Raw genomic sequence first — 144179 nt, 5'->3', positions numbered from 1 at the left:
CACAGGCTAGCCCTAGTTTGGAAGCAGTGTCCTAAATGTGCTGTCCTAATCCAGCCTTGCTTCTCTACCTTAGGGTGCCCATACTCTAGGCTTAGGGCGCCTGACCCCACTAGGCCACACCTGACCCCACTAGGCCACACCTGACCATGTTAGGCAATACTCCCTCCGATTCTGCAGCCAATACAAAATAAACTTCATGTCACCTGCTGTGGAGAGATGGTGACTCTCCCTGCACAGGGCTGCTGTATGAGAGGGAGCTGAGTCCATTCAGACCCGTCAGACGGAGGACAGGGAGCCTAAAACTGGACCTCTGGCCGCCCTACTTTACCCGCTGAAGTAGCAAACAGCCTGAAAGTTTATTACAGACCAGATAAGCGCACTGTGAATACAGCGACTGAACTTGGCCTACATGCACTTGGTTTAAAAACGACATCCCTCATATTTCAGTCACTTCAGCTGTCTTGCATATGGAGGCAGGGTTACCAGGAACAAGAGGCAAGGAGCCAATTTTATATACTTAACCACCTCCGGACCGCCTAACGCAGGGACGCGTCCGGAAGGTGGTTGATTCATTCCTCGTAGACGCATATACGCGTCATCTCGCGAGACCCGAGATTTCCTGTGAACGCGGGCACACAGGAACGGAAGGTAAGCGAGTGGATCTCCAGCCTGCCAGCGGCGATCGTTCGCTGGCAGGCTGGAGATGTGATTTTTTTTAACCCCTAACAGGTATATTAGACGCTGTTTTGATAACAGCGTCTAATATACCTGCTACCTGGTCCTCTGGTGGTCCCCTTTGTTTGGATCGACCACCAGAGGACACAGGTAGCTCAGTAATATGTTGCACCAAGCACCACTACACCCCCCCCTGTCACTTATTAACCCCTTATTCACCCCTGATCACCCTATATAGACTCCCTGATCACCCCCCTGTCATTGATCACCCCCCTGTAAGGCTCCATTCAGAGGTCCGTATGAATTTTACGGATCCACTGATAGATGGATCGGATCCGCAAAACGCATACGGACATCTGAATGGAGCCTTACAGGGGAGTGATCAATGACGGAGGTGATCACCCCATATAGACTCCCTGATCACCCCCCTGTCATTGATCACCCCCCTGTAAGGCTGCATTCAGATGTTCAGATGTCCGTATGAGTTTTACGGATCCACTGATACATGGATCGGATCCGCAAAACACATACGGACATCTGAATGGAGCCTTACAGGGGAGTGATCACCCCATATAGACTCCCTGATCACCCCCCTGTCATTGATCACCCCCCTGTAAGGCTGCATTCAGATGTCCGTATGATTTTTACGGATCCACTGATACATGGATCGGATCCGCAAAACACATACGGACATCTGAATGGAGCCTTATAGGGGGGTGATCAATGACAGGGGGGTGATCACCCCATATAGACTCCCTGATCACCCCCCTGTCATTGATCACCCCCCTGTAAGGCTCCATTCAGACATTTTTTTGGCCCAAGTTAGCGGAAATTTTTTATTTTTTTTCTTACAAAGTCTCATATTCCACTAACTTATGTCAAAAAATAAATTCTCACATGAACTCGCCATACCCCTCACGGAATCCAAATGCGTAAACATTTTTAGACATTTGGATCCCAGACTTCTTCTCACGCTTTAGGGCCCCTAGAATGCCAGGGCAGTATAAATACCCCACATGTGACCCCATTTCGGAAAGAAGACACCCCAAGGTATTCCGTGAGGGGCATATTGAGTCCATGAAAGATTGAAATTTTTGTCCCAAGTTAGCGGAAAGGGAGACTTTGTGAGAAAAAATAAATAAATATCAATTTCCGCTAACTTGTGCCAAAAAAAAAAAAATTCTATGAACTCGCCATGCCCCTCATTGAATACCTTGGGGTGTCTTCTTTCCAAAATGGGGTCACATGTGGGGTATTTATACTGCCCTGGCATTCTAAGGGCCCTAAAGCGTGAGAAGAAGTCTGGGATCCAAATGTCTAAAAATGCCCTCATAAAATGAATGTGGGCCCCTTTGCGCATCTAGGCTGCAAAAAAGTGTCACACATGTGGTATCGCCGTACTCAGGAGAAGTTGGGCAATGTGTTTTGGGGTGTCATTTTACATATACCCATGCTGGGTGAGATAAATATCTTGGTCAAATGCCAACTTTGTATAAAAAATGGGAAAAGTTGTCTTTTGCCGAGATATTTCTCTCACCCAGCATGAGTATATGTAAAAAGACACCCCAAAACACATTGCCCAACTTCTCCTGAATACGGCGATACCACATGTGTGACACTTTTTTGCAGCCTAGGTGGGCAAAGGGGCCCACATTCCAAAGAGCACCTTTAGGATTTCACAGGTCATTTACCTACTTACCACACATTAGGGCCCCTGGAAAATGCCAGGGCAGTATAACTACCCCAAAAGTGACCCCATTTTGGAAAGAAGACACCCCAAGGTATTCCGTGAGGGGCATGGCGAGTTCCTAGAATTTTATATTTTTTGTCACAAGTTAGCGGAAAATTATTATTTTTTTTTTTTTTTCTCCTTACAAAGTCTCATATTCCACTAACTTGTGACAAAAAATAAAAACTTTCATGAACTCACTATGCCCATCACGAAATACCTTGGGGTGTCTTCTTTCCAAAATGGGGTCACATGTGGGGTAGTTATACTGCCCTGGCATTTTAGGGGCCGAATGCGTGAGAAGTGGTTTGAAATCAAAATCTGTAAAAAATGGCCTGTGAAATCCGAAAGGTGCTCTTTGGAATGTGGGCCCCTTTGCCCACCTAGGCTGCAAAAAAGTGTCACACATCTGGTATCCCCGTACTCAGGAGAAGTTGGGCAATGTGTTTTGGGGTGTCATTTTACATATACCCATGCTGGGTGAGAGAAATATCTTGGCAAAAGACAACTTTTCCCATTTTTTTATACAAAGTTGTCTTTTGCCGAGATATTTATCTCACCCAGCATGAGTATATGTAAAATGACACCCCAAAACACATTCCCCAACTTCTCCTGAGTACGGAGATACCACATGTGTGACACTTTTTTGCAGCCTAGGTGGGCAAAGGGGCCCATATTCCAAAGAGCACCTTTTGGATTTCACCGGCCAATTTTTACAGATTTTGATTTCAAACAACTTACCACACATTTGGGCCCCTAGAATGCCAGGGCAGTATAACTACCCCACAAGTGACCCCTTTTTGGAGAGAAGACACCCCAAGGTATTCGCTGATGGGCATAGTGAGTTCATGGAAGTTTTTATTTTTTGTCACAAATTAGTGGAATATTAGTGGAGACTTTGTAAGAAATAAAAAAAATAAAAAATAAATCATCATTTTCCGCTGACTTGTGACAAAAAATAAAAAGTTCTATGAACTCACTATGCCCATCAGAGAATACCTTAGGGTGTCTACTTTCCGAAATGGGGTCATTTGTGGGGTGTTTGTACTGTCTGGGCATTGTAGAACCTCAGGAAACATGACAGGTGCTCAGAAAGTCAGAGCTGCTTCAAAAAGCGGAAATTCACATTTTTGTACCATACTTTGTAAACGCTATAACTTTTACCCAAACCATTTTTTTTTACCCAAACATTTTTTTTTATCAAAGACATGTAGAACAATAAATTTTGAGCAAAATTTATATATGGATGTCGTTTTTTTTTTGCAAAATTTTACAACTGAAAGTGAAAAATTTAATTTTTTTGCAAAAAAATCGTTAAATTTCGATTAATAACAAAAAAAGTAAAAATGTCAGCAGCAATGAAATACCACCAAATGAAAGCTTTATTAGTGAGAAGAAAAGGAGGTAAAATTCATTTGGGTGGTAAGTTGCATGACCGAGCAATAAACGGTTAAAGTAGTGTAGGTCAGAAGTGTAAAAAGTGGCCTGGTCTTTCAGGGTGTTTAAGCTATAGGGGCTGAGGTGGTTATTAAAGTATCATTAACTTTATTTTTTATTTCTTGTAGGTAAACAAACTGATCAAATTGGTGAAAGTGGCGTAACTTTTTTCATATGCAAGTCTGTATTTAATGTATAAAACTGTAAATGGTTCTGAAATGTAGGTAACAAACACTTTAATAACGGTTTCTCACTTTTTTTCTCTTTGGTGTTGGGGGGCTGAAAATAGACAACTAAATTTTATTATTGGTCTCAGAACATGTCAACAATTTACATTAAGGTGCAGTGTTCTCAGATATACAGACGCCCTGCAGTTATATCTATGCACACACAGGACAAATGGGATTTATTGAAAAGTTTTTAAATAAAGCATATATTTAATAAATCAAGTATGTGACTTTAATTTTTGTGTGTGTGTGTGTGTGTGTATATATATATATATAAAGGAATGGACATTAGACCAGTGGAAATCTGTGCTATTGGTCTGAGTCCAAATTTGAGATCTTTGGTTCCAACCACCGTGTCTTTGTGCGACGCAGAAAAGGTGAACGGATGGACTCTACATGCCTGGTTCCCACCGTGAAGCATGGAGGTGTGATGGTGTGGGGGGGCTTTGCTGGTGACACTGTTGGGGATTTATTCAAAATTGAAGGCATACTGAACCAGCATGGCTACCACAGCATCTTGCAGCGGCATGGTATTCCATCCGGTTTGCGTTTAGTTGGACCATCATTTATTTTTCAACAGGACAATGACACCAAACACACCTCCAGGCTGTGTAAGGGCTATTTGACCATGAAGGAGAGTGATGGGGTACTGCGCCAGATGACCTGGCCTCCACAGTCACCGGACCTGAACCCAATCGAGATGGTTTGGGGTGAGCTGGACCGCAGAGTGAAGGCAAAAGGGCCAACAAGTGCTAAGCATCTCTGGGAACTCCTTCAAGACTGTTGGAAGACCATTTCAGGGGACTACCTCTTGAAGCTCATCAAGAGAATGCCAAGAGTGTGCAAAGCAGTAATCAAAGCAAAAGGTGGCTACTTTGAAGAACCTAGAATATGACATATTTTCAGTTGTTTCACGCTACCAACCTGACTCCCAGTCCAAAGAAATCCAGCCCATACAACTTTAACCAATCTCCAGCAAGCTATGCCTTACTGATGCAGTACTTTTCTGCATTTCAGCTACCTCACCCAGTGAGACTGAACCACCAGGTGAGATACACCCCCAAGTTCACATCACCAAAATATATATATATCAAATTGCAATAGGGCCCATACAGAACACCCACATATTCTTCTGCCCACTACATGGTAACCAGAGCTCTGAAAATTGGTAGGAATGGAGGGTGAGGTGGTAGAGGAGGCCAACTGCACACCCGCCTCACACTACATTCGTATAACATTTTATGTGAAATCAGAGAAAATGGTGGGGGGTGAGGCTCTTTTCTATGGAAAGGTTTTTAATCAGTTTTTGATATCTGCAGCATGAAGACAAGCTTTGGATATCAAACACTCAGTGGCATCAGATTGCATAGAAAAAATATACAAGAAAATAATAAAGGTAAATTCTTAATAGTAAAACTATTTACTTAATTGAGAATGTAAGGTATTTAATAACATCAAGAACAGGAGAACCTCTTCCTAACAACGCCTCCTCCTTTCTAGCCTGCTTTATAGTTATTGAGCAGGGGGGGGGGGGAAGGGTTACGGGACCTCCTGCTAACAACTCCATTCTAGCATGCTCCATGCTGAACAGGCTAGAATACTGAGACTAGGATGGAGTTGTTAGGAGGTCCCGTAAACCCCCCCCCCCCCCCCCCGAAGTCAGAAATCTAGTCTGCTCACTAACTATGAAGCAGGCTAGAATGGCGTTGTGAGGAGGCGGTTCTCCTGTTCTTGATATTAAATTCTTTACATTCTCAAGGAAACTTTTTTAGAACAATGATTCCAAGAGGAGGAACTCCTTCTAAAAACGCTACAGCTTATATTACTGATAATAGAGGAGGACCTCCTACCACAGGCATCCTCCAACTACGGCCCTCCAGCTGTTGCAAAACTACAACTCCCAGCATGCCTGAACAGCCTACAGGTATCAGCCTATAGCAGGGCATTGTGGGAGGTGTAGTTTTACAACAGCTGGAGGGCCGCAGTTGGAGGATGCCTGTTCTAACACCTCTACAGCTTATATTACTGATAATAGAGGAGGACCTCCTTCTAACACCTCTGCAGCTTCTAGCAATGATAATAGAGGAGGACCTCCTTCTAACACCTCTACAGCTTATATTAATGATAGTAGAGGAGGACCTCCTTCTAACACCTCTACAGCTTATATTACTGATAATAGAGGAGCACCTCCTTCTAACAACTCCATTCTAGCTGATTCTATAGTGAACGGGCTAGATTACTGACTCCAGGAGGAGGACCTCCTTTTAACATCTCTCCAGCTTATATTAATGATAGTAGAGGAGGACCTCCTAACACCTCTGCAGCTTCTAGCAATGATAATAGAGGAGGACCTCCTTCTAACAACTCCATTCTAGCTGATTCTATAGTGAACAGGCTAGATTACTGACTCCAGGAGGAGGACCTCCTTCTAACACCTCTACAGCTAATATTACTGATAATAGAGAAGGACCTCCTGCTAACAACTCCATTCTAATATATTACTGACTACAAAGTGTGGACCTCCTCCTAACAACTGCATGTTAGGGCCCATGCACACAGACATGTGCCTTCCGAGTCATAGCATTCATGAGCAGGCCATATGTCCCAGAGCGGCATCAATCATGTCCCATGATAATACGAGTCTGGGACGGTAGTCCCGCGGGTGGCCCGACGTGCACTGCATTATAGTAAACTATGAAGCTATGCGCTCTGGGACATATGCCCTGCTCACGGACTGTATATCTCAGATGGCATATGTTTATGTGCATGGACCCTTATTAGAATAGTGGGAGAAATAAGGTTCTCCTTCTGGAGCCAGTAATATGGTAGAATAGGAATGTTAGGAGGAGGGCCTCCTGGAGCCAGTAGGATATGCTTTAGAGGTGTTAGAAGGAGGTCCTCCTCCTGGAGTCAGTAATCTAGCCTGTTCACTATAGAATCAGCTAGAATGGAGTTGTTAGAAGGAGGTCCTCCTCTATTATCATTGCTAGAAGCTGCAGAGGTGTTAGAAGGAGGTCCTCCTCTATTATCAGTAATATAAGCTGCAGAGTTGTTAGGAGGTCCTCCTCTATTATCAGTAATATAAGCCGTAGAGTTGTTAGGAGGTCCTCCTCTATTATCAGTAATATAAGCTGCAGAGTTGTTAGAAGGAGGTCCTCCTCCTGGAGTCAGTAATATAAGCCGTAGAGTTGTTAGAAGGAGGTCCTCCTCCTGGAGTCAGTAATCTAGCCCGTTCACTATAGAATCAGCTAGAATGGAGTTGTTAGAAGGAGGTGCTCCTCTATTATCAGTAATATAAGCTGCAGAGTTGTTAGAAGGAGGTCCTCCTCTATTATCATTGCTAGAAGCTGCAGAGGTGTTAGAAGGAGGTCCTCCTCTATTATCAGTAATATAAGCTGTAGAGGTGTTAGAAGGAGGTCCTCCTCTATTATCAGTAATATAAGCTGTAGAGGTGTTAGAAGGAGGTCCTCCTCTATTATCAGTAATATAAGCTGTAGAGGTGTTAGAAGGAGGTCCTCCTCCTTGAGTCAGTAATCTAGCCCGTTCACTATAGAATCAGCTAGAATGGAGTTGTTAGAAGGAGGTCCTCCTCTATTATCATTGCTAGAAGCTGCAGAGGTGTTAGAAGGAGGTGCTCCTCTACTATCAGTAATATAAGCTGCAGAGGTGTTAGAAGGAGGTCCTCCTCTATTATCAATAATATAAGCTGCAGAGTTGTTAGGAGGTCCTCCTCTATTATCAGTAATATAAGCTGTAGAGGTGTTAGAAGGAGGTCCTCCTCCTGGAGTCAGTAACCTAGCCCGTTCACTATAGAATCAGCTAGAATGGAGTTGTTAGAAGGAGGTCCTCCTCTATTATCATTGCTAGAAGCTGCAGAGGTGTTAGAAGGAGGTCCTCCTCTATTATCAGTAATATAAGCTGCAGAGGTGTTAGAAGGAGGTCCTCCTCCTGGAGTCAGTAACCTAGCCCGTTCACTATAGAATCAGCTAGAATGGAGTTGTTAGAAGGAGGTCCTCCTCTATTATCATTGCTAGAAGCTGCAGAGGTGTTAGAAGGAGGTCCTCCTCTATTATCAGTAATATAACCTGCAGAGATGTTAGAAGGAGGTCCTCCTCTATTATCATTGCTAGAAGCTGCAGAGGTGTTAGAAGGAGGTCCTCCTCTATTATCAGTAATATAAGCTGCAGAGTTGTTAGGAGGTCCTCCTCTATTATCAGTAATATAAGCTGTAGAGGTGTTAGAAGGAGGTCCTCCTCCTGGAGTCAGTAATCTATCCCGTTCACTATAGAATCAGCTAGAATGGAGTTGTTAGAAGGAGGTCCTCCTCTATTATCATTGCTAGAAGCTGCAGAGGTGTTAGAAGGAGGTCCTCCTCTACTATCAGTAATATAAGCTGTAGAGATATTAGAAGAAGGTCCTCCTCCTGGAGTCAGTAACCTAGTCTTTTCTATACAGAGCCGGCTAGAATGGAGTGGGCAGAAGGAGGTCCTCCTGTATTTGCTGTGGCTTATTGAGTTAATATTGGTCCTCTCTGAGAAGTCCTTAATCTAGTCGGCTGTGGCAGATAAAACTGTGAAATTAAAATACATGAAGGGTGTGTTCATGTGGTCGGCGTGGTTTTAGAAGTGGCATTTTGATTGACACTTGTGTGTTTTATTGGCAAAACCACACAGCCATTAATGAGAGTGTTAACAGAAAATGGCCGCGCTGTGTGAACACAACTGTAAAACTCTGAATTTGATCATCTCGGCTTAGAATTACATCATTGGTGTAGGAAATTATAAACCAGTCGGGCCACCCCTCCCCCGCCATTCCTCCTTTCTTAGTACTGGTGTAAGTGACTTGGAAGGGGAAGAAGTCTTCGATTTTGCCGCAAATCACCTTTGCGAAAAAATCTGCAACAAAAATACACCAAAAGGTCGAATATATTTGAAAATAAATGACCCCTTAGTTCTATTTTTATGTATTTGTGAAAACAAGCAGAATGGAATTTTTTCTATTGCATCGATAAAAATATATATGAAAAAATTATATAGGAAATTCATAAATCTGGTAAAACAGTTTCCAGAATTAAGAATGCAAAGAATTTATTAAGTAACATGAAGAACAGGAGGACCTCCTCCTAACAACTCCATTCTAGCCTGCTTTATAGTGAACAGACTAGAATACTGACTCCAGGGGGAGGACCTCATTGTAACAACTCCATTCTAGTCTCAACCATATTGGAGAAGGCTGCACTAATTTATCTGCAGATTTTATATCCTAGTGACTTCAGGACCTTTAATGATGTCATGGTCATGTGATCAGTCACATGAGGGGAGGAGTAAAGCAGTAGAGGTTTCTCACTGTTCAGCACTTCCTGTCATGTGACCAGTGTGACGTCATCGCAGGTCCTGCAGCCCCAGGAGGTGAGATCTGCAGGTCAGTTATTGGTCTTGGTTCTGGGTTTATTAGAATGGAGCGGTTCTATAGGTGACATATAGCAGGTCCAGCCAGCAGGGGGCAGCACCGGCCATAGAGAGTCTCTGCTCACACAGTCTGGAGGTCAGGAGGGGAGTTCTCCTCAGACATGTCTGCTCTCCCCCTGGAATATTAGGAGACCCCCAGACCCCTGTAAGAGGGGCTGTTCTCCTGGATTAGAGGGGTCTTCCATCACACACTGTTCTGTGATGTCACTAGGATATGGAGTCAGTGTGTGGTCGGTGGGGACAACCTCTTCTAGATGAAGGGGCTGCAGCGCTGTGTCCTCTCCTCACTGTCCCTGCACAGCGGAGGCCGGAGCTCTAATGAGCAGGGACTGTGGAGGAGATTCAGCAGTAAAGCAGCTCTGCAGCCCCTCCATTCCCAGGATTAGTGGGGTCCTGATAGAGGCGAGCCCCCACCTACCGCACACTGGTGACCAGTCCTAGCGATAGAACCTCACGTTATAACCTTTCCGGATCCTGCAATTCTCAGTTTTTGTGATTTTTGTGCTTCACTCGCTGCGTTTCTCGGTGGCCAGACGTCCAGTTTTAGGCCGGACAGTCCGGTTTCCTGGCTCCCCGTCCTCCGTCTGGTGCAGGGCCTGGATGGACCCAGGGATGTCCTCCTGTTCAGTAGCATTGAGCTGCCATCACAAGCTGACTGACAGGCTTCTCTCACCTCCGGTCACTGGAGCCGGCAGACTGGTCACTGGTGACTTACTGAGGGGAGAAGCCCTGTCCCCGGCCTGCAGCTACCGACAGTCTTCCCGTACTGATTTCTTCCTTCGCTGGCGGTGGGAGGTGCGGTTTAGCAGAGTCGGGGGGATGGCTAGAGCGTCCGGCTTTTAGGATTGAACCAAGTGGTCGCTCTATGCGTTCTTGGAGCCATAATGTTTTTATTTTTCCATTCACATAGCCGTATGAGGCTTGTTTTTTTTCGCCGGACAAGTTGTACTTTCTAATGGCGCCATTTACTGTTGCACACGATGTAGTGGGAAGCTAAAAACGTTGGAAAAAATTAAGTTTTACTTTTCATAGCCATAATCTGACCCCTATAACGTCTTATAGTTATGTCTGTGGAGCTCTTATTTTTCAGGACAATCTGTAGTTTTTATTCATACTATTTTTGACCATTTTTTTATAACATTTTTTGGGAGGTGAAGTGATGAAAAAATGTCGAATCAGCCATTTAGATTATTTCTTTTTTTTTTTACTGTTACGCCATTTGCCATAAGAGATGAGTATTTTTATATTTTAAGGGTACGGGTGTTTTGAGATTTTGCGATGCCCGTCATAATAATAGATGCAAGCATACCATATGGACTAAGCCCTCACTCTAATGATAAAATCTGAGACTCTTAGCCAATACATTTTGATCAAAACACATCTGTGCCCACCTACCAAGCGACAAGGTGGTCTCAGTTCAGGCAGGTCCTACGCTAAACATCGCTATAGTATCGTGCAGGATGTTTTATTTTATTTTTTTTCCCGTGATTTGTCCATCATGTTTCATATATTTTTTTATTTTATTTTTTTATTCTAGGGAAAGGGGGTGATCAGATATTTTACATTTTTTTTAATTATTTATTTTTAGAATTTTTTAACTTTTTTAAAAACTATAATATGATTAGATTGCCACTTGTCTTCTGTAATGGATATCCATGTATTACAGAATGCAGAATTCAGTATATTCCAATGCAGTGCTGCCTCCTAGTGGTCGGCCTGGAAGCCTTGTACATGCTGAAGCCTATTATTAGTATGGGACTTATTCCCTGATCTCAGCCAGGGAAAGGCGGCCCCCGGCCAGATAGGCCGTGGCTCCCAGCTGTGGCGCTCCCAGATGCCGTGGTCACATTTGAGAGGTTAAATGGCTGCGATCGGCATTATCACTGATCACAGACATTAGCCTGTTGCCCCCTGCGTTTGTGAGAAGGTGCCATCTAGGGCTGAAACGATTACTCGATTGAATCGAGTAAGGGTCCATTCACACATCCGTGTGTGTTTTGCTGATCCACGGATCCGCAAAACACGGACACCGGCAATGTGCGCTCCGCATTTTTTTTGGACCGCACATCGCCGGCACTTAATAGAAAAGGCCTATTCTTGTCCGCGGACAAGAATAGGACTTGTTCTATTTTTTTCGGCATCGGAATTGTGGACCAGGAAGTCCACATCGTGCGGCCCCATAGAAATGAATGGGTCCGCAAAATGTGTGACTGGAGCCTTGTTCGACACAAAAAAAATCCTCAATGACAATTTTTGGCATCGAGGATTCGTTTGTGTCATGTGACCGCGGAGCGAGAGTGAAGCGCTTGGTATTACTCACCGCTCCGTGGTCACCCGCTGGCCCGTACCACACTGCGCTCTGCTGAGGGAAACTTTGTGCGCGCGTCCACCTGACATGCCAGACTGCTGCCTTTCGGGGGAACGGAGCAGGGGGTGGACCGGGCGTATTGGCTCCGGGAGGCTGAGTTTATGGGTTTATTTCGGAATATAAAACAAAAATGTATGTTTGCTAGAAGGCAGATATATCTAATTTACTGGAATAGGAGAAAGCGCAATGCTACCCGGACACCACTAATACACGAGCCCAGTTCACCGTGTCTACTGTTATAAATAGGGGATTGCTACCTCCGCCAGGCACAGCTGTGGCCCCTCATCTCTCCCGCTGCCTGAACCAGTCTGTTCTTCAAGAAAATGGCCGCTGTCTACTTTGTATGCAGGCACGTGGTACGCTGCTCACCCTCTAGCGGCCCCAATGGCTTGTGGTTGTTATGGGGACGGGAGCGTCGCTCTGGAGATCACGTTTTGTGTATTTCAGTTTAGCGGAGTTTCATAGTGATCATTTGGAGGTCGGTGCAGCGGGTACTTGTACTGATTTCCCCATATGTATATGCATGCCAAGGTGTAGCGGGCGTTACACCCTGCGCAGGTGTGAGGCCACTAGAGAAGGAATATGCAGCCCTGCTGTTATATCTATCATATACTCTGATTTTACTGCACCATAAAGTAGAGAAACCGTTCAGTTCATGTCCACGTTGGTTTTCTGGAAGGGATTAATAAAAATATATATATAAAAAAAATAATCTCCGTTACGTTGTTCTTGTCTTTCTCTTTGGCGCTGCTGATCCCCGTGTGAAGTGGGTTCAATTCACATTTACCGTCAGTTTCTATACAAAGGTGATCGCGCTGAACAATTTAGACAAAGGCATCCGGAAATCCTCGGACCATCACAGTCTTTTTAGACGCAACTAAACATCGCATATACAGTACAGGAACTACCACCGACCACAAATACATCATCAGCGCAGGTCAGGAAGGAGATGAAGAGAAGTCCTGTCCCCGTCCTGTCAGTCGCCTCTTTCCTCTAATCGCTGCTGTTCTGCTCCGGGGTCAGTGATGGGTCCGGGGTTTGTCCTGCTGCTCGCACAGCTGCAGGTTTGTTACTATCACATGTGTGTGCAATTATTTACCCCCAACTGTGCAAACCCCAATCCCTGCGGCCATCGGTGAATCCCCACTATCCACATTAACTCTTTACAGACCCTTTAAGGTCTTTAAAGATGGGACTAGGGCTGCAGCTATCGACTATTTTTTTAATCGATTATTCTATCGATCATTCCAACGATCGAGTATTCTAATAACAAAAAACTAATTAAAAGAACGTTTTTCTTTATAAAAACTGATCAGTTTCCCCCTCAGCGCCTCCAGCTTCCCACCCAGTGCCACCAGCTTTCACCCCCTCAGTGCCATCATCTCCCCTCCCAGTTCCACCAGCTTCTCCCCCCCCCCCCAGTGCCACCAGCTTCCCCCCCCAGTGCCACCAGTTTCCCCTTCAGCGCCTCCAGCTTCCCCCCCAGTGCCACCAGCTTTCCCCCCCCCCCCCCCCCCCAGTGCCACCAGCTTCCCCCTCAGTGCCATCAGGCTCTCCCACCCAGTGCCATCAGATTCCCCCCCAGTTCTACCAGCTTTGCCACCAGCTTGCCCAAAGTTGAACTGCAGCCACCTAATGCCACCTGTTATTAGACAATCCCTTCCAGACATTTTCTATACAAAGGTGATCGCACTAAACAATTTAGACAAAAGCATCCGGAAATTCTCGGACCATCACAGTCTTTTTAGACGCAACCAAACATCGATGTATCCAACAGGGATAACTTTAGTAAAACGATCCTTCTGTGGAAATTAGAGGGTTGCGCACATAGTGACGTACCACCAGATATAAGATCATAAAAATATTTATTATACTCACAATGGAAGTATGATTATAAGCAGTGAATAAAACGCCCACACACATAGATCTGCCCGACCTAGGTTTCGCCTGTTTGCTTCTTCAGGGGCGAGTGTCCCACCCTCGGAAGGGGCGTACACTTTATATGGTTAAGGGTTAAAAACTCTACAATAATGTCTATACACATCCAATATCAATACATAAACAAAATACAGAAAATTCTGAAGCCATCTCTTCTAATACATCTTTTAAAATTTACCAAATGTTTTACAAAAAATCCCAGGTACTTGATAGCATCAATAATCCAATATCACTATATCTTCATACTAACGTGTCGTTGGTGTTGGCTAATAGAAACTCTCAGTTGGAAGGAGCCCGCCCTCAGTTTTCATCCAGCTCCTTTCTCATCCATAAACTGAACATATGCTCCGTACCAGCCAATAACGGAATCTCACATTGTCGTATTACCATCTCATCCCTCCTCGTCCCTTTCTATTCTATTATACAAGGTTTCAAATCAAACTCGATGTAAAGTCCCCAATTTATATATCCACCCAACTTCTCGACGATTGATATTTGCTATAAAGTCCCCAATTTATATATCCACTCAACTTTTCGACGATTGATATTTGCTATAAAGTCCCCAATTTATATATCCACTCAACTTCTCGATGATTGATATTTGCTACCGGATCTCCCCCACGCCAATTTGTATTGACTTTTTCGATGCCCACAAACATTAGCCCTTTTGGGTCCTTCCCATGTGATTTTTTTTATTTTTATTTTTTTAACGATAAACTATGACTTTCTAAGCCTTTTTTAATGTTTCTAATATGTTCACTATGGTGAATTTTAAAAGATGTAGTAGGGTAAAAAGAAGAGCTTCAGAATTTGATGTATTTTGTTTATGTATTGATATTGGATGTGTATAGACATTATTGTAATCAGAGGTAATGATGGGAGGAGTTTTTAACTCTTAATCTAATCGTTGGATTAATCGATAGAATGCTCGATTACAAAAATAGTCGTTAGCTGCAGCCCTAGTCCCATCTTTAAAGACCTTAAAGAGTCTGTAAAGAGTTAATGCGGATGATAGTGGGGATTCACTGATGGCGGCAGTGATTGTGATATGCACAAATAATTGCACACACATGTGATAGTAACAAAATGCAGCTGTGTGAGCAGCAGGACAAACACCGGATCCATCGCTGACCCCGGAGCAGAACACCAGCGATTAGAGGAAAGAGGCAACTGACAGGACGGGGACAGGACTTCTCTTTAACTCCTTCCTGACCTGCGCTGATGATGTACATTGTGGTCAGTGGTAGTTCCTGCACTGTACTGTACAGTCGTGGCCAAAAGTTTTGAGAATTACATAAATATTGGAATTTGGAAAAGTTGCTGCTTAAGTTTTTATAATAGCAATTTGCATATACTCCAGAATGTTATGAAGAGGGATCAGATGAATTCTATAGTCCTTCTTTGCCATGAAAATTAACTTAATCCCAAAAAAAACTTTCCACTGCATTTCATTGCTGTCATTAAAGGACCTGCTGAGATCATTTCAGCAATCGTCTTGTTAACTCAGGTGAGAATGTTGACGAGCACAAGGCTGGAGATCATTATGTCAGGCTGATTGGGTTAAAATGGCAGACTTGACATGTTAAAAGGAGGGTGATGCTTGAAATCATTGTTCTTCCATTGTTAACCATGGTGACCTGCAAAGAAACGCGTGCAGCCATCATTGTGTTGCATAAAAATGGCTTCACAGGCAAGGATATTGTGGCTACTAAGATTGCACCTCAATCAACAATTTATAGTAAGGCGAAGACTTTTGGAAGATGGCCTGGTGTCAAGAAGGGCAGCAAAGGGGGCAGAGCTTGACTGTCGTCCTGAACGGCCGCATGTGAAGAGAGCTCTCCACTACCCTGCAAAGTGGTTTATCTCGCACCCTAACCGCATAAATATGGGGAAAGTAGGCAAATATCTGCCAAAAGACAGACCTGAACCCCTCAAACAAGACAGGGGGCCCTCCGATATGGAGAAATACTTCAACAAAAAGACAGCAGCTCCGGCAACAGAGCGACCCAAGATGGCGCCGCCAGTCCCTGAAGAGGGAAATGAAGACGCCGAAAGAGCTGATAGCCCGTCTACTGAGGGTTCCCTGGGATCGCATGCTGACACTCCAGAGCCCATTTCTAAGAGGTTCCTACAGCAGGCGCTTTCTTCAGCTTTGCTACCGGTGATGCAGGAGCTCACTGAAATAAAAGGGGACATTAAGCATATCGGCTATAGAGTTGAAAGGCTCGAAAATACGCAAGGGGCCATACTGGATTATGCCCGCACGATCGGGGACAATTGCTCCGCATACCTGTCTTCTTTGGATCACGCTTATGCCCTGATCGAAGACCAGGAGAACAGAAGCAGGCGCAAGAATGTGCGCATTAGAGGACTTCCAGAAGCGGTGCCTCATGAGGAGTTGCCTGAAGCAGCGTCCGCCATTTTTGCTTCTCTACTGGGCCCAGATGGAGCTTCTGGCATCACAATTGAGCACATTCACCGCTCCCTGCGCCCTAAACCCAAAGATGGCGACCCCCCTCGTGATGTGGTCTGTGGACTTCTACGTCATGTAGATACCGCTGCGATTTTTAAGGCGGCCAGAGAGAAAGGGGACCTACAGTATGATGGGATCAAGATCCTGCTGTTTCAAGACCTCGCGCCCTCAACCTTAAACAAAAGAAGAGCCCTGCGCCCAATCACAGAGATACTAAGGCTGCGCAAGATTCCATTCGAGTGGCTTTTTCCCTTCGGCCTTACGTTCACTAAAGAAGGCAAGAGGTGCACGATTCGGATCCCCAGTGACCTGCCGGCGGCGTGGGAGCTACTCAGCACTACGCCACAGGACATTCCATCATGGCTGCCCTCGGCAGAAACTGGCACCCCGCTTCCAGACCTCCCTGAAAGCCACAGATGGTCCAAGGTGCCGACGAGAAAAAGTCAGGGGCCTAAGCAAAGAAACACCTGAACATTCTCCACAGGTCGTATGTTGGTTATTAAAATGAGGGCCTCCTAAGTTGCTGATTAGTATGTTCAGTGAGCGCCTTTATATTGTGGGGATCAAAGTGACTTCTGCAGGAACGGTGCTAGGAAGAATTTACTTGATTTATAGTTCGTCCAACACAGAAGTCACTTAAGTAATGTATGTTCTCACCATTGTACAAGGAGGTTACACACAGTATGCTGAGATTCCCGTTTATGTTCACTCAGACTCTCACACGCGGTTAGGAGAGTTGATATGTTTACATGTGCATAATTTTGTCACACTTTGCAGGGGCATGGAATCCCGGTTCGTGGCTCCAGTGCGTGGCACTGACTGACAACGCGTATGTCAGTTCGCTCCCAGCTGGCCGCCGGTGGTTCCTATGCTCCATCATGGTGTTCTTTCATTTCCCTTGAACCCCTTTTGCTTCATTTGCCTTGAACCCCTTTTGTACATTTTGCTTCTGATTGAGAGGATTTGACAGAGGGGTTCGACTGTCCTTGCACACGGCAAGGATTTTTGGGTTACTCACCTTGCTATGTTATACCTGTTTACTTGTCCATGCTCACCTTTGTCATTGATTAAGCGTATATTCATACAATACTGTACTAATGGCTTTAGTTAACTGCACTTCTTTCAATGTACAGGGTTTTAACACCCCTCAAAAACGCTCGCAGGTAATTCGGCTTCTGAAGAAGCGACACACTGATGTTTGCTTTTTTCAGGAGCTGCACTTTAAGCTAGGCCATATCCCTAAACTTTCCCAGTCCTATTTCCAACATTGGTTCGTAAGCACCCATGCCAAGGCGTCCAGGGGTGCGGGGATAGCCATATCTAAGAGGGTTCCCTTCTCCCTTAGTGCATCCCTGACTGACCCAGAGGGACGCTACATCTTTGTAAAGGGCAAGATAGGGACCATACTGGTGACACTGGCAAGTCTGTATAGTCCTAATCGAGGGCAGGGTCCATGGTTGAAGGCTACACTGTCAAAACTGACCTCATTTGCAGAAGGCATATGGCTGGTAGGGGGAGACCTCAACGTTGCCCTAAATCCTCTTGTAGATGCTTCAGATCAATCCTCTCAGCTGACTCAAGCGGTTTTGAGTAGAATAAATAAGCACATAGCGGGGGCTCATTTGATAGACACATGGCGCCTGACCCATCCTACCAATCTGGACTATACATTCTTTTCAGCCCCGCATAAGGTCTATAAAAGGCTAGATTATATTTTCATCTCCAGTAACCACATAGATTTAGTGAATAATTCCACCATTGATCCCATGACGGTATCAGATCACGCCCCAGTCACGACATCCGTGGTGTTCTCTGATTTGCCCCAGCACTCTCGGCAGTGGAGGTTAAATGAAACTCTGCTAGACGATGTAGAAGGGGTAAGAGACATAGAAACCAAACTACAATACTTCTTCAAGGAGAACACCACGGATGACGTTTCTATTACTACTGTCTGGGAGACACACAAGGCGGTCATCAGGGGGGAACTGATAGCACTGGGTAGTCGGATAAAAAAAGAAAGACAAAAAAACTTCCATTCGCTGCTAGAAAAGATCTCTGCTTTGGAATCTTTGCATAAAAAATCTAAGACGATAGAGGCCCAGTCAGAGTTAATGTTAACTAGGATAAAACTAAAGGATCACCTTAACCATCACCAGGCCAAATCCTATCAGTATGCTCAATTCCGTTTTTATGCCCATGGTGACAAAGGCACGAGGCTTATGGCTTCGCTCCTTAAACAGAAAAAAGACGCTTCCTACATATCGGGAATTAAAAATAAAGAAGGTCGGCTAATGCACAAAACTTCAGACATTGCGAAAGAATTCCAACAGTTTTATAGCCAGCTTTACGGCCTTCGTTGTCCGGATGACGATACAGAAGCTAATATAGCAATTGCGGCTGACAGGTTCCTGTTGAATCTTAGTCTACCACAACTGGAGGACAAAGATAGGGAACAGCTCATTGCCCCAGTCACAATAGAGGAAATAACGAATATACTGAGCTCTATGCCAATGGGGAAATGTCCTGGGCCTGATGGGTTCTCTGTTGGTTATTATAAAAAGCTTTCAGCTATTTTAACCCCACACATAGCCACTTGGTGGAACTCCCTTTTAAAAGGTTCTACACTCCACAAGCAATCCCTAGAAGCGACGGTCACAATTCTCCCAAAAGCAGGAAAGGACCCTAACCATGGCGGCAGTTATAGACCGATTTCGCTCCTCAATGTAGATATTAAAATATGGGGCAAATTACTAGCTACCCGCCTTGCACCCCTCCTGCCGAAACTGATCCACCCTGACCAAGCTGGGTTTGTACCCGGGCGTGAAGGCAATCAAAACTCTTGCAGAGTAATATCGGCCATGCAATTGGCTAGGAAAAAGAGGGCCTCGCTGGTCCTTTTGAGTGTGGATGCGGAAAAGGCCTTTGACAGGGTGAGTTGGAGCTACATGAGGAAAACCCTACATAAATGTGGCATTCCAGAACAATTCCAAACCAATTCATGTCCCTTTACCACGAACCTAGTGCCCGTATAAGAGTTAATGGCACACTATCTCAGCCATTCCCGATTACAAATGGGACTCGCCAGGGCTGCCCACTGTCACCTACACTATACGTCATGGTCATGGAGACGTTATTACAAGCTATAAGAGAACATCCTGGTATACGAGGCCTCAAGGTTAACGATAGCTCCACTGAATTTATAAATGCCGCTTATGCTGATGATCTTCTGGTTATGCTCACAAACCCTGTCGAGGCCTTTCTGCATCTTCTATCCCTCTTTGAACAATATGGGAGGATTTCTAATTTTAAGGTCAATTATACGAAATCAGAGGCGATGAATGTTTCAGCACCAAGTAGAATGATCTCCTTATTAAAGGATACAACTCCGTTCATTTGGCAGGGCTCTCACCTTTCCTATTTGGGGATTAAAATGCCTACTAGCTTAAACCAAATTCTCCACCTGAATTATAAACCCTTATTGAAAGATGTACAGAGTCAGCTTCACTCTCTTAAAATTCCATATGTCTCGTGGATGGGCAGAAAAAATCTTTTAAAGGCCTTCATCATGCCAAGGTTCCTGTATGTGCTTCAGATGTTGCCCATTTTTTTCCCTATGTCCTTCTTCTGTCAGATCAGGAGATTATTTAGAACGTTCTTATGGGGTGGAAGGACTGCTAGGTTAGCCCATAGCAGGCTGATACAGAGGAGGAATACAGGGGGGGGGGGGGGGGGTTTGGGTTACCGGACGCACACATATATTATCAGGCGATACACCTGAAAAGATGGATTCAACTACATGCTCCCAAATACCAAACTTGGGGAAGTGATTTAGAACTCGCACAACTCTCTTCAGTTCAGAGGGCGGGTCTTTGGGGTCTTAACTAGAGTTGAGCGAACACCTGGATGTTCGGGTTCGAGAAGTTCGGCCGAACTTCCCAGAAATGTTCGGGTTCGGGATCCGAACCCGATCCGAACTTCGTCCCTAACCCGAACCCCATTGAAGTCAATGGGGACCCGAACTTTTGGGCACTAAAAAGGCTGTAAAACAGCCCAGGAAAGAGCTAGAGGGCTGCAAAAGGCAGCAACATGTAGGTAAATCCCCTGCAAACAAATGTGGATAGGGAAATGAATTAAAATAAAAAAAAAATTAAAAAAAATGAACCAATATCAATTGGACAGAGGTCCCATAGCAGAGAATCTGGATTCACGTCAGCAGAGAATCAGTCTCTTCATGCCATAGCAAAGAATCTGGCTTCATGTCAGCAGAGAATCAGTCTCTTCATGCCATAGCAGAGAATCTGGCTTCATGTCAGCGCAGAATCAGTCTTCATGTCATAGCAGAGAATCAGGCTTCACGTCACCCACCACTGGAACAGGCCACTGTCACACATTTAGGCCCAGGCACCCAGGCAGAGGAGAGAGGTCCCGTAACAGAGAATCTGGCCTTATGTCAGCGCAGAATCTGTCTTCATGTCATAGCAGAGAATCAGGCTTCACGTCACCCACTACTGGAACAGGCCACTGTCACACATTTAGGCCCAGGCACCCAGGCAGAGGAGAGAGGTCCCGTAACAGAGAATCTGGCCTTATGTCAGCGCAGAATCTGTATTCATGTCATAGCAGAGAATTAGGCTTCACGTCACCCACCACTGGAACAGGCCACTGTCACACATTTAGGCCCAGGCACCCAGGCAGAGGAGAGAGGTCCTGTAACAGAGAATCTGGCCTGATGTCAGCGCAGAATCAGTCTTCATGTCATAGCAGAGAATCAGGCTTCACGTCACCCACCACTGGAACAGGCCACTGTCACATATTTAGGCCCAGGCAGAGGAGAGAGGTCCCGTAACAGAGAATCTGGCCTTATGTCAGCGCAGAATCAGTCTTCATGTCATAGCAGAGAATCAGGCTTCACGTCACCCACCACTGGAACAGGCCACTGTCACACATTTAGGCCCCGGCACCCAGACAGAGGAGAGAGGTCCTGTAACAGAGAATCTGGCCTTATGTCAGCACAGAATCTGTCTTCATGTCATAGCAGAGAATCAGGCTTCACGTCACCCACCACTGGAACAGGCCACTGTCACATATTTAGGCCCAGGCAGAGGAGAGAGGTCCCGTAACAGAGAATCTGGCCTTATGTCAGCGCAGAATCAGTCTTCATGTCATAGCAGAGAATCAGGCTTCACGTCACCCACCACTGGAACAGGCCACTGTCACATATTTAGGCCCAGGCAGAGGAGAGAGGTCCCGTAACAGAGAATCTGGCCTTATCTCAGCACAGAATCTGTCTTCATGTCATAGCAGAGAAACAGGCTTCACGTCACCCACCACTGGAACAGGCCACTGTCACATATTTAGGCCCAGGCAGAGGAGAGAGGTCGCGTAACAGAGAATCTGGCTTCATGTCAGCACAGAATAAGTCTTCATGTCATAGCAGAGAATCAGGCTTCACGTCACCCACCACTGGAACAGGCCACTGTCACACATTTAGGCCCCGGCACCCAAACAGAGGAGAGGTTCATTTAACTTTGGGTTGCCCCGCAATATAATGGTAAAATGAAATTAAAAATAGTATTGAATGAGGAAGTGCCCTGGAGTAGAATAATATATTGTTAAGGGGAGGTAGTTAATATCTAATCTGCACAAGGGATGGACAGGTCCTGTGGGATCCATGCCTGGTTCATTTTTATGAACGTCAGCTTGTCCACATTGGCTGTAGACAGGCGGCTGCGTTTGTCTGTAATGACGCCCCCTGCCGTGCTGAATACACGTTCAGACAAAACGCTGGCCGCCGGGCCACGTGGACAATTTGGAGACCCAGAAGTTGAATGGGGCCGAACCATCAGTCAGTACGTGGAGGGGTGTGCACAGGTACTGTTCCACCATGTTAGTGAAATGTTGCCTCCTGCTAACACGTTCCGTATCAGGTGGTGGTGCACTTAGCTGTGGCGTGTTGACAAAACTTTTCCACATCTCTGCCATGCTAACCCTGCCCTCAGAGGAGCTGGGCGTGACACAGCTGCGTTGGCGACCTCTTGCTCCTCCTCTGCCTTCGCCTTGGGCTTCCACTGGTTCCCCTGTGACATTTGGGAATGCTCTCAGTAGCGCGTCTACCAACGTGCGCTTGTACTCGCGCATCTTCCTATCACGCTCCAGTGGAGGAAGTAAGGTGGGCACATTGTCTTTGTACCGGGGATCCAGCAGGGTGGCAACCCAGTAGTCCGCACACGTTAAAATGTGGGCAACTCTGCTGTCGTTGCGCAGGCACTGCAGCATGTAGTCGCTCATGTGTGCCAGGCTGCCCAGAGGTAAGGACAAGCTGTCCTCTGTGGGAGGCGTATCGTCATCGTCCTGTGTTTCCCCCCAAACAACGCACCAGTGATGGGCCCGAGCTGCTTTGGGTGCCACCCCGCTGTGAACATGCTTCATCCTCATCCTCCTCCACCTCCTCCTCATCCTCGTCCTCCTCGTCCTCCAGTAGTGGGCCCTGTCTGGCCACATTTGTACCTGGCCTCTGGTGTTGCAAAAAACCTCCCTCTGAGTCACTTCGAAGAGACTGGCCTGAAAGTGCTAAAAATGACCCCTCTTCCTCCTGGGCCACCTCCTCTTCCATCATCGCCCTAAGTGTTTTCTCAAGGAGACATAGAAGTGGTATTGTAACGCTGATAACGGCGTCATCGCCACTGGCCATGTTGGTGGAGTACTCGAAACAGCGCAACAGGGCACACAGGTCTCGCATGGAGGCCCAGTCATTGGTGGTGAAGTGGGTCTGATCCACAGTGCGACTGACCCGTGCGTGCTGCAGCTGAAACTCCACTATGGCCTGCTGTTGCTCGCACAGTCTGTCCAGCATATGCAAGGTGGAGTTCCACCTGGTGGGCACGTCGCATATGAGGCGGTGAGCGGGAAGGCCGAAGTTACGCTGTATCGCAGACAGGCGAGCAGCGGCAGGGTGTGAACGCCGGAAGCGCGAACAGACGGCCCGCACTTTATGCAGCAGCTCTGACATGTCGGGGTAGTTGCGAATGAACTTCTGCACCACCAAATTTCACCCATTATCGCACACCACCAGGCCGGGCTTGAGGCTCACCGGCAGCAACCACTCGTCGGTCTGTTGTTCTATACCCCGCCACAACTCCTGTGCGGTGTGGGGCCTGTCCCCCAAACATATGAGTTTCAGAATGGCCTGCTGACGTTTACCCCGTGCTGTGCTGAAGTTGGTGGTGAAGGTGTGTGGCTGACTGGATGAGCAGGTGGAAGAAGAGGAGGAGGAAGCTGAGTAGGAGGAGGAGGAGACAGGAGGCAAAGAATGTTGCCCTGCGATCCTTGGCGGCGGAAGGACGTGCGCCAAACAGCTCTCCGCCTGGGGCCCAGCCGCCACTACATTTACCCAGTGTGCAGTTAGGGAGATATAGCGTCCCTGGCCGTGCTTACTGGTCCACGTATCTGTGGTTAGGTGGACCTTGCCACAGATGGCGTTGCGCAGTGCACACTTGATTTTATCGGACACTTGTTTGTGCAGGGAAGGCACGGCTCTCTTGGAGAAGTAGTGGCGGCTGGGAACAACATACTGTGGGACAGCAAGTGACATGAGCTGTTTGAAGCTGTGTGTGTCCACCAGCCTAAATGACAGCATTTCATAGGCCAGTAGTTTAGAAATGCTGGCATTCAGGGCCAGGGATCGAGGGTGGCTAGGTGGGAATTTACGCTTTCTCTCAAATGTTTGTGAGATGGAGAGCTGAACGCTGCCGTGTGACATGGTTGAGATGCTTGGTGACGCAGGTGGTGGTGTTGGTGGTACATCCCATGTTTGCTGGGGGGCAGGTGCCAACGTTCCTCCAGAGGCGGAGGAAGAGGCCGAGGCGGCAGCAGCAGCAGCAGAAGAGGCCGAGGCGGCGGCAGCAGCAGAAGAGGCCGAGGCGGCAGCAGCAGAAGAGGTAGCAGGGGGAGCCTGAGTGACTTCCTTGTTTTTAAGGTGTTTACTCCACTGCAGTTCATGCTTTGCATGCAGGTGCCTGGTCATGCAGGTTGTGCTAAGGTTCAGAACGTTAATGCCTCGCTTCAGGCTTTGATAGCACAGCGTGCAAACCACTCGGGTCTTGTCGTCAGCACATTGTTTGAAGAAGTGCCATGCCAGGGAACTCCTTGAAGCTGCCTTTGGGGTGCTTGGTCCCAGATGGCGGCGGTCAGTAGCAGGCGGAGTCTCTTGGCGGCGGGTGTTCTGATTTTGCCCACTGCTCCCTCTTTTGCTACGCTGTTGGCTCGGTCTCACCACTGCCTCTTCCTCCGAACTGTGAAAGTCAGTGGCACGACCTTCATTCCATGTGGGGTCTAGGACCTCATCGTCCCCTGCATCGTCTTCCACCCAGTCTTGATCCCTGACCTCCTGTTCAGTCTGCACACTGCAGAAAGACGCAGCAGTTGGCACCTGTGTTTCGTCATCATCAGAGACGTGCTGAGGTGGTATTCCCATGTCCTCAAAAATAAGTGGTTGTGCGTTAGTGCATTCTATCTCTTCCACCCCTGGGGAAGGGCTAGGTGGATGCCCTTGGGAAACCCTGGCAGCAGAGTCTTCAAACAGCATAAGAGACTGCTGCATAACTTGAGGCTCAGAGAGTTTCCCTGATATGCATGGGGGTGATGTGACAGACCGATGGGCTTGGTTTTCATGCGCCATCTGTGCGCTTTCTGCAGAAGACTGGGTGGGAGATAATGTGAACGTGCTGGATCCACTGTCGGCCACCCAATTGACTAATTCCTGTACCTGCTCAGGCCTTACCATCCTTAGAACGGCATTGGGCCCCACCAAATATCGCTGTAAATTCTGCTGGCTACTGGGACCTGAGGTAGTTGGTTCACTAGGACGTGTGGCTGTGGCAGAACGGCCACGTCCTCTCCCAGCACCAGAGGGTCCACTAACACCACCACGACCATGTCCACGTCCCTTATTAGATGTTTTCCTCATTGTTCCCGTTCACCACAATTTTGAGAATGGCAAATTTGGGAATGCTTTTTCAACCCAGAACAAAAAGTCTGCTTTTACGGTCACTACAAATAACTTGACCAGCTAAAACAGTGCAGATTTGGTTGAATAGAGATGTGAGACCTGTTTTTTTTTGCGCTGTGTGACAGGTATAGGTTTAATCACAGAATCACACTTCTATCAGCACGCTAGCGTGTGTCTTAGGTTTTTCTGAATGACACTATCAATACCTTCAATGTAAGATTTTCTTTTTGGGATAGATTTCAAGTAGGCCTCAAATACCAGAAACTAGTTATTTTGAGAATGGCAAATTTGGGAATGCTTTTTCAACCCAGAACAAAAAGTCTGCTTTTACGGTCACTACAAATAACTTGACCAGATAAAACACTGCAGATTTGGTTGAATAGAGATGTGAGACCTGTTTTTTTTTGCGCTGTGTGACAGGTATAGGTTTAATCACAGAATCACACTTCTATCAGCACGCTAGCGTGTGTCTTAGATTTTTCTGAATGACACTATCAATACCTTCAATGTAAGATTTTCTTTTTGGGATAGATTTCAAGTAGGCCTCAAATACTAGAAACTAGTTATTTTGAGAATGGCAAATTTGGGAATGCTTTTTCAACCCAGAACAAAAAGTCTGCTTTTACGGTCACTACAAATAACTTGACCAGATAAAACACTGCAGATTTGGTTGAATAGAGATGTGAGACCTGTTTTTTTTTGCGCTGTGTGACAGGTATAGGTTTAATCACAGAATCAGACTTTTATCAGCACGCTAGCGTGTGTCTTAGGTTTTTCTGAATGACACTATCAATACCTTCAATGTAAGATTTTCTTTTTGGGATAGATTTCAAGTAGGCCTCAAATACCAGAAACTAGTTATTTTGAGAATGGCAAATTTGGGAATGGTTTTTCAACCCAGAACAAAAAGTCTGCTTTTACGGTCACTACAAATAACTTGACCAGCTAAAACACTGCAGATTTGGTTGAATAGAGATGTGAGACCTGTTTTTTTTTGCGCTGTGTGACAGGTATAGGTTTAATCACAGAATCACACTTCTATCAGCACGCTAGCGTGTGTCTTAGGTTTTTCTGAATGACACTATCAATACCTTCAATGTAAGATTTTCTTTTTGGGATAGATTTCAAGTAGGCCTCAAATACCAGAAACTAGTTATTTTGAGAATGGCAAATTTGGGAATGCTTTTTCAACCCAGAAAAAAAAGTGTGCTTTTACGGTCAATACAAATAACTTGACCAGCTAAAACAGTGCAGATTTGGTTGAATAGAAATGTCACGTCTATTTTTTAGGCGCTGGGTGACAGGCTCAACTTGCCCCTGATGTAATATATGGCCAAAAAATAACCACACTGTTGATGGTTAAATGCACTTGGGTGACACAGGCTCAGCCTGCACCAGATGTAGTATATGGCCAAAAAATAATCAGACTGTTGATGGTTAAATGCACTTCGGTGACACAGGCTCAGCCTGCAGCTGATGTAGGATATAGCACAAAATAACCACACTATCGATGGTTAAATACACTTGGTGATAGCTCGTGCTGGCGCACCACAAGTCACAAAATGGCCGCCGATCACCCCAGAAAAAAAGTGATCTAAAAACGCTCTGGGCAGCCTCAAAAAAGTGAGCAAGTCAATAATAGCACTTCAATGATCCACAGCTGCAGATCGATCACAGAATGAAGTCTTTTGGAGGAGTTAATCTGCCTAATCTCGCCCTAACGTCGCAGCTGCAACCTCTCCCTATACTGATCATAGCAGAGTGATGTGCGGCGCTACGTGACTCCAGCTTAAATAGAGGCTGGGTCACATGGTGCACTGGCCAATCACAGCCATGCCAATAGTAGGCATGGCTGTGATGGCCTCTTGGGCCAAGTAGTATGACGCTTGTTGATTGGCTGCTTTGCAGCCTTTCAAAAAGCGCCAAGAAAGCGCCGAACACCGAACCCGGACTTTTACGAAAATGTTCGGGTTCGGGTCCGTGTCACGGACACCCAAAAATTCGGTACGAACCCGAACTATACAGTTCGGGTTCGCTCATCCCTAGTCTTAACACTTCTAACCTCAGGTCGCAAGTTTTACTTGGGGGAACTGCCTTAGTGATCCAACAGTTGAATAGCAAACTTAATCTCCTGAACAACCCCTCCCCCTCTATGCCAGCAGACCTACTTCCCTTTGCTATACGCCCAAATACCAAACAAATAGCCTCGACTTGGCTTAAATTACGCAAGTTTAAGACAGAGGAATTCCTAGGGGTAACTTCTGGGGATCTCCCTGATCAACATCCGCTGCACACCCTTATAAACTCATGTAATTTTTTGGAACTGATTGAGCTTAATTCAGTTACCAAACCACTGATAGGGAGTAATAGACACAGACCTACCCAGTCTTGGTTGGAGATACTCTTGACATTTGAGGCCATCCCACGCAAGCTCATCTCCCTGTGTTACTTGTCATTGGTTAGTCCCCGCTCCCCTGGAGTGCCGCAATACTTGAGGCATTGGGCTACTGAACTAAATGTGGAACTGAATTAAACTGATATTATGCGCATCCATGCACATTCTCATGGTTTTTCTAGGTGCACCAGGATACAGGAACATACATATAAAGTCCTTACCCAGTGGTATCGGACTCCGAAGCAGATGTTCATCAGGGGTATGAGACAGGATGACAGATGCTGGAGGTGCCTGGATGACACGGGCACTCTGTCTCACATCTTCTGGTTTTGCCCGAAGATTCGTCCATTCTGGGAAGGGGTCTTATCAACTATTCAAAAGATAACACATGTCGCTGTTACAGTGCCCCCTACTCTTGTGCTCTTGTGGCTCCCAACTTCCTCTTTCTCTCCCTCAAAAAGATGCTTGACCACTCACCTACTCCAGGCTGCCAGATTGCTTATCCCACAGCACTGGTTGCGCACAGAACCCCCCACTGTGGAGGCATGGCTGAACAAGGTAGACCATATTTGTCGTATGGAGGAACTGGCGAGTTGGGAGGACAGGAATCACAATAAATATATGAAACTCTGGACACCTTGGTTCATGTTTAGACATGAGCAACCAAGCAAACAAACGGCACATGGGACCCCTAGTAACACTGTAGCGTGAGCTCATTTTCAGATAGATTAACTATGCACTAATTATAAGCTTAAAAAGGTACTTTATGTGAAGATAACATAATTTGTACTCTCAGTACGTAACTCCTTTACTCAATATGCTATGAATATGCGTGTGTCATGGACAGGTTGTTTTTGTTTCTTTTCCCTACACCTCTCCCTTCCTTCATCCCCCATCCCCCCCTCTTATTTTCCCACTCAATTTCCCCCCGCCCCTTATCCCAGCCTTGGTTCCTCATCCTCTCCTCCCCCCTCTTTCCTCTACCCTTGCGTCATTGTATTTGGCTGTCAAAATGTAATGTCTTCTGCTTATTTAAGTTGCGCATCCACAGCTTCTTGATATTGTATGAAAAGCAGGGGTATAATTATCTTGCCTAAACTCGCATTCTGGATGCTATCCATGTAATTGTCATTCTCATACAGATTCTCTGTTTAGGTTCATTTCTTCAGTCTGACAGGCTGCTGTGAGACCGTATTGTCATGTGCATTCTGTATCCCATTAACTGCATCATTGTAAACTGTTGTGGTATGCATTTTTGTACTTTTCAATAAAAAGAAAATTGACAAAGAAGGGCAGCAAAGAAGCCACTTCTCTCCAAAAAAAACATCAGGGACAGATTGATCTTCTGCAGAAAGTATGGTGACTGGACTGCTGAGGACTGGGGCAAAGTCATATTCTCCGATGAAGCCTCTTTCCGATTGTTTGGGGCATCAGGAAAAAGGCTTGTCCGGAGAAGAAAAGGTGAGCGCTACCATCAGTCCTGTGTCATGCCAACAGTAAAGCATCCTGAGACCATTCATGTGGGGGTTGCTTCTCATCCAAGGGAGTGGGCTCACTTACAATTTTGCCCAAAAACACAGCCATGAATAAAGAATGGCACCAAAACACCCTCCAACAGCAACTTCTTCCAACAATCCAACAACAGTTTGGTGAAGAACAATGCATTTTCCAGCACGATGGAGCACCGTGCCATAAGGCAAAAGTGATGACTAAGTGGCTCGGGGACCAAAACGTTGACATTTTGGGTCCATGGCCTGGAAACTCCCCAGATCTTAATCCCATTGAGAACTTGTGGTCAATCCTCAAGAGGCGGGTGGACAAACAAAAACCCACTAATTCTGACAAACTCCAAGAAGTGATGATGAAAGAATGGGTTGCTATCAGTCAGGAATTGGCCCAGAAGTTGATTGAGAGCATGCGCAGTCGGATTGCAGAGGTCCTGAAAAAGAAGGGCCAACACTGCAAATACTGACTCTTTTCATAAATGTCATGTAATTGTCGATAAAAGCCTTTGAAACGTATGAAGTGCGTGTAATTATATTTCACTACATCACAGAAACAACTGAGACAAAGATCTAAAAGCAGTTTAGCAGCAAACTTTGTGAAAACTAATATTTGTGTCATTCTCAAAACTTTTGGTCTGTACTGTACATTGTGGTCGGTCCTGCACTGTACTGTACATATTTGTCATGATGATCTCGCGCTGTCCATGCACTTGTGAGATCAGCAGCAGGAGTCGGTCTGTATTATGAAGCTCTGCTCCTGCCACAAGTGTTCAGTAGTGACCGTCATCGTTATCACATCGGTGGGGTCCGAGTCCTGGCACCCCCGCTGATCAGCTGTTACAGGGAGCTGCCGCGCTCACCGGAGATCTGAAGATCGGGCTCTCGGCAGCTCAGCAAGCTCCGTGCCGTACATAGTATTGCAGATCAGCACTTGTGTTGAGTATCTTTCACTGCACATGGGGCGTTGGCTCTTCATAGAGGCTAGTGGAAAAAGAGATGACGCAGATGATGGGCTTCGCTGGGGCCACAAGGAGGAGGAGCAGGAGGGATGCGCTGAACCCCGGCCCAGGACACAGTGTCAGACTCAGAGGTGACATCAACAGTATTCTGCTGAGGCTAAGAGGATGAGTGATCCATCCAGTCCACAATCTCATTGTCAGAAGTGAGGGAGACCTGTGGCCGCTGCTACTACTGGCTGGACGGCTGGTGCCGACTGTGCTCCTGCTGTTTGCATCACTGCAGCCACCGACATTCTTTATCTATTGATAAATCACCTCCAACTGTATGTGACATAAAGATAATAATAATAAGATTAACTTACCATTCAGTGTGACCCTTGTGCCTGACTTTTTTTGCCAAGAAAATCCAGGTGTGGGCTTTCAAGTGGCTTGTAGCCGGACACAGATCTTAGAATGGTGAGCTTTCCTGCAATACAGAAAACTCATATGTGCAACATAAACCAAAACATAATAATAATCAGTTTAACTTACCATTCACAGGGCTCCAGATGGTGACCAAAATGGTCGCCAATGCGACTTAGAATTGCAAAATGGCGACAAGACTTTGTAGTCCTAGACCCTCCGGTGTTCGGCCCCTTTAAGAAGAAAGAGCTTTCATCCAGCAGACACACAAGCTGCAGACGTCTTCTGGGGGAAGCTCCGCCCCTCACAGGACCCGTCATAGAGGGTGGGCATGGCTTGGGTTCCCGCGTCTTGGGCTCCCGCCCCCAGCAGTCTTGCAACTTTGGAGGTGAAGCTGAGCTGCTGGAGACATTTCAACTAAAGGAGGACGTACAGATTTATTATTATATAGGTCTTAATGAGAAGCCAGGGATTGGTAAACCCTGTAAGAACAGGTATAAGCACTCACTGTGCTGGTCTCATACCACAGTGTGTCCGTGGAATACCCTGTCCTATGATGCTATGTAACCCTTAGAGGTCTGGAGTGTACTGGATAACACTGACCTAATGCTGTCAGTGTTATCCAGTACATTCCAGAACTGTGGGGGTTACATAGCATCATAAATCAATATAATGCTATGCGACCCCGTCAGTGCTGGGAGGTCAGTACTGAGCTCCTGCCCGATCTAGAAAAGGATGGCTATGTCAGTACGCGGCTCCTTACTGACACGTGGGTGATGGGCAGAGAGCGGTTACCTGCTCCTTTCTGCTCCAGAGACATGTGGTGAAGTTAAAAAGAGGGATAATTTCACTAAAGCAGCCTATAAGGGGTTAAGCACAGGCTAGTTCAGCTGCCAGTGGAGGTCTCCTACCTTTCCCACACCTCTGCTTGCTGGCAGTGAATGCAAACCTTCAAGGTTGACATTCACAGACTGAATGGCCATAGTCCAGCCACATTTACACAGCAAGCAGCACTAGAATATGGGCAATCTTTCCTCACTCTGGGAGCAAAGGTTTTCATTCACTGACAGGCAAGCAGAGGTGTTGAGAATAAAGAGTAAAGCCCCTGAAGTATTATATTTATATGCCCCCCCCATAGGGACCCACACCCGTGGTGGCTGGAGGACTCCGGTCCGGCCACCACCAAGCCGGCTGCCCCATAGAAGTGAATAGGAGCGCACCTTGCATGACCGGCCATCGCTCCCATTCACTTTTATGGGCTCGACGGAAATAGCTGAGCCAGCGCTCGGCCCCATAGAAAATTAATGGAGGGCGGCTGTGGGACCCACACCTATAAGACAATGGGGGCACATTCTAGCAATATGCCCCCATTATCTGTCATGAGACAACCCCTTTAAGTGATTGGCCTTTTTTAAGGATTGCAGTGGGGATAGTTTATTTTAACCCATTCTGTGTCACATAGGGAAGAATACTGGTCTGAAACCCCGTTAAAAAATTTAACTCCTTAAAGGGTTTGTATACACTAATTTCTGAGACTGGCAGGACCTTTGTAGGTGATCATACTTACCTGATCCCCAGTGCTGGGTCCCGACTCGTTTGCTCCATAGCCACCGTTGCTTGTCTCGAGTCCCTTCATGAAAACCTCCTGTTTGACGCCATTACAGCCAATAACTGGTCACTGCTTCCCTTGCATTATGTTAAATGGTCATGTGATACAAGGGGAGCAGATCTCCACTGTGGCCAGTGATTGGCTGCAGCGGCATCAAGATAAAAGTTTTCATGGAGAAACCCAAGACAAGCAGCGGAAGCCGGGAAGCGAACGAGCCAAAGCCCAGCACCTAGGGATGAAGGAAGCATGATCAGCAACGTGAGTCTGCATGTCTGAGAGGTCATGGAAATGAGTGCACAACCCCTTGTATGTGTGGGCTGCAGCCTAGGAAACCTCATGCTCCGAAGCATCCCAGTTGTTGGAACACTACAGTATACATGGGGGTGAGAGTAGGTGGTGGTTTTACTGGAGGAACAGTGAGGGGGTGTAATGAAGGATGGTGAGCCTCCAGATTGGTGGGGTTAGAAGAACAAATCAAAAGGAGAGACAAATGGGAAACTGCACAAGGTAAGACATGTCTTTTAAAAAAATTATACAGTAATTATATCGATTTTAAATTTGGTGACTAAAAATGTGTAATTTGGCTCCCAAATTTTTCAGGTTAGGAGCCGATATTTTTTTTAGTCTGGAGCCCTGATTCGGTGTGACCCTTGTGCCTGACGTTCTGTGCAAAGACGCTCTAGTTGTGGTTCACATGAGGTGACTTTCAGTTGGGCACAGGCTTCAGAATGGTCATTAGTAAGTCTGTTTCGTGAGGGGCAGAGGATAGCATTCATACGGAGAAGATCTGCTCACATAAATATGTTGACCCGAAGACTGACAGCATTGCAAATGCAATTTTCTTAAAACAGTCAGATTTGTGTGGAATTGATTTCCAACACATGAAAAGGGACTGTGCATTCTCTCCGGATGTTTCAAGTGATGTCCGCAGCTCACAGAACTTAATTGTCCACAAAGATGAGCTCTGGAAGTCAATCAGTTGCATTTCCAAATCATCGATGCCCATCCATCCAAAAATGGACAGGTCTATGTCTGTCACATTAAACTTGTCTACAGATATGAGAAAAGAAAACATTGGCCCATATCTCTGAAAATCTTGGAATCTCCTGGAAAATTCGGACTCGAGCTCTTTTATGTACATGGAAATGTTAGCTATGTTGACTGAATGATGAGAGGAAAGCTCTCAAGTGTTTGAAGTAGTGAAATGTCCCCTTTTCTGTATCCTCCACATAAACTTTAATTTTGGACGTTAATGCCTTCCAAATTTCAAACAGCCCCATGACAGTCTGTCCAGCTCCCTGCATGCAGACATTGAGTTCATTTAAGAGTGATGTAATATCAGCCAGAAACTCTCAAGCCATGTGAAATCCTCCAGCTCTGGGTAATGCTGCTTCTTCTCACCAAGAAAGGCTCTAAGTGCATCAATGCAGGTCACAAAACTCTCCAGCACTTTTCCACTACCGAGCCACCTGACATTGGGATGAAACGGGACGCCTTTCTATGCACGTTCCATTTCTTCAGGCAGCGCTGGATATTGCCTATGGGTCAAGGCAGAGCGAGCTCGCAGAAAATTCACCATTTTCACAATTGTTGTCATCACAGTATTAAGATCAGAATTTGACATCTTTGCCCAGAGATTCTCCTGATGTATAATGCAGTGGAATGTAAGAACAGGGTGCCCAATTTTGTCCTCAATTAATCTGGAAGATCCTTTTTGTTTTCCCACCATTGCGGGGGCGCCATCAGTGGTGATTGCAGAGATTTTTCCAACATCAACTGAAATGCTTTCAAAATGTTCAGCAAAGGTTTTGGCCAAGTCATCACCTTTTGTGGTGCCATAGATTGGGTTCAAACAGCACAGCTCCTCTTGTACTCGGCAGAATCACAGAATCTGGCCACAATTGCCAAACAAGGCAAATCATTGATGTCCACGCTTTCATCCAGAGCAACACTAAACACAGTGCAGTCCTTCAAACCAGTCACTTGCTGCTCCCTAATGTTATTTGCCATATCAGTGATCCGGGGCTCAACAGTTCTTGCTGAATTGGGCCGGTCTTCAGCCCTAGACATGATGGTGTTCTTGTTCGGTAAACCATCAAACTAATCACCAGCTGCACAAAATGCTTCTTTATGTATTCTCCATCGGTGAAGGGCTTTCCATGCTTAGCAATGCACTGAGCTATCCTGTAACTTGCTGTAACGTGTTGCATAGAGTTCACCATGACGTCAATTCTGGAGAACACTTGTCTGTTTATTGTTGAGTTTTGATGTTTTGTCTCAAAATGGCGGCGCGCACTTGAGGTGCGACAAACGACACTTTCACAGCACAAAACGCACACTGCCCTGCCTTTTTGTTGAATAAATGCGTACAAAGATGTCCGTTCTTTATGTAATGAAGGAATGTCCACTTTAGTGCGGTTAGCTGCCATATTACAGATAAGAATTCCCTAAGAAACCGATAAGTAACAAAAAAAAGGGGCAAACATAAATATCAAGGCCTGTACTGACAGTGGAGGAGCAGCACTCCTATGCTGATTACTTACCTTTTCTGTAGTGTAGCAGTCAGACAAGGAGCAGATGAGGAGCACTGGAGGAGCCTTGGAGATAAGCCTTGTGGGCACTCCCTGGTCAATCGCCAATCTAATGCCAAGAAAGGGCAAGAGAAAAGCAAGAGTAAAGCATTTACTACCCGCACATGACTTATTTTCTGCGTGCACACTCTGCAGATTTTGTTGCAGAAAAGCCGCAGCGCAGGCGCATTGTCATTCTTTGCAGTAAAAAGGGTGAAATCTGCAGCATGAAGTGATATTCTGCAGATTTCATCACCACCTATCATACACTTACTGACAGTGGGGAGGCAAAGCTGCCCTCATGGAGTAATTGTAACTGAGGGCTGCCCTCCTCACAACTGTCAGTAAGGGCATGGTTGGTGGGGGCCTGGATACTGGGGCCCCGATACTGGTGACGCCCCCCCCCCCTGCATAGTAATAATAATAATACACTGTTTCCCCCCCAATAATAATACACTCTTCACCCCCCCCAGTAATAATAATACACTGTTTCCCCCCCAATAATAATACACTCTTCACCCCCACCACTGCACAGTAATAATAATACACTATTCACCCCCCCCACTGCACAGTAATAATAATAATACACCCCCCCCAGTAATATCAATCAGAGCTCATCCCACATTAACAAATAACGGCCATAACTCGCCCCCCTCCACAGAAAAATCACTTGCAGAAGTTTTCTCGCCATCAATCCCCCCCTTCCCCAGCAATAATACGCAGCCTCTCCGTCCTCGCCCCAAGCTCACCAGCCTCCTTTACGTCTTAGTGACAGTCCCAGATAAATGTGGCTGATAACACTGCCACCCTGTAATGGAGCCTGTCTTCACTCCGTCGTGGCGGGAAGCGTGAGGGGCGGGGCTACGAGACGCGCCTGACGTTCAGCTATGCAAGCCAGCCAGACCGCGAGGTAACAAACTGACCTACTCCGCTGGCTGCGAGGCGGGGACCGGTAGGGGCGGGACAAGCTCTGCCGCCACATTTATTTAACTATTCATATACAGTGCGGTAGCGGCAGGGAGACTCGCTCTGCCTGCGTCTATCTAATATCGCTCTGCGTGCTCATGACTATCCAGAGCGGCCCGGCGTGCCATTGAATTCCTGTCAGCGTGCCATGTTTGCCGACTCCTGGACTAGACAATGATCTCCTTCCTGATTGGCTGTCAGACTGACTGAGAGGCATTGTGGGTAATGGTCATGTGATTCTCCATCTTCATCTCTGCCCTGTTTCCCTCACTACTGTAGTACATTTGAAATGTAAAATGGTGAGCGCCGTTTTGTACAGTTCATCCGTATCAAATCACCAAAGTTTCAGATATTTTTTTAAGTACAATTTTTATGGAATTTGTAAAGAATCTGATTCCTTTTAGAATTTTTTTGCCTATCTGTAGCCACCTCCATAGTACACGATCGGTAATACTATTCTTCATTTGTAAGACACTTTCCTTTATGTAAGATGTTCATCCAGATGTGACTTTGCTCTCAATCCTCCGTGTTTCCCTCAGTTTCCTTAGGTACAGGACTCTCTTCTTTTTGAAGCTGATGGTCCTTTCCATCAATGACCGACCAAGGATGGAGAAGGACAGAAATCTCATGGCTGCGAGGATATTAGACCTCACCCTAGAGATCATCTCCTTGATAACTGGAGAGGTGAGAGTCTCACGTGACATCACTCTTAGGGCCCTTGCACACGGCTGTATGCCCTCCGAGAGATGTAGTCCGTGAGCTGGCCATATGACCTGGAGCAGCATTGATTGTGCACATGGGAGCGCACAGCATCATAGATTACAATTATGCTGTGCACGTCACGTCGCCTGTGGTACTATTGTCCTGCACTCATATGATCTTATGAGTGCAGGACAATAGTCCCGCGAGCAGCCCGACGTGCACAGCATCGTTGTAATCTATGATGCTGTGCGCTCCCATGAGCATGATCAATGCAGCTCCAGGTTATATGGCCCGCTCACGGACTGCATGTCTCGGAGGGCATACTGTCGTGTGCAAGGGCCCTTATCTCTAGTAATAAACCAGGGAAATGTCTGGAAAGGTGAAGGATTCTTAGAATCTCTGTAGTGATCGGCGTCTCCCCATACACAGGATTACAAGGTAGTGAAGAAGTCGTCTGGTGAGTGTGTGACACCCTGTGTGTCAGGAGGATGGAGCAGGACCCAGAGCCCCATCACCGAGCCTCCACCTCATTCCCTGATACATGAGCAGAAGATCCTAGAACTTACCACCAGGATCACTGAGCTGCTGAGCGGAGAGGTGAGCGCTGCTGGGAATGCTGGGACATCATACAATAACGCCAAGGGAGGGGTCTGGTAATGACTGTGTCCTTGTGTTGTCAGGTTCCTATAAGGTGTCAGGATGTCGCTGTCTATTTCTCCATGGAGGAGTGGGAGTATTTAGAAGACCACAAGGACCTGTACAAGGACAGAGACCTCATGGCTGCGAGGATATTAGACCTCACCCTGGAGATCATCTCCTTGATAACTGGAGAGGTGAGAGTCTCACATGACATCACTCTTATCTCTAGTAATAAAACAGGGAAATGACTGGAAAGGTGAAGGATTCTTAGAATCTCTGTAGTGATCGGCGTCTCCCCATACACAGGATTACACAGTAGTGAAGAAGTCGTCTGGTGAGTGTGTGACACCCCGTGTGTCAGGAGGATGGAGCAGGACCAAGAGCCCCATCACCGAGCCTCCACCTCATTCCCTGATACACGAGCAGAAGATCCTAGAACTTACCACCAGGATCACTGAGCTGCTGAGCGGAGAGGTGAGCGCTGCTGGGAATGCTGGCACATTATACAATAACGCCAAGGGAGGGGTCTGGTAATGACTGTGTCCTTGTGTTGTCAGGTTCCTATAAGGTGTCAGGATGTCACTGTCTATTTCTCCATGGAGGAGTGGGAGTATTTAGAAGAACACAAGGATCTGTACAAGGACGTCATGATGGAAAATCACCAGTCCCTCACATCACCGGGTAAGGGGAGACCTTCCATGACTGTAGAGGAGAGAACAGTTCTGAGGGTTAGATTCCCCCATCACATATAGACAATGTATTCAGTCACTGTGTGTATTTCCTACAGATGGATCCAGTCAGAGAAATCCACCAGAGAGATGTCCCAGTCCTCTGTATTCCCAGGACTGTCCAGAGGAGAAACCCAATATCCCACTGGATCATCAGGTAGGTGAAGCTGAGGTTTCTGCAAATCCCCTATGGACTGATGTATTGAGTAACCTCCCCCAGCAGCAGTGGAGCACACTGTCCGCTCTTCTTCTTATTATTATTGGCCACACATGATTTCTGGATTCATAAAAGATTGTAATAAGGTTTGGATATCCACTTGGCAATTGAGAGTCAAGGTAGATAAAGGAAAGTTTTGCTGTAGAGATGTAAATCATAAAATAACAGCACAATCATAGACTAAAAGCATCTAAGGAAGTATACCGACATGAATTAAAAGTAATTTATGAAGTCTTTAAATCAGGTTTTTTTGTATATAATTTTTACCAAAAAATGCCTCTTGCTTAAAAATCGGGCAACTTTTTAATATTCTTATTGCTATCGCCACTTTTCAAAATAGAGGTGAGTCCACCAGGGTCGGACACATTACAATAATTTATGCCATAAAACTGCAATCTACCCCAACTACTGGCATTTTAGTTTCTGGTGCATGGACGGCATAGATGTGACCAATATTTAGGAGGCCTGACTTTAGTAAATGACCCCATTGACTTACTAGTTAGTTACATAATCTTGATGCTTTTGCAAAATATTAGTGCAGGCTATTCAAGATTTGGGTCACCATAAAGGATAAAAGCATAAAGGGATTGGGTCATGAAAAATATTCTAGATTTTTAGAACCAGCACGTGGATTTTAATAATTTTGTAATTGCATGTAATTAATAATGTGGTATCGTCAGTAAGTTCTTCAATACAAGCTATCTGTATAGCGCCACCTGCTGTTTGTTCTTTTCCTTATTTCTTCGTTCACCTCATTGAGGTGGTCACATGTGCTCAGTTTAGATTTTCAACTGCCACCAGACATACAAGGGGATGCTGAGAAGTTCCTGGCTTTGCCCCCTTCCAGTTGGAATTGAAAAATGAATTTGGTACCTTGTGAAAGCTTGATATCTTGTTATGTAACTGTGCAAATATCTTGATGATGATGAAGCCAATCGCACTTGGGAGCCGGGTGAAGAAGGGGCTTCATCATCATCGGGAAAGTGGTGGAGAGTCCCAAGCCGTCCTTTTATTTGCCAAAAAGGCAGTACCAGCCCTGCACACACATGTAGAACAGAAGGTGGACCAGTCCTTGAGCCTGTCGGTGTCTGCCAAAGTGCACGGCAGCGCCGACGTGTAGAGCTGTAACTACAAAATCGAATCCTGGCTTTCTCCACGACAACTCAAAATCGTAACCATGGTAACCGACAACAGGAAGAACATGGTGTCAGCGCTGTGTCAAGGAAGGCTGAGCCATGCGCCCTGCATCGCACACATGTTCAATCTGGTTGTCAAGTGGTTCCTGAAGTCTTACACCCATCTGCAAGACATCCGAAAAATGGCCAGGAAACTTTGCATGCACTTCAGCCACTCGTACTCTGCAAAGCACACCATCCTTGAGTTGCAGCGGCAGAACGGCATCCCCCAACATTGGATGATATGCGACGTTTCCACCTGTTGGACCGACTATACGAACAGAGAAAGGCTATCAACGACTTCTTTATGATCCAAGCGGACGGAAGTACTTTCCTGTGTAACTTCGATGTCAGCCAATGGCAGCTCATGCGTGACACCTGCCGTTTGCTCAGGCCCTTTGAGGAGGCCACATTATTTGTGAGTCGCCAGGACTACAGGATGAACACGGTCATTCCACTGCTTCATGTCCTGGAACAGATGCTGGTAAATCTGGCTGGTCAGTGGACTGGAGACGTGGCGCCTAGATCTCATGGCCACATGAGCCCTGTGGGGACTGAAGTGGAGGAGGAGGACATTGGAGCACAGGCAATGTGTAGCGAAATGGGTGGTTTTTCTACTCAGGTGACAGGTGACAGGAGAGGAGGAGCAAGAGCAGTCAGAGGAGCTACAGGGCAATGAGGAAGACGAGCAGAGGACCCAGACACACCATGGTAGTATGCAGTGGAGATAGAGGCAGGGAGTCCCTCCGAGTCACTTGCACAAATGGCCTGATGCATGCTCACTTGCTTGCGTAGTGACAGCCGAATTGTCACCATTCGGCAGAGGGATGACTTCTGGCTCTCCAACTTGTTGGACCCTCGCTTACTGGTCCAAAATAGGGGCCATTTTTATACCCACTGAGAGGGAGGAGAAACTGAACTTCTACAGAGACATCCTATGTAGTCAGTTGGCCACTGCCTATCTGCGCAATCGTCCATCCTCTCGCAGGTATAAACGGGGGGGCCCTCTGCGCTCACGTTCCTCTGCCATGGCTGCTGTGGCAGGGTGGGGGGGGGGGGGGGAGGAGCAGTTCCAGCTCCATCAGCAGCAACTTAAGTCTACAGGGAGTGCAGAATTATTAGGCAAGTTGTATTTTTTTTTTTTTTATAAATTCTTTATTTTCAATTTTTCAAAAGAATACAGTAACAGAATATGCATTTCATGGTCATAGAGAGTCACATAAGAAACCACATAATATCCATTTTAATGCCTTACTTATGAGCAGGTATGGGTTCTCATTTTATCTAATACTTAGACTTTCCCATCTAGTAAGGGAAATAGCGTATGTTTTTGATTTTGCGCTTGTCTGATTTCATTCCCTAGACTCTACATTAAAATCATGCAAGGGAACATAAGTAGACGTCAAATAGAGACCATTTGAAATAGACAGAGAGAGGATCGAGGGATCCACAAAGAATTAAGATATAAACAGAAGGGAGGGAGGGGGGGGAGAGGAGTATGGGAGGGAGCCTTGACATACATTATTTCTTCAGCTATTAGCATTACTTCTACTAGTGCTGTTTCCGTCCGGAGGCACCTCCGTCAGAGATCTCCAAGGGCTCCACACCTTCAGAAACCTATCATGAGTCCTATTTATCCACCCTGTCATCTCCTCAGATTTACAGATTTGGTTGACCTTCGCTTTCCATTCAAGTATGGAGGGAGGGTCTGTATCTAGCCAATGTAGAGGAATTAGCATCTTGGCTGCTGCTAGGAGATGCGAAACTAGGTTCTTTTTTGATGGCGCATAATCCGATGCGGGGAGAGATAAAACTACCATTTCTAACTTGAGTTTGAAACTTGGGGTTGTGAGTTTCTGTATTGTTGCTTCTACTTTTCCCCAATAATCTTTAATTCTGAGACATTCCCACCATATATGTGATAATGTGCCTACTCCCTCTCCACATCTCCAACACTCCCTTGTATCAGACAATCCTCTCTTGAAAAGGAAGTCAGGTGTTCTATACCATCTTGTTAGCAATTTGAAGTGGTTTTCTTTTAAGCGTGTACAGATTGAAAATCCATGTGAGTTTGCTAGTACTCTTTTGACCTCTGCATCACTTAGAGTTCTGTTCAATTCCTTTTCCCATTCCCTAAGATATAGGGGTTTCAGTGGTTCTCCCAGGCCTCCCACCAAAGGATAAAGCTTTGCAACCTTTCTTGTGACTGTGATTGGTGAGCACATCAATTTCTCAAAATCAGTCATGGACCTTTGCAGCGGGTACTGTTCTTTCAATTCCCCGCACACAGCTCTAATATGGGACTTCATGAGAAAAAATCCTGATGAGTCTACTATCTCGCTTGGAAGCAATTTGAGGATGGAAGATTCCAGCTCAGGCACGACCTCACTAAACTTAATAGATGTAAAATAAGACCATAACTGCGGTTTGTCTCTGCTGTTTTTATTAAGGAGTTCCGGAATGAGGCTTACCGGCATCAGTGGAGATGGATTAGGTGCTAGGATTTTGCTCATTTCTCTCCAGACCTCTCCTAATCCTATGAGCATGGGGTCTACATCTATATCTCTTTTTGTGTGTTTATCTGGTAGCCATAAATGTTTCTGGAAACTTTGGCCCGCACTCTGTCTGCATATAGCCTGAACATCTGGTTGTCTTTTAGGGTCTACCAGTTCCAGCCATCTATTGAGCTGTATTGCTTTATAATAGCTAGCAACATCTGGTAGTCCTAGACCCCCTTGTTCCTTATTTCTAGTCAGGATTCTATGAGAGATCCGATGTTTCCTACCATTCCATAGGAATTTAGAAAACATACTTCTTATGCTTGAGAGAAAGGATTTGGGAAGCCATATTGGAACTAACTGTATGACGTATAAAATTTTGGGCATTACATAGGCTTTTAAAATGTTTTTCCTACCCATCCAGGAGAGATAAGGTAGGTTGTAAGTTTGCAGCAGATCCCGTATTTCTTTTAAGAGGGGGGTAAAGTTATGTAAATATAAGTCTTTGGTGTCTTTGGGAATATGTATCCCTAAGTATTTAATCGGTCCCTTAGTCCACTGGAAAGGGAGCTGATTCCTCAGGGCCATTTCTTTGGCTCTCGGGAGGGATATGTTTAGGAGCTCAGATTTGGAGTGGTTAACTTTAAAATCTGACAGTGAGCTATAAGTATCTATTTTCTCTATCAAGGGGCTTAGTCCTTTTTCAGGGTCTTTTACTAGGAACAATAGGTCATCCGCAAAGGCAGTGCATTTTAGCTCTCTCTGACCGTATTTGACTCCCGAGATATCTTTTGACTGTCTGACTAACTGCAAAAGTGTTTCCACTACCAATATGAACAATGAGGGAGACAGGGGACAACCCTGCCTAGTTCCATTGGTGATATTGAAGGCCGGCGATAAAGTTCCATTTACTTTTAGTCTGGCATAGGGATTTCTGTAGAGAGTTAGAATCGCCTGTATAAATGCATCCGGAAAGGCGAACCTCTGCAGAGTCATTTTCATGAACATCCAGTTGACCCTGTCAAACGCCTTTTCGGCATCGATACTTAGTAAGGCTAGGGGGAACCCTTTTTTATGTGCTATGTGTATGGCATGAAAGATTCTGTGAGTATTATCCTTCCCCTCCCGCCCCTCGACGAATCCTGACTGTTCTGATCCTATCAGATTTGGCAAAAGCTTACTCATTCTGCAAGCCAAGATTTTGGCCCATAGTTTGAAGTCCAGGTTCAGGAGGGAAATTGGACGATAACTGCCACAGTTCTGGGGGTCCTTCCCTTCTTTAGGGATCAAGGTGACATGGGATTCTAGCGTCTGTCTAGGCAAGGAGTCACCCTGTAGCAGAGCGTTACAGACTTCTGTAAATCTAGGGATCAAGATGTCTTGAAATTTTTTATAATATATCAAGGACAGACCATCTGGTCCTGGGCTCTTTCCTGGTGGGAAACTTTTAAGAGTGTTTGTCACTTCTTCTTCCATTATTGGACTAGTAAGATATGTAGAGTCTTCCTTTGTTATGTTCGGTAGATGCAGGGAGCTCAGGAACTCCTTAATATTTTGTTCTCTATGTAAATCTCCAGCAAATACAAACATAAAGTAACAGCCGGCACTCCTCACTGGCGTCGTGGTGCTCGCGTCAAAGGTATGAAAAAACCCACTTCAATATTCAGAAAAAGACCGGCACTCACTGTTGGCAATTCATCAGTTGGCTTTATTCAAAGCATTCAAGGAAGCAAGGAAGCAACACGTGTTTCGGCTCAACACGGAGCCTTTGTCAAGCATAATGAATTGAACTACAAGGAGATTTAAATATAGCGCCATATCCGGCGTACAAACGCAATGACGTCATGCTGTCATGGTTACAATGTATACACAAAATAAATGAATGGTTACAACTGAAGACAGATCATCCTGTGATCATAATAAATAAATGGATACTTGTAAGTATCAATATACGCCAAGAAATAAAGGAAAAAAAGGAAAGAAAAAGAATAGAGATGGCAGACATGTAGAGCAGCCAAAAATGTCATTAATGAATTTTTTATAATCAATAATCAATATCTTGAGATATCATCATCTCTTACAACCTAAATCTCAATAATTTTTATATTCATGCATAAATAACAATATATTACGCATTATTATCACATTTTTTTCAGTATTTTCAGTTTTCATTTTTTCTGTGACTAAAAGAAAAACAAGATTAATCAAACCAGTACTGTACAACAAATAAAAATATTTGAAATATAATATTTGATACTTTATAGAAAAGAACTCACTTCATAATCTCGATTGAGACCTTTGGGTTCCAGAGTCTGCAGAGTGTGGATCCAGTAACTTTCCCGTTTTTTTAAAATTAATAACCTGTTGCCCCCTCTACGTGGTTGTTGTATCTGTTCAATAATTTGAAACCTTAATTGTGATACATTGTGGGAACATCTGTCAAAATGAAAGGGGACAGGCAATAGCAGATTTTTCTTAAGTATACTGGATTTATGATTACTGAACCTATCTTTCATTCTGACAGATGTCTCACCCACATATATCAAACCACAGGGGCATTTCAACAGGTAAACCACATAATTGCTATCACAGGTAAAAAATCCCATAATCGGGAATTTCCTACCTGTGTGCGGATGGGAAAAGGTTTCACCCTTAATTACTGCTGAACAATGGACACACTGCAGACACGGGAAAGTGCCCTTCTTTGGAGTGGACAAAAAAAGTTGACGTGACATCTTACTGCCCCCTATATCAGCCTTAACTATTGTATCCCTAATGTTCCTGGTTCGTTTGTAACAAATCATGGGTACATCTCTGAATTCCACAATCCCAGGGTAGGCTGCACGCACAATCCCCCAGTGTTTATTAATAATGTGTCTAAATTTATTAATCCATGGATGATACTTCACCCTGGGATTGTGGAATTCAGAGATGTACCCATGATTTGTTACAAACGAACCAGGAACATTAGGGATACAATAGTTAAGGCTGATATAGGGGGCAGTAAGATGTCACGTCAACTTTTTTTGTCCACTCCAAAGAAGGGCACTTTCCCGTGTCTGCAGTGTGTCCATTGTTCAGCAGTAATTAAGGGTGAAACCTTTTCCCATCCGCACACAGGTAGGAAATTCCCGATTACGGGATTTTTTACCTGTGATAGCAATTATGTGGTTTACCTGTTGAAATGCCCCTGTGGTTTGATATATGTGGGTGAGACATCTGTCAGAATGAAAGATAGGTTCAGTAATCATAAATCCAGTATACGGAAGAAAAATCTGCTATTGCCTGTCCCCTTTCATTTTGACAGATGTTCCCACAATGTATCACAATTAAGGTTTCAAATTATTGAACAGATACAACAACCACGTAGAGGGGGCAACAGGTTATTAATTTTAAAAAAACGGGAAAGTTACTGGATCCACACTCTGCAGACTCTGGAACCCAAAGGTCTCAATCGAGATTATGAAGTGAGTTCTTTTCTATAAAGTATCAAATATTATATTTCAAATATTTTTATTTGTTGTACAGTACTGGTTTGATTAATCTTGTTTTTCTTTTAGTCACAGAAAAAATGAAAACTGAAAATACTGAAAAAAATGTGATAATAATGCGTAATATATTGTTATTTATGCATGAATATAAAAATTATTGAGATTTAGGTTGTAAGAGATGATGATATCTCAAGATATTGATTATTGATTATAAAAAATTCATTAATGACATTTTTGGCTGCTCTACATGTCTGCCATCTCTATTCTTTTTCTTTCCTTTTTTTCCTTTATTTCTTGGCGTATATTGATACTTACAAGTATCCATTTATTTATTATGATCACAGGATGATCTGTCTTCAGTTGTAACCATTCATTTATTTTGTGTATACATTGTAACCATGACAGCATGACGTCATTGCGTTTGTACGCCGGATATGGCGCTATATTTAAATCTCCTTGTAGTTCAATTCATTATGCTTGACAAAGGCTCCGTGTTGAGCCGAAACACGTGTTGCTTCCTTGCTTCCTTGAATGCTTTGAATAAAGCCAACTGATGAATTGCCAACAGTGAGGTCCGGTCTTTTTCTGAATAAATCTCCAGCAGGTGTGCCACCTCCGCGGAGATTATATAGGGCTGAATAGAATTCTCTGAAGGCCCTGGCTATCTTTGGTGTTTCCTGTGTCAAATTACCATTTAGTTTTTTTATAGCTGTAATATATGTTATATTTTTAGCTTTCTTTAGTAGTGAAGACATCAACTTCCCTCCTTTATCACCATGCGCGTATACTCTATGCTGAAAATTCAGCATCTGTCTCATAATCCTTTGATTGAGAAGGTCACGAAGTTGTAACCTAAGCTCTGTCAAAGCTTTTTGGTGTTCTGTTTTAAGTGAAGCTTTGTGTATCTTCTCTACTTTTGCTATCTTCTCCAAAAGTGTGTCTACTTCTTTCTGTCTCTCCTTCTTAACTCTGGAACCCAGTGAAATAAAACACCCCCTAACAAATGCCTTATGGGCCTCCCATATCATGGGCTGTGAGCTGTGTGCGGGTGAATTGATCGCAAAATACTCCAACAATTGGGTCCTAACCTGATCCAAGTGAGATTGATTGAGTAGTAAAGATTCGTTCAGTTTCCAGCTCCATTCTCTGTTCGGTAGGGAGGCCAGGGAGAAGGTCACTGTGCATGGTGCATGATCCGACACCGTGATAGTCCCAATTTCAGCTGACCTACAGTTGGAGAGAAAAGATGCAGAAGTCAAAATGTAATCTAACCTCTGGTATGTCCCATGTGGGCTAGAGTAGAAGGAAAAATCCTTGACTGAGGGTTTGAGGCTACGCCATACATCTATTAGCTGTAGTTCATGAAGCTTCTTGTGGAGCTTGCTAAGGAGTTTTTGTGATATATGGGACTTAGTTGAGGATGAGTCCACCAATGGATCTAGCACTAGATTTAAGTCTGCGCCTAGGATTATTTGACCTTCCGCGAACAGTTTGAGGGTGTCTAGGGCCTGTAGGAGCCAGCGAACTGGTGATTTGTTAGGGACGTAAAAATTTGCTAATGTTAATGTAAATGTTTGCTATTAAACCCTTGACTAGCAGGAGCCTTCCTTCCGCATCTGAATGTTGCTTTAGAAGGGTGAATGGCACTGATTGGTGTATTGCTATGGCAACACCTTTTGAAGCTGATATTGGTTGTGTACTATGAAACCAGTGTGTAAATGGACGTTTCGGTAGTCTTGGCATTTTCTTCTGACGGAGGTGCGTCTCCTGGAGGAACACAATCTGTGAGCCAAGTTTTTTGAGGGCAAGCAGAACCTGTCCCCTTTTCTGAGGCGTATTAAGGCCTTTTACGTTAAATGTGGAGACTACTATATCAGTCATTCTAAATAAGCTATAACCCTAGTCTCTTAGTTAAGAGTTTCTAGTAATATGCCCACCAGACAGTCGTCTACTGGACAAGTCAAGGTTGGCGAGATACAATAGGGGGAGGTTAGAGAAGATAAAGGGTGGGGGGGGGAGGGAGAGGACAGAATAAGAGATCAAGAAAGATCAAGAAAGATATAGAAAATGAAAAAGTTGATCAATTACTAGGTTTGGAGCTAGTAACTATATGCTGTCACATAGGGAGAAATCCTCCATGTATGTGGACAGCAGGGGGGGTAAACAAGAAAAACTTTAAGCCTGGTCGCATCGTCCAGACATCTTAGTAACCAGCTTCAGAACTTTCTTTCTAGTGACCAGTGTATATATATTTATACATAAGCCTTGATGGCACGTATGTCAAACATTTTACTATCTTCTGGGCCAGAAAGTGTTAATTAAGAACAACATGCCTTTAACATTAAATAAGACAAAAAGGTAATTGATTGTGTTATACTAGAATACGTCTGTACCCTGGAGTCTCAGATGCAAACCCATAGAAGGACAGGCTCCAGGTTTTAGATGAAGTATATTAAACCCATTAATGAAAACATTGTTAAACACTGTGTATGGTGGTATAAACTCGAACGTGTCCTCACATAGAAGAACTCTATTAGCAAAACGCTCAAGAATCTCCCATATGACTCCACATGTGTTAAGGCACTGGGTACCCCTTTAACATCAGCGTATTATCACACACCTAATCTCGTAGTGAGGTGATGGTAACCCATCTGCGACTGATGTCATCTAAAATATTACTTTAACTTACAGATGGGTGCCTTAGTGTTGAGAACATAAATAGAACAAATAATGCAGCTTAAAAGCATACAACTGAAAAAATATAAACCGCAAACATGGCATAGTGAACGCCGGAGGATTATCTAGAGGTGACACTGAGTCCTTAAGATATATGCCGACTCATCTTCTACCCCAGAAATGTGAGGGAAGGATGACCAAAGCGTCCCAAAGTGTTGACTATGAATACTAGTAAGGACTGTTCTAGTGATAGCATTCCTAACATGTCCCTCTTAGTTCCTCAATAATACTGCACCGTATCGCAGCCTTAGACGTCTTCATGTCGGAGGGTCTGTAGTTTCTATCTGGAGTTTGGGTGCCTTGGGGGTCTTGTGCCTCTGGATTTTCTTCCAGGATTCCGTTTGTAGCAAGGTCGGGAGTGCTGCTGGACAGGACACAGGCAGCCATGAGGGGATATCCATGGGCTGAATACCGATACGTTCCCACGCACTTTCTAGATCCTCTGGTACATGTATAGCGATGCGTTTCCCGTTTTTGAGCACTGATAGTCCAAAGGGGTACATCCATGTATACGGTATCTTCTGCGCCCTCAACGCATCTAGTAGGGGCTTTAATATTCGCCTCTTCGCGAGCGTTGATGGAGCGATATCTTGATAGAGCGCAATATCTGCGCCATCATAAACAATACGGCTTCTCGTGCGCGCCGCCTCCATAACACGCGCTGTGTCTACAAACGACAATAGGCCGCAAACTACGTCTCTTGGCCTTTCGTTCGGCTTCGGTTGGGGTCTTAGAGCCCTGTGTATCCGCTCAATAATGATAGAGTCAGCAGAGTCCGGGCCTAATAAATCTTCAAAGATCTCCATTGCAACTTTGCGGAGTGATTCCGCAGCCCAGGATTCAGGTAGGCCTTTTATTCTAATATTGCGCCTTCTGCTGCGGTTCTCCTGATCCTCCAGTAATGAAAATGCTCTGTTGAGCTCAGCTGTGTGACCGTTCAAGCAGTCTGCCACTCCTGCGGCGTGCGATTTCAGGTCTTGGGCCGTGTGTTCTAGGGCCTCGACCCTATAACCAATCTGGGAGATCTCCGCTTTTATGTCTGCTAGCTCCGTGAGCACCGGTCTCAGCGCCTTGTCCAATGCTTGGCCGAGTACCTTGGTAAGGAATGATTTAGACACAGGCGCCGGATCCCGCTCAGCAGTCGCACCGCATCTGTCACTATCTGCCTCTGAGTCGTCGGCTTCTACTTCAGCTTCGCGCGCTTCGCGCGCCGCGGCCATCTTAGCATTTGCTCCCGGTGAGTGTGAGCTTCTCTTTTTGAGAAATTTCTGCATATCTTGCTGCCCTTTATGCGATTTTGGTGTGTCTGGGGGTTCTAGCCCTCTGTCTCGCCCGTATTTGACCATTATTTCACAGGTCACCGCTTTTTAAAAGGTCAAAGATGCTGGGACGTGGAGGAGCTGGTCTCTCACACAGCCATCCACACCAACGGCCAGGCTCCGCCCCGGCAAGTTGTATTTTTGAGGATTCATTTTATTATTGAACAACAACCATGTTCTCAATGAACCCAAAAAACTCATTAATATCAAAGATGAATATTTTTGGAAGTAGTTTTTAGTTTGTTTTTAGTTTTAGCTATTTTAGGGGGATATCTGTGTGTGCAGGTGACTATTACTGTGCATAATTATTAGGCAACTTAACAAAAAACAAATATATACCCATTTCAATTATTTATTTTTACCAGTGAAACCAATATAACATCTCAACATTCACAAATATACATTTCTGACATTCAAAAACAAAACAAAAACAAATCAGTGACCAATATAGCCACCTTTCTTTGCAAGGACACTCAAAAGCCTGCCATCCATGGATTCTGTCAGTGTTTTGATCTGTTCACCATCAACATTGCGTGCAGCAGCAACCACAGCCTCCCAGACACTGTTCAGAGAGGTGTACTGTTTTCCCTCCTTGTAAATCTCACATTTGATGATGGACCACAGGTTCTCAATGGGGTTCAGATCAGGTGAACAAGGAGGCCATGTCATTAGATTTTCTTCTTTTATACCCTTTCTTGCCAGCCACGCTGTGGAGTACTTGGACACGTGTGATGGAGCATTGTCCTGCATGAAAATCATGTTTTTCTTGAAGGATGCAGACTTCTTCCTGTACCACTGCTTGAAGAAGGTGTCTTCCAGAAACTGGCAGTAGGACTGGGAGTTGAGCTTGACTCCATCCTCAACCCGAAAAGGCCCCACAAGCTCATCTTTGATGATACCAGCCCAAACCAGTACTCCACCTCCACCTTGCTGGCGTCTGAGTCGGACTGGAGCTCTCTGCCCTTTACCAATCCAGCCACGGGCCCATCCATCTGGCCCATCAAGACTCACTCTCATTTCATCAGTCCATAAAACCTTAGAAAAATCAGTCTTGAGATATTTCTTGGCCCAGTCTTGACGTTTCAGCTTGTGTGTCTTGTTCAGTGGTGGTCGTCTTTCAGCCTTTCTTACCTTGGCCATGTCTCTGAGTATTGCACACCTTGTGCTTTTGGGCACTCCAGTGATGTTGCAGCTCTGAAATATGGCCAAACTGGTGGCAAGTGGCATCTTGGCAGCTGCACGCTTGACTTTTCTCAGTTCATGGGCAGTTATTTTGCGCCTTGGTTTTTCCACACGCTTCTTGCGACCCTGTTGACTATTTTGAATGAAACGCTTGATTGTTCGATGATCACGCTTCAGAAGCTTTGCAATTTTAAGAGTGCTGCATCCCTCTGCAAGATATCTCACTATTTTTGACTTTTCTGAGCCTGTCAAGTCCTTCTTTTGACCCATTTTGCCAAAGGAAAGGAAGTTGCCTAATAATTATGCACACCTAATATAGGGTGTTGATGTCATTAGACCACACCCCTTCTCATTACAGAGATGCACATCACCTAATATGCTTAATTGGTAGTAGGCTTTTGAGCCTATACAGCTTGGAGTAAGACAACATGCATAAAGGGGATGATGTGGTCAAAATACTCATTTGCCTAATAATTCTGCACGCAGTGTAGAATCGTTGATGAGCAGCTTTCTTCACCCGCATAGAACAGCAGCAGCAGCTAGACCTGGAGCAGGATTTAAAACAGCAGGTGGTGGCAAACTTGGAGTGCACCCTACCAGCTGTCATTGAAAAGCCGCTGGACTACTGGGCAGCCAAATTGGATTTGTGGCTGCAACTGGCAGAGTTTGCCCTGGAAAAGCTGTCCTGCCCGTCCAGTAGTGTGGCATCAGAGCGGGTGTTTAATGCGGCGGGGGCCATAGTTACCCCAAGGAGAACTCGCCTGTCCTCCAAAATGTAGAGAGACTGACTTTTGTCAAGATGAATCAGGCTTTGATCAACTAGGATTTCCACCCACCAATGCCTGATGCATCAGATTAGATCATCCATGCCGCCTCACCCAAACCTTGACAAAAGAGACCTGTTTCTTCTGGCTACCTGCCTAAGCTACTATTCTGATGCTGCCACCCACCTGATGCTAAGTGCTCCTTCTTTCACCCACCTTTGTCAGCGGGTACTGGTAGTGCCACCCACCTCCCCACTCTGTCACCGGGTCACTCTGTGGTCTCCTCATGCTGCTGCCATCTCCACACTGTCATCTTGCCACTCTGTTGTCTCCTCATGCTGCTGCTGCTGCCGCCATCTCTACACTATGTCACCTTGCCACTCTGTGGTCTCCTCATGTTGACGCCACCTCCAGACTCTGTCATTGTGCCACTCTGTGGCCTCCTGATGCTGCTGCCACCTCCAGACTTTCATTGTGCCACTCTGTGGCCTCCTGATGCTGTCGCCACCTACACACTCTGTCATTGTGTCACTCGGTGGCCTCCTCCTGATGCTGCTGCCACCTTCTCCAGACTCTGTCATTGTGCCACTCTCTGGCCTCCTGATGCTGTAGGCACTTCCACACTCTGTCATTGGGCCACTCTGTGGTCTCCTCGTGCTGCTTCCACCTCATCACTATGTCATAGGGACACTCTGTGGACTTCTCATGCTGTTACCACTCATGCTGTTCCCACCCTCCCCACTTCATGACTGGGCCACTATTTTGCCTTTCGGCCTGGCTGACATCATCATTTATTTGACCCTTCTTCTGATCTGTCAGAAGGAAGGAAAAATGAGACACACAACGGATCCTGTCTGTGTAGCAGCTGTAAGGCCTGTATGGTCCCATCAGAATTGGCTTATGATTTGGTAGCCAAAAGCAGGAGTGGGTACAAAACACAGAAGACATGCAAATATTCCATTCACATGTCCTCTCTGTTTTAGATCCACTCCTGTTTTCTTTGGGCATTAGCGATACTGATGGATTACTGACCAAGTGAAGGCGGATGCTCCACAGACAGGATCAGTTTTTTGGGGGTTATTGTTCTGACGGATCGGAGGAAGGGCAAAATAATCAGTGGCATCAACACAAACTTACTGCTAACACCCTCGCCACTCTTTCGGGGAGACTACTTGTACAAGTGTTTAATCGAACAGGTTCTGTAGACCTCTTTGTGGAATCAGCTGACGACGGTGTAAAAGGAGGGCGCTTCTTCTTGACGCAAACGTGGACCTGTACGTCTGAGTTTATACTTGAGTTATTTGGTCAGTTTTAGCCCCGTAACTGCCCAAATAAGTGAAGTGTGCAGTGATTCTAAGAGCGACGCCTGTCATCTGCATGTCATACGGACTCACAGTATTATTTCACTACCACAGCAGACTCCCTATGCGTGTTACTGCAAGGCACAGTGTTCTACAACACTATACAGGCTCTCTGCAGCCAGTAATAGGTGTTTTTCAACACGTTTCGCTGCGAATTATTTCGGATCAAAACAAATTTTTTCAAAAAATTTGGCAAACCGGCCGAATCAAATTTTTAAAAAATTCGCTCATCTCTAGATGCCTTATATGATGTGTAAAATACTTGCCTGAATGTTGATCCTATCTGATCACCACTTGAGGAGATCCTTCTCCTTTTAGAGCAGATTGGTTCTGGTCTTCTAGGGGTTTTTGACCTTCACCTGGATATAAGATAAACTTGTGTTCTGTTTTCTTTATTTCTCATGTCTTTCATCTTACAGGACAGTTCTGGAGGAACAATGATCAGCTTCGAAATACCCGTATCAATGTCAGTGAAAGGTAAGAGTCTTTCAGAAATCTTTTAATGATGGAAATTTTTGATACAGACTGATCATAGGGCCAATTTTCCAGGATGAGAGTTTGTAGAAACGCTTGTTCACGATAATTGGTCGTGTAAAGATACCCGATGAATGAACAATACTTGCTCCTCGGGTGATGATGTCTGTTGGTCATCATCAAAACTTATCATTTCTTGACAGCAGGTTGTGCGGTATAAGCTGGGATCTGCTGCCCAGAAACCGAAATTCTCTGTAGACAAGCTATCGAAGTAGAGATCGCTTGTCTCAATGCATCTGCATGTAAATGCAGCTTCATCTCTGCTAATGATCAGGTAATTATTGTGAATGCTTCTTTATTCCCAATAATTTCCTCAAACATCGGCCCGTGTTAAAGGACCTGAAGTCCGTACAGTATTGGACCGAAGTTTTATGCGAATCGATTTTGGATTCCAAAGTCGATTCGCTCATCCCTATTAATGATGCTTGGGAGAAAATAATTCAAGAGCACTTTGCATCCCCATTACCCCTAATGGTAATATATTACATGTATTTTGTACAAACTAAAACCAAATACTCATACTTTCATATTCTCTAAATTTTTTTTCTTATTTGGTCTTGCCTGAGCTGCTGCTCCATTTTGTTATGAGCAGTTCAGCAGCCACTTTGCAACCTGTTGATGGCACATTGACATTCAGAGGAGACTGTTGTGGGCCTGCTCTGTGACCTGTTCATTAGGAAATATTCTACTGTATGGTCTGAATAGAAACACCTGTTGTTATCTCGACAAATCGATTATATTCTGGGACCTTTGCAGACAAAGAACTCCTGAAAACCATTATATTTTCTTTTATCTTTTTGATCTTTCTTTTTTTTTTTTATACAAATACATGAAATACTGAAATTGTACATAATCCTGTTTTCTTACATGTCCTATTTACTATATATTTCTCGTCCTGCTATTGTTTCAGTAAAGCTTGATTGGTTCTAGTTAGACATCAGAGAACTCACACAGGAGAGAAGCCATATTCATGTTGAGAACGTGGGAAAAGTTTTAGTCAGAAATCTTGTGAGCCATCTAAGAATCCACTTAGGAGAGAAACCATATTCATGTTCAGAATGTGGGAAATGTTTTATACGTCAATCAGGGCTCATTCAGCATCAGAGAACTCACACAGGGGAGAAGCCAGTTTAATGTTTAGATTGTAGGAAATGTGACAGATTTGCAGCTTCATTGTAGGACCTGCTGCCTAATGATGCCTTCTGATGTAAAACTTAACTCCTTGAGGATCAGTGTTGTATTAGTACGGTACAGACAGGAGTACTCAGAAGACCTGCACTAATCTATTGTGGCATTCTGATCGCACGGACACTGCCATTATGCCCACAATAGTAGTAATACACAGCCATTATCTTGCTTCAGCAACAGAGATCACTGTTTAACCCTTTATCTGCTCTTGTCAAAGCTGATTGATGCATAGGGAGGGAGAACAGAGGCATCCCCATTTGACGTCATTCACACTTCATTATGGAAATACTGAAGCAAAGCCGTCATCTCACTGGTCAGGATTACAGAACATACTGCTTATTCTTGTACTCAATTTTCCATCAGTAGGAAAACAGGGTTTCATTAACTTAAAGGGGTTATCCGGTAATAAATAATGATGACCTATCCACAGGATTGGTCATCAATATAAGATCAGCAGGGGGTTAGACAATCCATGAGCGCCGTTGCCTCTTCCTAGGCCACATGACATCACCGTACATCAAGCACATTGCAGCGACCAGGCCGCAGGGGCAATATGTGTGAGTTAGGGTGGGCCGATGGGTGTAGTAGTAGTTTACTCACAGTTCTGTAGAGCTCCCTCCCTCCAGATAGTGGTTGAGGTGTCCTTGGTGGTGTGGTTTCTAAGGTGCCGTGGAGGCAGGATCCCCGGTGATCGTGACGCCAGCACCATAAGGTGTAATGGAGGATAATGAAGAATAAGGAGAGTCAAAGGCTGATGAACAAAACGGGAACTTTACTTAACAAATTGCCTTGAGGTAGTTGTAATTACAGAGAAAGTGCTTTGGTTCACAGTGATGAGGTAAGAGCTGCAATTCCTCACAACAGGCTTGGTTTGGCTGGTGTGGAAGAGATGTCTCTAAGCTGTGGTTCCTCTCAACTAAACTAGACTTCAGGTACCTGGATCTTTATCCGAATTCTGCAACCTACCTTCTGCTCCATTCTTTGGAAAGGTTGCCTTTACACACAAAAGTCCTCTATGTCCCTTGCTGGACTGTGGTACTGCAATATGATCCTGGATTCTGAGTCCTGGTTTCCTTCTTTGGTTCCCCAGGCTGGCAAGTGCCAAGCAGACACCTAGCAGCTATATCATGGTGTTCCTTTCACTCCTCACTCCTCAACTAACCTCATCCCTACTTCCTGTGGAAGGCCTGTTACTTATATATGATGTTATAGCACCACCTAGTAGTGACTCAAGTGTAGTGCGGTGACCAGCCTGTTGTTGGGAATGTGCAGCTTAATACAGACAAAATAGACATTAGCATAAAATGACATTATCAAAGATTTAGGGACCCACTGCTATCACGGAGCGGGACACTGCAACATGGCCTGGTTGCAGCTCAGCCCCATTGAAGTGAATGGAGCTGGACTGCAATACCAAGCGGATACCTGAGGATAGGTCATCATTATATATTACTGTATAACCAATGCAAATAAACTGGCCCCTTCCACGTGATAATTAAAAGAAGCTCTCTTAACCAAATGCCACCTATTAAATCTGGACTAAAGGAAATGCAGGCAGTGGAGATGCTTTATGTGGTCCTGAGGTGAACAGGGAGGGCTGGCAGCCTTAGTCCTGGGGGTAAAATCCAGTCAAGTGGCCAGTTTTTAGCCCCGCCCATTATTAAAAGCCCCTCCTACATATAATCGGCCACTCCCAACAAACACTGTACAGCTGACATTCTATAGTTGCGGCCTGTCTACACATCATACAGAGAGGGGGGGGGCCCGTCCTGGCTGCACTGCCTGCTTCACATTATACAATAGACAGCCGGCTACAGCCAGGATGCTCCTCCACTCTCCTTCCTCCCCCCAAGGCCTGTGGTCCCCCCACCATCTGCCACCCGCCCGTGGCCTGCTCCCCCCTTTGGCCGTCCTCACCCAGCTCTGAATCCTCCTTCTGCAAATGGCAGGGGGAGGAGCCGGAGCATCTCCTCTCCTACATAGCGCCCCCTACCTCTTACATCCAGTGATGTCACCTTTGTTGTAGACATTCTCTTTCCTCATCTTCTCCATTCAGACCAGACCGCCATGATGATTTTTCTGCCATCTCCAGTCTCTGCAGAGATTGACAAACAGACATTAGTTTCCCACATTTCCATCATCTTCACATCTTCTGAACACCCTCTGCCCGCAGTTGAGCTAATGTCCCCATAATGTATACCAGTATAAAATACCCCTATATAGTGCCCCAGTTAATGCCCTCATAGTGCTCCTCTCCCCCTTCCCCATAGTGTCCCCCATAATATGCCAGTAAAAAAATGCCCCTCGTTAGTGCCCCCAGCAGATGCTCCTCCTATAGTGCTCCTCTCCTCCACAATGTGCCAAAAAAATGCCCCTTCTTAGTGCCACCAGATGCCCCAATAGTGCTCCACTCCCCCATAGTGCCCCCAAATAATGCTCCATAGTGCCGCTCTCCCCTATAATGCCTCCCATAATCTGCCAGTAAAAAATGCCCCCTTAGGGCTCTTTCACACTTGCGTTCTTGTCTTCCGGCATAGAGTTCCGTCGTCGGGGCTCTATGCCGGAAGAATCCTGATCAGGATTATCCTAATGCATTCTGAATGGAGAGAAATCCGTTCAGGATGCATCAGGATGTCTTCAGTTCCGGAACGGAACGTTTTTTGGCCGGAGAAAATACCGCAGCATGCTGCGCTTTTTGCTCCGGCCAAAAATCCGGAACACTTGCCGCAAGGCCGGATCCGGAATTAATGCCCATTGAAAGGCATTGATCCGGATCCGGCCTTAAGCTAAACGTCGTTTCGGCGCATTGCCGGACCCGACATTTAGCTTTTTCAGAGTGGTTACCATGGCTGCCAAGACGCTAAAGTCCTGGCAGCCATGGTAAAGTGTAGCGGGGAGCGGGGGAGCAGCATACTTACCGTCCGTGCGGCTCCCCGGGCGCTCCAGAGTGACGTCAGGGCGCCCCAAGCGCATGGATCATGTGATCACATGGATCACGTCATCCATGCGCATGGGGCGCTCTGACGTCACTCTGGAGCGCCCGGGGAGCCGCACGGACGGTAAGTATGCTGCTCCCCCGCTCCCCACTACTACTATGGCAACCAGGACTTTAATAGCGTCCTGGGTGCCATAGTAACACTGAACGCATTTGGAAGACGGTTCCGTCTTCAAATGCTTTCAGTACACTTGCGTTTTTCCGGATCCGGCGTGTAATTCCGGCAAGTGGAGTACACGCCGGATCCGGACAACGCAAGTGTGAAAGAGGCCTTAGTGCCACCAGCCTAGTGCCCCCCATAATGTGCCAATAAAAAAGGCCCCTTTAGAGCCCCCACAGTGCCAACAGATGCCCCATAGTTCCGCTCTCCCTTATAGTGCCCCCCATAATATGCCAATAAAAAAAAGCCCCTTTAGAGTCCCCAGATTCCCCCATGGTGCTCCTCTACCCCATGGTGCCCCCCATAATGTGTCAGTAAGAAATGCACCCTTAGTGCCCCCCCAAAATGGGCAAGAAATAAATGCCCCCAGAATGCTACCCCCAAAAAAATAGGGCTGTAAGAAATGCCAGCTCCCCTCCCCATAGTGCCAGCTTCCCCCGCAAAGCAAAAAAAAACAAAAAACACCAATACTTACCTTCATCAGCAGCGATGCGATGCAGGCCTCTTCCGGCCTGTGTCCCTGCTGTGTGCTGCCTGGCTCAGGTGGCGCGATGATAATAACGTTAGTCGTTAGGCATTAGTGCCTGCGGCCTATCAGAAGAACAGGGAAGGGAGACGCCTCTCCCTCCCCTGCCGCAGCACAGCACAGGCATCTGTATCACTGTCCTGGGGACGGCGATACAGATGAATATGGAGATGAGCGCTTCCACAATGGAAGCGCTCATCTCCTACTGCCCACTGCCGTAATTACATCCAGGGCCGCGCCGCCTGTCATATTATTCCCAACTTTACAACCTGGAACTGGGCTTTAATTCGGTGTCACCCCAGGAGATTGAGGATTTTCTCACATCCTTAGCATTGCCATCCCTCAATAAACAGCAACAAGACTCCTTATGTAATCCTATAACCCCACAGGAGATCTCTCGTATAATAGGACAACTACCTCACCATAAAATTGATTGTAGACATAGAAATTATCAGGCGGCACTTACCACTGGAATCATCAATCTTCTTTATTCATCAATTTGAGAATATGATTGACAAACTAGTTCCCACATGTCCGAGTAAGCCCACGTAGTACTTTGTGCCAAAGATCCACAAGACACTGACCCGACCCCCTGGACGTCCCATTGCGGTGGGTGGCGGGTCGGTGATGGAGCCTTTGTCCAAGTACCTCGATTGGTTGTTGAGACCCTTACTGAAAAAATCGCCCACTCATCTCGGCGACACCAGCGACTTCCTCCTGGCACTGAAGGATTTTCGGTGGCAGGAGGGTTGGAGTCTGGTCTCACTTGACGTAGAGAGTTTGTATACTCGCATACCCCATAAGATGGGTATGGAAGCGGTTTTGGACATTATGGGTAATACTGATAAGAGTCATATCTATTGTCAATTTGTAAAGGAGGCCTTAGGTTTCGTACTCACGAATAATACATTTAAATTTGGCCAGCAGTGGTTTAAGCAGTTGCACGGTACGGCGACGGGGACACCTGGATCGCGCACCTTCGCAAATATTTACCTTAATAGGTTTGAGGATTTGTTTGTTTTTCTGTCACCAATCCTTCCATCATGTGCATACAGTTGTTTATACACTACGTGGATGACATTTTCATGGTGTGGTCTGGAACTCAGGCGCAGTGTGAGGAGTTTGTCTCCTTTCTCAATCGCACTAATGACCTGAACATGAGATTCACCCTGAATTTTGGGGGTGAGTCTCTGGAGTTTCTAGATGTTCTTGTCAGTATTAACAATGGTGACATAGTTACTAAAGGTTTTCGTAAACCCACTCCGGCCAATTCCATTCTACACCATGATAGCTTTCACCCACGGAGTGTCAAGGAGTTAGTACCTTACGGGCAATTTATTAGGCTCAGAAGAATCAATAATACTGATGAGGGGTTCGTGAGGCAAGCAGGGGAGCTGAAAGAGAGAGAAATTAGAAGGGGCTACCCAGCAAGCGACTTAGAAAAAGCTATGCATAGAGCGCAGTCACACATGCAGGAGGAACTTCTTCAGAGAGGAAAAAGGAAGGGACCCAGTACTAGTAGTGAAGGTAGATTCATGTTCACATTTAAGTTCAGTCCTGTATCTGACCTGATCAGTCAGGTCATTTGTAATAATTGGAATATACTCAGAAATGAACCTAGTTTGAAAGACTTTGCAGCAAAAAGACCGTTGGTGGCCTTTAAGAGATGCCACACACTTAAGAAAATATTAGTCAGTAGTTGTTTGGTTGAGAATAAGGCAACTAATTGGTTAACCAGTAGGAAACCGATAGGAAACAATCGTTGTGGCAACTGCTCATTCTGTAGTTATAACCAACAAAAAAAAATTCTCACACTTGAAGGGTGCATACCTGTCTCGTGTTGTGACGGAGTGAAAGATGCCCAACGAGATGTTGGAGGCGGTTATTGTAACCCTGCCAAAACCAGGAAAAGAACCATCAGTCCCACAAAACTTCCGACCAATTTCCTTGTTGAATACTGACCTCAAGATCTACGCAAAAATACTTGCGAACAGACTGGCCAAAATCATACCCTCATTAGTGGCCCCAGACCAGGTAGGTTTTGTGCAGGGAAGACAGATTACAGATAACTCTAGAAGAGTGCTAAACCTAATTGATTTCATCAACCGGTCTTTAGTGCCTGCAGTGTTTGTTACCCTGGACGCTGAGAAGGCCTTTCTTGGTGCTCCGCACTATGGGCTTCCCGGGGCAAATGGTAACAGCAATTAAAGCTTTATATACTAGGCCGTCTGCCCGAGAACTGGCCAATGGAGTATTATCTGATCCATTCACTTTATCAAACAGCACGAGACAGGGATGCTCCCTGTCGCCCCTCTTACTAATACTATCACTGGAGCCTTTAGCGCAAGCAATCCGCCAGGCGACTGACATAGAGGGGGTGCAGATCGGGGACAGACAACACTGTCACTTTATGCGGACGATATAATCCTCACTCTAACAAACCCTGCATTATCCTTAAACTCAGTAATGAGAATCATCCACTCATATGGAGCCCTCTCATATTACAAAGTAAATGAAGGTAAAACTCAGGCTCTTCCCATCGGGTTATCGCATAACTCATTGGAGCATCTAAAGTTGCAATTCCCATTAGATTGGCAGTAATCTGAAGTACAGTACTTGGGTTTCCGGGTCACCTCTACCTCCCAGAGTCTATATAGAGCTAATTTCCCTCCGCTCCTTTCGTCATTACAGACCGATCTAGATAATATGGCTAAGTCGGAATTATCATGGCTGGGTCGCATTGCTGCTTTTCAAAGACATATGCTACCTAAGTTTTTGTATTTGTTTAGGACCATACCTATACCACTCCCTACTTCCTTCTTCAATTCCACCAACAGAATGTTAAACAAATTCATCTGGAACAAAGGAAGGCCACGTACAGCTAAAAGCATTATCAGTAGATATAGACGATGTGGTGGTTTAAATCTACCTAACATTCTTGATTACTATATAGCCTCGAGAAATAACCAACTGAGGGACTGGTGGGTGGGGGATACAGCCAAACATTGGGTACATATTGAGCAAACACAAGCTTCAGCGCAGAACCTGCATGCACTACTTATGGCATCTCTGCATGAAGGTTTTTCCAGCTCTGTATCCCCTTATTTCATATACACCTCTGTAGCCCTTTGGCAAACTTACCATGAAAAAGGGAAAGGTACACCGATCCCTATTGCCCATCTTATGCCGGTCGATTCCCTACAAAGCCTTATTCCGGACATGTCTTTTGAAGTCCTGTAAAGAGAGGGGCATTGATAAAGTGGGAGACCTACTGATTAATTCTTCCTTAAAGTCCTTCGAAGAACTACAAAAGATATACAACATCCCACATCAAGAATTTTATAAATACCTAAGAATCAGGCATTTTTTGTACAGGAACCCTACGTTCAAAAATAGGGGGAATCTACAGCTTCTAAAACAATGGTCCTTAGCAAATGCTATACCGACGGGGATTAAACCGATATACTCATATTTGGGCGACAAAGAGTCCTTTGTCAAGTCGGCTCCCTTTTTATCGTGGTAAGCGGATTTGAAAAAGACCTTCTCCCCAGTTCAATGGTACACAGCCATCAGATCTGCGGTATCCAACCTGAAATGTACACACTTCGAATCTTATATGAAAACAGTGCTTAGGTGGTATTACTCAAATCTTTCCAGGTTCATCTCATGTCTGTTGGAGAGGCTGTGGAGGGAGAGGGACGCTTCTCCATATACTGTGGGAATGTCCTAAGATATCTGACTTGTTGTCCCAGGTATTTGGTGCTATATCTCGTGTGGCTGGATGTCGGATGGCCCCAGACCCAGCCCTAGCCCTATTGTTGATTGATCTTCAAAAGATTCCTGGCCACCAAGCTTTCAATCACACCAAAGTGAAAAAGCACTGCTATTCCTGCCTATCAGGAAATTGCGAGAGCTGTGGAGGTAACAAGATCATATGAAAAAATGACAGCTCACATAAATTTCACACTCAAAAAATATGAAAAAGATTGGACAAACTGGGGCTGTCTATATCCAGGGCAACCATTGCATAGGACTTTGGTGATGAAAGGTTTTGAGAAGTAGGGAGGGATACTGCTTGATTCTATTTTGTTAGCTTAGAATGAAACATTTTGGAAATGCTTATGACAATTCTCTACGTGTTCTCTTCTTTTCTTTTCTTTTTCTGTATGTTCTTGTTTATTAATCTGAACAATTGATAATAATTCTCACACATACCATCCTCATGTCAGTGTCACGAATGGTGTTGCAGAAAGCTGGAACTTATAAATAAACATCCGACTGGCTTGATCCCAAACTAAGGAGCATATGGGTGAGCCCTATAAAACCCCTAGAGCTCTCCCTGACTGCTATGCCCATGCAAAGGTCTTTATGGTAGACGATTGCATGCCCGCGTACTTCATACTATGTGACACCTGAAAACCCTATAATAGTGAGGGGACACGACCACCGGCTCCCTGCACTTAATACGGACTGAGTCAGGGTCACCTAGAATCAAGCCAGAAAGGAAACACAAATAAAGAAAAAACACTTATCTGAAGAATCAGCAGTAGCAGCCTCCAGCAGTGAACAACTCATCCAGGAAGAAGTATAAACCGCAAAGTGAGGCAATATGGGAGGGAATATAAAGGGAGACAATTAGTGTAAATAGGTGACAGCTGGGAGAAGGAAAGGAGATGACAAAGTGAAATCAAAACAAAGAACGTCATGCAATAGGTAGAGAAGAACGTCTAACAGACCTTCTCACAGGACTGGCGGTGACAGTCAGATTATGATTGATAATTCCTTGTTCAGAGGTATTTGCTTCTGTTTTTGTGTAAGAGCAAATTGCTAATAAAAAATGATTGAACAGTAAAAGAAAAATTAACTTTAATAAGGAAATGTGTTTTGCAATTTAGCATGTATAAGAGTAGGTCTAGGTAATGTCCAGAAAATACACTGCTCAAAAAAATAAAGGGAACACTTAAACAACACAATGTAACTCCAAGTCAATCACACTTCTGTGAAATCAAACTGTCCACTTAGGAAGCAACACTGAGTGACAATCAATTTCACATGCTGTTGTGCAAATGGAATAGACAACAGGTAGAAATTATAGGCAATTAGCAAGACACCCCCAATAAAGGAGTGGTTCTGCAGGTGGTAACCACAGACCAGTTCTCAGTTCCTATGCTTCCTGGCTGATGTTTTGGTCACTTTTGAATGCTGGCGGTGCTTTCACTCTAGTGGTAGCATGAGATGGAGTCTACAACCCACTCAAGTGGCTCAGGTAGTGCAGCTTATCCAGGATGGCACATCAATGCGAGCTGTGGCAAGAAGGTTTGCTGTGTCTGTCAGCGTAGTGTTCAGAGCATGGAGGCGCTACCAGGAGACAGGCCAGTACATCAGGAGACGTGGAGGAGGCAGTAGGAGGGCAACAACCCAGCAGCAGGACCGCTACCTCCGCCTTTGTGTAAGGAGGAACAGGAGAAGCACTGCCAGAGCCCTGCAAAATGACCTCCAGCAAGCCACAAATGTGCATGTGTCTGCTCAAACAGTCAGAAACAGTCTCCATGAGGGTGATATGAGGGCCCGACGTCCACAGGTGGGGGTTGTGCTTACAGCCCAACACCGTGCAGGACGTTTGGCATTTGCCAGAGAACACCAAGATTGGGAAATTCGCCACTGGCGCCCTGTGCTCTTCACAGATGAAAGCAGGTTCACACTGAGCACATGTGACAGAGTCTAAAGACGCCGTGGAGAACGCTCTGCTGCCTGCAACATCCTCCAGCATGATCGGTTTGGCATTGAGTCAGTAATGGTGTGGGGTGGCATTTCTTTGGAGGGCCGCACAGCCCTCCATGTGCTCGCCAGAGGTAGCCTGACTGCCATTAGGTACCGAGATGAGATCCTCAGACCCCTTGTGAGACCATATGCTGGTGCGGTTGGCCCTGGGTTCCTCCTAATGCAAGACAATGCTAGACCTCATGTGGATGGAGTGTGTCAGCAGTTCCTGCAAGACGAAGGCATTGATGCTATGGACTGGCCCGCCCGTTCCCCAGACCTGAATCGAATTGAGCACATCTGGGACATCATGTCTCGCTCTATCCACCAACGTCACGTTGCACCACAGACTGTCCAGGAGTTGGCAGATGCTTTAGTCCAGGTCTGGGAGGAGATCCCTCAGGAGACCGTCCGCCACCTCATCACGAGCATGCACAGGCATTGTAGGGAGGTCATACAGGCACGTGGAGGCCACACACACTACTGAGCCTCATTTTGACTTGTTTTAAGGACATTACATCAAAGTTGGATCAGCCTGTAGTGTGTTTTTCCACTTTAATTTTGAGTGTGACTCCAAATCCAGACCTCCATGGGTTAAAAAATTTGATTTCCATTTTTTTTTTTTTGTGTGATTTTGTTGTCAGCACATTCAACTATGTAAAGAACAAAGTATTTCAGAAGAATATTTAATTAATTCAGATCTAGGATGTGTTATTTTTGTGTTCCCTTTATTTTTTTGAGCAGTGTACATAGGCCCCATGAAATTGCAGTAGGTGGTCACACAAGCTTTTAGCTAATCCTAGCAGTGGACCCTCTCAGCCACAATCTAATTGGCACTGGTAAATATAAGTGAAAACCTGGTGTTCATTCGTTAATAATGTTCTCAAAAGTGTGAAAAGTTTGTTAAGCATATGGGTGACATAGAGCATATGTTAGGGCCATACAGTGGGCGTATACTCAGGTGGTGTGTACATGTTCATGCCAAATTTGCTTCCATTCATGATATCTATCCTATACACTTTGGGGGAGCTTGTGTTGTCTGTTGACATTGGGATGTATTACTGTATGGTCTGGATAGAAACACTTTTGCTATCTCTACAAGGGATTAAATTCTGGGAACTTTGCAGACTAAAAACTCCTGAAAACGTTATACAGGTAAATGTGATTTACTTGTTAAATTGTACATTATCCTGTGTTATTACATTTCTGATTTACTTTGTTTCCTGATCCTGGCTTACTATTGTTTTAGTAAACCTTAAATGAATAATACAAAATCATTTGCTTTGGGAAAATAAGAAAATTTTGTTTAATTTTCTAGGTGAAGACGGGTTGAGCAGCTTCCATGGATACTTCAATTTATCTTCCTACCATGAAGTAGAAGATAACAATACCACACAAGCTTATTCAATAACTCCTAATGTACCCTCAGTCTTTCAAAGCGAAGATCTATCCACCGACACCACTGGTCACAAGAAAAGTTTGTACAATCAATCACTGATTGGCCAAACAAGAACTAAACAGAAATGTGGGAGTCATACTTTGCATAAGAGAAATCATCACAAATCCTTTTCATGCTCTGAATGTGGGAAATCTTTTACCAGGAAATTAATTCTAGTTGAACATCAGAGAACTCACACAGGAGAGAAGCCTTATTCATGTTCTGAATGTGGGAAATCTTTTACCAGGAAATTAATTCTAGTTGAACATCAGAGGACTCACACAGGAGAGAAGCCATTTTCATGTTCAGAATGCAGAAAATCTTTTACCAGTCAAACAAATTTTATTCGGCATCAGAGAACTCACACTGGGGAGAAGCCATTTTCATGTCCTGAATGTGGGAAGTGTTTTAGTCAGAAATCAGATCTTGTGTGCCATCTAAGAATCCACTTAGGGGAGAAGCCATTTTCATGTTCAGAATGTGGGAAATGTTTTACCAGTCAACCAAATTTTATTCGTCATCAGAGAACTCACACTGGGGAGAAGCCATTTCCATGTCCCGAATGTGGGAAGTGTTTTAGTCAGAAATCAACTCTTTCTAGACATGAGAGAACTCATTTAGAGGAGAAGCCATTTTAATGTTTAGATTGTAGGAAATGTGGAGCTTCATTGTAGGACCTGCAGCCTTCTGATTTATAACATAATGTGGTTTTACGAGACTTTAATACCGATGACCTATTCTCAGGATAGGTCATCAGTACCTGAACAATGGAGATCCAACAGCTGGAACGCCCACTGATGACCTGTTGGAGAAGGCATCAGCGCTCACAGTAGCGCCACTGCCTTCTTTTAGCTTTTTCTAGGCCAGTGACAACATATTCATTGGTCAAGTGGCCTAGGCGCAGCTCACCTCCATAGAAGTGAATTGGGCCGAGCTTCAATTCCAAGCACAGCCGCTATACTATGTATGGCACTGTGCTTGGTGAGCTGAGAGAAGTCTGTGGTGCTCACAGGAGCTCCGGTCCCTTTTCAAATAGCTGATCGGTAGGGGTTCTGGGTGTTGGACTCGCACAATCAGATACTGATGACCTATTCTGAGGATAGGTTATCCGTATTAAAGTCTTCGAAAAAAACTTTTAACCCCTCACATTGGCACTACTGCTGTGCCCGCGAGAGTAGGACCACAGGTGTAATACATGGCCATCATCCTGGCTGCACAACATAGATCACTGATCACTGTTTAACTCCCTGCCTGCTGTTATCAAAGCTGATAGGGGAAGCAAAAGGTCATCCCATTAAGACATTGATGGAAATTCTGAGACAAATTTGCCATCTTACTGGTCGTGAGGAGTACGGAACATGTTGTTTTATTTTTTGGTCATTTTCCTATCTGTATGATTACATAATAGAAAAGACACAGATGAGAATACATAGGGACATGGACATACCTGTGAGAGTAATTGGTCAATGCCAACATTATATTCCTATGGTACATATAATAGGCATGATTTATGTATACATATATATCAGTATAGCGGAACCTTAATTTTATTCTATTTGAATTCTGTATGAACTTTATCATCTATTCCATTGTTCCATAACAACACATTCTGAAGGCCGTCTGTAATTGTGCTGTGACATGAATATTTGTAAGGAAAAGGGAGTATTTCACTCAATTTGGAACATATTGAAGTAGATTACAAGAGATGCAGTGTGAACAGATATAAATCAATGATTTCAGAGATTCTAGGAAATGTTTATTGCTTTTCCACAATTAATGGATCCAGATGGTCAGTATACGTGTCAAAATTGGGTCCAGTATCAGTCAATTGAACGTTTACTTAGTTTTCAAACCACAAGATATTGACAATATGTTATCACGTGTAATTATGCAATCTGCCACGTTTAATTTTAGGTATTGTAACCGCCTGGTAACTCCCAGTTACTCCCATTATCATAAAGGTATATTAATAAGGATATTTGGGATGGGTCTTTCAGATCTCCTTAGATACAGCAACATCGTCTGTGTCTTTGTCATCGGCCGATTTAATTATTTTCTACCTGAATATTGAAGTACTCTGACATACCCTATTGTAGAGCATATCATAGGGCCATATAGTGAGCATATACAGAAGTCATGTGTACATGTTAATGTTCAATAAATTTTCCAATTTACACTGTCCCTATCCTGTCTATACCCAATCTATAAAATAGATATAGAGATCACTTCTTTAAATTTGGAATTTAAGTTTTATTTGCCCATGTCAATACTGTAAAGAAAACTCTCTGGAGTACCAGAGATCCAAAATGTCCAAACACTCCTGGCAGTGAAAGGGTTAAAAGAAACTCTTTGGATAATATTGAACCCATTATGTCTGGATTTAAGGAAGTACAGCCAGTGTGGTCCAGAAGTGAACTGAACATACTCCAGGTGATGTCATCGAGGCCATAACAGACCCGTCGCACCAGCTGCAGTCACAACCACTTGTAATGGAAGTGATTTACCAGTGGCTCCTGGAAATGTAGATTTGGTCCACAGAGCTGAAGATGATGAAAACCCTACTATCAGAATATTCATTTTTTTAATAGATAGTCCAAGAGTGTTGTCAAAGTCTGAGAAAACTAAAATAAGAAAACCTCTACTAAAGGGGGATATTACTGGTGAAGTAAGGATCATTTTCACCTCTGATGTCATTAAATATCCTCAAAGTTTTCATCCTAACATAGAATTTCATTTCCTGAGGTACAAGCTACTACCATAGAATGGACAAACCCTTCGATCCAGTATGCCTATTAATGTATTTTATTTTGTGGATTTTTTACTATGAATTCTTTATGAAGATTCTAGTTTTCAAATTTTGTCTTCCAAAATTGCGTAAACGGATTGTGAAATTGCTCATATCAAATTAAAGGACAGAATATACCGTATGAAAGAAAGCATTTTGGTGTCCATGATGAAAGATTATTCTTATGGTTGGAGGGGCTCACAATGTTCAGTTGAGTTTTCCTCTGCAATGATTATTAAATTTTCTTCCTATGGGATAATAATAATCTTGTCATCTATTAGGCCTTGGCTACACTGCAACTTTTTGAAGCACGACTGATAGATTTTAACTTTCGAACTACTAGTAGTGGCAACAGAAGTAGCATAGCATGGAACGTATAAGGAAATAGATTGGCTGTCTATGAGTTGCCACTGCCCGATAGGGAAACAAAACTTGCTACCTGCTAAGGCGTTCTAGTGCATGACAAAATTGTTTACAGCTTACAGATGCTTGTACAGATGCTCTATCATGAACAATGTTGAATTCTAGCAAGTTGGAACGTTGCAGATTAAGTGGAGACTTGCAGACCATTCTGTCGCTGCAAGTCCAGAAGAGTGTTCCTCGCCACGTAAGAATGGCTGAAAAGGGAGACAGTCTCCTGAACATTGCCAGCACCTTGCACAAGCCAGTGTACATTTTTAAAAAGTGTTGCACAACTAGGTTGATGACGTGCGCCCTGCAGGGAGCATGTGTTATTTCCCCCAGGATCAGGGCCTCCATGATGTTGTGGTCATTGTCGCTGACCGCCATGCCCAGTTGGAGTCGGCGGGGTGACAGCCAGTGGAATGTTTGCTGCATGATTTACCAACGGTTTGCCTGTGTGGCTACTCTCGCCCAGGCCGATCAGCAACAACACGGCGTGGCAACACTTGACTTGACACATGTAATTGGAAAGAGGGGTAGTACGAGCGACCCTGTGCCCTGCTGCTGTTGGGGACAGGCAAGCATCCATGGATGAGGAGGCGGATAAGTGGCTGGTGTGTGAGCCAGGCTGACACAATCATGGGGGAGTCAAAAGGACCGGGCCTCATTGCTGGGGTGCTGCCTTGTCACTGCCAGAAAAGACATTGACCGGTTGGGCGGTGAAAGAGATGTATTCTCCCTGCCCGTAAGAGCTGCTCCAGGTGTCCTCCGTGGCATGAACCCTACCACACAGTGAGAATTGCAACCCAATTGGAGCAGCCCATGGTCTTTTCCACATAAGAGTTCAAGGCAGGGATGGCTTTTTGAGAGAAATAATGCCAGCTAGGTATCTTGCAGCGAGGCTGAGTGCACGCTGTCAGCTCTCTAAAGGCAGCAGACTCTACTAAATGGTACAGCAGCAACTGCACCGCCAGCAACTTGGCGAGGTGGGAATTAAGCTTTCACAATAGGGGATTGCTGAGTGCGTATAGTTGTTTTCTGGACACTCATTCCATTATCGATGACTGACAAGGGAGCAGAAGAAAAGTCTGAGCGGGAGAGGCAAAAAGTGATGATGATGATGTGAATGACACCGTGCTAGTAGCCCATGGATGCAGCCTGGCTGCCACAAGGAAGACCAGGAGAAGGAGGAAACTCTTGTTCCGGTAAATGGTGGCAACCCCTGTTTTCCTATGGGATGGGGTGATGCTGCTTCATGTGCTTCAATAGAGCTGTGGTGCCTATGTTTGTGTTTGGCTGCCCATGGCTTATTTTATTTTTGCAGAACTTACACAGGGCAATGCTTCTGTCTTCCAGCAGCATGGAGAAAATCTACCAGATAGGAGATGCTCGCGCACAGCTAGAGGCAGGCAAGCTTGGCTTAGCTCTGGCACGTTTTGGGCCTAATGCACCCACAGTGTCACTGGCATCACCAGATCCTGAAGCAGATATGGCCTCCTCCTCAGCACCCTGATCCGTCTCCCAGGTCCTGTCCAACACACAATCATCATTGGAATCCACCCCCTCCCTGCCACATTTATCAGACTGTGAGATATAATGGTGGGCTTCTTGACTCCCTCCCCTGCTCTGCATTTTCCCCAACTACCACTGTCGCTGCCCCCACCGCCAATACAATGGCTATGTATGCCACTATTACCACCATCAACATAGCTATGCAAGGTGTCCCCATCCTTCTCCTGAACCTCCTCCTCAGGGCAGTCCAAACTCTGACTGCTGTCACACAAGTTATCAACAGGGAGACTCTCTTGAGAATCTGCCATAATGTGTAATGCCAATTCTTATGAAAAAGGAAGATGCCCACTAGCAGGAGGAATTCTGTGACCCCTGGCTCCAAGGCACGGAAATCATCCCCATCTCGTCCTGCTGTGACTGAGAGCCAGGAAGATCTGCGGCCTACTACTACTTCTGGCCAGATTGCTGATGCTGCTACTTCCCATATTTTGGCTCTGGGAGGACAAGGTTAGACCTGACTCTTTCCTTTGGAACCCTTCCGTATTCCTGTCATTTTTTTGGCCTGATATACACAGTCACACAAAGTATACAATGGTTTGCAAGTCTGTTTTCTGGATCTTTAAGGCAGAGAGGCACAATAAAATGTCCTTCCCTTTCCACCAGCACATGGAAGACAATATGCAAATTCAGAAAAAAGCTTTTTCAAGTGCAAAAAACAAGTTGTCAACCTACTATGAGATTACTTATCTAGTACACTACTCTCTGGATTATAAAATTTTAAAACATATGTATTGCTATACACACATGGGCAAAAATATTAATATCTTTCTGTTAAAGAAAGAAAAACCCACAATGGTCACTGAAATAACTTGAAACTGACTTGAAACTAACAATAAATAATAAGCAAACTAACAATTAATACATAAAAAAAAATACAAAGAAAAACGCTAATGAAAATCAGACATTGCTTTTGAATTGTGGTTCAACAGAATAATAAAAAAAAAACAGACTAATGAAACTGGTGTGGACAAAAGTTATGGTACCCCTAGAAAAGATTGAAAATAATTTAAACTTAGGGACATGTTAAACTAAGGTGTGTCCTGTAATTAACATCACAGGTGTCTTCAAACTTGTGAACAGTCTGCTTATTTACAGGGTGAAAACTAGTCCCTGTGCTGTTTGGTATCATGGTGTGTACCACACTGACCATGGACCAAATAAAGCTAAGGAGAGAGTTGTCTCAGAAGATTAGAAAGAAAATTCTAGACAAACATGGTAAAAATAGAGGGACACATTTATTAAGACCAGTGTTTTAGACGCCGGTTTTAATAAAAGGCCCATAGCTGGCGGTGGTTCCGCCGAAGTTATGAAGAGGTGAAGGACTCTCCATAACTTCGGCACATCCAGTGCCAGTTCTAAATAAAAAAATAAAATAAAAAAAACACAATGCAACAGCACTTTGCAGACCAAATAAAGTACAATAATGCAATAGTAATAGAAAATATTCTGGTGCTAATGCTACGCTTATTTTGTAAAATTGAGATTCTTGGCAAATGCATTTTGCACAAAATGTATTTGCCAAGAATCTAAATTTTACAAAATAAGGGTAGCATTAGCCCCATAATTTTTTCTATTACTATGGCATTATTGTACTTTATGTGGTTTGCAGAGTGCTGTTGCATTGTGTTTTTTTCCTTTGCTTTTCTAGCCATGGCAGCGTGCACCTGCGCATTGGGATGTGCTCACTGACCCCCTTTTTGTTTGCAATTCTAAATTTAAGACAGCTTCCGACATTTACATTTAGACCATTTTCTGCGGCTAAAAGAGGCGTAGAAAATTATGAATAAGTCGGGACTGCCAGCTCGTCCCCTCCTCCGCCCACTCCATGCCCACAATTTTAGTCCTGGTGTGAGCGGGGTGCTATCTGCGTATTTAGGCGTATTTCAAAATAGTAAATGACCCCCAAATTATAGCCTTAGACCATCTCCAAACAGCTTGATGTTCCTGTTACTACAGTTGCACATATTATTTAGAAGTTTAAGGTCTATGAGACTATAGTCAACCTCCCTGGCCGCAATTAGAAAATAATGAAAAAATTGAAGAGATGGATAATACAAGTGGTAACCAAAGAGCCCAGAACAACTTCCAAAGACATTAGCGGTGAATTCCAAGATCAAGGTACATCAGTGTCAGATCGCACCATCTGTCGCTGTCTTAGCCAAAGTGGACTTTAGGGAAGACAAGGAGGAATCCACTGTTGAAAATCAGAAAAATCAGTGTGACTGGAATTTGCAAAAATGCATATTGACAAGCCACAAAGCTTCTGGTAGAATGTTCTTTGGGCAAATGAAACAAAACTGGATTTTTTGGCAAGTCACATCAGCTCGTTCACAGATGCAAAAATCAAGCATCCAAAGAAAAGAACATTGTACCTACCATGAAACATGGAGAAGGCTTGGTTATGTTTTGGGGCTGATTTACTGCATTTGGCACAGGGTGTCTTAAATCTGTGCAGGATACAATTAAATCTCAAGACTATCAAGGCATTCTGGTGCTAAATGTACTGCACAATCTCAAAAAGCTTGGTCTCAGTTCCAGGTCATGGGTCTTCCAACAGGATAATGACCCAAAACACACAGATAAAAACATCCAAGAATGGCTAAGAACAAAGGATTAGACTACTCTGAAGTGGCCTTCTATGAGCCCTGGCAACAAAATATTAAGTTAAAGGAACCATAATTTTTGTCCAGGCCGGTTTCATTAGTTTTCTTAAATTATTCTCTTGAACCATTATTCCAAAGCAATGTCTGATCTTTAGTAAATTTATATGTATTATTACTTTTGTCAGTTTCAAGTTATTTTGGTGACCAGTGGATACCAACAATTTTGTCCACATTTGTATTCTAAAAAAAAAAACGTGAACTGTCTGGAGATGCCCTAAAACAGATTTCAGACTAGTATTTCAAGTTTTCACTCAGAGATTTCAAATTCTACCCTCTGTATTGTAAGACACACGTTGCACACTAGTATTGCTAGGGCCTTGAACTGTCTGGAGAGGCGCTGACACCGATTTTTGACTTCTATTTCAGGTGTTTTCACTTATATTTCAAACTCTATACACTGGATGGTAAAACATGTGTTGTACAGTTGTATTGAGCGTATTCCCCCCATCCCTACACACCCACAGAATAAAGTGTTCATGCAGGTAGCTGCTTTTGAGATTCTTCAGTAGCTGCAGCTGTGTTATAAGGCAGTAGCTGCAACTGAAAGGCACTGCCTGGCATACCCAGCCTCATCTCCTCACTTTTCACTTCATTTCTAAAAGCTTTTCCTGCCTTTCCATATTCTTCTTCTTTCTAGCCTTTCCCTTCACTGTCCCTCACACTAGAATAGAAGCTTGATTGTGCCTATACACTATCCCCAAGATCATTTTCTGTCAGACACTGCTTAGAACCATCTACCCTCTTTCACAGCCCAACACAGAATGATGTTCTGCGAGGGCACCTCCTTGCCTGCTGCAGGCACTAATTGGCTCATCTAGGTCATCTGTGACCTGTGAGCCAATCAGGGCAAGCCCTTCCCCTCACTTCCTTCCTTTTCCCGCCAACATATGTAGTAAAATGGCACTGTGTGTCATTTTACTGGATTCCTCTGAAGCAAACCTGAAAAACTTCGAGTTCGTCTGGAAGAAAAAAAATTTGGAAGTTCATAACAAAACAGGTTCGTTACTAACTGATTCGCTCATCTCTAATTACCTTTGCTTTTGCTTTCCATATACTACCATGTCTGTAACAATTTTTTTTGTAAACCTTGAATAAAAACATTGAAATATAGATAGGGGTGGTAAGAGTGGAGAAGTAATGAATACATTTCCTCTAGTAATTGGCAAAGCCCAGGAACCTTTGGATGGCTCTGAGGCCAGTCGGACAAAGTCATTCAAGAACCGCGGTAAGCTTCTCTGGCTCCCTCTGAATACCACGGTCAGAGAAGGAAGTTCTCTTGAAAAGTTACTTCTCAAACATATAATCTGTTCTCTTGAACCATGACCTGGCATAACCTGTAGTCTCCAGACAGGAAGCACAGCAGATTGATAAGACATTTTGGGCTCCAGCAAAAGATCTGTCCCAGTCAATCATGGGTGCATAAAGGCAGGACCATGTTTATTAGCGTTGGTCGAGCACCAAAGTGCTCGTGTGCTCTAGGGCTCGAGTACAACACTTCCCGATGCTGTTTATACTAGTTCCTGGATGAAGTGTTCACTGCTGGAGGCTGCTGCTGCTGCTGTTTGCTCAGATAAGTTTTTTCCTTTATTGTGTTTCCTTGCTGGCTTGATTCTAGGTGACCCTGACTCCGTCCGTATTAAGTGCAGGGAGCCGGTGGTCGTGTCCCACTATTATAGGGTTTTCAGGTATCACACAGTCTTAGGTACGTGGGCATGCAATTGTCTACCATTGAGATCCTTGCATGTGCATAGCAGTCAGGGAGAGCTCTTAGGGTTTTATAGGGCTCACCTATATGCTCCTTAGTTTGGGATAAAGCTAGTCAGTCGTTTATTTATAAGTTCCAGCTATCTGCAACTTCACCCGTGACATTATAAACCGCCAAAACCGTCTTAAGCATGGATCCGGTTTCAGCCTTGATTGACCGCATGCAAGGTCTTTCGCTGGAGGTAGCAGATCTCCATAAAACTGTGTCTCAGTTTCAGGTGACCGGTTCTGCTGGCGTTCATGGAGTTTGTTCCGAGCCTAAGATCTCGCTTCCGGATACGTTCTCCGGAGGTAGTGAGAATTTTGTTCGCTTTAGAGAGGCTTGCAAACTCCATTTTCGCCTACTTCCCCATTCCTCTGGTGATGAGGTGATGAGGAGCAGAGGGTGGGGATCATCATCTCGCTGCTCAGGGATAACGCTCAGTCTTTTCCTGCCGGTGGGGGCACGGCCCTTCCGATCGGTAGATGAATTTTGTGTAGCCCTGGGGCAGATATATGATGACCCAAATCGTATTGCTCTGGCTGAATCGAAACTGCGTCTTTTATGCCAGGGTAAACAGTCCGCAGAGATATATTGTTCTGAATTTCGGAGATGGGCAGCTGATACTGTTTGAAATGATGCTGCACTCCGAAGTCAATTTTGCCATGGTCTTTCGGAAAGATTGAAAAATGCATTTGCTTTTCATGAGAGACCAGCGTCCTTAGAGTCTGCCATGTCTCTAGCTGTTCGTATTGACAGGCGTCTTAGAGAGAGAAAGGAGATTACTCTTTCCTGTCATATTCAGCCCAAGGACAGTGGGGCTGTCTCATTCAGTGCGCAGGGGTCTCAGTCTGTCTCAATCCCCTCTGAGGAGGAGGCCATGCAGCTGGGTTTGCTTGCCTCTGATAGTAGAGGATTCAGCTCTCGGAGGAGGGTTTGTTTCTGTTGTGGTGGTATAAATCATTTGGCTAATGTTTGCCCCTCTAGGAGGTTCATGGAGTTTTCTGAGAGTAATAAAAATAAAAAAAAACTCTCAAAAATTTTTCCATTTGCTACTATTGGCAAGGTTGATGCGGTAATTGAAGATTTTCCGTTTGCTTGTAGTTCCCGTTTTCTCCTACCTGCCAGGGTGGCGCTAGCCAGCAAGAACATTATTTGTGAGATTTTTGGAGCTAGTGGAGCAGCTGTCAATCTCATTGATAATCAATTTGCAACAACGCATGGTTTCCAGGTGTGCACTTTGGAAAAGGATATACCTGTGTTTGCTATTGATTCCACTCCACTTTCTCAAAGATCGTTAAAGGGCATAGTTCACAATATCCGTTTGACTGTGGGTGACGCTCATGTTGAGGATATGTCATGTTTCGTCTTAAACGGATTACCTACTCCTCTAGTGTTGGGGCTACCCTGGCTCACTAAACATAACCCCACCATTGATTGGCAAGCAAGGCAAATAAATAGTTGGAGTGAGTTTTGCAGAGAATAATTGCCTCACGGCGTCTCTTTCAGAGGTTTCTACCAAGACTGTGTCATCTTTTCTCTCAGAATTTTCTGATGTGTTTTTCGAGAGTGGTGTCCAGGAGTTGCACCCTCACCGGGAGTACGACTGCCCTATTAATCTCGTCCCAGGCGCCAAGCTGCCAAAATCACGATTATACAATCTCTCCCAACCTGAAAGAGTCGCTATGCGTACTTATATCTCTGAGAGCCTGAGAAAGGGACACATCCGACCCTCGAAGTCACCTGTTGCCGCTGGTTTTCTTTTTGTTAAGAAAAAAGATGCTTCTTTAAGACCTTAATAAAAATATAGAAGAGGGGCACACCTACATAAAGAACCACTTATGGAGAGAAATATATAGCTATAGGAATTTATTGCTTATTTAAAACTATATAGTAATATTATTAAAACAATTAAAATACATAAAACATAAATAACCAATGATGATATGGATGTTAACTATGCAGATTAATATATAAATATGTAAAATGTCACCAAATAGTAAACAGTTCATTAAATTAGCATTTTGTTCAGTCTGAAAGTATGAGAAATGGATGCAAAACAAATTGTCAATATAAAAAATCGATAAAAAATCGTATTGATCTCAATAAGTCTTGCAATGTTTAAAAGATCTTACGATATTTGAAAAAAATCGCACACAGAAAAGGATAACAAAAGACTTTGTTCGTAGTTTCTATATAGTCATAGTTGTACTCCCTATTTTGTAGGAGTCTGCCTGCTTCTTTGCATACACTGTGGCGTCCCACGTGTTGCGAAGTTAAAATTTTTATTCGTACCTTGTTCTTTGCTGGCTCTCCCTATAGGTGAATTCTACTTGGGATCTTCGGTGAATATAAAAGTCAATGGTATGCCGATTTTTCGGACAGCAGTCGAGAAATTTCAGTTATTTCAATCGCAAATTTTCAGAACAACCAATTTTCAAACCAACAGTTGAGAGTTACGATTATTTCAATCGAAGATTTTTCAAGTCTCTCTGACTTACTCAGGTTTGTGTTGCTCAAGCTCGGCCTCTGCGTCCCACGTGTTTCTGGTGTCACCGATCCTCTTGTTTTATTCTTTTGCTGCTGAAGCGCTCCAGAGATTATGATGTCCAAAGTGTAGCTTGTTTATTATCCATAAGAAGACTTCCTCATACGCGTTTCGGAGTTAAATGCGACTCCTTCCTCAGTGGTTGTCTTTCCTATGGATATGGTGAGTTTAAATACCTTTTCAAAAGGCTGTTCCCAATCAGGTATTTGGAGCTGGATCCAAACTAGGAAATGGATCTGCATTCGATTTGGTTGCTCTCCATTTTCACTTTTAGGTATTCGATTATATTTTTATCTTTCTTTCAGCGGGTTTATCTGCATTATTAGTGCGTTTTCATTTAAAAAAGCACTAGTGCTAATGTTTTACACACATAAATAAAAATTCTAAAACTTCGATCGAAAAGATTCATTAATAGTCGTATTTGTAGATGAACATATTTTAGTATTGGACAGGGGAAGGACTAGATGAACATATTTTAGTAGTGGACAGGGGAAGGACTAGATGAACATATTTTAGTAGTGGACAGGGGAAGGACTACAAATACATCTACAAATACGACTATTAATGAAACTTAGGAATTTTTGCTTAATTGTTTTGAAGAATCTTTTCGATCGAAGTTTTAGAATTTTTAGATGAGGAGTTTTCGATGAGAAATCGTCGATTAAATTCTCGATCAAACTTTCGACGAAGGTCCTCATATGAGGTCTCGCCGATAAAATTGCTTTAGGAATATAATGTATGGAAATGTTTTATAAAAGTTTTAGAAATATATGTTGAATTTTATATAGAATTTTATATAGATTTTTAAGAATTGATGCATTGTGCCAAATGTACTTATGAATGTATGTACATTTGGCATAATACCTGATTGGGAACAGCCTTTTGAAAAGGTATTTAAACCCACCATATCCATAGGAAAGACAACCACTGAGGAAGGAGTCGCAGTTAACTCCGAAACGGGTATGGGGAAGTCTTCTTATGAATAATAAACAAGCTACACTTTGGACATCATAATCTCTGGAGCGCTTCAGCAGCAAAAGAATAAAACAAGGGGATCGGTGACACCAGAAACACGTGGGACGCCGAGGCCGAGCTTGAGCAACACAAACCTGAGTAAGTCAGAGAGACTTGAAAAATCTTTGATTGAAATAATCGTAACTCTCAACTGTTGGTTTGAAAATTGGTTGTTGTGAAAATTTGCGATTGAAATAACTGCAATTTCTCAACTGCTGTCCGAAAAATCGGCATACCATTGACTTTTATATTCACCGAAGATCCCAAGTAGAACTCGCCTATAGGGAGAGCCAGCAAAGAACAAGGTACGAATAAAGTTTTGAACTTCGCAACACATGGGACGCCACAGTGTATGCAAAGAAGCAGGCAGACTCCTATTTTTCAAATATCGTAAGATCTTTTAACCGCCTCTGGACCGCCTAACGCAGGATCGCGTTCTGGAGGCGGCAGCTCTGCGCACAGTCACGCATATACGCGTTATCTCGCGAGACGCGGGATTTCCTGTGAACGCGTGCACAGGATCGGAAGGTAAGCGAGTGGATCTCTAGCCTGCCAGCGGCGATCATTCGCTGGCAGGCTGGAGATGCGATTTTTTTAACCCCTAACAGGTATATTAGACGCTGTTTTGATAACAGCATCTAATATACCTGCTACCTGGTCCTCTGGTGGTCCCTTTTGCTTGGATCGACCACCAGAGGACACAGGCAGCTCAGTAATAAGTAGCACCAAACACCACTACACTACACCCCCCCTGTCACTTATTAACCCCTTATTAACCCCTGATCACCCCATATAGACTCCCTGATCACCCCCCTGTCATTGATCACCCCCCTGTCATTGATCACCCCCCTGTAAGGCTCCATTCAGACGTCCGTATGTTTTGTTACGGATCCACGGATACATGGATCGGATCCGCAAAACACATCCGAACGTCTGAATGGAGCCTCACAGGGGGGTGATCACCCCATATAGACTCCCTAATCACCCCCCTGTCATTGATCACCCCCCTGTCATTGATCACCCCCCTGTAAGGCTCCATTCAGACGTCCGTATGTTTTTTTACGGATACATGGATCGGATCTGCAAAACACATACGGACATCTGAATGGAGCCTTACAGGGGGGTGATCAATGACAGGGGGGTGATCACCCATTATAGACTCCCTGATCACCCCCCTGTCATTGATCACCCCCGTCATTGATCACCCCCCTGTAAGGCTCCATTCAGAAGTCCATATGTTTTTTACAGATCCACGGATACATGGATCGGATCCGCAAAACACATACGGACATCTGAATGGAGCCTTACAGGGGGGTGATCAATGACAGTGGGGTGATCACCCCATATAGACTCCCTGATCACCCCCCTGTCATTGATCACCCCCCTGTAAGGCTCCATTCAGACATTTTTTTGGCCCAAGTTAGCGGAAATTTTAAGAAAAAAAACCAAAAAAAAACAAAGTCTCATATTCCACTAACTTGTGTCAAAAAATAAAATCTCACATGAACTCACCATACCCCTCACGGAATCCAAATGCGTAAATTTTTTTAGACATTTATATTCCAGACTTCTCACGCTTTAGGGCCCCTAAAATGCCAGGGCAGTATAAATACCCCACATGTGAACCCATTTCGGAAAGAAGACACCCCAAGGTATTCCGTGAGGGGCATATTGAGTCCATGAAAGATTGAAATTTTTGTCCCAAGTTAGTGGAAAGGGAGACTTTGTGAGAAAAAAAATAAATCAATTTCCACTAACTTGTGCCAAAAAAAAAAAATTTCTATGAACTCGCCATGCCCCTCATTGAATACCTTGGGGTGTCTTGTTTCCAAAATGGGGTCACATGTGGGGTATTTATACTGCCCTGGCATTTTAGGGGCCCTAAAGCGTGAGAAGAAGTCTGGGATCCAAATGTCTAAAAATGCCCTCATAAAAGGAATTTGGGCCCCTTTGCGCATCTAGGCTGCAAAAAAGTGTCACACATGTGGTATCGCCGTACTCAGGAGAAGTTGGACAATGTGTTTTGGGGTGTCATTTTACATATACCCATGCTGGGTGAGATAAATATCTTGGTCAAATGCCAACTTTGTATAAAAAAATGGGAAAAGTTGTCTTTTGCCAAGATATTTCTCTCACCCAGCATGGGTATATGTAAAATGACACCCCAAAACACATTGACCAACTTCTCCTGAGTACGGCAATACCACGTGTGACACTTTTTTGCAGCCTAGGTGGGCAAAGGGGCCCACATTCCAAAGAGCACCTTTAGGATTTCACAGGTCATTTTTTACACATTTTGAATTCAAAATACTTCCCACACATTAGGGCCCCTTAATTGCCAGGGCAGTATAACTACCCCACAAGTGACCCCATTTTGGAAAGAAGACACCCCAAGGTATTCCGTGAGGGGCATGGCGAGTTCCTAGAATTTTTATATTTTTTGTCACAAGTTAGCGGAAAATTATGATTTTTTTTCTTTTTTTTTTTTTCTTACAAAGTCTCATATTCCACTAACTTGTGACAAAAAATAAAAAAAATCCATGAACTCACTATGTCCATCACGAAATACCTTGGGGTGTCTTCTTTCCAAAATGGGGTCACTTGTGGGGTAGTTATACTGCCCTGGCATTCTAGGGGCCCTAATGTGTGGTAAGTAGTTTGATATCAAAATGTGTAAAAAATGACCTGTGAAATCCTAAAGGTGCTCTTTGGAATGTGGGCCCCTTTGCCCACCTAGGCTGCAAAAAAGTGTCACACATGTGGTATCGCCGTACTCAGGAGAAGTTGGGCAATGTGTTTTGGGGTGTCATTTTACATATACCCATGCTGGGTGAGATAAATATCTTGGTCAAATGCCAACTTTGTATAAAAAAATGGGAAAAGTTGTCTTTTGCCGAGATATTTCTCTCACCCAGCATGGGTATATGTAAAATGACACCCCAAAAGGTTTTTCTGTACTTCTGTACTTCATAAAGGAAATCGCAGACTCTAAGAATGACCATAGTTTCTTCTATGGTGACTGTAACCCTCTCAGTACACCTTCTCCAGGACTTGCAAACACACGTATAACACACAGAGACCACAGGGGCCCAGTATCAGTGAAGAGAACTTATGTTCAACCTGCACCCGCTACGGTTCTTCAAAGGACTTGGCAAAACAAGAAACTTGAGGATCCAAATCGCCAATGTCCCATACATAACAAGCCACATCCACTTAAGAAATGCATCAGCTTGAGAAAGAAACCTCTACAAGAACATAAGGAACTTTTAAAGGAATTTGGAGTTTGTTTCAGATGCTCTGCCTCCACAGTACACCTTGCAAAAGACTGTAAAACTGTCATTAAATGCATGGAATGCGGTAGTGACAAGTACAAGCCCTTCATCTGTACCAACACAGGTCTACTCCATCCACAGACATCCCTCCCAGGCATGGCGGGCATGGCAAAGCATGGCGAGGAGCACACTGAACAAACAACTGCCTCCACCCCAGTATTCTCTACATGCACTGAAGTCTGTGGGGAAGGACTTTGTGAGAAATCCTGTGCAAAGATATGCTTGGTTCATGTATACACAAAGGGCCAGCCAGAAAGGGCCATAAGACTGTATACCATTCTAGATGATCAGAGTAACCGATCTCTTGAAAGTACAAGGTTCTTTGATCTCTTAGACATAGCAGGATATGCTCTACCTTATACCCTAGGTACTTGTGCAGGCATTACATAAGTCTTGGGTAGAAGAGCCAGTGGCCTCGTAGTTACTCCTCTCAATAGCAACTTGTAAATACCCTTGCCTACTATCATCGAGAGTAATCAGATCCCAACTAACAAGGATGAGATCCCCACTCCTGAAGCTGCCTTGCACCATACTCACTTGAAGGACATAGCTAACCAAATACCAGCCTTTGATGAAAATGCTGATATCCTGCTGTTACTCGGGAGAGACATTTTTCCTTTAAAACACACATTCTGCCAAATAGACGCACTACTTGTTTTCCACGATGACAACATCACTATAGTGTGAAAGAAAGGCTGTGTGACAAAAGTACGCAAGATCGCATCATACTGGATGATAGGATAGCATTTATCTTCCAGGATGACAACATTGGTAACACAGTGTTTGAGGTAACCACAAAAGACAATGAGTTAGTGGCCATGATGGAAGACAAAGAATTCTTGAGAACCATGAGTAAAAGAGTTCTACCAAGATGATTCTAACAGCTGGGTGGCACCGCTACCATTCCACACTCCAAGGAAGAGAATTCCAAATAATAGACAACATGCAGATTTACGGTTCATCTCTTTAGAGCACAACCTGAACCTGAAACCGGAGATAAAGAAACATTTTGTCGAATTTATGCAGAAGGTGTTTGAGAGAGATCATGCTGAGCCTGCACCCCCTATTACTCAAGGAGAAGAATGCTGGTACCTCCCGTGTTTTGGTGTCTACCATCCTCGCAAGCCTGACCAGATTAGGGTGGTCTTCGACTCAAGCGCTCGTCATGAAGGCGTTTCTCTCAATGACAATCTTCACACTAGGCCTAACCTGAACAACAACCTCCTAAGAGTCTTACTCCGCTTTAGACAAGAGCCAATTGCCATTATGGCCGACATCCAACAAATCTTTTATTGTTTCATTGTCCGTGAAGACAACAGAAACTTCCTCAGGTTCTGATGGTACCGAAATAATGATGTCAACGATGAGGTTATAGACTATCGGATGAAAGTACACGTTTTCAGTAATAGCCCTTCCCCCAAAGTTGTCATTTACAGGCTGTGAAAATGACCCAAGAAGGTGAACAAGATTTCGGGTCTGATGCACGTCAGTTTGTTGAAAAGAACTTCTACGTAGATGACGTTCTCAAGTCTCTACCTACGGAAGAAGAAGCCACCGACCTTCTCATCAGAACTCAGAACATGCTCGCTACTGCCGACCTCAGACTACACAAAATCATCTCTAACAGCAATGAGGTAATGAGAGCATTTTCTTCTGATGATCATGCTGTCAGTGCTAAGGAATTTCAACTAGGGTCTGAACTTTCCCTCACGCAACGCAGCCTTGGATTGCTCTGGGATGTTAAACAAGACACGTTCACATTTCAAACATCAGTCTGTGACAAGCCCTTCACAAAACAAGGAGTACTGTCTGCAGAAAACAGTATCTATGATCCCTTGGGATTTATAGCACCCTTTACTATTCAGGGCAAGATATTACTCAGACTACTTCAGAGAACACTGACTGGGATACCCCTTTACCCAAAGAGAAACAACAAAAGTGGGAATCATAAAAGCAGTCCCTCCAGGCATTGGAACAGTTTAAGATACCACGATCTTACACTCTTGCGTCCTTAAAGAATGCCACCAGACTAGAGATCCATGTCTTCTCTGATGCATCCATGGAAGCCATAGCCACGGTAGTCTATCTCCGGGTTGTACACCCAAACGGTGAAATAGGTGTAGGATTTGTCATGGGCAAGGCCAAGGATTGGAGAGGCAGAACAGCAGTACTTCAGTGATGCAGAGTCTTGTCTCTAATTGAAGTGCTTGATGTGTATAAGTTATAGTACTGATTTATGATGTCCTTTTTTGACTTCAGCCTTGTTTAACTATTTGTCATGCTTCGGTGTAGGAGGGAACAGGGAATCAGGCCTGAGAACTAGGGAAGGAAGATGGACACCTCCTAGGGAAAACCCTAACCAAAATCCTGACTGACTACCAGTATGAACAGACCCCAAAGGTAGGTTGTCATGCCCCACTCTGACGATGTGCGGAGGTCGGCCAGGATTGCAGCACGAGTTTAGTGTTTGTTTTGGAGTCATGCTGGATCCGCCCCTCATCAGGTGCACTGGGTGGAGTCATTAGTTTAAATAGCTCCTCTGCCCAGGGTCCTGAGCGGATTATATTCATTATTGTGATCTTGGAAGCTAGGAAGGAAGGTTGGCTGTCTGCTCCAGCTCAGGAAGATAAGTGTTGTTTCTAGTTGGTTGTTTTGTGTCATCTTTCCCATCCAGGTTCTGTGCGAGCAGGCTGCTCCTATTTCCCACTTCACCATCTCAGGGAATTCAGGGTTTTGTCAGCCCAGGCACGGGGACATCTCAGATCTACCTTCAAGATCTGTAGATGGGCTGAGCAGTGCAGAGAAAGAGGTCAGGGATTAGCTAGGAGGTGTAGGAGGTGACCCTTCCCTGTCTCTCGCCCAGAGCCTGGTTGGTTCGTTATCTGTCATACTGAGTGCACGCCCGCCGTGACATTATAATCCGCCATACTGTGACTGCCATCACTCAGCGCTTTTGTGATGGTGTCAATTGATGCACTGGTTGACCGCATGCAGGGTTTATCCCTAGAGGTTGCGGATCTGCGTGGTACGGTCACACAGTGTCAGAGGTTTCTGGCATCAGGTACAAGTCAAATTGGTGGGGAGCCTAAAGTCACTCTTCCCGACAGATTTACAGGGAGTACGGATGATTTTTTCCGCTTTAAAGAGTCATGCAAATTGTACTTTCGACTGCGTCCATTTTCATCAGGTAATGAGGATCAGAGGGTTGGTATCATCATGTCTCTGCTTAAAGGGGACGCTCAATCCTGGACTTTTTCTCTGCCGCCCGGTTCTCTGGTCAGTGGAGGAATTTTTCCAAGCCCTGGGATTGATTTACGATGACCCAGATCGGGTCTCGATGGCAGAATCGAAATTGCGTAACTTACTGCAGGGTGAACATACTGCAGAGGGTTACTGTACAGAGTTTAGGAGGTGGGCTACTGAGTCGGGGTGGAACGACCCTGCGTTACGTAGTCAGTTTTGTCAGGGGTTATCTGAAAGGTTGAAGGATGCCCTGGCTTTTCATGAGTATCCGGATACTTTAGAGAATGCAATGTCTTTGGCTATACGGTTGGATAGACGTATCCGAGAGAGGGGTAAGGGTCCCTCCGTGCAGGGGATCCCTCTTGCGTGTGGTTTTGTTTCTTCTTCTGCCCAGGGTGATATTGCTTATAACTCTGGAGTAGCGGAGGAACCCATGCAATTGGGTCAGATTTCTTGCCATTCTGATAGTAGAGACTTTAGGAAATTGCACAAACTATGTTACTTTTGTGGAAAGAGGGGTCATTTTATTTTTTCTTGTCCTCATGTTAAATCACAGGTGGAAGAGAAAAAGAAAAAAGAAAAAAAAAACTCCCTCACACTTGGTAGTATGAATGGTGTTGTGGAGCAGACAGGTATGCAAGCTCCCTGCAGTTCCCGTTTTCTCCTTTCAGCTATGGTGGCGCTAGAGTCAAAAAATGTGTTTGTTGATGTATTCCTTGATTGTGGTGCTGGGGTAAACCTAATTGACTTTCTTTTTCTTTAAGGCCTGGGACTAAGTACTTGCACGTTAGAGAACGAGATTCGTGTTTTTGCAATTGATTCTTCCCCTCTTTCTCAAAGGAGTCTCACTCACATTGTTCATGGTATTCATTTAAGGGTGGGTGATTCACATGCTGAAATTATTTCTTGTTTTGTCATGAAGGATTTGTCAGCTCCTATAGTTTTGGGGTTGCCATGGTTGATTAGACATAACCCAATTATAGACTGGCAAGCAAAACAAATCATTGGTTGGAGCGAGTTTTGTTCGGACAATTGTCTTGTCACATCTATTTCTGAAGTGTCCATTACGGCTTTACCTCCTTATCTCTCGGATTTTGCGGATGTTTTTTCGGAGGGTGGGGCTCAGGAATTGCCCCCTCATCGGGACTATGATTGTCCAGTTAATCTCATTCCTGGCGCCAAGTTGCCAAAGTCTAGGCTTTACAACCTCTCTCAACCCGAAAGAGAGGTCATGCGAAAGTATGTCGCCGAGAGTTTGGCAAAGGGTCATATTAGACCATCTAAGTCTCCAGTGGCAGTAGGTTTGTTCTTTGTGAAGAAAAAAGATGGATCACTGAGACCGTGTTTGGATTTCCAGGAGTTGAACCGTATTACAGTCCGGGATCCATATCCCCTGCCCTTGATCTCTGATCTTTTTGATCAGATTGTTGGAGCCAAGGTGTTCTCCAAGTTGGATTTGAGAGGAGCCTACAATCTGATCAGGATCAAGGAGGGGGATGAGTGGAAAACGGCCTTCAATACGCACGAGGGTCATTTTGAAAACCTGGTGATGCCTTTTGGGTTGACGAACGCGCCAGCAGTATTTCAGCGATTCGTCAATGACATTTTTCATCACTTGGTGGGGAGGTTCGTAGTAGTTTACCTGGATGACATTTTAATTTATTCTCCTGATCTGAAGACCCATCAGGATCATGTGAGACAGGTTTTGACGATCCTTCGGGAGAATAAGTTGTATGCCAAATTGGAGAAATGTTTGTTTGCAGTGCAAGAGCTTCCATTCTTGGGATACATGCTTTCTGATTCCGGTTTTCGTATGGACCCCGAAAAGGTCCGGGCGGTTCTGGAGTGGGACCGACCAGAGAATCAGAAAGCTTTGATGCGGTTCTTGGGGTTTACAAATTATTATAGGAAATTTATTTCGAATTATTCTACCCTAGTAAAACCTCTTACTGATATGACCAAGAAGGGCGCCGATGTCTCTGTCTGGTCAGATGAGGCGTTGCAGGCCTTTTCGGCTGTTAAGGAGCGTTTTGCGTCCGCTCCCATTCTGGTGCAGCCGGATGTGTCTCAACCATTCGTAGTGGAGGTTGATGCATCAGAGGTGGGGGTTGGGGCGGTTCTGTCACAGGGTTCATCTCCTGGCAAGTGGGTCCCGTGTGCCTTCTTCTCCAAGAAGCTCTCGGTTGCCGAGAGGAATTATAATGTTGGAGATAGAGAGTTGTTGGCTATCAAGTTGGCCTTTGAGGAATGGCGCCACTGGTTGGAGGGGGCGTATCACCCCGTTACGGTGTATACTGACCATAAGAATTTGGCTTACCTGCAATCTGCCAAGCGTCTGAACCCTAGGCAGGCCAGATGGTCACTTTTTTTTACCAGGTTCAATTTCGTGGTTACCTTTCGCCCAGGGGTCAAGAACGTCAAGGCTGATGCCTTGTCTCGCAGCTTCCCTGGGGGAGGTGATTCAGAAGATCCAGCGCCGATTTTGGCGGATGGAGTGGTGGTCTCCGCTCTGTACCCTGAATTGGAGATGGAGGTGTTGGGAGCTCAGGAGGGGGCTCCTGGTTCGTGTCCCCCAGGGAGGTTGTTTGTTCCTGAGGGCCTACGATACAAGGTGTTCAAGGAACATCACGATACTGTTCTTGCTGGACATCCTGGTGGTAAGTCCACCTGTGATCTGGTGTCCCGGAGGTTCTGGTGGCCAGGTTTGCGTAAGAGTATTGAGAATTACGTGGCAGCTTGTGAAACCTGCGCTCGGTCTAAGGTTGCTCATACTCGACCGCCTGGTTCACTTCTTCCATTGTCTATTCCATCTCGTCCTTGGACACATTTGTCCATGGACTTTATTACGGACCTACCGAGTTCCTCCAGGAGAACAGTGATTTTGGTGGTAGTCGATCGTTTCAGTAAAATGGCTCACTTTATACCACTAACAAGTCTGCCTAACGCTAAGACTCTTGCGCAGATTTTTGTGGATAATATTGTTAAATTGCATGGTATTCCTTCGGATATTGTCTCTGATAGGGGCACGCAGTTTGTCTCCAGGTTTTGGAGGGCGTTCTGCTCTCGACTTGGCATTCAACTTTCTTTCTCGTCGGCTTTTCATCCACAGTCGAATGGTCAGACGGAGCGTACCAATCAAAACCTGGAGACCTACTTGAGGTGCTTTGTGGCTGAGAATCAGGAGGACTGGTCCTCGTTCTTGCCCTTAGCAGAATTTGCTTTGAATAACCGTAGGCAGGAGTCCACGGGTAAGTCGCCATTTTTTGGCGCATACGGTTTCCATCCTCAGTTTGGTACCTTTTCTGGGTCTGGTTCCTCCGGGATGCCAGAGGAGGAGAGATTCTCTTCTGCCTTATCCTCTATCTGGCGGGGGATTCAAGGGAATTTGGAGAGGATGGGTGAGAGGTATAAACGAATGGCTGACAGGAGACGTGTGACTGGTCCGGACCTGTGTGTGGGTGATTTGGTGTGGTTGTCCATCTTGGAAACTGGGTCCAAGATTTGTTGGTCCATATAAGATTTCTGCTGTGATCAATCCTGTGGCATTTCGACTTGATCTGCCGCAGACTTGGAGGATCCACGATGTCTTTCACAAGTCTTTACTAAAAAAATATGTTAAACCGGTGGTACCATCGCCATTGCCTCCTCCTCCTGTTCTGGTCGAGGGAAACTTGGAGTTCGAGATCTCCAGGATTCTCGACTCGAGAGTTCTGCGGGGTTCCCTCCAGTACCTGGTTCACTGGAGGGGATACAGTCCTGAGGAGAGGATGTGGGTTCCGGCGTCAGATGTCAACGCCAGCCGTCTGGTGAGGGCCTTTCATAGATCCTATCCGGATAAGGTTGGTCCAGGGTGTCCGGAGGTCACCCGTAGAAGGGGGGGTACTGTCATGCCCCACTCTGACGATGTGCGGCGGTCGGCCAGGATTGCAGCACGAGTTTAGTGTTTGTTTTGGAGTCATGCTGGATCCGCCCCTCATCAGGTGCACTGGGTGGAGTCATTAGTTTAAATAGCTCCTCTGCCCAGTGCCCTGAGCGGATTATATTCATTATTGTGATCTTGGAAGCTAGGAAGGAAGGTTGGCTGTCTGCTCCAGCTCAGGAAGATAAGTGTTGTTTCTAGTTGGTTGTTTTGTGTCATCTTTCCCATCCAGGTTCTGTGCGAGCAGGCTGCTCCTATTTCCCACTTCACCATCTCAGGGAATTCAGGGTTTTGTCAGCCCAGGCACGGGGACATCTCAGATCTACCTTCAAGATCTGTAGATGGGCTGAGCAGTGCAGAGAAAGAGGTCAGGGATTAGTTAGGAGGTGACCCTTCCCTGTCTCTCGCCCAGAGCCTGGTTGGTTCGTTATCTGTCATACTGAGTGCACGCCCGCCGTGACATAGGTGAGTTCATACTCAGGAATACCTAGAGTCCCATCTAGCACTATAGGACCCTGGTACTAATGACAGGGATGAGACTTCCAAAAGGAAGGACGAACAGGAGTCTCCTTAAGGCATAATATAAACAATAAGGAAATGCAACACACAGAACCCAAACAAAATACAAAAGGGAAAGGAAAGACTTAACTTCAAAGAGGCTATGGAAGCACCAGGAACTCAGCCAAGATCCAACCACAAACTATCCCCAGGCACAGAAGCTATAAACTGCACAGCATTGTGGGATATGCAACTATAAATAAGGAAGGTTAAATGACCACATTAGCAACACCTGGAGGCAAGGGGTGTGGCCATTACCAGAAACAACACAGATGCCTATTGATCCCCAAGGAAAATCTGTGTGATAAAAAACACATGTTGCGAGTCTCACAGATCTCCTGCCGCTCACTGTCGCCGGGACGTCCGTATGTCTTCGTACATCTGTGACAGTAGTCTCCTTCTACGAGTGACCTTAGGGCACCCAGGACCGACCTAATCCGTGTGAGACCTGTGTAAAGCTTTCACCAAACGACTGGCATTTACGTCAGATGCCGGTACCCACATCCTCTCCTCTGGTCCATAACCCTTCCAGTGAACAAGATACTGAAGAGATCTATGGAGGACTCGAGAGTCAATTATCTTGGCGATCTGAAATTTCAAACTACCGTTCACAAGGAAGACGGCTCCAAAGGTTCAACATACCTCTTTAACAAAGATTTATGAAACAGATTATAAGTTTTCAGGGCCTGAGGGAGTTCAAGACGAAAAGCTGCAGGATTAATAATGGCAGTGATCTTATATGGATCAATAAACCTTGGACCCAACTTCCAAGAAGGTACCTTCAACTTAATGTTTCTTGTGGACAGCCACACAGAATCACCCACTCTTAGGTCCGGACCATTCATACGTTTCCTGTCAGCCACACGTTTATACTTGTTGCCCATATTCATCAAGTTATCTTGAATTTTCCGCCATATAGATGACAATGATGACGGAAAAAAGTTCCTCCTCGGGGATACCAGATGTATATGGTCACACAAACCCTGTAAAACACAGGAAGGGGTCCCCCATAAGGACACCGCAACATAAAGATCTTACTGACAACAAACGTGTAAAGTGACCAAACCGTAAAACAAAAAATAAATAGTGAATGTGCTGATTACAGCCCGGACATTCTGCAAGAATGATAAAAATTCCTCTTCCTTTTGCCAGGCAAAGAATAGAGATGTGTGCGCTCAAAATGTGTGAAAGTGAAGTGCAAGCGAATGTGCCATCACTCAGGGGGTTATCTGTGTGAGAAGTGCAGCCAGGAGCAACTCCAATCTAGACACAACCTAAAGACCTTATGTCCTAGTAACTTCAGGACCTTTGATTATGTCATGGTCATGTGATCAGTCACATGAGGGGAGTTCCTGACATGTGACCAGTGTGACATCATCAAAGGTCCTACAGCCACTGAACTTTGCATATCTCATGTAACATGTAACTGATCACATGACTGTGATGTCATCAAAGGTCCTACAGCCACTAAACATTACCTCCATCTCATGTACCTGATCACATGACTGTGATGTCATCGCAGGTCCTGCAGCCCCAGGAGGTGAGATCTGCAGGTCAGTTATTGGTCTTGGTTCTGGGTTTATTAGAATGGAGCGGTTCTATAGGTGACATATAGCAGGTCCAGCCAGCAGGGGGCAGCACCGGCCATAGAGAGTCTCTGCTCACACAGTCTGGAGGTCAGGAGGGGAGGTCTCCTCAGACATGTCTGCTCTCCCCCTGGAATATTAGGAGACCCCCAGACCCCTGTAAGAGGGGCTGTTCTCCTGGATTAGAGGGGTCTTCCATCACACACTGTTCTGTGATGTCACTAGGATATGGAGTCAGTGTGTGGTCGGTGGGGACAACCTCTTCTAGATGAAGGGGCTGCAGCGCTGTGTCCTCTCCTCACTGTCCCTGCACAGCGGAGGCCGGAGCTCTAATGAGCAGGGACTGTGGAGGAGAGGCCGCGCTGAACCGGTGCTGCCCCCGTCAGTCCCATCCTGGTCCCCGGACCCCACAGATCACACAGTGATGTCTTCTCCTGGTGATAGAACCTCAGTGTGAGGGGAATGTCCCTAGAAAGGGGATGAGATCGGTGACTCGGTGATGACGGCCGTGACCGGGGATTGTCTGCACAGTAGTATGTAGATAAGTGCACACGCGGTGTCTGTACATGAGAATACACGCCTGTGTACATACAGAGAGAACTGCAGCAGTAATCAGAGGAGAGAGGCGGCGGACAGGACTTCTCCTCACTCATCATCCACATGTTATTTGTCTTATGTATGGAATATACCGTATACTGTGTGTACATAATGTATGTAATATACCGTATACTGTGTGTACATAATGTATGGAATGTACCGTATACTGTGTGTACATAATGTATGGAACCTTAAACATCTCGACTTTCACTTGCTTTTCGACTCTCTTCACCCACTCTCTACCATCTGTTCCCTCCTAGACCCAGAAGCTGCTACCACCCTATATAACACCACAATAAGTACAGCTCTGGACACTGTTGCCCCCCTCACACACAACAAAACCCGAAAAATCAACAGACAACCCCGGCACACCAACCTGACCAAAAAACTCAGACAAGCTTCCAGGGCTGCTGAGCGGCAATGGAAGAAATCCCATTCTAAGGATCACTTCACCACATACAAGCAATCCCTCCTCATATTTAAATCCTCACTCGCTGATGCAAAACAGGCCTACTTCTCATCTCTCATATCTTCCCTGTCACACAGCCCTAAACAACTTTTTAGCACTTTTAACTCCCTTCTCCGCCCCCCAGCGCCCCCCACCCTCTCCTCTCTTCTCAGCTGAGTACTTTGCCAAATATTTCAAACAAAAGATCGTCAACATCAGAGAAAGCTTCACCACACAGTCCCCACAGACCCTCTACACAACGGCTCGGTCCCCTTCTCCCAAAACCCGCTTCTCCACCATTACAGAAGAAAAACTCTCCACTCTACTCTCCAAATCTCATGTGACCACCTGTGCACTTGACCCAATCCCATCCCACCTCATCCCTAACCTCACCACAGTGTTTATCCCAGCCCTAACCCATCTCTTCAACCTATCACTAAACTCTGGTGTCTTCCCCTCTGCTTTTAAACATGCTACCATTACACCCATCCTCAAAAAGCCTTCACTTGACCCATCTTCCTTGTCCAGTTATCGCCCCATATCACTTCTTCCGTATGCCTCAAAGCTACTTGAAAAACATGTCCATTCAGAACTGTCCTCCCACCTCTCCTCCTGCTCCCTCTTTGACCGCCTACAATCTGGCTTCCGACCCCACCACTCAACCGAGACTGCCCTTACCAAAGTCACCAATGACCTACTGACAGCCAAAACCAAGAAACAATACTCTGTCCTCCTTCTCCTTGACCTGTCCTCTGCCTTCGACACTGTTGACCACTCCCTTCTGTTGCAAACTCTCTCATCTCTCGGCATCACCGACCTGGCCCTCTTCTGGATCACATCATACCTCACAGACCGGACGTTTAGCGTCTCCCACTCTCGCACCACCTCCTCGTCTCATTCCCTCTCTGTTGGTGTCCCGCAAGGCTCTGTCCTAGGACCCCTGCTCTTCTCTATCTACACCTTTGGCCTGGGACAGCTCATAGAGTCCCATGGCTTTCAGTATCACTCCTACGCAGACGACACACAAATCTACCTCTCTGGTCCAGACATCACCACCTTACTATCAAGAATCCCACAATGTCTATCTTCTATATCATCCTTCTTCGCCTCTCGCTTTCTAAAACTTAACATGGATAAGACAGAATTCATAATCTTTCCCCCATCTTGCTCAACCCCCCCAACAGACCTATCTATCATGATCAATGGCTGCACACTCTCCCCGGTCAACAAAGTCCGCTGCCTTGGAGTGACCTTGGATTCTGCACTTTCCTTCCGACCGCAAATCCAAGCCCTTTCCACCACCTGCCGCCTCCAACTCAAAAACATCTCCCGCATCCGTGCTTTCCTTAACTTTGAATCTGTGAAAATTCTTGTACATGCCCTCATTATCTCTCGCCTAGACTACTGCAACATTCTCCTCTGTGGCCTTCCATCTAGCACTCTCGCACCCCTCCAATCTATCCTCAACTCTGCTGCCCGACTAATCCACCTCTCCCCTTATTACTCCTCTGCCTCTCCCCTCTGCCAATCCCTTCACTGGCTCCCCATTGCCCAGCGAATTCACTTTAAAGTACTAACAAATACATACAAGGCCGTCCATAACCTGTCCCCTCCCTACATCTCTGAGCTACTTTCCAGATACATCCCCACGCGCACTCTCCGATCCTCACAAGACCTCCTTCTCTCCTCTCCTCTTATCGCCTCTTCCCACAATCGACTCCAAGATTTCTCCCGTGCATCCCCCATACTCTGGAACTCGCTACCCCAACATATCAGACTCTCACCTACATTGGAATCCTTCAAAAGAAACCTGAAAACCCACCTCTTCAGACAAGCCTACAACCAGTGACCCTGCTGCCTCTATACCGCCATGACCAACTTCACCCGCACCTACTGTGTCCTTCTCCCATACCATATAGATTGAAAGCCCTCACGGGCAGGGCCCTCTCTCCTTCTGTAATTGTCTGTATTATGTATGTGCACCGCTTATCATATGTACAGCGCTATGGAATGAATGCCGCTTTAATAATAAATAATAATAATAATAATAATATACAGTATACTGTGTGTACATAATGTATGGAATATACCGTATACTGTGTGTACATAATGTATGGAATATACCGTATACTGTGTGTACATAATGTATGGAATATACCGTATACTGTGTACATAATGTATGGAATATACCGTATACTGTGTACATAATGTATGGAATATACAGTATACTGTGTGTACATAATGTATGGAATATACTGTGTGTACATAATGTATGGAATGTACCGTATATTGTGTGTACATAATGTATGGAATATACCGTATACTGTGTACATAATGTATGGAATATACAGTATACTGTGTGTACATAATGTATGGAATATACCGTATATTGTGTGTGCATAATGTATGGAATATACCGTATACTGTGTGTACATAATGTATGGAATATACTGTATACTGTGTGTACATAATGTATGGAATAAACCGTATACTGTGTGTACATAATGTATGGAATATACCGTATACTGTGTGTACATAATGTATGGAATGTACCGTATACTGTGTGTACATAATGTATGGAATGTACCGTATACTGTGTGTACATAATGTATGGAATATACCGTATACTGTGTGTACATAATGTATGGAATATACCGTATACTGTGTGTACATAATGTATGGAATGTACCGTATACTGTGTGTACATAATGTATGGAATGTACCGTATACTGTGTGTACATAATGTATGGAATATACCGTATACTGTGTGTACATAATGTATGGAATATACCGTATACTGTGTACATAATGTATGGAATATACAGTATACTGTGTGTACATAATGTATGGAATATACTGTATACTGTGTGTACATAATGTATGGAATGTACCGTATACTGTGTGTACATAATGCATGGAATATACCGTATACTGTGTGTACATAATGTATGGAATATACCGTATACTGTGTACATAATGTATGGAATATACAGTATACTGTGTGTACATAATGTATGGAATATACCGTATACTGTGTGTACATAATGTATGGAATATACCGTATACTGTGTGTACATAATGTATGGAATATACCGTATACTGTGTACATAATGTATGGAATGTACCGTATACTGTGTGTACATAATGTATGGAATATACTGTATACTGTGTGTACATAATGTATGGAATATACAGTATACTGTGTGTACATAATGTATGGAATATACCGTATACTGTGTACATAATGTATGGAATATACTGTATACTGTGTGTATATAATGTATGGAATATACCGTATACTGTGTGTACATAATGTATGGAATATACCGTATACTGTGTGTACATAATGTATGGAATAAACCGTATACTGTGTGTACATAATGTATGGAATAAACCGTATACTGTGTGTACATAATGTATGGAATATACCGTATACTGTGTGTACATAATGTATGGAATATACCGTATACTGTGTACATAATGTATGGAATATACAGTATACTGTGTGTATATAATGTATGGAATATACCGTATACTGTGTGTACATAATGTATGGAATATACTGTATACTGTGTGTACATAATGTATGGAATATACCGTATACTGTGTGTACATAATGTATGGAATAAACCGTATACTGTGTGTACATAATGTATGGAATATACCGTATACTGTGTGTACATAATGTATGGAATATACTGTATACTGTGTGTACATAATGTATGGAATATACCGTATACTGTGTGTACATAATGTATGGAATATACCGTATACTGTGTGTACATAATGTATGGAATATACCGTATACTGTGTGTACATAATGTATGGAATAAACCGTATACTGTGTGTACATAATGTATGGAATATACTGTATACTGTGTGTGCATAATGTATGGAATATACCGTATACTGTGTGTACATAATGTATGGAATAAACCGTATACTGTGTGTGTACATAATGTATGGAATGTACCGTATACTGTGTACATAATGTATGGAATATACTGTATACTGTGTACATAATGTATGGAATATACTGTATACTGTGTGTACATAATGTATGGAATGTACCGTATACTGTGTGTACATAATGTATGGAATAAACCGTATACTGTGTGTATATAATGTATGGAATATACCGTATACTGTGTGTACATAATGTATGGAATATACTGTATACTGTGTGTACATAATGTATGGAATATACCGTATACTGTGTGTACATAATGTATGGAATGTACCGTATACTGTGTGTACATAATGTATGGTATATACCGTATACTGTGTGTACATAATGTATGGAATATACCGTATACTGTGTACATAATGTATGGAATATACCGTATACTGTGTACATAATGTATGGAATATACCGTATACTGTGTGTACATAATGTATGGAATATACCGTATACTGTGTGTACATAATGTATGGAATGTACCGTATACTGTGTGTACATAATGTATGGAATATACCGTATACTGTGTGTACATAATGTATGGAATATACCGTATACTGTGTACATAATGTATGGAATATACCGTATATTGTGTGTACATAATGTATGGAATGTACCGTATACTGTGTGTACATAATGTATGGAATGTACCGTATACTGTGTGTACATAATGTATGGAATATACTGTATACTGTGTGTACATAATGTATGGAATATACCGTATACTGTGTGTACATAATGTATGGAATGTACCGTATACTGTGTGTACATAATGTATGGAATGTACCGTATACTGTGTGTACATAATGTATGGAATATACCGTATACTGTGTGTACATAATGTATGGAATATACCGTATACTGTGTACATAATGTATGGAATATACAGTATACTGTGTGTACATAATGTATGGAATGTACCGTATACTGTGTGTACATAATGTATGGAATATACTGTATACTGTGTGTACATAATGTATGGAATATACCGTATACTGTGTGTACATAATGTATGGAATATACCGTATACTGTGTGTACATAATGTATGGAATATACCGTATACTGTGTACATAATGTATGGAATATACCGTATATTGTGTGTACATAATGTATGGAATGTACCGTATACTGTGTGTACATAATGTATGGAATGTACCGTATACTGTGTGTACATAATGTATGGAATGTACCGTATACTGTGTGTACATAATGTATGGAATGTACCGTATACTGTGTGTACATAATGTATGGAATGTACCGTATACTGTGTGTACATAATGTATGGAATATACCGTATACTGTGTACATAATGTATGGAATATACAGTATACTGTGTGTACATAATGTATGGAATGTACCGTATACTGTGTGTACATAATGTATGGAATATACTGTATACTGTGTGTACATAATTTATGGAATATACCGTATACTGTGTGTACATAATGTATGGAATATACTGTATACTGTGTGTACATAATGTATGGAATATACCGTATACTGTGTGTACATAATGTATGGAATATACCGTATACTGTGTACATAATGTATGGAATATACTGTATACTGTGTGTATATAATGTATGGAATATACTGTATACTGTGTGTACATAATGTATGGAATATACCGTATACTGTGTACATAATGTATGGAATATACAGTATACTGTGTGTATATAATGTATGGAATATACCGTATACTGTGTGTACATAATGTATGGAATATACTGTATACTGTGTGTACATAATGTATGGAATATACCGTATACTGTGTGTACATAATGTATGGAATATACAGTATACTGTGTGTATATAATGTATGGAATATACCGTATACTGTGTGTACATAATGTATGGAATAAACCGTATACTGTGTGTGCATAATGTATGGAATATACCGTATACTGTGTGTACATAGTGTATGGAATAAACCGTATACTGTGTGTGCATAATGTATGGAATATACCGTATACTGTGTACATAATGTATGGAATATACAGTATACTGTGTGTACATAATGTATGGAATATACCGTATACTGTGTGTATATAATGTATGGAATATACCGTATACTGTGTGTACATAATGTATGGAATAAACCGTATACTGTGTGTGCATAATGTATGGAATATACCGTATACTGTGTGTACATAGTGTATGGAATAAACCGTATACTGTGTGTGCATAATGTATGGAATATACCGTATACTGTGTACATAATGTATGGAATATACAGTATACTGTGTGTATATAATGTATGGAATATACCGTATACTGTGTGTACATAATGTATGGAATATACTGTATACTGTGTGTACATAATGTATGGAATATACCGTATACTGTGTGTACATAATGTATGGAATATACTGTATACTGTGTGTGCATAATGTATGGAATAAACCGTATACTGTGTGTACATAATGTATGGAATAAACCGTATACTGTGTGTGCATAATGTATGGAATATACCGTATACTGTGTGTACATAATGTATGGAATAAACCGTATACTGTGTGTACATAGTGTATGGAATAAACCGTATACTGTGTGTACATAGTGTATGGAATATACTGTATACTGTGTGTACATAATGTATGGAATGTACCGTATACTGTGTGTACATAATGTATGGAATAAACCGTATACTGTGTGTACATAATGTATGGAATATACCGTATACTGTGTGTACATAATGTATGGAATATACCGTATACTGTGTGTACATAATGTATGGAATATACCGTATACTGTGTGTACATAATGTATGGAATATACAGTATACTGTGTGTACATAATGTATGGAATATACCGTATACTGTGTACATAATGTATGGAATATACTGTATACTGTGTGTATATAATGTATGGAATATACCGTATACTGTGTGTACATAATGTATGGAATATACCGTATACTGTGTGTACATAATGTATGGAATAAACCGTATACTGTGTGTACATAATGTATGGAATGTACCGTATACTGTGTGTACATAATGTATGGAATGTACCGTATACTGTGTGTACATAATGTATGGAATGTACCGTATACTGTGTGTACATAATGTATGGAATGTACCGTATACTGTGTGTACATAATGTATGGAATATACCGTATACTGTGTACATAATGTATGGAATATACAGTATACTGTGTGTACATAATGTATGGAATGTACCGTATACTGTGTGTACATAATGTATGGAATATACTGTATACTGTGTGTACATAATGTATGGAATATACCGTATACTGTGTGTACATAATGTATGGAATATACTGTATACTGTGTGTACATAATGTATGGAATATACCGTATACTGTGTGTACATAATGTATGGAATAAACCGTATACTGTGTACATAATGTATGGAATATACTGTATACTGTGTGTATATAATGTATGGAATATACTGTATACTGTGTGTACATAATGTATGGAATATACCGTATACTGTGTACATAATGTATGGAATATACAGTATACTGTGTGTATATAATGTATGGAATATACCGTATACTGTGTGTACATAATGTATGGAATATACTGTATACTGTGTGTACATAATGTATGGAATATACCGTATACTGTGTGTACATAATGTATGGAATATACAGTATACTGTGTGTATATAATGTATGGAATATACCGTATACTGTGTGTACATAATGTATGGAATAAACCGTATACTGTGTGTGCATAATGTATGGAATATACCGTATACTGTGTGTACATAGTGTATGGAATAAACCGTATACTGTGTGTGCATAATGTATGGAATATACCGTATACTGTGTACATAATGTATGGAATATACAGTATACTGTGTGTACATAATGTATGGAATATACCGTATACTGTGTGTATATAATGTATGGAATATACCGTATACTGTGTGTACATAATGTATGGAATAAACCGTATACTGTGTGTGCATAATGTATGGAATATACCGTATACTGTGTGTACATAGTGTATGGAATAAACCGTATACTGTGTGTGCATAATGTATGGAATATACCGTATACTGTGTACATAATGTATGGAATATACAGTATACTGTGTGTATATAATGTATGGAATATACTGTATACTGTGTGTACATAATGTATGGAATATACTGTATACTGTGTGTACATAATGTATGGAATATACCGTATACTGTGTGTACATAATGTATGGAATATACTGTATACTGTGTGTACATAATGTATGGAATATACCGTATACTGTGTGTACATAATGTATGGAATATACTGTATACTGTGTGTATATAATGTATGGAATAAACCGTATACTGTGTGTACATAATGTATGGAATAAACCGTATACTGTGTGTATATAATGTATGGAATAAACCGTATACTGTGTGTACATAATGTATGGAATGTACCGTATACTGTGTGTACATAATGTATGGAATATACCGTATACTGTGTGTACATAATGTATGGAATATACCGTATACTGTGTGTACATAATGTATGGAATATACCGTATACTGTGTGTACATAATGTATGGAATATACCGTATACTGTGTGTACATAATGTATGGAATATACCGTATACTGTGTGTACATAATGTATGGAATATACCGTATACTGTGTGTACATAATGTATGGAATATACCGTATACTGTGTGTACATAATGTATGGAATATACCGTATACTGTGTACATAATGTATGGAATATACAGTATACTGTGTGTACATAATGTATGGAATGTACCGTATACTGTGTGTACATAATGTATGGAATGTACCGTATACTGTGTGTACATAATGTATGGAATGTACCGTATACTGTGTGTACATAATGTCTGGAATATACCGTATACTGTGTGTACATAATGTATGGAATATACCGTATACTGTGTGTACATAATGTATGGAATATACCGTATATTGTGTGTACATAATGTATGGAATGTACCGTATACTGTGTGTACATAATGTATGGAATGTACCGTATACTGTGTGTACATAATGTATGGAATATACCGTATACTGTGTACATAATGTATGGAATATACCGTATACTGTGTGTACATAATGTATGGAATGTACCGTATACTGTGTGTACATAATGTATGGAATGTACCGTATACTGTGTGTACATAATGTATGGAATGTACCGTATACTGTGTGTACATAATGTATGGAATATACCGTATACTGTGTGTACATAATGTATGGAATGTACCGTATACTGTGTGTACATAATGTATGGAATGTACCGTATACTGTGTGTACATAATGTATGGAATGTACCGTATACTGTGTGTACATAATGTATGGAATGTACCGTATACTGTGTGTATATAATGTATGGAATATACCGTATACTGTGTGTACATAATGTATGGAATGTACCGTATACTGTGTGTACATAATGTATGGAATATACCGTATACTGTGTGTACATAATGTATGGAATATACCGTATACTGTGTGTACATAATGTATGGAATGTACCGTATACTGTGTACATAATGTATGGAATATACAGTATACTGTGTGTACATAATGTATGGAATATACAGTATACTGTGTGTACATAATGTATGGAATGTACCGTATACTGTGTGTACATAATGTATGGAATGTACCGTATACTGTGTACATAATGTATGGAATATACCGTATACTGTGTGTACATAATGTATGGAATGTACCGTATACTGTGTGTACATAATGTATGGAATATACCGTTTACAGTGTGTACATAATGTATGGAATATACCGTATACTGTGTGTACATAATGTATGGAATATACCGTATACTGTGTGTACATAATGTATGGAATGTACCGTATACTGTGTGTACATAATGTATGGAATGTACCGTATACTGTGTACATAATGTATGGAATATACCGTATACTGTGTGTACATAATGTATGGAATGTACCGTATACTGTGTGTACATAATGTATGGAATATACCGTATACTGTGTGTACATAATGTATGGAATATACCGTATACTGTGTGTACATAATGTATGGAATATACTGTATACTGTGTGTACATAATGTATGGAATATACCGTATACTGTGTGTACATAATGTATGGAATAAACCGTATACTGTGTGTACATAATGTATGGAATATACCGTATACTGTGTGTATATAATGTATGGAATGTACCGTATACTGTGTGTACATAATGTATGGAATATACTGTATACTGTGTGTACATAATGTATGGAATAAACCGTATACTGTGTGTACATAATGTATGGAATATACCGTATACTGTGTGTACATAATGTATGGAATAAACCGTATACTGTGTGTACATAATGTATGGAATATACCGTATACTGTGTGTACATAATGTATGGAATATACCGTATACTGTGTGTACATAATGTATGGAATATACCGTATACTGTGTGTACATAATGTATGGAATATACCGTATACTGTGTGTACATAATGTATGGAATGTACCGTATACTGTGTGTACATAATGTATGGAATGTACCGTATACTGTGTGTACATAATGTATGGAATATACTGTATACTGTGTGTATATAATGTATGGAATATACCGTATACTGTGTGTATATAATGTATGGAATGTACCGTATACTGTGTGTACATAATGTATGGAATATACCGTATACTGTGTGTACATAATGTATGGAATAAACCGTATACTGTGTGTACATAATGTATGGAATATACCGTATACTGTGTGTATATAATGTATGGAATGTACCGTATACTGTGTGTACATAATGTATGGAATGTACTGTATACTGTGTGTACATAATGTATGGAATAAACCGTATACTGTGTGTACATAATGTATGGAATATACCGTATACTGTGTGTACATAATGTATGGAATATACCGTATACTGTGTGTACATAATGTATGGAATATACCGTATACTGTGTGTACATAATGTATGGAATGTACCGTATACTGTGTGTACATAATGTATGGAATATACCGTATACTGTGTGTACATAATGTATGGAATATACCGTATACTGTGTGTACATAATGTATGGAATATACCGTATACTGTGTGTACATAATGTATGGAATATACCGTATACTGTGTGTACATAATGTATGGAATATACCGTATACTGTGTGTACATAATGTATGGAATATACCGTATACTGTGTGTACATAATGTATGGAATATACCGTATACTGTGTGTACATAATGTATGGAATATACCGTATACTGTGTGTACATAATGTATGGAATATACCGTATACTGTGTGTACATAATGTATGGAATGTACCGTATACTGTGTGTACATAATGTATGGAATGTACCGTATACTGTGTACATAATGTATGGAATATACCGTATACTGTGTGTACATAATGTATGGAATGTACCGTATACTGTGTGTACATAATGTATGGAATGTACCGTATACTGTGTGTACATAATGTATGGAATATACTGTATACTGTGTGTACATAATGTATGGAATATACTGTGTGTACATAATGTATGGAATGTACCGTATACTGTGTGTACATAATGTATGGAATATACCGTATACTGTGTGTACATAATGTATGGAATATACAGTATACTGTGTGTACATAATGTATGGAATATACCGTATACTGTGTGTACATAATGTATGGAATATACCGTATACTGTGTGTACATAATGTATGGAATATACCGTATACTGTGTGTACATAATGTATGGAATGTACCGTATACTGTGTGTACATAATGTATGGAATGTACCGTATACTGTGTGTACATAATGTATGGAATATACTGTATACTGTGTGTACATAATGTATGGAATATACTGTGTGTACATAATGTATGGAATATACCGTAATCCCGTATATATGACACATCAAAATATTTCTGCTTATATTGAGCGCTGACAATATAGAAAGTCAAAATTGAATAACTCCGACCCTCACTGCACACAACAATGAAAATTGGGCAGTGTGTCTAATAATATGATGACCAGGCTAACATGGCGGCTGTCCTCGACAGTCGGCCATGTTAGCTAAGGGCATGAGGGGGGTTGTACCTCCCCTTGCAGCCCTGATCACCCTAAAGTGCGCAGAGGGGGCTCCGCTGTTTGGTGCTCTACCTGCCAATCACAGCACAAGAGGGGCATGTAGAACAGCAAAGCCCTCTCCGCAGGCAGCCATCCCTGTATGGAACTGCGTGCAAAGAGAACTTTACGCTTTTATGTGCTGCGTTTGGGCCTTGCTGGGACTTGTGGTGCACCACCACTGTGCTCTACTGAGAAAAAAGTTAAAACAAGTATTCTTGGACCTGCTGCATTAGTCATTAATCTAATTGTTCACTTGCAGCAGTCCCAATCTCTGTCCATCTTCCCCTCTGTGCTCCTTCTGTGAACGCACCAATTTTTTTTCCAGCTCTGCATCAGTAATTCTGCATGCACTTTGTGACCGCCAAGTGCTGATCAGTGCGTACATGTCACGCCTTGCCCTGTGAATGTGCGGAGGTCTGTCAGACCTGTGTGGTGGATCCTCTGCTCCAGCTCTGCTCTAGATAAGTCCTCTCTGTTATTTCCCATTGTGTCTGTTATCTAGGCCTCTAGGGAGACGCTTGCTTCCTCCTGTTTGAAGAAGCAGGTTGCCTCCTCCCTTTTCCCTACTGCTTAGGGTTTGCCCAAGGTTTTTAGGTTTAGGCACGAGGGCATGTGCATATCAACCATTAGGGAATGCACATGGCCACGGCAGTTTAGGGAAAACTTTTAGGGATCGCTAGTAGGTGAGCCTTTTCTCCCTAGCTTTTGGGCCTAGTCATTTGTTCTGTTTGTTTTCCTGTGTTTGGTTATTTCCCCGCTTACCTACCTATTGTGACATTATAACCTCCCAAAAAACTGCTGCATTTCCCTGCTGTTTGCTAAATGGAGGCTATAGATGCTTTGGTTGATCGTATGCAGGGATTATCGCTGGAGGTTGCTGACCTCCGCAGTTCTGTTGCACGGTGTCAGAATGCTCTGGCGTCGTTGGAGGAAATCAGGTCCGCTTAGAGCCTAAACTCTCTCCCTGATAGGTTCTCAGGAGGTGGTGATGACTTTATTCGGTTCAGGGAGTCCTGCAAGTTGTATTTTTGTCTGCGGCCGATTTCATCCGGTGATGAGAATCAAAGAGTGGGGATCATTATATCTCTGCTCAAAGGGGACTCGCAGTCCTGGGCTTTTTCTCTGCCGACCAGTTCACCATCCCTCTGGTCGGTGGATTAATTTTTCAGAGCCTTGGGCTTGATTTATGTTGACCCAGACCGGGTCTCTATGGCTGAATCTAAGTTGCGCAGTTTGTTACAGGGAGAACGTACTGCGGAGTCGTATTGTGCAGAATTTAGAAGATGGGCAACTGACGGGGTGGAATGATCCTGCACTCCGGAGTCAGTTTTGTCAGGGGCTATCTGAGAGGTTGAGAGATGCCCTTGCTTTTCATGAGTATCACGATTCATTGGAGACGGCCATGTCTTTGGCAGTGCGGCTTGATAGACGTCTTAGAGAGAGGTATAAGATTCCTCTCGAGCGGGGGGTCCTGTCTGAAAATAAATCCGTCCCACCTATTCCCCGGGGTAATATGACATTTGAATCTGGGGCAGGAGAGGAGCCTATGCACTTGGGCCAGGTTTCCTTTCGCTCAGGTGATAGGGATTTTAGGAAGCTGAATAAACTATGTTACTTCTGTGGAAAAGAAGGTCATTTTGTTTGTGCGTGTCCTTTTGTTAAACCTCAAAGCGATAATGAAAAACTACAGAGGTATTCACATAAAGAGAAAAAAAAAACTTCCCTGACTCTTGGTAGTGTGAATGGGGAGTCTGAGCAAGCAAATATGCATTCTCCCTGCAATACCCATTTCCCCCTGCCTGCCATGATGGCGCTAGAATCAGGAAATTTAGATTTTGAGGTATTTGTTGACAGTGGTGCGGGGGTAAACCTTATTGATTTTCATTTCCTCCAAAATCTTGGTTTTAAAACTAGCACATTAGATAAAGAGATACCAGTATTTATTCCTCCCCTCCTCCTCACAAAAGAGTCTTACTCATATCGTTCATGACATTCAGTTAAGGGTGGGTGATTCACATGTTGAGTTCATTTCTTGTTTTTTTATGAAGGGCTTGCCTGCTCCGATGGTTCTAGGTTTACCGTGGTTGATAAAGCATAACCCTACTATTGACTGGCAAACAAGACAAATCAGTAGCTGGATTGAATCTTGTACGGACAACTGTCTTTGTGCTTCTATCTCAGGGGTGTCAACTACGGTCCTACCTCAGTTTCTCTCTGATTTTGTGGACGTATTCTCGGAGGGTGGAGCTCAGGAGTTGCCCCCCCCATCGAGAATATGATTGTCCGGTCAATCTCATCCCTGGAGCTAAACTGCCAAAATCTCGGCTATACAAACTTTCCCAACCCGAAAGAGAAGCTATGCGAAAGTATATTGCCGAGAGTTTGGCAAAGGGACATATTAGGCCATCTAAGTCCCCTGTGGCCGCCGGCTTCTTTTTCGTAAAAAAGAAAGACGGATCACTTAGACCGTGTTTAGATTTCCGGGAATTAAATCTCATTACAGTCCGTGATCCGTATCCCCTTCCTTTGATTTCTGATCTATTTGATCAAATTGTCGGAGCCAAGGTGTTCTCCAAGTTGGATTTCAGAGGAGCTTATAATCTGATCAGAATTAAGGAAGGAGATGAGTGGAAAACGGCCTTCAATACACCCAAAGGTCATTTTGAGAATCTTGTCATGCCCTTTGGTTTACTTAATGCGCCAGCGGTCTTTCAGCGATTTATCAATGATATTTTCCATCATTTAGTGGGAAGGTTCATTGTTATTTACCTTGATGGCATACTAATTTACTCACCCGATTTGGAGACCTATCAGGATCACGTGAGACAGGTGTTGATCCTTCAGGAGAATAAATTGTATGCAAAATTGGAAAAATTTGTATTTGCTGTCCAGGAGCTACCGTTTTTGGGAAACCTGCTTTCTGACTCTGGTTTTTGTAAGGACCCCGAAAAGGTCCGGGCGGTACTGGAATGGGATCGGCCTGAGAATCAGAAAGCTCTGATGCGGTTTTTGGGTTTTACCAATTACTACAGAAAATTCATCTTGAATTATTCCATCATTGTAAAACCTTTGACAGATATGACTAAAAAAGGCGCCGACTTCTCTGTCTAGTCGGATGAGGCATTACAGGCCTTTTCTTCTATTAAGAAATGTTGTCTGCTCCCATTCTGATGCAACCTGATGTGTCTCAACCATTCGTCGTGGAGGTTGATGCATCAGAAGTTTATTGAAGAAATATGTGGAACCATCTCCATTGCCACCCCCCCCCTGTCCTGGTGGATGGCAATTTGGAGTTTGAGATCTCTAGGATTTTCGACTCATGTGTTCTTCGGGGTTCCCTTCAGTACCTGGTGCACTGGAAGGGATACGGTCCCGAGGAAAGAATGTGGGTTACGGCTACTGATGTTAGTGGTAGCAGCCTGGTGAGGGCCTTTCACAGGGCAGACCTGGATAAAGTTCGTCCGGGGTGTCCGGAGGTCATCCGTAGAAGGGAGGGTACTGTCACGCCTTGTCCTGTGAATGTGCGGAGGTCTGTCAGACTGGCTGCACATGTCTGACTTCTTTGTTTGTTTTGGTTTGGCTTTGAGCTGGAACCACCTTCCCTCAGGTGTACCGGGTTTGATTGTTAGTGAGGCTATTTATCCCTCCTTCCCCCAGTGGCCTGTGCGGGTTATAGTTCTTTCCTGTGAGCTCTGGATCGTCTGCTCCAGCTCTGCTCTAGATAAGTCCTTTCTGTTATTTCCCATTGTGTCTGTTATCTATGCCTCTAGGGAGACGCTTGCTTCCTCCGGGTTTGAAGAAGCAGGTTGCCTCTTCCCTTTTCCCTACTGCTTAGGGTTTGCCCAGGGTTTTTAGGTTTAGGCATGAGGGCATTTGCATATCCACCATTAGGGTATGCACATGGGCACAGCAGTTTAGGGAAAAATTTTAGGGATCGCTAGGAGGTGAGCCTTTTCTCCCTAGCGTTTGGGCCTAGTCATTTGTTCTGTTTGTTTTCCTGTGTTTGGTTATTTCCCCGCTTACCTACCTATCGTGACAGTACATCACTCTGTGCTCAGGTTTTGGCAAAGGAGTTTTTTTTAGGTAAGTTATGGCATTAAAATGTATAAGGTGTGCAAGTGTACCTCTGGGTACACCCATAGGATCTGGGCTTATGAAGGTAAGGAAACCTGGATTGAACCCCTAGAATGCCCATCCCCATCATAGGGGTTAGTGGTAAAAGTGTGTGACTTAGTGCACGCACTGCTGGACCAGGGTTACCGCTTCTATGTGGATAACTATTGCACCAGCATTCCACTATTTGAGTCTCTAAGTTCCAGAGGTACTGTATCTTGTAGCATGGTATGCAAAAATCAGAGAGGCCTCCTTAGATCCCTGTTCAGACAACCATTCAGAAAGGGCAACAGCAGGGCTCTCTGCCCCTTTCCCATAATAAACACACGTAAAGTTGTAAAAAAATAAAAATAGACATATCGCTGCATCCATAACGACTGGCTCTATAAAAATATCAAGTAAAAACTGTGCCAAAAAAGCCGTTTTTGTCACCTCACATCACAAATAGTGTAATATCAAGTGATCAAAAAGTCGTATGCCGCCCAAAATAGAACCAATCAAACCGTCACCTCATCCCACAAAAAATGAGCTTCTACATAAGATAATTGCCCCAAAAAATAAAAAAATATGGCTTTTAGAAAATAAAGACACAAAAACATGATTTTTTTCTTTCAAAAAGCTTTTGTGTAAAACTGACATAAAAAAAAAGACATATTAGATATTGCAATGTCCATAACGACCTATAAAAATATCACATGACCTTCCCCCTCAGGTGAACGCCGTAAAAAAATAAAGTAAAAACTGTGCCAAGAAAGCTATTTTTTTGTCACCTTAAATCACAAAAAGTGTAATAACAAGCGATCAAATAACCATATGTATCCCAAAAAAGTACCAATCAAACCATCACCTCATCCCACAAAAAATTAGCCCCTACGTTAGACAGTCGCCCGAAAAAAAAAGAAAATATGGCTTTCAGAAAATGGAATCACAAAAACATTGATTTTTTTTTCTTTTAAATTCTTTTATTTAAAAAAGTATACATATTAAGTATTACTGTCATGCCCGGCTCAGACAGTGTGCGGAAGTCTGTCTTTTGTTTGTTTTGGAATCATGCTGGATCCGCCTTCCTTCAGGTGCTCTGGGTGGGGTCATTGGCTTAAATTGCCTTCAATCCCAGAGGGCCGTGCGGGTTATAGCTTTCAGATTCAAGGAAGGAAGGATTGTCTGTTCCAGCTCAGATAAGTTTGATTTCTGTTTGTGTTGTTTGCGGTCTAGGCTATTTGTGTGTCTTCTGCCCCTTCTCCCCTTTCACCATCTCAGGGATTCTAGGGTGTTTGCAGTCCAGGCACGAGGACACTTCATTCCTACCATTAAGGTCTGAATGTGGGCTTAGCAGCATAGGGAGAGAAGTCAGGGATGTGCTAGGAGGTGACCTGTCCCCAGCATCTAGCCTAGACACTTGTGTATTTGGTTGTCTGTGTATCTGAGTTCCTGTCCGCCGTGACAATTGCCACGTCCATAACAACCTGCTCTATAAAAAATATCCCATGATCTAACCCCTCAGATGAACGCCGTAAAAAAAAAAAAACTGTGCCAAAACATCAAAATTTCCCTTTCCCCATAAAGTGTAATATCGAATGATCAAAATATCATATGAACACAAAAATGGTACCAATAAAGACGTTAACTCTTCCCGCAAAAAAGAGCCCCTAAACAAGACAATCGGCCGAAAAATAAAAAAAATTATGGCTTTCAGAAAATGGAGACACAAAAACATGATTTTTTTTTCAAAAATGATTTATTATATAAAGCTGAAACAAAAAACTACAAAATATAGCACATGTTATGTGAACAGCCATTTTTTTGGTTACCATGCCTTACAAAAAGTAAGTGATCAAAATCATATGTATCCCAAAATAGTATCAATAAAACTGTCACCTTATTCTGTAGTTTCCAAAATGGGGTCACTTTTTGGGAGTTTCTACTCTAGGGGTGCATCAGGGGGTCTTCAAATGGGACACGGTGCCAAACACCAGTGCAGCAAAATCTGCTGTTCTAAAACCATACAGCGCTCCTTTCCTTCTGCCCCCTGCCATGTGCCCATACAGCAGTTTCCGACCACATATGGGGTGTTTCTGTAAACTGCAGAATCAGGGTAATAGATATTAAGTTTTGTTTGTCCGTTAACCCATGATGTGTTACAGAAAAAAAATGGATTACAATGCAAAATCCTTCCAAAAAATGAAATTTTGAAGTTTCATGTCCATTTTCCTTTAATTCTTGAGGAACACCTAAAGGGTTGAAAAAGTTTGTTAAATCAGTTTTGAATAACTTGAGGGGTGTAGTTTCTAAAATTGGGTCATTTATGGGTGGTTTCTACTATGTAAGCCCCACAAATTGACTTTATAACTGAACTGGTCCTTTAGAAATTTTCTTCAAAAATGTAAGATTTGCTTCTAAAATTCTAAGCCTTTTAATGTCCTAAAACATAAAATGATATTTACAAAATGATGCCAACATAAAGTATAAATATAGGGAATGTGAAGTAATAACTATTTTATGAGCTATCACTATCTGCATTAAAAGCAGAGAAATTGAAGCTTTGAAAATTGTAAATAGAGCCGAATGGAGCGACAGCACGTGTGCGAGTACCGTTCCGTTTATTCCAAGTGATTGAACCCCCACCGATCAGATACTTATCAACTATTCTATGGATAATGGATAAGTTCTTATGATGAGACAACTCCTTTAATAATAGCCAGCTCATGAGACACTTCACTTCATGTAAGATGTTCTTTCAAATGTGATTTTGCTCTCAATCCTCAATGTTTCCTCAGGTAGCTAAAATTTTCTTTTAAAAGACGATGGTCCTTTCCATCAAGGATCCACCAAGGATGGAGAAGGACAGAGACCACATAGCTGCATGGATATTAGACCTCACCCTGGAGATCATCTCCTTGATAACTGGAGAGGTGAGAGTCTCACATGACATCACTCTTATCTCTAGTAATAAACCAGGGAAATGACTGGAAAGGTGAAGGATTCTTAGAATCTCTGTAGTGATCGGCGTCTCCCTGTACACAGGATTACACAGTAGTGAAGAAGTCGTCTGGTGAGTGTGTGACACCCCGTGTGTCAGGAGGACGGAGCAGGACCCAGAGCCCCATCACCGAGCCTCCACCTCATTCCCTGATACATGAGCAGAAGATCCTAGAACTTACCACCAGGATCACTGAGCTGCTGAGCGGAGAGGTGAGCGCTGCTGGGAATGCTGGGACATTATACAATAACGACAAGGGAGGGGTCGGGTAATGACTGTGTCCTTGTGTTGTCAGGTTCCTATAAGGTGTCAGGATGTCGTTGTCTATTTCTCCATAGAGGAGTGGGAGTATTTAGAAGGACACAAGGATCTGTACAAGGATGTCATGATGGAGAATCACCAGCCCCTCACACCACCAGGTAAGAGGAGACCTTCCATGACTGTAGAGATGAGAACAGTTCTGAGAGTCAGATTCCTCCATCATCTGATCATCACATATAGACAATGTATTCAGTCACTGTCTGTATTTCCTATAGATGGATCCAGTCAGAGAAATCCACCAGAGAGATGTCCCAGTCCTCTGTATTCCCAGGACTGTCCAGAGGAGAAACCAAATATCCCACTGGATCATCAGGTAGATGAAGCTGAGGTTTCTACAAATCCTCTATAGACTGATGTAATGGAGCTTTCTACTGACCTCCCCCAGCAGCAGTGCAGTATACTGTACGCTCCATCTACTGACCTCCCCCAGCAGCAGTGGAGTATACTGTACGCTCCGTCTACTGACCTCCCCCAGCAGCAGTGGAGTATACTGTACGCTCCATCTACTGACCTCCCCCAGCAGTGGAGTATACTGTACGCTCCATCTACTGACCTCCCCCAGCAGCAGTGGAGTATACTGTACGCTCCGTCTACTGACCTCCCCCAGCAGCAGTGGAGTATACTGTACGCTCCATCTACTGACCTCCCCCAGCAGTGGAGTATACTGTACGCTCCGTCTACTGACCTCCCCCAGCAGTGGAGTATACTGTACGCTCCGTCTACTGACCTCCCCCAGCAGCAGTGGAGTATACTGTACGCTCCATCTACTGACCTCCCCCAGCAGCAGTGGAGTATACTGTACGCTCCGTCTACTGACCTCCCCCAGCAGTGGAGTATACTGTACGCTCCATCTACTGACCTCCCCCAGCAGCGTTGGAGTATACTGTACGCTCCGTCTACTGACCTCCCCCAGCAGCAGTGGAGTATACTGTACGCTCCATCTACTGACCTCCCCCAGCAGCAGTGGAGTATACTGTACGCTCCATCTACTGACCTCCCCCAGCAGTGGAGTATACTGTACGCTCCATCTACTGACCTCCCCCAGCAGCAGTGGAGTATACTGTACGCGCCATCTACTGACCTCCCCCAGCAGTGGAGTATACTGTACGCTCCGTCTACTGACCTCCCCCAGCAGTGGAGTATACTGTACGCTCCGTCTACTGACCTCCCCCAGCAGCAGTGGAGTATACTGTACGCTCCATCTACTGACCTCCCCCAGCAGCAGTGGAGTATACTGTACGCTCCGTCTACTGACCTCCCCCAGAAGCAGTGGAGTATACTGTACGCTCCGTCTACTGACCTCCCCCAGCAGCAGTGGAGTATACTGTACGCTCCGTCTACTGACCTCCCCCAGCAGCAGTGGAGTATACTGTACGCTCCATCTACTGACCTCCCCCAGCAGCAGTGGAGTATACTGTACGCTCCATCTACTGACCTCTCCCAGCAGCAGTGGAGTATACTGTACGCTCCATCTACTGACCTCCCCCAGCAGTGGAGTATACTGTACGCTCCATCTACTGACCTCCCCCAGCAGTGGTGTATACTGTACGCTCCATCTACTGACCTCCCCCAGCAGCAGTGGAGTATACTGTACGCTCCATCTACTGACCTCTCCCAGCATCAGTGGAGTATACTGTACGCTCCATCTACTGACCTCCCCCAGCAGTGGAGTATACTGTACGCTCCATCTACTGACCTCCCCCAGCAGCAGTGGAGTATACTGTACGCTCCATCTACTGACCTCCCCAGGCAGCAGTGGAGTATACTGTACGCTCCATCTACTGACCTCCCCCAGCAGCAGTGGAGTATACTGTACGCTCCGTCTACTGACCTCCTCCAGCAGTGGAGTATACTGTACGCTCCGTCTACTGACCTCCCCCAGCAGTGGAGTATACTGTACGCTCCGTCTACTGACCTCCCCCAGCAGCAGTGGAGTATACTGTACGCTCCATCTACTGACCTCCCCCCAGCAGCAGTGGAGTATACTGTACGCTCCATCTACTGACCTCCCCCAGCAGCAGTGGAGTATACTGTACGCTCCGTCTACTGACCTCCCCCAGCAGTGGAGTATACTGTACGCTCCGTCTACTGACCTCCCCCAGCAGCAGTGGAGTATACTGTACGCTCCGTCTACTGACCTCCCCCAGCAGCAGTGGAGTATACTGTACACTCCATCTACTGACCTCCCCCAGCAGTGGAGTATACTGTACGCTCCATCTACTGACCTCCCCCAGCAGTGGAGTATACTGTACGCTCCATCTACTGACCTCCCCCAGCAGCAGTGGAGTATACTGTACGCTCCATCTACTGACCTCCCCCAGCAGTGGAGTATACTGTACGCTCCGTCTACTGACCTCCCCCAGCAGCAGTGGAGTATACTGTACGCTCCATCTACTGACCTCCCCCAGCAGTGGAGTATACTGTACGCTCCATCTACTGACCTCCCCCAGCAGTGGAGTATACTGTACGCTCCATCTACTGACCTCCCCCAGCAGTGCAGTATACTGTACGCTCCGTCTACTGACCTCCCCCAGCAGCAGTGGAGTATACTGTACGCTCCGTCTACTGACCTCCCCCAGCAGCAGTGGAGTATACTGTACGCTCCGTCTACTGACCTCCCCCAGCAGTGGAGTATACTGTACGCTCCGTCTACTGACCTCCCCCAGCAGCAGTGGAGTATACTGTACGCTCCATCTACTGACCTCCCCCAGCAGTGGAGTATACTGTACGCTCCATCTACTGACCTCCCCCAGCAGTGGAGTATACTGTACGCTCCGTCTACTGACCTCCCCCAGCAGTGGAGTATACTGTACGCTCCGTCTACTGACCTCCCCCAGCAGCAGTGGAGTATACTGTACGCTCCGTCTACTGACCTCCCCCAGCAGTGGAGTATACTGTACGCTCCGTCTACTGACCTCCCCCAGCAGTGGAGTATACTGTACGCTACTGGATCTGCTTATTGGTGGATGAAAATGGTTTCTGGTTTCATAAAAGATTGTGATAAAAGGAATCTGTCACCTTGATTAACCATGAGTAATACTGCTGACACTGACCTCCGATCAGTATTTTATGTCTATTCTTCTCTCCACCATGTCGCCTCAGATATCTAATGTATTACACTAAGAGAACTCATAAGCTTGCACTCAGGAGGTCCTCCTCATTATGTGTGCAGGCTCATGAGTCTGGCAGTATACTATAGTTTTGCGGTAGTACAGTGTGAGAATGGGGGAGGTATAGGCATATAAAGGACCATGGTTCATTGAGGTGACAGATTCCCTTTGAAGTGGTTGCACAAGATTTAAGCTTACCACCTATCCACAGGATAGTCTATAAGTGCCTAATCTGTGGAGGTCCAACCATTGTGACTCCAGTGATCACAAGAAAAGTGGTCCCATATCACCCACTTAAATGGGACAATGTTCGAGAGCATTCCAACTCTTGCTTCATTCAAAGTCTGTGACACTGCCAGAGAGAAGATAAGTGTGGAGCTCGGCTATCTCCGGCAGCCCCATAGGGGTGAGTGGAGCGGCAGCGCGAATGCTTGAACACTGCTCCATTCAAATTGGGCACCTACTGATTGGACACTTGTCACCCATCCTATGACAATTTTTTAGTTTACTGTCATTTTATAGAACATAAGTATTATTCAGATATAGAGCTTCAATCCAAAAATACAAATACTTACAGTTCGTAATTTATATCAACACTTTAAGCATATGTCAGCATTAGTATTAAACATCAATGTTTTGGGTCATTTGAGATGCTAATCTGTACAAGCATATACTGGTGTACCGTAGAAACAGGAAATATAGAAAGAAGAAAACGAAGATCAGGAGAAGGGGAAAGGAAGAAAGAGAATTACATGATGACTATCTGATTCAGTACACATCTCAGCATTAGAGCCTATCGTCCATCAAGCTCTCCTAACACCACAGAGAAATTTGTGGAGCTAAGAAACTCAGATAAGGAGTTCCACCTAGTGTAAAATCTATCCCTCTGATCATGCGAATGTGCGATCAGTTTCTTCATTCTGAGCAAATGTCTGACTACGCCTGCCCATTCACAGAGAGAGGGTGCCTCATCGGACTTCCAGTGCCTCGGTATTACCATACGCGCTGCCATGAGGAAAAACCTCAGAGCATTCTTTTTCATTTGACCTAGCGTACCCGGAATGAGAGAAAGGAGAGTCACTTTGGGTGTATGGACTATCGTTTTCCCTGAGGATTTGCTATAAATCTGGAGTACCCGATCCCAGAATCTTTTTATTGCCTGACAGGACTACCAAATGTGGAGCATAGTTCCTTCTTCTCTTCCACATCTCCAATACAGATTGGAGGCAGTAGGGAACATTTTATGTAGCTTCGATGGGCAATAGTACCATCTGGAGAGGATCTTAAAGTTCTTTTCTTTGGCATGCAATGAGAGAACATGCACATCCTGAGGATATCTTCTGATGAAAGGTGGTGATCTGTAGGTCTGTTTCCCATTTTCTGCAATAGGGAGCTACTGTATGTCCGGATTGCTCAAATCCAACAGGATCTTATACAATTGAGAGAGCAGTTTGGCGTGTATATCAGGTTTAAAAAAAAAAGTGTATCCCAGTCCGTCATATCAGGGAGTTTCCAAAGCTGGATTACCCATAAGAGGGGTCATGGGACCTGGTCTATGTGATATCTGAAACTTTAGGACCCAGCTGTCCCATTGAGAGATAGTGTGGCGTGCTAAGTACGGCCACTCCTCAATTGGGGATCTGTTATCTTGAGTTACCCATGGGGCTACCAGTGGTTCCATTGGGGAAAGATCTCGCTCTAGTTGGACCCAAAGTTTTCCAGGTGACCAACGTGACCAATTTAACATCCACACAAAATTTACTGATGTGTGATACAATTCTGCCAATTTTTTAACCCAACCCCTTCCCTTCAGCCCATGGCCCTTCGGCTGCCCCCCCTCTTGCACCTACCTGGTGCTGCCTGAGGCAATCGCCTCACCTGGCCTCATTGGTGGTGCACCCCTGATTAAATCATACATTAAGGCCTTTTTTTTTACACAGGCCTGCTTTCCATCCGGGTGTGATGTAGTGTGTAGTGAACGCAGAGCATCCACTCTGAATCCTGACCATTCCTTTCAGTGGGTCTGTGCACATGAGTTTTTCATGCATCATCTTTGCATTCAGCATGCAGTCTACCATTACCACAGTGTATAACATTCATCCTCCAGCCATGCAGTCTGCCATTACCTCAGGTGTACAACATCCTGCTTCCAGCCATGCAGTCTACCATTACCACAGGTGTATAACATCCAGCTTCCAGCCATGCAGTCTACCATTACCACAGGTGTATAACATCCAGCCTCTAGCCATGCAGTCTACCATTACCACAGTGAATAACATTCATCCTCCAGCCATGCAGTCAACCATTACTACAGGTGTATAACATCCAGCCCCTAACCATGCAGTCTACCATTACTTCAGGTGTATAACATCCAGCCATGCAGTTTACCATTACCTCAGGTGTATAACATCCAGCCTCCAGCCATGCAGTCTACCATTACCACGGGTTTATAACATCCAGCCCCTAGCCATGCAGTCTACCATTACCACGGGTGTATAACATCCAGCCTCTAGCCATGCAGTCTACCATTACCACAGTGAATAACATTCATCCTCCAGCCATGCAGTCAACCATTACTACAGGTGTATAACATCCAGCCCCTAACCATGCAGTCTACCATTACTTCAGGTGTATAACATCCAGCCTCCAGCCATGCAGTCTACCATTACCTCAGGTGTATAACATCCAGCCTCCAGCCATGCAGTCTACCATTACCTCAGGTGTATAACATCCAGCCCCTAACCATGCAGTCTACCATTAACCTCAGGTGTATAACATCCAGCTTCCAGCCATGCAGTCTACCATTACCACGGGTTTATAACATCCAGCCCCTAGCCATGCAGTCTACCATTACCACAGTGAATAACACCATGGAGTCTACCATTACCACGGTAAATAACATTCAACCTCCAGCCATGCAGTCTACCATTACCACGGGTGTATAACATCCAACCCCCAGCCATGAAGTGTACCAGTACCACAATCTCATCCAACGTGGGGTAAACTAGAACGGAGAATGCGAGCCAGGCTCTCTCCTCCAACAAATGTTCATCTGACAAAATGGGCAATAATTCCCACAAACACAATCCTGAATCCTTGTAGAAAGCCTTCCCAGAAGAGCAAAGGGGGAACCAACTCCATATTAATGTCTATGGATTTAGCAGCTGGAGGTGTAACGTGTGGTTGTTAAATATATTTGTCTATACAGTGTATATAAATACAAGAACTACTGTGAGCAGATTTTCACAGTAAGGTCCTCACAAAGCACAAGAGTGAGCTCTGCCAGTCTGGAGGAAAGAAGGTTCAGTCTCCAGCGGTGATAAAAAGCTGTGACATTACTGAATAATGTAAGCACTGGTGGTGATGACCACAGTGTCCTCTCCAGGATAGGATCAGAACATTTCATGCAGCAAAATGTTGATGTGTAAAATGCTTGTCTGAATGTTGATCCTGTCCAATCACCACTTAATGAGATCCTTGTCCTTTAGGGCAGATTGGTTTGTGTCTTCACAGGGTTTTTGAACTTAACTTAGATATAAGATGAAATTGGGTTCCGTTTTCTTTTTTCTCATGTCTTTAATGTTGGATCCTTGCAGGAAAGTTCTGGAGGAACGATGAGTGGATTTGAAGAACCCATATCAGTGTCTGTGAATGGTAAGAGCCTTTTTTATAAATCTTGTTTGACTGTAAATGTCTTTATTAATGGAAAAACTGATTGGAAGTTCAGAAAAAAACGTCCTCCTCATTATCATTATTGTTATGAGTTATGTTTTAATCATGTGAATTATGTCCATATTTAAAGGGATTCTGTCATCAGGTTTGGGGCTATAGAGATACAGACATGCACGGCTAGATCACCGCTAGCATGTCCGCAATATATGTGTCCTATAGGGCTGTGTGGTTTTAATTTCTTTAAAAAAGGATTTTATAGATATGCAAATGAGTGTTGAATGTGTCCAAGGGGCTGCACTAACCTTACTTGTGCCCAGCCGTGCCCAGCCACGCCCGCCTGTGAAGGAGCCCAGCACCGCCTATGTCTCCTCCTTTCATCAACGATAGATAGCCGTAAACTCGCGATGCGCGAGCTCGCGCATGCGCAGTTCTTTCCCTGAGGCTGATGCCAGCACAGGGAAGGAACACTATACTGGCACTGCGCATGCGCGAGCTCGCGGCAATCTATCGTTGATGAAAAGAGGAGACATAGGCGGTGCTGGGCTCCTTCACAGGCGGGCGTGGCTGGGCACAAGTAAGGTTAGTGCAGCCCCTTGGACACATTCAACATGCATTTGCATATCTATAAAATCCTTTTTTAAAGAAATTAAAACCACACAGCCCTATAGGACACATATATTACGGACATGCTAGCGGTGATCTAGCTGTGCATGTCCGTATCTCTATACCCCCAAACCTGATGACAGAATCCCTTTAACTCTTACCAGACTGTTTTGGGCCTTAGTGACTAAGTGATCTTTTTCATAGTCGTCTTCCAAGTGCTATAACTTTTTTATTTTTCCATCTATGTAGCTGTATAAGGGCTTGTTTGTTTGATTGGCTTTGTTTGAGCAACAAGTTGTAGTTGTCACGCTTCGGTGTGGAAGGGAAACGCCATACCGAGCATAGGAGGGAAGGGGGAAACAGGGAATCAGGCCTGAGAACTAGGGAAGGAAGATGGACACCTCCTAGTGAAAACCCTAAGCAAAATCCTGACTGACTACCAGTATGAACAGACCCCAGAGGTAGGTGAGTTCATATGCAGGAATACCTAGAGTACTATCTAGCCCTATAGGACCCTGGTACTAATGGCAGGGACGAGACTACCTGTTTCTCCAAAAGGAAGGACGAACAGGAGTCTACTTCAGGTCTAATACAAACAATAGGGAAATGCAACACACAGAACCCAAACAAAATACAAAAGGGAAAGGAAAGAATTTACTTCAAAAAGGCTATGGAAGCACCAGGAACTTAGCTGAGATCCAACCACAAACAATCCACAGGCACAAAAGCTATAAACCGCACAGCATAGTGGGAGAAGCAACTATAAATAAGGAAGGTAAAAGGACCACATTAGCAACACCTGGAGGCAAGGGGTGTGGAAATTATCAGAAACAACACAGACGCCTATTGATCCACAAGAAAAACCTGTCAGCTCAAACCACGTGTTGCCAGTCTCACAGATCTCCTGCCACTCACTGTTCCCGGGACGTCCATATGTCTCGGTACGTCCGTGACAGTAGTTTTTAATGGTGTTATTGGTGAGTACACATAACTTACTGTCACGGTAGGGAGTGGGGGAAACCCCCCAGCGTACAATGTAAGAAGGATAAAGGATAACTGCTAGGCCAGGACCCCGGGATCAGGAAGCAGGTCACCTCCTAAAGCGTCCCTAATCCTCACCCTAACTCTTAATCGTATGAGCGGACCTGGATAGTAGGACGGATCATACCCAGGATACCTTTGGTCCTGAGTCGCCCTGATAATCCCTTTCATAGGAGCAGGGGAGAGACGACCTATTCTTCCAAGACATGGAAGAACAAGAGTCTCAAATGGCCTAGTAGCAAGGAAAAGTAGGAGACTATATACAGTAACTAAATCGGCAGGTAAGTAAACAGAAACACACTTACCTGCCGCAGCCACCATAACTGGAACCCGTGCATAAGTACAGGAGCCCACACACCAAACAGGACACCGTACCAACAACACCCACTGTCACTACCAGAGCTTTGAGACGTTCTCACAGCTCTGTTTCTCCACCCCTGTGATGATGTCACTACTAGAGCTTGGAGGAGTTCTCACTGCTCTGTTTCTCCGCCCCTGTGATGAGCTCTTTACTTTGTTTCCTTCCTCCCAGCTGTTCCTCCTGCGTTTGATTTCCCTGCCTTTAAATCACCCCTCCTCCTTTGTAGGGTGTGGATTATATTTCTCATTTGAGTTGTAGCTCTTGCTTGAGTATCTTCACTTGTAAGCTATCATTTCACTGGACCTGTGTTCTGCTGCAGCAAGTACTCCGGATATTGCCAGCTGTCTTTGGATCCGTCTTCTCTGCTGCTGCAGCTCCTTCAGCTAAGTGTGCAGACATTGTAGTGTATCTGTTTATTTTCTGACTGGATCCGAGGCGACCACGGTTCCCTCCATATACTGAGCAGGGCACCGGTGGCCGTGCCCCTTCCACTATTGTAGGGGTTACAGTGGTCATCAGTCTTAGGTACGCGGGCATGCCTCGTTCCACCATTTGGATCCGGGCATGTGCTTAGCAGCATAGGGAGAGCTTTGAGGGTCTGACAGGGGTCACCCTTTATCCTCCCTAGTTTGGGTCCGGTCAGTAGCTCTATTTACTGTGTATGCTCTTGTTGCTCACATACAGCCGTGACACCCACATACAGGTATCCAGCACACCAGATACTGCCTGGACCCCATGCCGCAATGTGCCCAGCAGCCCCAGGCAGCACTGCATACAGGCTTATGGTTCACCCCTCCAGGAAACCAGCCCCCTTCCGGAGGTTCACAACACAGGAACAAATCTAGCAAACACTGCCGCCAGCACCCCGGAACCACCAACTAGGAACCAGGCAGCCGGCCAACATACAGCCAGGAGAGACCGCACTGACCACTGCGTCCACCTCAGACACGGTTCACACCAGGTTGCTGCCAGCATGCATCCCCCAACCAGCATACACCACAGCCAGCACAACAAGGAATGCAGCCAGCACACAACACAAGTGACCGAACCACTGAGACATGGACAAGGGGAGATACAAACACAAGTGACGGTTCACAACTACTGCAACCACTGTCACAGAGAACCACACTGTTAACAGCATCTCGCCTTTCACCCTCCCTCCGGCGGATAAGCAGGCCAGAAAACAGAAGGCAACACATGGTGAGCCCTCTTCCGAAGGCATCCAGACAAAGGAGCCTTAGTGGGACATACTGTCACGGTGGGGAGTGGGGAAAACCCTCCACCGTACAATGTCAGGTATAAAGGGAAGCAGCTAGGCCAGGACACGGGATCAGGGAGCAGGTCACCTCCTAAAGCGTCCCTAATCCTCGCCCTAACTTCTCACCATATGAGCGGACCTGGATGGTAGGACGGCTCATACCCAGGATACCTTTGGCCCTAAGTCTACCTGATAATCCCTTTCATAGGAGCAGGGGAGAGACGACCTGTTCTTCCTAGACACGGAAAAAAAGTCTCAAATGGCCTAGTTGGAAGGAAAAGTAAGAGACTGTATGCAGTAAACTAAATCGGCAGGTAAGTAAACAGAAACACACTTACCTGCCACAGCCACCACGACTGGAACCCATGCATACGTACTGGAGCCGTAACACCAAACAGGATGCTGTATCAGCAACTCACACAGGTATCCAGCACACCAGACTCCGCCAGGACCCCCATGCCGCAAGGTGCATGGCAGCCCCAGGCAGCGCTGCATACAGAATTGTGGTTCACCCCTCCGGGAAACCAACCCCCTTCCGGAGGACGCAACAAACAGGGGAAATGTCAAGCAACCATGCTGGAAGATATAACCAAACATACCAGACATGGAACACCAAGCTAGACATTACAACACACCAAATCATAACCCCACACCAAACATACAACACATGTAAGAAAGGGAAGACATCGCTGGAGACCTCGATGTCCCACTAGGGGGCCCTCACTCTGTGAGATTAAACATGAAGACCAGGAGCATAACTCCAGAACACACCATGGCTGGAGTACCACTGACTCCTGGCCTCTAGCCACAGGTAAGTTGAAGCACCTAGTGACCACACCCAATAAGGTGGTTAACCCCTCCAGCACCGGACAGAGGAGGAAACAACTTAAAGGGGAAGTGCACACACCAGCAAAAAAAGCTACACATTGCCGCAGGCAACAACATGCAAGACAACCACTGCCCCCACATGCTGAAACAGGCAACAGCAAGCGTGGCAAAAGTGTCACAGCGCACACCAAAGGCCGTGACACTTAATGATAGGAGGGGAATACGATAAAACAGCATTACTGCTGAGTTTTTAAGTTTTAAATTTTGCAGCATTCACTGTTCAGCATAAAAAACAGAATGCCTTTATTTTCTGTCACAACAAATATAGTGATACCAAATACATATTTTTTTTTACATTTCACTACTTTTGCACAATAAAACCCCTTTTTAAAAAATAAAAATAAATCCCAAAGACCCATAACTTTTTTCTTTTCCTTTTATTTTTTATCACTTTTTATTCCGTTTTTTGGTAGCAAATTAGCTTTAATTACTTTTGTTTTTACTTTTTGCAGGTTATCTAATAAACCTTATCTCTAAATTACTAATAGCTCAAAAACACTAATTTAAGCCACATTCTTATTAGTAAGATAAGAATTGAGCTATGATGGATGTTTAGGTCAGAGATCAGAGATAAAAAAAATACAGAGCCTGCTACTAGAGAATTTCAAGGCTGTACCGAGAAAGAGGCTCAAAATTTTTAATAAACACCAATTGAAAAAAATGATTTTTAGCTAAACATGAATGCAATGCAATAAAAACAAAAATGCCCTCATAGGTGTACATAGCCTTTAAGCATTTTTCCACTGCCGCTCTGCTTCTAGTTCCTCCATTTTGCTTTTGTTGTGCATGTTCCCATCAGTAAACTGAAAATCTAGTGTCTGACACATCAGAGCCCCAGAAAATCATTTATGTCCTTCAGCACAAGCATCAGACCTCCTCCTCAGCTCAATAACATTAACTTCTTGACAAGATTATATTAATAATTTGAACTAATAAAAATCCTAGTGGATTTCTCTGACCATACGGTAAGTACATGGCAGAGTTATTGGAATGACACATGGCTTTGTTTTAATCGTATTTTGACTGTGTTGTATATTTTTTTATAAAACCTTAATAAAATTGGTTTGGTTTAAAAAAAATATTTGGAGACAAAAGGCCAAATTGTGCTGCTCTAAACATACCCACAACCTCTAAGTACTGCTTTGCCGTGTTACCATTGAAGGCCAGTCCGCTTGAGATTTGCTTCTCGTATGCTGGAACGTAATGCGCTCCTGTGAGTGCTGTGTGTCTGGAGCATTCCTTCGGCCATACTGATGGATGGTGGCAGCGTTGTATGTGGATGTTTTTGGGATTGTGTTACTCCTTGGTAGATTAATGTGTTAGGCGAGGGTAGAAGCAGATTTCCCCCTTACAGTCACAGGTGCAATGAATGCCAGAGTGTTTATTGTGGCTTGTCGGGTTGTGTGCCTGCCTGACCATGACACGTAACATGTCTTTATTAATGCTATGCTGCATTTGCTTCCACTTGTATCTCTTATGCACACTTTTTGCAGGATTTGTTGAATGTTTTTGAACTTTGTTATATTTTCGAACCTGTACAGACAAAAAGCTTATGCACACTATCATGATTTCTTTCTTTCCTCTCTTTTTTTTCTTTCTTCTCTCTTTTTTTTTTTTGTGCATCTACTTTAATAAAATTATACACTGTGTTGTTTTCTGTCTTATATATTTTGTTACTTTACTTGTTTAATTAAAAAAATCTATTACTGTGGCAAAATAAGAAAATTGTGTTTTTTTTTCCAGGTAAGGACATTTTTGATGGATATCTCCTTTTATCCAAAGAAGAAAACAGTATCACACAAGTTAATTCAGTATCTCCTAATGCAGCCCATAACAGTAGAGATCTATCCACCTATAACGCTGGTCACAAGAAACTTTGGTCTAATCAATTACTGACTGGGAAAACAAGAACAGGACATGGGAAGATATTATATGACAAACACTTTAGAAAGAAATCTAATCGATCTTTACATGAAAGGCCATTTTTATGTTCACAATGTGGGAGGTGTTTTAACAGGAAATCAAATCTTGTGGAACATCAAAGAACCCACACAGGAGAGAAGCCATTTTCATGTTCAGAATGTGGGAAATGTTTTGGCCAGAAATCAGTTCTTGTTAAACATCGGAGAACTCACACAGGAGAGAAGCCATTTTCATGTCCTGAATGTGGAAAGTATTTTAGTCAGAAATCAAATCTTAGGGAACATCAAAGAATTCACACAGGGGAAAAGCCATTTTCATGTTCCGAATGTGGTCAATCTTTTAGCCAAAAATCAGGTCTTGTTAAACATCATCTGAGAACTCACACAGGAGAGAAGCCGTTTTCATGCACTGAATGTGGTAAATGTTTTAGTCGAAAATCATATCTTGTGGATCATCTACGAATCCACACAGGGGAGAAGCCATTTTCATGTTCAGAGTGTGGGAAATGTTTTAGTCAGAAATCTAATCTTGTGGAACATTTACGAATTCACACAGGAGAGAAGCCGTTTTCATGTTCAGAATGTGGGAAATGTTTTGGGCACAAATCGGGTCTTGTTAAACATCAGAGAATGCACAGAGGAGAGAAGCCATTTTCTTGTTCAGTGTGTGGGAGGTGTTTTAGTCAAAGATCATTTCTTGTGAAACATCAGAGAATCCACACAGGAGAGAAGCCGTTTTCATGTTCAGAATGTGGGAAATGTTTTAGACAGAAATCGGTTCTTGTTAAACATCATCTGAGAACACACAGAGGGGAGAAACCATTTTCTTGTCCTGAATGTGGGAAATATTTTGGTCAGAAATCAAATCTTGTGGAACATCTACGGATCCACACAGGAGAGAAGCCATTTTCTTGTTCAGAATGTGGGAAATGTTTTGGCCAAAAATCTGTTCTTGTTAAGCATAGGCGAACTCACACAGGGGAGAAGCCATATTCATGTTCTGAATGTGGGAAATGTTTTAGTAGGAAATCATATCTTACAGAACATCTAAGAACTCACACAGGAGAGAAGCCGTTTTCATGTTCAGAATGTGGGAAATGTTTTAGACAGAAATCAGGTCTTGTTAAACATCGAAGAAGTCACATAGAGGAAATATAAGAACAGGTGTGGTGCTTCATTGTTAGACCTGCTGCCTAAGGATCCCTTCTGATGAATTCTCTAACCTATTCAGAACCTGTGCTGTAACAGGATGGTGTTTTAAAGGATTTATTCTGCTATATATATTGATGTCCTGTCCTCTGGATAGGTCTTCAATATTAGATTGGTGGGTGCCCAACACCAGGGACCCCTGGAGACCAGCTTTTGAAAGAGGCCAGCACTTCGTGAGCGCCGCAGCCTCTTCTTATGCCATATCATGTCACTGTACATCGGTCACATGACCCAGTTGCAGCTCAGTCCCATTGAAGTGAATGAGGCTGAGCTGCAATACCAAGCACAGCCTCTATACAATGTATGCCGCTGTGCTTGGAAAGCTGCCGAACGCCGATCGGTGGAGGTGCTAGGACTTGGACCTCAGCCAATGTGATAATGATGACCTATTTTAAAGATAGGTTATCATTATCAATTCCTGGATAAACTCTTTAACTCTTATGCCACAACCAAACCAGTTTGCTACATAGGAGAAAGCAAAGGTGGGCTTCCCTATTGTCTCATTCACACAACAATATGGTAATGCTGAAGCAAAACTGTCTCCATATTGTTAAGTATTAGAGACCATATTTTTTTATTTTGTGGTCCATTTTCAATCAGTATAGACTGAGGAAAAACACGCTCCATTAAAATAAAAAATTTGGCCTAATTCGCATGATAATTTAGAGGAAATGGACTAAAGAAAATTGAAACAATAGAGATACTATAGTAGAACCTGAGAGGAGCTGCCCATGCATAAAGTCTCTCAATATATCTGTTTTACTGCAATTATTACCACTGAGGTCACAACAACTTGCACTGGTTTTGATTTATCAGTAGCTACTTGACATCTAGACATAAAAATAGAAAGCTTCAATTATTGGAAGAATTATTTTGGAGTTGTAGAGCTCAAGATGAGATGAACCCTACTGTCAGTACATTCATTTTTTAATACAGGGGCGAAAGAGAGTTTTCTCATTTTTATCCGATACAAAAGAGATAAGAAGATAAGGAAACCTGGGATATGAATGTGTGGGAAGGGATTATTTTCTGCCTCTAATCTTAGACCAAAGGTTGAAAGACTGACAGTAAAGTGAATGGGACTAAGGAGCTGTAATTGCACCTGCTCACTCCCACTTTTTTACTTTTTCTTTAGAGAATAAGATTTTTTTCCCCCCAAAATACAAACCAGTGGCATATCTTATCATATGATTGAACAAAATTTAAGTATTTATCCAGGATTTTGATATTGATGACCTACAGCTGTGATGGCTTACCTCCGGCACTTCAGCTATGGTAAAACAACGACTCCTAAGATGTACACTTGCTTGGCTGTTCTCAGAACTCAGAACATAGAAATTAATGGAGCATGCTGGGAGTCGTAGTTTCACCACAGCTGGAATGCCGGAGGTTAGCCATCACTGACGTACAGTGTATTCGGAAAGTCTTCAGACCCTTTGACTTTTTTTTTCACTTTTTCCAATTTGCCTCATCGTTCTGCCCTCATTACCCCATAATGAGAAAGAGAAAACTGAATTTTAAAAATGTTTACTTTTCTTTTTAATAAATTTGCAAACTAAAATTTCTCACTGACATGAGTTTTCACACCCTTTGCTATGACAGTTAACTCTGAGGGCTCCAATTTCTCTGGATCATCCTTGAGATGTTTCTACACCTTGATAGGAGTCATCTGTTTTAATATCTGGTGATTGGGCATGATTTGTAAAGACACAACCCTGTCTATGTACAATTTCATAGCTGACAATGCATATCAGAGCAAAAAGCAAGCCAAGGAGGGAAATACTGCCTGTAGAGCTCAGAGACGAGTTTATGTGGAGGCACATATCTGGAGAAGGGTACTAGAAATGAAAGTTCTTGTCACACATACAGGGGGTGGGGTAGTGACCACTGAACTCCACCCTCACCCCTGTCCCTGCCTACTTGCCTAGCAAGTCCTAGCAACAAGGGTCGACAAACCCTTAGCTAGGATAGTGCAAACAACACATAAACAGAAAGGTAAAACAAGCCGCGTCAAAACCAAGAGAGCAGAAAAGGTACTGGAGGAGCAAGCAGAGAATTGTCAGGACAAGCCGGTCAAACCAGGAGAGCACACCAAGACCAGAGGATAAGACGGACGGGAAATCGGAAGCCAAGCAGGAACAAACAAACCAGGTGAGTATCATGCAGGAAGGACCTCAATAACAGGCAATCTGTGCCTGTTTAAATAGTGCCCTAATGGAGTCATGTGACAGAGGCCAGCGTCACATGACTCCTGAGTTCCAATGCAGCCCATACAGCCAAGCGCGGAGTGATCAGCTCGGCACTCAGACCCAGTGTGGTTCCCACGGGAACGGGCGACGCTGGGTGAGCTGATAATGCGAGCACGCCTCGGCCGTGCCCACCTCCTGGTACCACCCACAGAGTGCATCGTGACAGTTCCCAAGAGCACAGTGGTCTCCATAATTCTTAAATGGTAGAGAGTTGGAACAACCAGGATCTGGCTGCTCCACCAAACTAAGTAATCGGGGAGAAGGGCTTTGGTAAGAGAGGTGAACAAGAACGCAAGGGTTACTCTGGCTGAGCTCCAAAGATCATGTGTGCCGATGGGAGAATCTTCCAGAAAGTCAACCATCACTGCAGCACTCCAACAATCTGGGCTTTATCGCAGAGTGGCCAGAAAGAAGCCATTCCCTTAGTAAATGACACATGAAAATTTGCAAAAAAAAAATAAAGAGCTGTCAGACTGTGAGGAACATGATTCTCTGATCTGATGAAACCGAGATTGAAATTTTTTGGCCTCTATTCTAAGCATTATGTTTGGAGGAAAGTGAAGTGAAGCATGGTGGTGGCAGCATCATGCTGTGGGGAATAGGGAGACTGGTCACGTTTGAGGGAAAGCGGAAAGGAGCAAAGTACAGTGTTGTGGAGTGCTCTGGGCCGAAGGTTCTCCTTCCAACAAAACAATGACCCTAAGTACACAGCTAGGACAACACAGGAGCGGCGTAAGTATGTGAATGTCCTTGAGTGACCTAGCAAGAGCCCTGAACCCAATGGAACATCTCAGGAGAGACCTGAAAATGGCTGTCTACCGACAGCCCCATCCGACCTTACAGAGATTCAGAGGATTTGCAGAAAATTCCCAAATCCAGATGTGCAAATCTCTTGGCATCATCCCCAAGAAGACTGGAGGCTGGGGGGGGTGGAGCTAACCGCTGAAGTGAGTGGACGTCTAGCACTACAGCTCCTGAACCTATAAAACAATCTATTGGCATCCACTTGACTAAAACTTATAAAAGTGTTAAATAACGACATTAGTGGAATCCTGACTCTACAAAGAACAAGATCATATCTTTATTTGCTGCTGGTGACTTTCCGGACGGGACCCGAGGCTGCGGCCTAGCTCTGCCTACTAAGCACCAGACGGGATACTTGTCCTATTCACACAAGCGGGGACAGCTGTCTGGAGACGCCTGAGGAGGATACACACTCCCTGGATACCAAGGGTGAGAAAAATCTAACCTCCATAATAGCCAGGGACTGGGGCGCTCAAAGCGGATTTCGCAGCCTACCGGCACGCAAGCACCGAGCTAAAATTCAGTCCCCAGCGACGATCTGCTTTAGGCTGCAACAGTCGGCAGACTCTGGCAGTGTCTCGAAAGATACACACTTGCTGACAGAGCACCAGGGTTCTGTCCAATTATCGCCTGGAGACAAGCACGAGCATCCGGCCTGTCAGCCCTGCAAGCCGCGGACTAAATTATTAGCAGAGCACCGACACAGCGCTCCACGATACCCCGCATATGTCCGGACACCTGTAGGAACACACAGGCGGCAAGCTAAGTTATTTAATCTTCATACAAGCACTGTTAAAGCCTCAACCTGCACTGATATACAGGTACAGATACTGAAGTGAATATATAATCGCATCCTAACAACATAGGAATATTGCTAAGACCTTTATTACCTGACAATATATTAGATTAGAATGATTAGTTGAGATCCAAAATCACGCATAGATCATCAATACTGTATATTAAGACTCTAAAGCTTAACATATACCAGATATAATAGAGACTTATAAATAGATCTATATATTGAACAAGTTCCCTTTAAATAGGACTGGAATCATCTGCAAGTTATTGACAAATGTGAGACACAAGAAAAATATTTTACTACTGACCTAACCAAGCTAACTAGCCTCTCATGAACAAAGCCTCATCTTAATCTAAAACTATCCTCTCTCCTTTGCATGTGCTATAAGAAGCATGGGGAAACCTAGAGGCTGAACAGAAGAAAACAGACCTACTAAGACACTAAAAAAGATTTTTTATAGCGATAAATCTCCAAAAGCTGTATCTATGGTTTCTGAACATCTAAGAGGGACCGTGAAGTCGAAAAACTAATTTCCCCCAGCTCAAGCTATGGGATTAGGCTCTGACAGTGAGGAGGACGATCATACTCAAGAGCAAGAAGAACAAGATGACCTCAGAAATTACATCAAAACATTGCCCACTTCTGCAACTATGAGGGAGGGATATGTTCCAAGAATTTACAAACACTATAAAATCAGAGCTTGCTGAAATTAAATCAGATGTTAAACAAATATTCTCAAGAGTCCACACTCTAGAGGAAACTTCTGAAGAAACCATTTAACATGCTTCCTACCTTAAAAGTAAGGTCAAGACGCAACAGAAAGAACTTTTTGAAATGCGCTTACACATAAAAGACCTGGAAACAGATCGAGGCGTAACAACCTCAGGATTAGAGGCCTCACAGAACAGATGAAGATAAGAACATCCCTGAAGTTCTAACACAAATCTTCTTAGAGCTACTGGGCTAAGAAGGTACCCAGGACTTAGGATTAGAAAGAGTGCATAGAGTTTTCCTCCCCAAAAATGCTCCAAAAGACGCACCCAGGGACATTCTTTGCTATATCCTAAGTTTCCGGCTAAAAGAGGAAATATTGAAGAAAGCACGTTTCGTCAAGAGAATAGACTACGACGGAGGAGAAATCACAATCTTTCAAGACGTTTCAAGAAACACATTAGAAAAAAGAAGACAGCTTGTGCCCTTTACTAGAGCTCTTAGAGAAAATAATATTAAACACAGATGGTTATATCCTTTTGGAAAAGCTGAACATAGGCCGGATTGAGGTTCCAGATTGGACTGTGACAGATCACCTGATGAAGCTCCAGAGCTACCCAAAGCTGATAAATGGGAAAGATTTACTACCTCTAAACAAAGAAGAAATTATACTCAAGACCTCTCACAACCAAGAGCTCCCAGGAAGAACATGAGAGGTTTCACTCCTGGCTGATACCATCCCTATATCTTTTGTTACATATCTTGTCTAAGTTATGTTTTAACACAATAGGGTGTATGATGCCTGTAAAGGGGGAATATTAATCACCAATATTTATGCAAATATCGATAATTTATATTCATAAATGGGAGGAGCCAGTTATTGATGACTCCGCCCATTTATACCTTTATATAATAGTAATACTTTACTTTCGCTATGCTTTACACTAATCACTATGCTAGCTGCATGAGCCTTACTAACTACCTATCGCCAATAACTACACGTTACACAGATAGTTACAAATATAACGGTATTTATTAACAATACACTACGAACAATACACTACGCAATACACTAACAATACAGCACTAAATATTCAATCCTAAACTACACTACACATTTCCAATTCCACCCATCAACTAACTATACAATTCACACATACAAGTAATATTACAACCCACCCCACCTGACTATTCACTGTCCCTACAGGGTACGACGCAATCAGTGGGGGTCATCGGGGGGGTGTAACCACAAATACAATCAGGGGCACAGGATCAGGGGTACAAACAAGGATACAATAAGGCAAGGGTTTGGGGGATCACAGGATCAGGGGTACAAACAAGGATACAATAAGGCAAGGGTTTGGGGGATCAGGGTGTCCAGTAACACGGAATCAGGGCCCAGGGTACACATCAGGGGCAAGGGTTTATCAGGGCCCAAGGTGCACATCAGGGACAAATATAGGGGTTACAGGACCAGGGGTCATAGGGTTAACCAGGGGAGCGGTAATAAGGGGATGTGAGGGGTAGGTAGGGGCTACATCAGGGGGTCAGGGAATAAGGGGATGTGAGGGGTAGGTAGGGGATACACAGGTATATGCTTAATCCTTCCAGCGTTAGTAGGCCTCTTCCAGGCGGTCATCATGGAGCTCCTCTCTCCCATGCGTCTCTGAATCTAGTCTAGTTGCAAGAGGCCGCACCTCTGCTCTGTTTGGGGCTTTATAGCCCAAAACCAGCCCCCCTCCTCCTTCCTCAGGGATGTGACATCATAGTGTCACTGTGACGTATGCCTGCCTACAATCCCCAGAGTCCTCCCCCCCTAGTCCCAAAAATGCTGGGAGTAGGGGCATGGAGTTTTAGCCATGGGCAGAGGTGTGGAAAAACAGGTTTTTGATGTCTCTGGTTAGAAGGTCCCCTCACAAACGGTGCCAAAGAGTCTGATTGCTTTGGGCCTGAACAAAAGGGGATTAGATGCTAATCAGCTGTTATCCTACAGGCAATCAGCACAAGTTTTTCTCTAAACAACTCTGTTGATAACTGTTGGAATTGCATATATGCATATATATATCCACAGATGCTTGGGGCACATCTATAAACACATACAAAACCGGGGGTATGAATGGGCAGCAATAAGCCCACATACATACTGTCATGCTGACATAAGTGTATATACATAGACACGTGTGCAAATACATACACACATATCTATATATACACACACCCTCGCATATATCTGGGGCATCACATACAGGGGACATGCATATGTCCCCACTTGCCATACAGGGCCAATATATACACGGTCATACAGGAAATATATACTAACTATAAGGGGACACATATAAGGGGGCACATATATATACTAATATAAGGGGGATTATAAGGGGGCACAGCTTCCAGGGACCACATATTTCCCACAGGGGCCACCATGAGCCCCTGGGGATCACCATGGGCAGACATGCGCAAATGCTGGGCACATCTGCACACATCACCCCATGATGCGGTGGTTAATGTCTGCATATATATACCATACATGCCCGCACGTGTTTGCAGGCATGCATGGATATATATGCATACGTCTCAACCCTTCCTCAACAATGCCAATGTAATGTTCTAGTGTTACACTGCTGATATTTGATTAGGTCAGTGGTCTTGGCTTCTGACGCAAGATCTAAGATCACTCACCTATCCTGGCAAGTAAATTTGCCTAGGAAAACCTAAGTTGCTATTTCACTGTTATAGACAAGTGTATATTGCTTTTGTTCACTGTTATATAGCTAACAAACGCTTTTTCACTTAGTACCTCAGCACTTATCACCCCCACAAGTGGTGTGTATTGAACGCCCTAAACTCTGCTCTACAGAGAGGACCAGTTTTGAGGCTTTCTCGGTAGACCAGACACTTTCCTTTTTTCTTTCCCTCTTCAGTACCATACTCAATTACTGAGGTGTACTGAAAAACTGTTTGGCTCAGTTCTATCCAGTTTTTTTCTCTAAGTTACACTAGTCATAAAGATCTGAGAGTATTACATACCTATCACATATATCATGACGGATCTTTCATGTGTTACATATAATGTAAATGGTTTCAATATACCATCCAAAAGAAGTCAAATCTTAAAACTATTCCAAAAGGAAAAGATAGATATCCTTTTATTTACAGGAGACGCATTTCAAGAAAACTTATACCCCAATAACCAAAAATCGATATTACACGCAATGGTACAATGCTTGTATACCCTCCCAAAAAAGGAAAGGGGTTTCCATAATACTAAGTAAACATATAAGATTTATTCAAAAAGAGACTCTGGTTGACCCAGATAGCAGATATATCTTTATTAAAGGATATATAGCAGAGAGATTGTTTACTCTTGTCAATATACAGTACAGACAAAAAGTTTGGACACACCTTCTCATTCAAAGAGTTTTCTTTATTTTCCATGACTATGAAGGCATCAAAACTATGAATTAACACATGTGGAATTATATACATAACAAACAAGTGTGAAACAACTGAAAATATGTCATATTCTAGGTTCTTCAAAGTAGCCACCTTTTGCTTTGATTACTGCTTTGCACACTGCTCTCTTGATGAGCTTCAAGAGGTAGTCCCCTGAAATGGTCTTCCAACAGTCTTGAAGGAGTTCCTAGAGATGCTTAGCACTTGTTGGCCCTTTTGCCTTCACTCTGCGGTCCAGCTCACCCCAAACCATCTCGATTGGGTTCAGGTCCGGTGACTGTGGAGGCCAGGTCATCTGGCGCAGCACCCCATCACTCTCCTTCATGGTCAAATAGACCTTACTTTCAAAGTTTTCCCAATTTTTCGGCTGACTGACCTTCATTTCTTAAAGTAATGATGGTCACTCGTTTTTCCTTACTTAGCTGCTTTTTTCTTGCCATAATACATATTCTAACAGTCTATTCAGTAGGACTATCAGCAGTGTATCCACCTGACTTCTCCTCAACGCCACTGATAGTCCCAACCCCATTTATAAGGCAAGAAATCCCACTTATTAAACCTGACAGGGCACACCTGTGAAGTAAAAACCATTTCAGGGGACTACCTCTTGAAGCTCATCAAGAGAATCTCAAGAGTGTGCAAAGCAGTAATCAAAGCAAAAGGTGGCTACTTTGAAGAACCTAGAATATGACATATTTTCAGTTGTTTCACACTTGTTTGTTATGTATATAATTCCACATGTGTTAATTCATAGTTTTGATGCCTTCAGTGTGAATCTACAATTTTCATAGTCATGAAAATAAAGAAAACTCTTTGAATGAGAAGGTGTGTCCAAACTTTTGGTCTGTACTGTATATGCCCCAAATGAGAAACAACCCACCTTTTTCAAACTAGTTCTTGATAAATTAGAGCCTTTTTTGGAAGGAACCCTGATTGTAGGGGGAGACTTTAATATCACATTATCACCTGGTGTGGATACCTCCCTTGGCAAATCGAGTGTACCATTCCGCAGACTCAAAAAGCTAAAAAAATATTTCACCAATATCTTCTTGTAGATGTCTGGAGAGCGATACACCCGACAGCCAGAGATTATTTATATTTTTCAAAAGTATATCAATCCTACTCAAGGATTGACTATATACTTATGGGACAAAGGGACATTGGTAGTGTTAAGAATATAAAATATGAACCTATGCTTCTTTCAGACCACACCCCTCTCCAAATTAAACTCCAGTTTGGCCCACATCAGAAAATACCCGGGACCTGGAGGTTAAATGAGAGTTTGTTAGCTAAAAAAGAGAATGTAGATTCTCTCAGCTCACACTTGCAGAACTTCTTTAAAAAAAAAAAAATGACGAATCACGGGTGTGATCCATTGACATGAGAAACACATAAAGCGGTTCTCAGAGGGTATCTCATACAGATGGGGGCTAGAGAGAAAAAGTCCCAAAATAAGGAGACTGAAGACTAAATAAAAAAAATTGGAGCTGACACATAAATCATCTCTTAATAAAAAGCTTGAGGGGGAACTAATGCAATTGAGAATAAGACTTAAATAATTACTTAACCTTAATTCCCAAAAGTTTTTGTTTATGTCTAAGTTTAGACATTACTTATATGCAAATAAATGTGGGAAGGCATTAGCTAGGATGATTCGCAAAGAGAGAGCTGCAATTTGCATCACTAAACTTAAAACAGTAAATAATACAGAGGTTTCGGAATCTAATAAGATGGCAGATACCTTTAGAGAATACTACGGGAAACTCTGTAATTTTCACCCAGATAAAAATACTAACACTGATTCCATGACTAATGTCAATGAATATTTGAAAGATATGCACACTTCCAACCTCACAAAAGAACATATAGATAAACTTAATGCCCCATTCACTATTGAAGAAATTAGACAAGCAATAGACACTCTTAAAAATGGGAAAAGCCCAGGCCCAGATGGTCTCACTGCTACTTATTATAAGAAATTTAAAGAAATTCTAGCGCCTCATCTGGAAAGCCTCTTTAATAAAATCTCTCCGACCGTTCCCTTCAGATCCGAATCTCTGCTGGCACATGTCTCTGTGATCCCCAAAGAAGAGAAGAACAGCACTGATTGTGCAAATTACAGGCCGATATCGTTACTAAATAATGATATCAAACTGTTTGCCAAATTGTTGGCAGCCAGATTACAGAAATTAATGAATATTATGATGGACAGAGACCAGGTGGGTTTCGTTCCTGGAAGGGAGGCCAAGGATAGCACTATTAAGGTTTTCTATATGATTCAGCATGCTAGAGTCAAAAATATACCCCTTATTCTCGTTGCATCAGATGCGGAGAAGGAATTTGACAGGCAGAACTGGGGTTACCTCCGGGCGGTTTTAAACAAATTGGCTTTCCCGACATTATTTGTTGATAAAATAATATCATTATATACTTCACCCTCGGCCTGTGTCAAAGTAAATGGAATACTCTCAAAGCCTTTTAACATTTACAATGGACCAGGCATGGATGTCCGTTATCCCCCCTTCTTTTTGTCCTTTGCCTGGAACCTTTCCTCGCCAAAATCAGATCAAACCCAGACATAAATGGACTACCCACCCGGAATAGGGAACATAAAATTGCGGCATATGCAGACTACACCTTGTTTGCTCTAACAAATCCGCCTAAATCCCTACCCAAGTTAATAGGAGAGTTTGAATCTTTCAAAAAATCTCAGATTTTAAAATCAACTTAAATAAATCTAAAAAATGTTCAACGTCTTCCTGAACACTAAATCATGGGAGGAAGTTAAGCCCTCTGAGACAAGCCACACAATTTTTTTAATATTTAGGGGTCAATATAGGCCTTAATAGCAAGGAAGTATACAAAAAAATTACATCCCTCTACTAAAAGCAACAGAAACCCAATTTAAAAACTGGGAACCACTTTGGCTATCATTGTTAGGCAGAATTAACTTGATAAAAATAGTTTTTTTGCCCAAAGTTCTTTACCTTTTCCAGACTCTTCCTATAGAGATTCGTCAAGAATTCTTTAAAATGATCAAAAAACTTATGCTAAAATTTGTTTGGATAATACACTGCTCAAAAAAATAAAGGGAACACTTAAACAACACAATATAACTCCAAGTCAATCACACTTCTGTGAAATCAAACTGTCCACTTAGGAAGCAACACTGAGTGACAATCAATTTCACATGCTGTTGTGCAAATGGGATAGACAACAGGTGGAAATTATAGGCAATTAGCAAGACACCCCCAATAAAGGAGTGGTTCTGCAGGTGGTGACCACAGATCACTTCTCAGTTCCTATTCTTCCTGGCTGATGTTTTGGTCCCTTTTGAATGCTGGCGGTGCTTTCACTCTAGTGGTAGCATGAGACGGAGTCTACAACCCACACAAATGGCTCAGGTAGTGCAGCTTATCCAGGATGGCGCATCAATGCGAGCTGTGGCAAGAAGGTTTGCTGTGTCTGTCAGCGTAGTGTCCAGAGCGTGGAGGCGCTACCAGGAGACAGGCCAGTACATCAGGAGACGTGGAGGAGGCCGTAGGAGGGCAACAACCCAGCAGCAGGACCGCTACCTCCGCCTTTGTGCAAGGAGGAACAGGAGGAGCACTGCCAGAGCCCTGTAAAATGACCTCCAGCAGGCCACAAATGTGCATGTGTCTGCTCAAACGGTCAGAAACAGACTCCATGAGGGTGATATGAGGGCCCGACGTCCACAGGTGGGGGTTGTGCTTACAGCCCAACAACGTGCAGGACGTTTGGCATTTTCCAGAGAACACCAATATTGGCAAATTCGCAACTGGCGCCCTGTGCTCTTCACAGATGAAAGCAGGTTCACACTGAGCACATGTGACAGACGTGACAGAGTCTTGAGACGCCGTGGAGAACGTTCTGCTGCCTGCAACATCCTCCAGCATGACCGTTTTGGCATTGGGTCAGTAATGGTGTGGGGTGGCATTTCTTCGGAGGACCGCACAGCCCTCCATGTGCTCGCCAGAGGTAGCCTGACTGCCATTAGGTACCGAGATGAGATCCTCAGACCCCTTGTGAGACCATATGCTGGTGCGGTTGGCCCTGGGTTCCTCCTAATGCAAGACAATGCTAGACCTCATGTGGCTGGAGTGTGTCAGCAGTTCCTGCAAGACGAAGGCATTGATGCTATGGACTAACCCGCCCATTCCCCAGACCTGAATCCAATTGAGCACATCTGGGACATCATGTCTCGCTCTATCCACCAACGTCACGTTGCACCACAGACTGTCCAGGAGTTGGCAGATGCTTTAGTCCAGGTCTGGGAAGAGATCCCTCGGGAGACCGTCCGCCACCTCATCAGGAGCATGCACAGGCGTTGTAGGGAGGTCATACAGGCACGTGGAGGCCACACACACTACTGAGCCTCATTTTGACTTGTTTTAAGGACATTACATCAAAGTTGGATCAGCCTGTAGTGTGTTTTTCCACTTTAATTTTGAGGGTGACTCCAAATCCAGACCTCCATGGGTTGAAAAATTTGATTTCCATTTTTTAATTTTTGTGTGATTTTGTTGTCAGCACATTCAACTATGTAAAGAACAAAGTATTTCAGAAGAATATTTAATTAATTCAGATCTAGGATGTGTTATTTTTGTGTTCCCTTTATTTTTTTGAGCAGTGTATAACAAAAACAAAAACAGGTGCACTCTTCGGTCTTACTAAACCCTCAAACTGGTGTTAAAATTGAGAGATTAGCCAACATGTCCTACATTAGGACATGTCTGAGCCCGAGCACCGCGCCAAGGTTTCTCAAGTAGCTCGGGACCTAATGCTAAACCTACTTGTGGTCCGCTGCAGGCATCCTCCATTGCATGCAATTCTTGCCATTAGCAGTGGACCACAAGTGCAGGATCTGCCCCCCTGGTATAGATGCACCACTGCATATGGGGTTGAGCACTTCCTGCTTTTTAATACCACGCCAATTTGTAGTTTGTATTTAAAATTTGTTTGGCAAGGAAAACAAAATAGGCTGAAATATAAGACTTTAACCAGACATAGGAGGGATGGAGGCACGGGTCTCCCTGATATAGAAAACTATTATAAAGCCAGCATGCTCTCCAGAATTCTAGAATGGGGAGTACTACCACCTAATAAAAACTGGGTAGATATTGAGCAAGATTGTTCAGATTTTAATCTATATGCCTTGCTCTGGAAAACACTGCAATATGCCAATAAATTAAATAAAGTTAGAAACCCGATTACTAAATTATCCTTGAAGAAATGGCATAATTTCAATAGAATACTAAATTTCATACCCAAACATGATATAAAAACCCCTGTAACCAGTTTTATACCACATAAATGGCATACTTTTCTAAAGATTTTAGATGAGAATAAAGCCCTGGGAAGAACTCCTGTTGAAGTCCTTCTTAAGGACAATCACCTCATCTCCTTGATGGATTTTGGGAAAATCTTTGGTCAAGATGTTATCTCCATCAAGCAGTATAATAAACTAGCGGATACTCTGGGAAAATGGAATACAGATCCTACTGACAGAATAGCAGATAATGTGTTGGCTTCCCTCCTTCATAAAAATGTAGTTGAAGGTCATCTAATCTCTAAATTATATAAACTAGTGAATAAAGATGCAACTCCCCCCATATATATATATATATATATATATAGAAAAATGGAATAAAGAGCTTAAGATACAGTTTAGCAATATTCAATCAGAGCATATGGTGGGAAAATCTGATGCACAGAATAAACCCGGACATTTCAAATAGTTGTTGGAGATGCAAGATGGAAGTTGGTACTTTATGCTCATATTTGGTACAGCTGTCCACGTATCTCTCCTTTTTGGAAATCTATTAATAAAATACTTGATGGGGTTTTCAAGAAGGAGACTAAGCTGTCAGAGAAATTGATTCTCTTCAATATTTTTGATGTAAAACAGGCTGTTATTAAATCTGACCTATGTATACATTTCCTAAACGCTGCTAAGATCATCATACCTAGGAAATGGGTACTAGAAGACCCACCAACTGTCCAAGAATGGTTCCTGGAAATCCAGAAAATCCGAAGTTTTCAGAAACAGTGATGAACTATAGCCCAAAACCTGAAGATTTGAGTCTACCTGGAGTAAATGGACGGAACATCTAACACCTGATAAAGTTGTCTTGTTAATGACTTAACTTTATAGTTTAAATGTACACATTTGTCTTCTTTTTAATAAAACGAAGCTACATAATTTAACATCTGGAACTTCTATAATCTGACTGGTACCGTTCCCCCCTGTCTTTCTTTCCCTCTTTTCCTCCCCCTCGCCTGTCCCCCCTCCCTCCCTTTCCCACCTCTACCTTGTTAGATAAACATGTTTAAATGTTGTTCTACATGGATTGATATAGACTCTCTAGGAAACATAACGATATGACTGTATTAAAATTGATTTGGAGTGGAGTAACTCCAATGTATGTAAATGATAATACTTCCTTTAAATAAACATATTTTACAAGAAGACTGGAGGCTGTAATCGCTGCCATAGGGGGCTTCAACTAAGTCCTGAGTAAATGTCTGAATACTTATGTTAATGCAAGATTTTAGATTTTGATTTTAAATAAATTATCAAAGATTTCTAACATTATGTTCTCACTTTCTCGTTATGGAGGACGGAGTACAGAATGATGGGGAAAAACTTGAATCTTTTTTTTATTTTAGCACATAACAAAATGTGAAAAAAGTGAAAGGATCTGAAGACTTTCACAATGCACTGTATACTCTGCATAGGTTATTAATACCGAAACAGTGTTCTACCGACTCCTGGCACCTCACAACCAGCTATTTCCAAAGGCTGTGGTACTCCGGTGATCTCTGCATCCTCTTCCTAGGCCAATGACATCACATTCATCGGTCACATGGCCTTGGCCCGGATTCAGTCTCATTGCCATCATAGGTGACTAACAGTGGTGGGAAAATCCGTGGCTGAAAATTATGCAGGAAGCTGCAGATAGTCACAGGAGCACTCATAGGAGTTCAGGTGCCCCTCAAAACTGACAAGAATGGGAGATATTCTGTCTTTTTTTTTTTTCGGGGCCATGGAAGGGGTGTGAAGATTCGAATGGCACACATGTACTGTCCACATCTTTTGGGGCCCCATTGAAATGAATTGGTCCACATCAGACTCACAAAAAGTGCAATTGCAGGACAAATATACGGTCGTGTGCATGAGACTGGGAACAATGAATTGGACATGGGTCAATGGAAATTTAGTTTCTCATTGTGGAGACATTGGAGTTAGAGAAACTTAATTTCCCTAGACCCACGTTGAAGGCCTCTAATCCTACAGGAAAACCCCTGTAATATACTTAAGCCTGTATTATACTGGCCGATAAAAGTTAAGGAGCGTTCGCATTCTCGCTCGTCCATCTGACAATTCTGATAGCGATCTGCTGACGGCAAACCACTAGACAGCATGGGACGAGTGATGGCATAATGATCACTGCTCCCCATGCTGAGGGAACACTTCCCTCCTGACAATTGCTTGCTGATCGGCCGGCGTGATGACGTAATCTTGCACCGCACAGGATTTCGGTAGAGATCCTCGAGCAAGATGGCGGCGGCCAGCCCATCGCAAGCAAACGGAGGCGGTAAGTTTGATTTAATTTTTTTTTTTATTGTTAATTTTGCACTCAGATGCCGCGATCATGTATAAACGCGGCATCTGAGGGGTACAATGATGGGGGCAGTGCTATCGCAGCTCCCTGTCATTGCACTCGCTACTTAAAAAAAAATGTGCATCATGACGAAGCAAATTTTTTTGTGAAATTCAGCGACTCAGCCGAATCGAACTTTTAAGAAATTCGCTCATCTCTAGTCACTAGGCTGGTGTATCCACAGCCCACACTGACCCACAGTCTCCACTCCAACTTCAGTGGAAGCTCTTAAAGGGGCCATTTTTTTTCAATTATTGCATTTTACTCATTTTGAGCTAAAAAATTTTTTTTTAAATTGGTGTTTATTTTAAAATATGGCATCCTTTTTTCTGTACAAAGCTGAGATGCTCTAGAAGCACCCTTTGGATTTTCTGTCTTTTCCATCAGACCAGGAGCTGATGGACTCCTTATCTCTGCTCTCTGACATCATAAACACTCATTATAGCTCAGTTCTTATCTTGCTGATGAGAATGTGGCTTAAATAAGTGTTTTTGACCGCTCAGTAATTTAGAGATAAGGTTTATTAGATGACCCGCATAAAAGGAAAGTGAAAGTACCAGTCACACAGCTAGAAAAACATTTAACCCTTTTTAACAGAACAGCTCAATATCTAATATATAAAGCTGAGTGTATGTGTGTGTGTCCGCTAAAGGAATCTGGACCGTCACATTTGCAATCACGAAATTTGGCACAGAGGTACAGGTCCAGGAAGGTTTTAGACCAGGTCTCAGCTCTCTAGGACGTACCGTTCCCGAGATATTCCCAAAAAATGCATTAGCCAATAGAATCTTGGTCACATGACCCTTATCAGTCAATAGAAGCTCGCAGGTCCTCCAGTCTCCACATACACACAGTTTTACTTCAGGTTTCCATAACAACCCAGCCATTTTTCTTCACTGCTGTAGGTGAGCTTTAAAAGAAAATCTGTCACCAGGATAATCGCTATTGAAGTAAAGCCATGGCCTAATAGCACTTAGTAGCTTATTTCCAGATGTGCCTTTGCTCCAGCAATAGATGTTTTTATCCTCTGAAAATCCAGTTTATTTGGTATGCAAATGAGCCAGCAAGGTGCCCAGAGGGGCGTCACTCTTGCAGGAAGGAGCCCAGGCACGCCTCCTGCCACAATGTGTCCACCCTCAAAAGACTTAAAACCCTGCCCCCAGGTCCAGCTAAGCCACACCCTTGATCTGGTTAGGCCACTCCTCAGCCGACAGGGATTGAAAAAATGAAGGTAAAAATCAACTTCTGTCAGCTGCAGGGGTGGGAGGGAGGGTGACTTTCTCCCTGCAGCTCACACTCAGACAGCACAGTGCTGCTGTCTTAGAGTGAGCTGTTCAAAAGGACACGCCCCCAATCCAGTAAAGGACACTGTTAAGGGGGCGGGCAATGTGGAGGTCACTGTCAAGGGGGTGGTATGCTGTGAAAGTCACTGTTAAAGGGGAAGGCTGCTGTAAAGGTCAAAATTAAGGGGGTGGGCTGCTGTGGAGGTCCATTTTAATGGACATTGTACTGTGGGGTGGTCAGTGTTAAGGGGTGGGGGGCTGTGGAGGTCACTGTTTTGGGTGCGGGTGCTGTAGATGTCACTGTTATAGTGGATAGTGTTGATATCTTTTAACGACACACAAACATTAAATGAAATAGATTAAATATACCCGAGCGAAGCCGGGTCCATCAGCTAGTATTTAGTGCCATCAGATCAGCCCCTCCGTGTCCCCCTAGCCATCAGATTAGCCCCTCCATGTCCCCCAGTGCCATCAGATCAGCCCCTCCATGTCCCCCAGTGCCATCAGATTAGCCCCTCATGTCCCCCAGTGCCATCAGATCAGCCCCTCCATGTCCCCCAGTGCCATCAGATCATCCCCTCCATGTCCCCCAGTGCCATCAGATCATCCCCTCCATGTTTCACAGTGCCATCAGATTAGCCCCTCCGTGTCTCCCAGTGCCATCAGGTCATCTCCTCCATGTCCCCCAGTGCCATCAGATTAGCCCCTCCATGTCCCCCAGTGCCATCAGATCAGCCCCTCCATGTTTCACAGTGCCATCAGATTAGCCCCTCCGTGTCTCCCAATGCCATCAGATCATCCCCTCTGTGTCCCCCAGTGCCATCAGGTCATCTCCTCCATGTCCCCCAGTGCCATCAGATTAGCCCCTCCATGTCCCCCAGTGCTATCAGATCAGCCCCTCCATGTCCTCCAGTGCCATCAGATCAGCCCTTCCATGTCCCCCATTGCCATCAGATCAGCCCTTCCATGTCCCTCAGTGCCATCAGATCAGCCTCTCCATGTCCCCCAGTGCCATCAGATCATCCCCTCCATGTCCCCCAGTGCCATCAGATCATCCCCTCCATGTCCCCCAGTGCCATCAGATCATCCCCTCCATGTCCCCCAGTGCCATCAGATCATCCCCTCCATGTCCCCCAGTGCCATCAGATAATCCCCTCCATGTCTCACAGTGCCATCAGATTAGCCCCTCCGTGTCCCCCAGTGCCATCAGATTAGCCCTTCCGTGTCCCCCAGTGCCATCAGATCATCCCCTCTGTGTCCCCCAGTGCCATCAGATCAGCCCCTCCATGTCCCCCAGTGCCATCAGATCATCCCCTCCATGTCCCCCAGTGCCATCAGATTAGCCCCTCCATGTTCCCCAGTGCCATCAGATCAGCCCCTCCATGTCCCCCAGTGCCATCAGATCAGCCCCTCCATGTCCCCCAGTGCCATCAGATCAGCCCCTCCGTGTCCCCCAGTGCCATCAGATCAGCCCCTCCGTGTCCCCCAGTGCCATCGTATCAACCCCTCCACGTCCCCCAGTGCCATCAGATCAGCCCCTCCGCGTCCCCCAGTGCCATCAGATCAGCCCCTCCATGTCCCCCAGTGCCATCAGATCAGCCCCTCCATGTCCCCCAGTGCCATCGGATTAGCCCCTCCGTGTCCCCCAGTGCCATCAGATCATCCCCTCTGTGTCCCCCAGTGCCATCAGATCAGCCCCTCCATGTCCCCTAGTGCCGTCAGATCAGCCCCTCCGTGTCCCCCAGTGCCATCAGATCAGCCCCTCCGTGTCCCCCAGTGCCATCGTATCAACCCCTCCATGTCCCCTACTCCCCTAGTGCAATCAGATCAGCCCCTCCATGTCCCCCACTGCCATCAGTCAGCCCCTCCATGTTCCCCAGTGCCATCAGATCAGCCCATCCATGTCCCCCAGTGCAATCAGATCCGCCCCTCCATGTCCTCCACTGCCATCAGTCAGCCCCTCCATGCCATCCATTGTCGGGTGTCCCCCTTCAGTCCCATGGTCCCAGCGTCATTAAAATAAAATACTTACCTTTCCTGTATGGGCGCCAATCCACAGCTCCTTCCTTTTCTTCTCCGCGCGCTGCACTGGATCCTGACGTCACACAGCGTCGGGTTATAGTGCGCGCT

At 44.0% G+C, this 144179-nt stretch overlaps 1 protein-coding gene across 5 annotated transcripts; it reads left to right on the top strand.

The window, feature by feature from the left end:
* Nucleotides 1-37003: 37003 nt before the first annotated feature.
* On the top strand, nt 37004-125253 carry LOC120999691 (zinc finger protein OZF-like). Of its 5 annotated transcripts, none has more exons than XM_040430713.1 (5): nt 37004-37027; nt 37627-37750; nt 37857-37954; nt 52960-53017; nt 65022-66051. In XM_040430713.1, exons 2-5 carry the CDS (start codon nt 37666-37668, stop codon nt 65777-65779), a joined length of 999 nt encoding a protein of 332 aa, XP_040286647.1. In that variant the 5' UTR covers nt 37004-37027; nt 37627-37665; the 3' UTR covers nt 65780-66051. The 5 variants fall into 5 exon arrangements, with proteins under 5 accessions (XP_040286647.1, XP_040286648.1, XP_040286646.1 ...); XM_040430714.1 differs by lacking the exon at nt 37004-37027 and adding an exon at nt 37538-37543; XM_040430710.1 differs by lacking the exons at nt 37004-37027; nt 37627-37750; nt 37857-37954; nt 52960-53017; nt 65022-66051 and adding exons at nt 110965-111099; nt 111217-111314; nt 117708-117765; nt 123678-125253.
* Nucleotides 125254-144179: the final 18926 nt, after the last annotated feature.

This window comes from Bufo bufo, chromosome 4 (assembly GCF_905171765.1).
Source record: "Bufo bufo chromosome 4, aBufBuf1.1, whole genome shotgun sequence".
Classification (NCBI taxonomy): domain Eukaryota; kingdom Metazoa; phylum Chordata; class Amphibia; order Anura; family Bufonidae; genus Bufo; species Bufo bufo.
Note: the sequence above shows the minus strand (reverse complement) of the source record. Positions and strands in the feature narration are given on the sequence as shown.

What these genes read in the sequence shown, in the direction of transcription:
- LOC120999691 (XM_040430710.1), top strand. Translation starts at nt 111,066, where the DNA reads ATGATGGAGAATCACCAGCCCCTCACACCACCAG. An exon ending in ATATCCCACTGGATCATCAG is followed by an intron (nt 111,315 to 117,707) that starts GTAGATGAAGCT and finishes GGATCCTTGCAG; the next exon opens with GAAAGTTCTGGAGGAACGAT. An exon ending in CATATCAGTGTCTGTGAATG is followed by an intron (nt 117,766 to 123,677) that starts GTAAGAGCCTTT and finishes TTTTTTTTCCAG; the next exon opens with GTAAGGACATTTTTGATGGA.